The following is a 143,317-nucleotide window of genomic DNA, read 5'->3' on the forward strand; positions in this document are numbered from 1 at the left end:
ACAGGCAATTGACTGAAATGTATAGGGTCTCCAGTTTCAGCAGGAGGTTGGACTAGATGACCTCCAAGGTCCCTTTCAACTCTGTTATTCTGTTGCTTTGTTATTCCATTGTTATGCTATTAAACTTTGGACTAGGAGGAAATAAGTGTATCTGAATTTACAGTAAGACTGTTGACTACACCTTATGTTAGATTGCCCATCGGAGATGATGTTTTCTTTATCTTTGCTTGTTTTACAACTTGTTCAAATATCTACCACACCCTGCTGATCGCTTACCAGTTTCTTTGGAATTTAATGGAACAGGTACCAAATATTGACGGTTCCACAGAAATGTCCCGTTAGTTCAGGTGTCATAAGAACTATTATTTGTTCATTTCTTCAGAAAGGTAGTAGGGAATAGCCAGAATATAAATCTTGGAGCAGGGGCCTCAATCTGCATTGTGACTTTTCTCTGTCTCCCTGACTTCTTCTGATCTGCAAGCAAGAGATTGGTTGCACCTGTGAGTCTTCTGCTGGGTAAGCCAATGTGTGTTGTTTTGTTATTGGCTGCAGCCACTGTGGAAGTCATCTTGTGCAAATGCTTGACGCTAGAACTGCTGCAACAAAGTTTGTGCAAGGTCCTGGGCACTAGAAGCAAGGATCTTATCATTTTCTCTCTTGCAGCTCCATGGAGGTGGGAATAATAATAATAATAATAATAATAATAATAATAATAATAATAATGAGAAGACAGCAACAGACAGTAAGTGCCGCCTATGCAAAGAAGCTGAAGAAACAGTGGACCACTTGGTAAGCTGTTGCAAGAAGATTGCACAGACTGATTACAAGCAGCGGCATGACAAAGTAGCAACAATGGTGCATTGGAAGATCTGCAAAAAATATCATTTGCCTGTAAGCAAAAACTGGTGGGATCATAAAATAGAGAAAGTCATAGAAAATGATAAAATTAAACTGCTCTGGGACTTCAGAATTCAAACAGACAAGCACCTGCAACATAACACCCCAGACTTAACAATTGTCGATAAGAAAGACAAAAAAGTCTGGATAGTGGACGTGGCAGTGCCTGGAGACAGCAGAATAGAAGAGAAAGAACTGGAGAAGATAACAAAATACAAAGACCTACAAATAGAAATAGAAAGACTGTGGCAAAAGCAAGCAAGGGTAGTACCAATAGTCATAGGCTCCTTGGGTGCAATCCCAAAACAACTGGAGCACCACTTGAACACCATTGGCATTGACAAATTCGCTATTAGTCAATTGCAAAAGGCGGCCTTATTAGGAACTGCTTCCATCCTGCGACGATACCTATAATACCATCAAACATCCACATCTGCCTATCCCAGGTCCTGGGTAAGGGCTCGATAGGTAGACAAAATGCCAAATCCAGTCTGAACATCTGGCTGACTGTGCGATGATCCATAATAATAATAACAACAACAACAACAACAATGCTTTCTAGATGATTTGGGTGGCTGGGAGAAGTCTGGTGGGAGAATGAGACCCTGCAGATATTTCAGGACAATAATCCAGTCTGGAATGAACACCTTGAAAGACCCCCACCCATTCCCTAAATGATCAGATCCTCAGCTTGACTCTGCTTCTTACTTCGTGCGCCTCTTCACGGACACCAACCCTTATTGAGAGGGGGTGCATATGTGCATGTGTGTGTGTGTGTGTGTGTGTGCACGTCCATGCGTGCCATTTTGCCTCCAGCCCCTTTCTCTTCCAGGAGTGCAGGTGTAGTGCTGGCTACAAGGATAAGCTGATCACCCTCATAGGAAGACACGGTTCTTCTCCAACCTCTTATAACAGAAGTTCTTTCCATCTTTCTTTGACATGCAAATGATAAATAAAGAGAAAAGAATGTCTCTCTGTGTTTGTGGGTGTTCTCTATTCGATGCTGCAAGTTGTCTCTCCACCATCCCTGATCCTTCCTCCTCTCTCTTCTGCCTCTTCCTTCTCCGCAGCTGAGGACCCTCCTGTCCCTAAGAGATTCTTTGGAAAACCTTAGTCTTTCCTTCCTCTCTTTCCCTCCCACTCTTTCCTTTTTCCTTTCTTCCCTCGTCCTTCCCTTTATCTATTAATCTCTTCCGTTCCCTTCTCTTCCCTTCCCTTTCCTTCTTTTCTCTTCTCTTCTTCTCTCCTTTCCTCTTCCCTTCCCTTCCCCCCTCTCTCTTTCCTTTTTCCTTTCTTCCCTCGTCCTTCCCTTTATCTATTAATCTCTTCTGTTCCCTTCCCTTCTCCTCTCCTCTCTTCCCTTCCCTTCTCTTCTCTTCTCTTCTCCTCTCTTCTCTTCCCTTCCTTCCCTTCCTTTCCCTTTTGCCTACCTTCTTTCTTTCCCTACCTTCTTTCTTCTCTTCTCTTCTCTTCTCCTCTCCTCTCCTCTCTTCCCTTCCCTTCTCTTCTCCTCTCTTCCCTTCCCTTCCTTTCCCTTCCCTTCTTTTCCGTTTGCCTACCTTCTTTCTTTCCCTACCTTCTTTCTTCTCTTCTCTTCTCTTCCTCTTTCTTCCCTTCCCTTCCCTTCTTCCCTTGTCTTCCCTTCTCTTCCCTTCCCTTCCTTTGCCTTCCCTTCCCTTCTTTCTTTCCCTACCTTCCCTCTTCTCTTCTCTTCTCTTCTCCGGTCCTTTCCTCTTCCCTTCCCCTCCCTCTTTCCTTTTCTTTTTCCTTTCTTTCCTCTTTCCTCCCCTTTTTTCATTTCTTCCTTTTCCTTTCTTCCCTCACCCTTCCCTACTTTGCCTATTCACCCCTTCCCTTCCCACATTCCCGCTCTTCCATCTAGAGGCTTAAGCAATCGGCTTGTCCTCCCTCTGACCAGGTGCACCAGCTGGCCTTCATGAGTCAAGCCCAACTTCAAGATGTTCTTCAGTTCTTCGTGGAAAAGGAAGAATGGCTGAATTGGAGCTTTATCAATATTCTTCTCTTTTTCAGGCAGAAAAATTCCATTGAAAGACCAACTGACCATGTGGCTGCTATGGATCCTCTCCCTGGCTGCTGCAGCCTCTTTTCTCCTGCCTGCAACTGGGGAGGTGGTGAACAGTTTAAGCGAGTGCAGTCGGTTCTTCTTGGACGGTGTTCCCCCCAATCTGCGGTTAAAAAATATGGCCATAATCTGCCAGAAGTATAAAACCGAGCATTATTTTGTCACAATGTACAGCAGAATTCGGCGCATCCCCATTTTCTCAGCTTACCTTCTACATCCTCGTAGTACGGGTGTACGAATAGACACGTGGAATATTGAACCACAGGTAAAAGGAGTTCCTATTTTGAAACTGAACATTCTTGAAATGGAGTCTGTGGTTAGGAAATAAAGCAAGGCAGTCGATTTAAGAATTATTTATACATAATTAATCTTCAGGAGCTTTTAGAAGCTTGAATTCTGTTGTCCTCGTTGGCGAGGTCCTACTTCCGTCTTTCCCCAAAGAACCAGACTCAGAGCACCCCAAATTTCAAGCTCAATCAACCTGTTTTCTCTGCTAGAGGACAGCTTAGAGTGGGCTCCCCAAGAGAGCCAGTCAGGGGCTTCAATGCCCAGAATTCCCAGAAACTTTCCTGTTGGCTGGGATGCCTGGAAGGCCACCAAATATGCATAGCCTTATTTTAGGAAGATCCCACATCCCATTCCCTGGCTGACCCATGGTAGATCTTTCCTCACCTTCTGGGTATTTGATTGAGTGTTGTGTGAATGTTAATCAGGCACCTTGCTTGTCCTTCCTTATTCCTAGCTTGCAGCTCTTAAACCAGAAATGGTATCGGAACATAGTCGAATCTACAATCTCCTTGCAGACAGCCAGGCTTTTTCGAGCGATTACGCAAATGATCCCTTGTTCGACAGAGGACACTTGGCGCCAGTGTGCCATCAATCGGATCAGGAGAGCGTGAATGCAACCTTCACCTTGACCAACGTTGTGCCCCTGGATGCAACACTCAACCGTAAAGCATGGAACAGGCGTGAACAAGAAATAAAACAAAGTACTAGCTCGTGCACTGAAACATATGCCATTGTGGGTGTGGTACCTGGGAATAAATTCCTCAACAAAAGGGTGAATATACCCAGTCATATCTGGGCTGCAATTTGTTGTGAGTTTCAAAACCAAACCAAAATATCCTGGACATACATTGCTGAGAATAATAATCAGAATACGGTAATCAATTTTACTCTGATGGAGATGGAAAGATTTCTAAGTTTCAAATACCACCAGAACGTTAAGCTTTTCCATAATGATTGCAAATGATATGATTAATAACGAATAAGGTAATTCTCTGTCTCCAAGATAGAGTTCACAAATAAAAGCAAAGTATAGTTGTTCGACATACGGAATGAATGTAATTATTATAATCCTGATTTGATGTATATCAATTTTTGGGAGGCTCAGTTATGAAAATCCAGACTGTTTGGTTAACTTATGGTTCAGGTTACTGAGCAAACCCAGAAAATAAAATAATAATCAGAATAAGGTAATCAGTTTTACTCTGATGCAGCTGGAAAGATTTTTAAGTTTCAAATACCAGCAGAGCATTAAGCTTTTCAATAATAATTGCAAATGATATGATTAATAACAAATCAGGTAATTCTGTGTCTGCAAGAAAGAGTTCATAAATAAAAGCAAAGTATAAACGTAGCCGCTTAGTTGTTCGACATACGGAACGAATGCAGTTATTATAACCCTTGTTTTTTTTTTATTTTTATTTTTGGCTCAATGTTGTGAAAATCCAGGTTTGGTTAGCTTATGTTTCAGATTACGGAGCAAACTCAGAAAATAAAATAATCCGGTAATGAGACAAAGGGTGCAATGATGACACGGCTAAAACAGTTTCTTGTTTGTCACAGTTTTGGATGGGCTTTATGGTTTCAAGCCGTGTATAACTTGTCAGAAAAGAAACTGCAGTGATAAAGAACAATTTCCCGTCCATTGCATCGTGCGGGTGGGAAGAAGACCCTTAGGAATCAAATTTCATTCCCTGCTAAATAGGGCTTATCTTTGACACGGGTAGTCCTCAACTTACAACCATTTAACAAATGTTTGAAGTTATGACAATGCTGAAAAAAATGACTTACAATCTGTGTATGACTGTTGCAGTGTCCTGTGGTCACATGATCAAAATGTGGCTGATTGGCATGTATTTACGAAATGTTGCAGTGTCCCGAAGGTTGTAAAATTGGGTGTGACCCACTTAACAATAACATCACTTAGTGACAGACTTCCAGTTCCAATTGTGGTTGTAAATGGATGCCTTCCTGTACGTAGCTGCTTGAATGCTTTCTCTGTAGCTTTTTTACGTCTTGCAATAAACCTGCTCATCAAAGATCTGTGTCCTTTTGTCACTTTGAGTCTAGAAAACCTGACAACTCCATTTTGCATAATATTATCAATCAATCAATCAATCAATCAATCAGAGGTATTTATATGGAGGGAGCAGGAAAAAGGCACATTCTAGGTCCCCCCCCCTATTTTGGCCTTGATTGATTGATTCAATGCCATTAAGTTGGTGTCAAATCTTGGTGAACAAAGAGATAGATGATGGAGGGGTCATCTAGGTAAAATCATCCCAAATTCTTCAGTTCTTCGCTTAGAAACTCTAGATTCAACCTGGATTAATTCTAAATCAATGGCATCGAAGTGGGGTCTTAATACTTGTTCAACTCTAAGTTAAATTCCACTTTCCATACCTATCCCTAAAAGGCAGACTCTAAACTGGAGCGTAAAAGCAGGTGACACACCTGGCTGGTTAAAAAGGAGTTTCCAGGTTTGTCCTGTTTTTCATTCTGGCTGGAAGAAACATTTAGCAATAAAGGCTATGAAATGGTTGTCACAATCCCTGCTTCGACTGTGGAAATCCCCCTGCCTAAACCTGGATTGTATAGTCTGGCTGAAAATGGTTTTGGACCGAACCCCTAGTCGTAACATAAAGGTAATGGTTTTCCCTGCCCTGTTGTGTCCGTCTTTAGAATTGCACGTCTGGTAGCAAAACTGTCACAGCAAGGTGAGTTGACCCAGAAGCGCTAATACTCCTTTACACTGCACTAGGAAGACAACAATTGGAATACTGAGTCCAGTTCTGGTCACCATGATACAAAACAGGTGTTGACACCCTAGAAAGAGTGCAGAGAAGAGGGACAAAAATGCTAAGGGCCCTGGAGGCTAAAACAGGTGAAGAACTGTTGGAGGAATCGGGTATGTCTAATTTAAAAAAGAGAAGGACTGGGGGTGACATGGCAGCCATCTTTCTCTACTTGAGGGCCTGCCACAGAGAAGAAGGAGTCAACTTATTCCCCAAAGTACCTAAAGGCAGGACAAGAAATGACAAGTTGTTGTTGTTGTTAGTTGCGAAGTTGTGTCCGACCCATCACGACCCCATGGACAATGTTCCTCCAGGTCTTCCTGTCCTCTACCATCTTCTGGAGTCCATTGAAGTTCATACCTACTGCTTCAGGGACTGCATCCAGCCACCTCCTTCTCTGTCATCCCCTTCTTCTCTTGCCCTCCATCTTTCCCAGCATCAGGCTCTTCTCCAGTGAGTCCTTCCTTCTCATTAGGTGGCCAAAAGACTTGAGTTTCAACTTCAGGGATCATTAAAGAGAGATTCCGACCTAGAACGAAGGACGAATTTCCTGACAGAATAAATAATTAGTGGTAGTGACTGTGAGAGGGATCTCGGAGTCCCAGTGGACAATCACTTAAATATGAGCCAGCAGGGTGTTGCAGCTGCCAAAAAAGCCAACTCAGTGCTGGCTTGAAATCAAGATCACGTGAAGTGTTAATACCACTTTACAATGCCTTGGTAAGGCCACACCTGGAATACTGCATCCAGTTTTGGTCACCACAATGTAAAAAAGATGCTGAGACTCTAGAAAGAGCACAGGGAAGAGCAACAAAGATGATTAGGGAACTGGAGGCTAAAACATATGAGGAACGGTTGCTGGAATTGGGTATGTCTAGTTTAACGAAGAGAAGGACGAGGGGGGACATGATAGCCGTGTTCCAGTATCTCAGGGGCTGCCCCAAAGAAGAAGGAGTCAAGCTATTCTCCAAAGCGCCTGAAGGCAGGACAAGAAGCAACGGATGGAAACTCACCAAGGAGAGAAGCAACCTAGAACTAAGGAGAAACTTCCTGACAGTGAGAACAATTAACCAGTGGAACAACCTGCCTCCAGAAGCGGTGAATGCTCCAACACTGGAGGTTTTTAAGAAGACACTGGACAACCATCTGTCCGAAATGGTGTAAGGTTTCCTGCCTGAGCAGGGGGTTGGGCTAGATGACCTCCAAGGTCCCTTCCAACTTTATTATTATTGTTGTTGTTGTTGTTATTATTATTATTATTATTATTATTATTATTATTATTATTATTATTATTATTATTATTATTATTATTATTATTATAAGATATTGGACAGCAATTTGTCCAGAAAGGTATAGGTCTACTTCTTGACCAGGGGGTTGGACTAGAAGACCTCCAGTGGTCCCTTCCTACTTTCTTCTAATATCATTCTGTTAATCTCTTCTATTGCCCTATTGGAAAGTATCTTTCCTTTATGTTTGTTGTTTGCTTCTTGGCCTGTTACCTCTCACACCTTACTGATTTTTATTAGCTCCGTCTCTGGAATTTAACGGACAGGAGCCAAATATAGACAATTTGAGGGCTACTATTTAGCTTCGAGTTGTTGGCTTCCAAAGCTTTAACACGCTCTGCCTCTTTTTTTTGCCCACAGAGTCACTTCCACAGAAATGTCAGCCCAGATCAAGTGTCACAAGAACCGTTAAGTGTTCGTTTATCCAGAAAGGTAACAGGAAATTGCCAGAATTTCAATTTTGGAGCGGAAACCGTTATCTGCCCCGTGACTCTTCTATACCTACCTGGCTTCATTCTGGCCTACAAGCAAGAGAGCAATCAGGGCCAGCTGCATTTGTGAATCTTCTGCATTTGTGAGATGTTTTCTTGTTAGCTGCAGCCACTGCTGGACCCATCTTGTGCAAATGCTTGACCTACGATCTTCCAATCCTGGATATAGGACTGCATAGATGGCAACTTTTGGTGATTACAACTCAACCTTCTCTCAACAGCATGAGGATTAGAATACCCAATAACAGAGTTGGAAGGGACTTTGGAGGTCTTCTAGTCCAACCCCCTGCTCAAGCAGAAAATTGTTAAGTTCATGATAGTTAATACAGGAAAAGAAGTTAAAGCACCTAGTCCTCTTGCTACCAAGGTTTTCAATATTTTTTCATGACGCACTGACAGGAACCAGCCACCAATATCTGGGTTTCATGTCCGTGGATTTGTCAGACATAGAGGCCATGGAACTGCTGAAAAAGAATTCCTGCAACCTTGAGTTGAATTCGTAGAAATGCAATATCTAGTGCATTGGAACCAAGGTCACATTTGGAGTTTGGAATCCAATCCCAAGAACTGCACATCCCTAGACCAGGGCTTTTCAATCAGTGGTATGGGCACCACCTGTGGTACATTGGCACCTGGCAGGTGGGATGCGATCATCTTAGAAAAGTGGTAGTGGGGGAGGGGAATGAGCTGAACCGGTGGCAGCACCACACAAGCCTGAGCGAGAGACGGCTGGAGCTACAGTGCTGTCAGGGCTCTGGAATTTAACGGAAATTTAAAGGAAACCTTACACCATTTCGGACAGATGGTTGTCCAGTCTCTTCTTAAAAACCTCCAGTGTTGGAGCATTCACCACTTCTGGAGGCAGGTTGTTCCACTGGTTAATTGTTCTCACTGTCAGGAAGTTTCTCCTTAGTTCTAGGTTGCTTCTCTCCTTGATTAGTTTCCATCCGTTGCTTCTTGTCCTGCCTTCAGGCGCTTTGGAGAATAGCTTGACTCCCTCTTCTTTGGGGCAGCCCCTGAGATACTGGAACACGGCTATCATGTCGCCCCTCGTCCTTCTCTTCGTTAAACCAGACATATCCAATTCCAGCAACCGTTCCTTATATGTTTTAGCCTCCAGTCCCCTAATCATCTTTGTTGCTCTTCCCTGTGCTCTTTCTAGAGTCTCAGCATCTTTTTTACATCGTGGTGACCAAAACTGGGTGCAGTATTCCAAGTGTGGCCTTACCAAGGCATTGTAAAGTGGTATTAATATTTCATGTGATCTTGATTCTATCCCTCTGTTAATGCAGCCCAGCACTGAGTTGGCTTTTTTGGCAGCTGCAACACCCTGCTGGTTCATATTTAAGTTATTGTCCACCGGGACTCCGAGATCCCTCTCACAGTCACTACCACTAATTATTTATTCTGTCAGGAAATTCGTCCTTCGTTCTAGGTCGGAAACTCTCTCTAATGATCCCTGAAGTTGAAACTCAAGTCCTTTGGCCACCTAATGAGAAGGAAGGACTCACTGGAGAAGAGCCTGATGCTGGGAAAGATGGAGGGCAAGAGAAGAACGGGATGACAGAGAATGAGATGGCTAGATGGAGTCACTGAAGCAGTAGGCGTGAGCTTCAATGGACTCCAGAAGATGGTAGAGAACAGGAAGGCCTGGAGGAACGTGGTCCATGGGGCCGCGATGGGTCGGACACGACTTTGCAACTAACAACAACAACAACTTGTCTTTTCTTGTCCTGCCTTTAGGTGCTTTGGGGAATAAGTTAGCTCTCTCTTCTCTGTGGCAAGATGGCTGCCATGTCACCCCCAATCCTTCTCTTTTTTAAATTAGACATACCCAATTCCTCCAACCGTGTTTTAGCCTCCAGGGACCTTAGCATTTTTGTCCCTCTTCTCTGCACTCTTTCTAGGGTGTCAACACCTGTTTTGTATCATGGTGACCAGTACTGGACTCAGTATTCCAATTGTTTTCTTCCTAGTGCAGTGTAAAGGAGTATTAGCGCTTCTGGGTCAACTCACCTTGCTGTGACAGTTTTGCTACCAGACGAGCAATTCTAAAGACGGACACAACAGGGCAGGGAAAACCATTACCTTTATGTTACGACTAGGGGTTCGGTCCAAAACCATTTTCAGCCAAACTATACAATCCAGGTTTAGGCAGGGGGATTTCCACAGTCGAAGCAGGTATTGTGACAACCATTTCATAGCCTTTATTGCTAAATGTTTCTTCCAGCCAGAATGAAAAACAGGACAAACCTGGAAACTCCTTTTTAACCAGGCAGGTGTGTCACCTGCTTTTACACTCCAGTTTAGAGTCTGCCTTTTAGGGATAGGTATGGAAAGTGGAATTTAACTTAGAGTTGAACAAGTATTAAGACCCCACTTCGATGCCATTGATTTAGAATTAATCCAGGTTGAATCTAGAGTTTCTAAGCGAAGAACTGAAGAATTCGGGATGATTTTACCTAGATGACCCCTATCATCTATCTCTTTGTTCACCAAGATTTGACACCAACTTAATGGCATTGAATCAATCAATCAAGGCCGAAATGGGGGGGGGGACCTAGAATGTGCCTTTTTTCTGCTCCCTCCATATAAATACCTCTGATTGATTGATTGATTGATTGATTGATAATATTATGCAAAATGGAGTTGTCAGGTTTTCTAGACTGATTATATTCAAAGTGACAAAAGGACACAGATGTTTGATAAGCAAGTTTATAGCAAGAAGTAAGAAAGCTATAAAGAAAGAATTCAGGCAGCTACATACAGGAAGGCATCAACTTATGACCACAGTCGGAACTGGGAATTTGGCACTTGTGACTACTTGTATTCTTGTGAAGTGGGTCACACCCAATTTTATAACCTTCAGGGCACTGCAACCATTGTAAATGCATGCCAATCACCCACATTTTGATTGTGTGACCATGGGACACTGCAACAGGCATAAGCAGGATTGGTTGTAAGTCATTTTTTTTCCACTGTTGTCGTAACTTCAAACAGTCATTAAAAGAATGGTTGTAAGTTGAGAACTACCTGTGTCAAATATAAGCGCTATTTAGCATGAAATGAAATGAAATTTGATTCCTAAGGGTTTACTTCCACACATACAGTACAATGGACTGATAATTGTTCCTCCTCGCCAGTTCCTTTTCTAACACTTTCTGCATCCTGTAAACTAGACACTGTTCCAGCTGTGTCATCATTGCATCCTTCATCTTAATTTATTTTCTGGGTTTGCTCAATAATCCAAAGCATAAACTAATCAAATCGCCTGGATTTTCACAACAATGAGCCAAAAAAGGGATACAGATCAAAACAGGATTATGATAATTGCATTCATTCTATAAGTTGACAACTAAGAACTGAAGAATTCGGGATGATTTTACCTAGATGACCCCTATCATCTATCTCTTTGTTCACCAAGATTTGACACCAACTTAATGGCATTGAATCAATCAATCAAGGCCGAAATGGGGGGGGGGACCTAGAATGTGCCTTTTTCCTACTCCCTCCATATAAATACCTCTGATTGATTGATTGATAATATTATGCAAAATGGAGTTGTCAGGTTTTCTAGACTGATTATACCCAAAGTGACAAAAGGACACAGATCTTTGATGAGCAGGTTTATTGCAAGACGTAAAAAAGCTACAGAGAAAGCATTCAAGCAGCTACGTACAGGAAGGCATCCATTTACGACCACAATTGGAACTGGAAGTCTGTCACTAAGTGATGTTATTGTTAAGTGGGTCACACCCAATTTTAAAACCTTTGGGACACTGCAACATTTCGTAAATACATGCCAATCAGCCACATTTTGATCATGTGACCACGGGACACTGCAACAGTCATACATAGATTGTAAGTCATTTTTTTCAGCATTGTCATAACTTCAAACATTTGTTAAATGGTTGTAAGTTGAGGACTACCCGTGTCAAAGATAAGCCCTATTTAGCAGGGAATGAAATTTGATTCCTAAGGGTCTTCTTCCCACCCGCACGATGCAATGGACGGGAAATTGTTCCTCATCACTGCAGTTTCTTTTCTGACAAGTTATACACGGGCTGAAAACATAAAGCCCATCCAAAACTGTGACAAACAAGAAACTGTTTTAGCTGTGTCATCATTGCACCCTTTGTCTCATTACTGGATTATTTTATTTTCTGAGTTTGCTCAGTAATCTGAACCATAAGCTAACCAAACAGCTTGGATTTTCACAACATTGAGCCAAAAATAAAAATAAAAAAAACAAGGGTTATACTAACTGCATTCGTTCTGTATGTCGAGCAACTAAGCGGCTACGTTTATACTTTGCTTTTATTTATGAACTCTTTCTTGCAGACAGAGAATTACCTTATTCGTTATTAATCATATCATTTGCAATCATTATGGAAAAGCTTAATGCTCTGGTGGTATCTGAAACTTAGAAATCTTTCCAGCTCCGTCAGAGTAAAACTGACTACCGTATTCTGATTATTATTCTCAGCAATGAATGCCCAGGATGTTTTGGTTCGGTTTCGAAACTCACAACAAATTGCAGCCCAGATATGACTGGGTATATTCACTCTGTTGTTGAGTAATGTATTCCCAGGTACCACACCCACAATGGCATATGTACTAACGCACGAGCTAGTACTTTGTTTTATACTTTGTTCATACGCTTTCCATTGTCCACGATTGAGTGTTGCATCCAGGGGCACAGTGTTGGTCAAGGTGAAGGTTGCATCCATGCTGTCCTGATCCGATTGATGGCACGCTGGCGCCAAGTGTCCTCTGTCGAACAAGGGAGTATTTGTGTAATCCCTCGAAAAAGCCTGGCTGTCTGCAAGGAGATCGTAGATTTGACTATGTTCCGACACCATTTCTCGTTTAGGAGCTGCAAGCTAGGAATAAGGAAGGACAAGCAAGGTGCCTGATTAACATTCACACAACACTCAATCAAACAGCCAGAAGGTGAGGAAAGATCTAGCATGAGTCAGCCAGGCAATGGGGTGTGGGATATTCCTAAAATAAGGCTATGCATATTTGGTGGCCTTCAGATAGCCTCTTCCAGGCATCCCAGCCAACAGGGAAGTTTCTGGGAATTCTGGACATCGAAGCCCCTGACTGGCCCTTTTGGGGAGCCCACTCTAAACTGTCCTCTAGCAGAGAAAACAGGTTGATTGAGCTTGAAATTTGGGGTGCTCTGAGTCTGGTTCTTTGGGGAAAGATGGAAGTAGGACCTCGCCAACGAGGACAACAGAATTCAAGCTTCTAAAACAGTGTTTCTCAACCTTGACAATTTTAAGGTATGTGGACTTCAACTCCCAGAATTCCACAGCCAGCATTGCTGGCTGTGGAATTCTGGGAGTTGAAGTCCACATGCCTTAAAATTGTCAAGGTTGAGAAACACTGTTCTAAAAGCTCCTGAAGATTAATTATGTATAAATAATTCTTAAATCCACTGCCTTGCTTTATTTCCTAACCACGGACTCCATTTCAAGGATGTTCAGTTTCAAAATAGGAACTCCTCTTACCTGTGGTTCAATCTTCCATTTGTCTGTTCGTACACCCGTACTATAAGGATGTAGAAGGTAAGCTGAGAAAATGGGGATGCGCCGAATTCTGTCGTACATTGTGACAAAATAATACTCGGTTTTATACTTCTGGCAGATTACGGCCATATTGTTTAACCGCAGATTGGGGGGAACACCGTCCAAGAAGAACAGACTGCACTCGCTTAAACTGTTCACCACCTCCCCAGTTGCAGGCAGGAGAAAAGAGGCTGCAGCCAGGGAGAGGATCCATAGCAGCCACATGGTCAGTTGGTCTTTCAAGGGAATTTTTCTGCCTGAAAAAGAGAAGAATATTGATAAAGCTCCGATTCAGCCATTCTTCCTTTTCCACGAAGAACTGAAGAACTGCTTGAAGTTGGGCTTGGCTCATGAAGGCCAGCTGGTGCACCTGGTCAGAGGGAGGACAAGTCGATTGCTAGTCTAGATGGAAGAGTGGGAATGTGGGAAGGGAAGGGGTGAATAGGCAAAGAAGGGAAGGGCGAGGGAAGAAAAGGAAAGGAAGAAATGAAAAGGAGGGAGGAAAGAGGAAAGAAAGGAAAAAGAAAAGGAAAGAGAGGGAAGGGAAGGAAGGGAAGGGAAGGGAAGGAAAGAAAGGAAAAAAGGGGAAGGGAAGGGAAGCAAAAGATTTCCCAAAGGCTTTCTTAGGAACAAAGAGGCGTTTGACAGGAGGGGCCTCACCTGAGAAGAAGGAAGAGGCCGAAGAGAGAGGAGGAAGAACAGGGGTGGTGGAGAGACAACTTACTGCATTAAATAGGGAAGCCAACTACACACACACACACACACAGAGGCATTCTTTGTCCTTCTTTATTTCTCTCTCTCTCTCTCTTCCTAGGGGACGATCAGCTTTTGTCCTTATAGCCAGATCTATACCTGCCGTCCTGGAAGAGAAAGGGGCTGAAGGCAAAATTGTTCTCTCTCTCTCTCTCTCTCTCTCTCTCTCTCCCTCCCTCCCTCCCTCCCTCCCTCCCTCTCTCTCTCTCTCTGTGTGTGTGTTCATGAAGAGGCACACAAAGAAAAAGCAGAGTCAAGCTGAGGTCTGTACATTTAGGGAATGGGTGGGGTCCTTCAAGGTAACAACAGCAGCAGGAGGAACAACAACAACAATAATGATAATGTTGGAAGGCACCTTGCATTATTGTCTCCAGGGTCACATTCACCAGCCAGAATACTCCCAACCCAACCACCTAGAAAGCAACTGCTACTGATGCCCCTCTTCTGAGAGTTTTGGGGGGGGGCTGTTGCCAGGGGGTGCTGCCTGCTGCTTCAGCCCCTCCAGAACAACTTTCAGGCTGACGTTTCTGTGGAACTGACTCGGTTGGCAAGGCAGTGTTAAAGCGGTGGAAGCCAACAGCCCAAAGCAAAAATGCAACCCACAAATTGTCTATATTTGGCTCCTGTCTATATTTAGCATGAAATGAAATTTGATTCTTAAGGGTCTTATCCCCCCCTCCCCCGCACAGTGCAACGGACTGATAATCAATCCTTCTCACCGCACTTTCTATCCTAACAAGTTACACCTGATAAATATACATCAATATGATAAATCTTCAGTCAGTTAAAAATACAGATGGTGAGAGTCAATAAGAGATTAAGGAAGTAAGATAACCATATAGGTAAAAATAGTTGGATCTGAGAAAGGAAGAAGAGAAGCTATAAAAATATAAAGGAAATGGCTAGCCAGGAAGGTTGAATGGAGAATAAGGAAACCATGCCAAATAAGATAAGAAGAGAGGAATGGAGAGCAAGAAAAGAGCTTATTGTGGAGACATAAATATATATATTGAGTTTAAAAATAACCATTTCCATGTCTAATTTTTCTTATTCTTATTGTATAAGTGAATATGATTTAGTGTGTTATCGGGAAATGTGTATAGGCGGACGGAAAGAGTGTAACCTCATACTACCTCAGCCAATGGGGAAAGAGGAGGGCTGTAGCGGCCGGTGACAGGGATGAATAAAAGGAGATATTTTGGGTTAAAACTTTGGAGAGAACTAAGCTTTGAAAGCTTCTCTCCCCGCTTATTGCAATAAACGAAACAAAAGGCCTTCACTGTGTCTTGGCTGGTTATTGGTCAGGCGAGCTTGCCTCTGGTCACGAAGGAAAGTAGCCAGGAGCACATAACACACCTGGGTTAAAATCACAAAGCCCAGCCTACCTTTAAACTTTGCTCAATAGTAGCAACTGTGAGAGGGAACTCGGAGTCCTAGTAGACAAAAATAGGAGCCAGCCGTGTGCTGCAGCTGCCAAAAAAGCCAACACAGTCTTCCAATATCTCAGGGGCTGCCCCAAAGAAGAGGGAGTCAAGCTATTCTCCAAAGCACCTTGAAGGCAGGACAGGAAGCAACGGATGGAAACTAATCAAGGAGAGAAGCAACCTAGAACTAAGGAGAAACTTCCTGAGAGTTAGAACAATTAACCAGTGGAACAACCTGCCTCCAGAAGCGGTGAATGCTCCAACACTGGAAGTTTTTAAGGAGATTGGACAGCCATTTGTCCAAAATGGTGTACGGTTTCCTGCCTGAGCAGGGGGTTGGAATAGATGACCTCCAAGGTCCCTTCTAATTTTGATAGCAGCCTTCCAATATCTAAGGGGCTCCCACAAAGAAGAGGGGCTCCACCCATTCTCCAAAGCACCTGAAGGTCGGACAAAAAGCAACAGATGGAAACTGATCAAGGAGAGAAGCAACCTAGAACTAAGGAGAAACTTCCTGACAGTGAGAACAATTAGCCAGTGGAACAACCTGTCTCCAGAAGCGGTGAATGCTCCAACACGGGAAGTTTTTAAAAAGAGGCTGGACAGCCATTTGTCCGAAATGGTATAGGGTTTCCTGCCTGAGCAGGGGGTTGGACTAGATGACCTCCAAGGTCCCTTCCATCATCATCATCATCATCATCATATTATTATTATTATTATTACATCTTAAACGAACACTGCCGTAAAGCGTATGCTAAGCACGTATCTTTTCTGCCCATTTCCCTGGTACCGACAAGGCAGGCGATATTTCAGAGAGCAAAGACCCCAGCGAACGACTTCATTTAACATGAACAAAACTGTCTTACCGTATTCAGAAGTGCTTGCAAAATGATGGCGCTTCCTCAGAGCATCTGGCTTTAATGTGACATCTGATACTTAGGGCACGGTTCCAGGGTTAGGCAACCAGCAACTTGGAACGGATTTGTGCTTTGCTCGTTTCTGAGAAAGCACATGAAGCTGCAGAAAACAGAAAATGAAAGCATAGGGGGGCTTGTAGAAACACCCACAGATGCCCACACCTACAGATTTACTGGGGGGGGGGCAAATGCTTAGCTACAGCCTATTCAGCAACTTTTAAAGTGAAGTTAAAAAAAAAAGCTTGAGATAACTGGTGTACAAAACCACTGTTTTTTTTTCTCTTTCCACACTCTGCTCTCTTTCGTTAGGGCAGTGGTTCTCAACCTGTGGGTCGGGACCCCATTTGGGGTCGAACGACCATTTCACGGGGGTTGCCAAACAATGCAGTCCGCCATTTTCCCCCCTTTTCCTTAGCTGTGCTACTCCCTTTTATTCTATTGGCTTTCGAAAGCCAATAGAATAGACTCTCTTGAATAGAGTCTAATTCTATTGGCTTTCAAAAGCCAATAGGAATTGTCCAGGCTGTCTCTGCCCTGCTGAGCCTGCCAAAAGTTCCATTCTGCAAACGGTGCTGTACCAGTTGAGTAGTCCTTGACTTACAACCGGTTGAGTAGTCCTCGACTTACTACCGGTTGGGGGTCATGGCATTAAAAAGGTTGAGAACCACTGCATTAGGGCTTTTCTAATGAGGAGGAGGAGGAAGTAAAGCTTGGGGGGTCTGTTATGTATTGAATATATATAAAATTGTGTTAATCCCTGCTAAAGTGAAACTAACTTAACTCCAACTGCTTGTGAAGATAAAATGAAACTAACCTTTAGATGACCCTGACTGTTAACGCCAACTGTTTTGGAGGAAAGCGTTGAACATTCATATTTGGGCGGGTTTTTCAAGTATTGTGATTGGTTAAGGCCTTGTGGGCTCAGAGTATAAATTACAGGCAATTGCCTGCAGTTCTCCAGTTCTAGTTTGAGTCAATAAATAATGTTGTAACTATGCTGGTCTGCTCCTTGACTACTGACAGCCCACTACTCAATATCCTTCATCCAGATTTGGAAAATAAACTGTGGCTGCCTTAATATTTACCCCAAACTAACCCAAATTCCAGAAATATGGTTTTACAGCTGATCAGCTGTAGTTGCGGGATCCTGGGCTTCTGCCCAGCTCACTTGCTCACGCTTGGCTGGAAAACATGCTGCTTGCTAATTTAGCAGAAGCGCCAGGATCAGTGCCGGGCTACAGCTGATCCACGCTTCTGAATGGCTCCGCAGAAGTGGGATCAGCTGTAGCTGCAGGATCCTGGGATCCTGCCCAGCTCACTTGCTCGCGCTTCGCTGGAAAACATGCTGCTTGCTAATTTAGCAGAAACGCTAGTGATAAATATGTATCAATATGATAAATCTTCAGAGTCAGTTAAACCTACAATATAATGGAAACTAATTGAATAGAAAATTAAGTACAATTGGTGGGAATCAGGAAAAGATAACATAAAGAAAGTAAGATAAATACATAGGGGAAAATAGCTGGGTCTTAGAGTGGGGAAAGGAAGAAGACCAACTATAAAAAAAATAGCTGTAAGAGGAAATGGCTAGCCAGGAAAGACATGTTGAACTGAAAAATAGGAAAGAACCTATTGTTCTAAAAGGGGGACATAAATATCCACAGAGTTTAAAATAACCATTTAAATGTCTATTTTTTCTTATTATTCTTGTATATGTGAATATGATTTAATATGTTATCAGGAAATGTGTAAAAGGCGATCGGAAAGAGTGTAACCTCGTAGTACCTCAGCCCATGGGGAAAGAGGAGGGATGTGCAGCTGGGACAAGGATTGTATAAAGAAGGAAATATTTTGGGTTGGAACTTTGGACAGAACCAAGCTTTGATAGTTTTTCTCCCCGCTTATTGCAATAAACGGAACCAAAGGCCTTCACTGAGTCTTGGCTGGTGATTGGTCAGGCGAGCTCACCTCTGGTCACGAAGTAAAGTGGCCAGAAGCACATAACACCAGGATCAGTGCTGGGCTCCAGCTGATCCGCACTTCTGGGCAGCTCTGCAGAAGTGCAGATCAGCTGTAGCTGCGCTCCTGAGCTGCTGCCCAGCTCGCTTGCTAACTCAACCTTCGCCTGAAAACACGGGCTTACTAAACACGCCACTCGCTTGCTCGCCCTTCCCCCAAAACACGCCGGTTGTTCACTCACCCTTCCTCCAAAAACGGGCCGCTCGCTTGCTGTTCCTCTGAAAACAGGCCGCTCGCTCTGTCTCTCCTCGTTCCTTCGGTAAGAAAAGCCTCTTCTCTTCTCAGTCTGTCCCTTTTATATCTTCTCTTCTCTCCGCCCTCCTCCTTATTTTCTCTTCCGGGAGCACCGGAAGCTCCAATTGCCATGTCACCACCTGCGCAGATCCTGGAGATTCTGCCAAGCTCTGCAGCTCCAGCTGATCTCCTCCAGGTCTGTGCGGCTCCACTTTAACTGTTCCCTCCCCCACTACAATTAGATGGGGCTCGTGTACCACCAGCCAGGTGCTAGAGTACCACTGATGGTAGACGTACCACCAGATGAAAAGCCCTACTCTTGATGTTCGTGAAGAGGCACACAAAGAAAAAGCAGAGTCAAGCTGAGGTCTGTACATTTAGGGAATGGGTGGGGTCTTTCAAGGTAACAACAACAACAAGAAGAACAAGAACACCAAGAACAACAACAACAAGAACAAGAACAACAACAATAATAATAATAATAATGATAATGTTGGAAGGCACCTTGGATTATTGTCTCCAGGGTCACATTCACCAGCCACAATACTCCCAACCCAACCACCTAGAAAGCAACTGCCACTGATACCCCTCTTCTGAGTGTTTGGGGGGGGGCTGTTGCCAGGAAGTGCTGCCTGCTGCTTCAGCCCCTCCAGAACAACTTTCAGGAAATAGCTAAATGCTGAGCTTTTCTGTAGAAATCCTGTTTGCCAGATGATTCCGTGGTTCACCCTCTTTGCCCACACAAACCATCATTAACAATGTTCAGGAAATGTTATATTTAAAACTGCTTTATATGGAATCGGCAGCTGAAGCGATCTGGGTTTTTAAGAGACTCGCATCAGCCCTGGCAAAACCTGGTTGTTGTCATGGCCCCCATCATCCAATATCCATTCTATTCTATTCTATTCTATTCTATTCTATTCTATTCTATTCTATTCTATTCTATTCTGTTCTGTTCTGTTCTGTTCTGTTCTATTCTATTCTATTCCATATTTTCTATTCTGTTCTGTTCTGTTCCATTCCGTTCCATATATTCTGTTCTGTTCTGTTCTGCTCTGTTCCGTTCCATTCCATTCCATATTTTCTATTCTGTTCTGTTTTGTTCCGTTCCGTTCCATTCCGTTCCATATATTCTATTCTATTCTATTCTGTTCTGTTCTGTTCTATTCTATTCTGTTCTGTTCTATTCTATTCTATTCTATTCTATTCTATGGAAAATATAAGGTGTAGTCAAGAATTGTGCTGGAAATTCAGATAAAGTTGTCTCCTCCTAGTCCAAAAATTAATAGAATAATAACAGAATGACAATATAACAAGATTGGGAGGGACCTTGGAGGTCTTCTAGTCCAACCCCCTGCTCAAGCAGAAAACCCTATACCATTCTGTTCAAATGGCTGTCCAGTCTCTTGTTAAAAACCTCCAACAATGGAGCACCCACCACTTCCGGAGGCAAGCGGTTCCACTGATTAATTGTTCTCCCTGTCAAGAAATTCTCCTTAGTTCTAGGTTGCTTCTCTCTTTAATGATCTTCTCCTTGTTACGTCTTGTCCTGCCCTCTGCTGGCCTGGAGAATAAGCTGACTCCCTCTTCTCTGTGATACCCCCTCAAGTATCCGGAAAAGGCTATCATCAAGGAAAAAAAAGTTCCCAAGAGAGGAATAGGAATCAAAGTATGTTAAATATAACACAAGGCGTAGACAACAGGGAGGCCAATAGAATTCTTACGGTCCTGGTGATGCCTGAGATTCGCTCTGTACAAATCATTCTTCAACTCAACGTTGTGCCCTGTTTCTGCAACAGTACGTTGGCCGTGCACTTGGTTGGTTGGCCTTTAACTGGAATCTCAGTGCCTGCAGAAGAGAAAGAACAATGACAAAGTCTTCCTCATGCATGAAGAACCAAAGAGGGCCTTGAAGTTGGGTTTGACCAAGAGCATCTGAAGTCCAGCTGGTCCTCCTGGTCAGATGGAGGCCAGCCAGATGGCTTTCACTTCTCGGTGGAAGAGTGGGAATGAGGGAAGGGAAGGGGTGAATAGGTAAAGAAGAGAAGGGAAAGGAAAGAAAGGAAAAAGAAAAGAAAAGAGAAGAGAAGGAAGAAAGAAAGAAAAACAGTTTCTCAAAGAGACTCTTAGGGACAAACAAGAGTTTGACAGGATGGGCTCAGCTGAGGAGAAGGAGGAGGCAGAAGAGATAGAGGGAAGAACAGAGATAGTGGAGGGATGGTTGATGTTTTCTGATTGCAGTTGACAGCTTCCAACTTACTGCTTCTTTGATCCAATTATGATCGATTGGAGCATTGCTTGGAGACAGCTTCAGGAGTCATATTGGGAAGCCAAGTTCACACACAAGGACACACACAAACACACATTCTCTGTTCTTCTTCTTTAATTGTCAATTGTACGTCAGAGTAAGAGGGGAGAGAGCTTCCTATTATATGAAGTTGGAGAACTGGCATGTCTTCCTATGTGGACAATCAGCTTATTCTTGGATGCTCTGCAGACCTTCAACAAATGATTCAGGAATTCATTTACTCAGCAGCAGATTGACCTACTCAGAGGGCAGAAGGATTCTCTACAGAGGCATCCTTGGTGCAGTCTGAGCTCTCAGGCCAAGTAGCAAACATCAAGCCTAAAGCAAAGACAACCTCCAATAGTGGAACAGAAATCCAAGTATGGAAAATATAATATAATATATAATCCAGGTTTAGGCAGTGGGTTTTCTACAATCAAAACCTGGATTGTAACAGCCTTTATTGCTAAATGTTTCGTCCAGCCGTAGTGAAAAAAATGGACAAAACTGGGGACTGTTTTTGGACAACACAAATTATGTCACCTGCTTTTATACTTCAGTTTAGATTCCACTGTTTAGTGACAGGTATGGAAAGTGGAGTTTAACTTTGAATTGGACATGTATTAAGGCTGGAATTCTATTCACACTTATTTAGAATTAATCCACCTTGGATCCAGAGGTTTCTAAGTGAAGAATTCAGGATTTTGGGACCAAGAGGATGGGCTCCATCATCCATCTCTTTGTCTGCTAAGATTTGACACCAACCTAATGGCATTTAATCAATCAGTCAATCAATCAAGGCCAAAATAGAGAAAACCAGTGAAACTATTGCAATGTGATTTTTCCCTGCACCCCCCATACATATAACCTTGATTGACTGATTGATTGATTGATTGATTGATTGATTGATTGATTGATAATATTGTGCAAACTGGAATGGTCAAGCTTTTCCAGGCTGATATAGTGAAAGTCACACAAGGAAACAGATATTTGCAAAGCAAGTTTATTGCAAGAACTAAGAAAGCCATTGAGAAAGAAGTCTAGCAGTTCTGTACAGGAAGTCCTCAACATACAACCACAATTGAAACTGGAACCTCGTCACTAAGCAATGAAATCGTTAAGAGGCTCCCACTCAAGTATACAACCATTTTGATTCACAGTCGTACAGTGAAAGCAGCTTTCCCACGACTTTGCTTCTAAGGAGAACCCTGGGGAAATTGCCCATGGTGCCTTTGGGGCACTGCAGACATCATGAATCCATGCCTGTTGCCCATCGCCCACGTTTTGATCATGTGATTGCAGGGACATAGTAACAATCCTACCCGCGAGGGTTGGTAGGAAGGCGCTTTTTCAGCATCGTCATAAATTCAAACAGTTGATAAATGAATGGTCATAATCTGAGGACTACTTGTATCAAAGATAAGCACTATTTAGCATGAAATGAAAATTTGATGAAAATGAAATATACGATACAGATCAAACCAGGATTAAAATTAACCGAATTCTCTCCATATGTTAAAGAACTAAGCTAATAGCTTTGTACCTTGCTTTTATTTGCCCTTTTTAAGCTACATTATGAGGGCCAGGCGCTGTATTACAAGCACCATTGAAAAGATCAACTCTTTCCTGCCTGTAGAGACCAGCAAGTTGTGTTTGCAGATCCTCCAAGGTAGGACGGTCCACCCTATTCTCATTATTTGGAGCAATGACTGCCCAGGGCTTTCTGCGGTTTTTTTCCATCACACAACAACCTGCAGCCCAGATATGACTGGGTATATTCACTCTGTTCTTGAGGTTGGTATTCCCGGGCACCGCACCCACAAGGATATACAAAGCACGGCATCCTGCTGCATTTATATTTTCTTCATATGCATTCCATTCTCCATTATTGAGTGCGTGAAGTTGGGGCACAATGTTGGTTAAGGTGAAGGTTGCATCTTTGCTGTCCTGATCCGGTTGATGTAAGGCTGGCACCAAGTGTCCTCTGTCGTATCGATCAGCATTACGGTAATCCTCTTCAACAGCCTGGCTGTTTGCAAGGCTAATGGGGTCGATCCCACTGGTCTCTTCCAATTCCATGCTTTTGTGACGATGATACTCACGATTTATAGGCAGTGCAAGCTAGGAATAAAAAAGGACAAGCAGTGTGATCTGGTTAGCTTTAACACAACACTGAGTCAAAGACCCTGAATGTGGAGAAAGGTCTATCTTGTGTCAGCCAGGGAATGGGGTGGGGGGTACTCTGCAAAGACAGGTTGGATCCCAGCCAACAGGGCAGTTTCTGAGAATTCTGGAAATTGAAACCCCAATTCGATGCTCTTGAGAAGCCCACTTTAAACTATCTTCTAGCAGGGAATGCAATTGATTGAGCTTGAAATGTTGGGTTTGGGGTGAATCCTGGAAATAATTATGTACAAATAATTCTTAAATCCACTGTTTTGCTTTATTTCCTAACCACTGACTGTTCCTTTAAGGTGGCCTCCATTTCATGAAGGTTTAGCTTCAGAATAGGAACTCCTTTTACCTGTGGCTCAATCTTCCATTCGTCCCATCGTTGACCTTGACCAGGCTGATATATATATGCTGAGAACGTGGGGATGCGCCGATCTTCGTCGTACATTGTGGCAAATCGATAGCGGTTCTCATACAATTGGCAGATTCTGGCTGAATTCTTTGGCCTCAGTTTGGGGGGGGTTCCATCCAAGAAGAAGTTGTTGCAGGGCTTGAAATTGTCCACCACCTCCCCAGTTGCAGGCAGGAGAAAAGAGGCAGCAGCCAGGGAGAGGATCCATAGCAGCCACATGGCCGGTCTTTCAATGGAATTTTTCTGCCAAAAAAAAAAAGAGAGAGAGAGAGAGAAGAAGAATGATAAAGCTTTGATTTAGCAAAGTTCCATCACGAAGGTGAGAATGGGTCTGAGGTTGGGTTGTGCCAAGGGCACCTGAGGTCCAGCTGGTGAGAGGGAGGCCAGCCGGATTGTTTACGCTTCTGGATGGAAGAGCAGGAATGTGGGAAGGGAAGAGAAATGGTAAGCAGGAAAAGAAGGGAAGGGTGAGGAAAGAAAGGAAAAAGGAAAGAGTGGGAGGGAAAGAGAGGAAGGAAAGAGTAAGGTTTTCCAAAGAATCTCTTAGGGACAGGAGGGTCCTCAGCTGCGGAGAAGGAAGAGGCAGAAGACAGAGGAGGAAGGATCAGGGATGGTGGAGAGACAACTTGCAGCATCAAATAGAGAACACCCACAAACCCAGAGAGACATGCTTTTCTCTTTATTTATCATTTGCATGTCAAAGAAAGATGGAAAAAGCTTCTGTTATAAGAGGTTGGAGAAGAACCATGTCTTCCTACGAGGGCGATCAGCTTATCCTTGTAGCCAGCACTACACCTGCACTCCTGGAAGAGAAAGGGGCTAGAGGCAAAATGGCATGCATGCACACACACACACACACACACACACGCACACGCACATATGCACCCCCTCTCAATAAGGGTTGGTGTCCGTGAAGAGGCGCACGAAGTAAGAAGCAGAATCAAGCTGAGGATCTGATCATTTAGGGAATGGGTGGGGGTCTTTCAAGGTGTTCATTCCAGACTGGATTATTGTCCTGAAATATCTGCAGGGTCTCATTCTCCCACCAGACTTCTCCCAGCCACCCAAATCATCTAGAAGCCAACTGCCCACTGATGCCCTTCTTCTGAGAGGTTGGGGGGCTGATGCCAAGGGGGGCTGCCTGCTGCTTCAGCCCCTCCAGAACAATTTTCCCATCAAGCTGGCCCCTTCACCCCACTCAGGAAACAACTGCACACGGAACTTTGCTCTAGAAATCCCGTTTGCCAGATGATTGAATGGGTAACCCTCTTTGCCCACATTAATCATCATTAACAATGTGCAGAGGTCTCAAAAGAAGGAAATATCATATTGAAAACTGCCTTTTATGGAATCAGCAGGTGAAGCTGTCTGGGGATTTAAGAGAATCGCATCAGCCCTGGGAAAACCTGGATGCTGTCATGGCCCCCATCCTCCAATATCCATTATTCTAGAATTCACCTGGAGGGCTCCCCTCCTTCATTCCTACAGTCTTGCAACTTAGTTTGCTTTTCTCTTTCTTCCTGGAAAAGTTGGCACCACCTCCACACAACACACTTACCATGTTATTGGCTCAGTAGGGTTGGGAGAAATTTTTACGATCCACATAATAAAGTTTATGCTTGAGGTTGTCCATCTCTGGTTCCTTCCAGACACGTAACAAATTATTCAGAAGTTCATTTAGATTTTCTTGCTTCCTTGAGTTACTTATAGCGTAATAAAATAGCAGGATAAAAATCTAATAAACAAATAAAATGCCCATAAAATTCTGCCTCCAGAAGCTATGAATGCCCCAACACTGGAAGTTTTTAAAAGAGACTGGGCAGCCATTTGTCTGAAATGGTATAGGGTTTCCTGCCTGAGCACGGGGTTGGACTAGACCAGGGCTTTTCAACCTTTTCACCCATTGTACCACTTTTAGGATACGGCAACGTCCGAGTACTACCAGTCGCCTAGCAAGGGGTCAAAAACCTGATGACACCCCCCAAAAAGAAAAAAGTGATAAAGTACAGGTAGTCTTCGACTTACAACAGTGACTGTTTGAAGTTACGATGGCACCGAAAAAAGTACCCCCAAGCCACAGCCCAGCAAGACACCTGCCTGCCCACCTGGCGGCGCTCTTCCTCCTGTCCGAGGTTTTCATTGTTGTGAGCATTTCTGTTGAGGATTGGCAGTGGGGGTGGGGTGGGTGGTGTTTGGTTTTTATTCCCTCCTGTCTGCTGGGTGGTTGCAGCAGGTTTTGGTCCCTTCACATGACCCTGGGACACCGTGACCGTCATAAATATGAATCAGTTGCCAAGCATCTGAATGTAAATCACAAGACCCTGGAGAGGTTGCAACATTCCAGCTGATCGGCGCTTCTTCTGGGCTCAGCAGAAGCGCCAGGATCAGCACTGAGCTCCAGCTGGAGCCTGATGCTGATCCTGGCGCTTCCGCTGAGCCCTGACAGCCCCGAAGAAGCACCAATCCTGGCGCTTCCGCTGAGCCCTGACAGCCCTGCAGCTCCAGCCGTCTCTCGCTCAGGCTTGTGCGGTGCTGCCACCGGTTCAGCTCATTCCCCTCCCCCACTACCCCTTTTCTAGGATGGTCACGTAACCCCTGCCAGGTGCCAATGTACCACAGGTGGTACCTGTACCACTGGTTGAAAAGCCCTGGACTAGATGACCTCCAAGGTCCCTTCCAACTTTATTATTTCCTGAAGAAATAAACAAATAATGGTTCTTATGACACCTGATCTAACGGGACATTTCTGTGGAACTGACTCTGTGGGGAGGAGGCAGAGAATGCTAAAGCTGTGGAAACCAACAACCTAAAGCTCAAAAGTAGCCCACAAATTGTCTACATTTGGCCCCTGTCCCGTTAAATTCCAGAGATGGACCGAGTAAAAATATGGGGATGTCCATCGTGGCAAATTGATAAATTCACTGTCTTGCCATACTTCCTAACCTCTAACTGTTAAATGGAAGAACAGGAATGTGGGAAGGGAAGGGAAGGGATGAATAGGCAAAGAAGGGAAGGGTGAGGGAAGAAAGAAAAAGAAAAGGAAAGAGTGAGGGAAAGACTAAGGTTTTCCAAAGAATCTCTTAGGAACAGGAAGAGCCTCAGCTGTGGAGAAGGAAGAGGCAGAAGAGAGAGGAGGAAGGATCAGGGATGGTGGGAGAGACAACTTAAGGCATCAAATAGGGAAGCCCAAAATACACACACAGACACACAGACAAGCACACAGAGATTGTTGATGCTTTCTCGTTGCAGTTGACAGCTTCCAACTTCCCCTCTAGAGCAACTTCAGTCAATCTTTACTAAAATTTTGAGTTCTATATTGTGGGTGACTTGGGCCCAGACTCTCCCCCCCCCTCAGCCCAATCCTTCTCACAGGCCTATTGCTGTGGAAAATAGGAGGGGGAATGAATATTAGATCTGTTTGCCACCTTGAGTTACTCCTGGCATAATAAAGGCAGGATAAAAATCTATTAAATAACATGCCCATAAAATGATTCCCATCTCTCTAGAGCTTCTGTTTTTATACAGCCCCTGGATTTGACTCTTCCATGTTGGCGATGGGGCAAGGAGCAGTTTCTTAACCATGCTTCAATGAATATTATTCTGTGCCCACTAAATCAGGGATGTGCAATTCATTGGACTTGATTCTGAATTCTGGATCTGACTCTCTCAAGAGAGAAAGTGATGAGGAATTCTGTTGCAGCAGTTCTATCTTTGCCCACATTAATCATAATTAGTTTTAACTAATTTAATTATGTATCGTTAAATGGTCTCAAAATATTCAAGGTCCGATTTTATTGGATACATGGGAGACAATTTGGGTTAGAAATGTAATAAATGTAAGAGAAAATTTTTATAAAATGTTTTATAGATGGCATTTGGATCCCCAAAAGTTGTCTCGCATGTATCCGAATTTACAGCCCAAACATTGGAGATGTGGAAATTTAGATGCAACTTATTTTCATATCTGGTGGACCTGTAGAGATATTAAAGCCTTTTGGATTAAGATTTGGCGGAATATCCAAAAGACTTTTAAGAGAAAGATAAAAGTTTACTCCGGAATTAGTTTTGTTGGGTATTATTGTAGATTTTGATGTTAAAGAAATCAATTTGATGTTGAATCTTATAACTGCTGCAAGATTATTGGTGGAGCAATATTGGAAGAAAAACTCATTGCCTATTTTGGAAGAATGGATACTTAAGGTGTCTAATTTAGCAGAAATGGAGAAAATCTCTACCTATTTGAAGGACCATTCACAAGAAAGATACATTATGGTTTGGAGAAGATGGATTGATTATATTCAAAAGAAATATGAAACGGAAAAGTATTACCTTGCTTTTGAGTAGATTTTAAATAATTATTAATAGTTTTAATTATATTATTATTTTTGTTTTAATTTGTTAATATTTGTTTTGAGAAGGAGTTAAAGTATGTTATGGTTTTGATTGATAGTATAGTTGGTTTATGTTAGTTAGATTATGTTTGTTTATTTGTTACCCTGTAATCAGCTCTGGGAAGTGGGGGAGGGGGGAAGGGGTGAGGGGTGGGGAGGTTTTATATTGTAATAAAATTTTAAAACTTTTAATAAAAAAAAATCCTGGTCCTTCTGACAGAAGGTCCAGTTGTAGTAACCAAAAGCTGCCATCTATGCAAGCGACTAGATCCAGGATTCAAAAAGCAGAGATCAAGCATTGGCACAAGAAGGCTGCAGCCCATCACAAAGCATCACCCATTGGCTTACCCAGCAGAGAATACTCACAAGTGCAACGGTCTCTTGCTTGTAGACCAGAAGACGTTGGGTAGACAGGGAAGAGTCACGATGCAGATAGAGGGCTCTGCTCCAAGATTTATATTCTGTCTATTTCCCCTTACATTTCTGAAGAAATGAACACATGATTGCCTTTGTGACATTTGACCTAGGCTGACTTTTCTGTGGAACTGTCTCTGTCAGCCAGATGTTGTGAAAGCTGTGGAGCAACAACCTAAAGCTAAACAGACCCCCTCGGATGATCTACATTTAACACTTCTCCTTTAAATGTCTAGAGAAGGGGCTAGTAAAAAAAATAAAACCCGCAAAGGGTGGTGGACATCAAGCCAAGTTGCAAAGGGCAAACATCAAGGAAAAAAACAATTCCCAGGAGAGGAATAGGAATCAAATTATGTTAAATATAATACAAGGCATAGACAACAGAATTCTTATGGTCCTGGTAAACCACGGGATTCGTTCTTTACAAATCATTCTTCAACTCAACTCAACGTTGTGCCCTGTTTCTGCAACAGTACGTTGGCCCTGCACCTGGCTGGTTGGCCTTTAACTGGAATCTCAGTGCCTGCAGAAGAGAAAGAACAATGACAAAGTCTTCCTCATGCATGGAGAACCAAAGAGGGCCTTGAAGTTGGGTTTGACCAGGGAGCATTTGAAGTCCAGCTGGTCCTCCTGTTCAGATGGAGGCCAGGCAGATGGCTGTCACTTCTAGATGGAAGAGCGGGAATGTGGGAAGGGAAGGGGTGAATAGGTAAAGAAGGGAAGGGACAGGAAAGAGAGGAAAAAGAAAAGGAAGAGAGGAAGGAAAGAGAAAAAGTTTCCCAAAGAGACTCTTAGGAACAAACAAGAGTTTGACAGGAGGGGCTCAGCTGAGGAGAAGGAAGAGGCAGAAGGGAAAGGTGGAAGAACAAAGATAGTGGAGAGATTGTTGATGTTTTCTGATTGCAGTTGACAGTGAGGGAAGTTATCCCAGAGTAGGAAATATTAAAAGGGCAGGAAAATATATTTTTCACCAAAAGGATTTTTAAAAGTATTTTTTTTTCTCTTGAAAAGCAGAAACCAAACCTGGCCCCAAATCAATCTCTCTGCCCCAAGCAAGAGTCAGCCCCATACAAATGCAGATGTAAAACCATCAGAAAGTTGGAGCGAGAACCATCAAGAAGACAAAGAGAAAATCTGCATACCCCACTCAAACTCTTTTTTTTAATTGAAAATTTTTAAACTTTTTACAATAAAATACCTCCCCCCTCCCACCCCCATAACCCTCCCCCCTCCTTCCCAGAGCTGAATACAGGGTTAAAAAAAACCAAAAAAAACCCATACAAGTTAAATGAACATCAGTCAACAATACATACATCCAAAAAATTTAAAGTACTTTAACTCCAATACATAGAAACAACAAGTCCAACCATAACATAACAATAAAAAAGGAAAAATACCCACTTTAAACTATAAATTATTCAAAAGCTAAATAATACTTTCTAATCCCATATTTATTCTGTACAAAATTTACCCATGTTTTCCACACTGAGATATATCTCTCTTGTGATTGGTCTTTCAGATAAGCCGAAATTTTTGCCATTTCTGATAAATAAGAAACTTTAAAAAACCATTCTTCTATAGTAGGCAAGGAATCTTTCTTCCAATACCCCACTCAAACTCTTAAGAGTCATTAGCCCCATCACCTGGGAAGCAGGATATGATAATAGGATTAAACCACAGATATCAAGGCCTAGACCAGTGGTTCTCAATTATTTTCTGTCATGCCCCCCCTAGGAAGAAGAAAACATTTCGCGCCCCCCCCCCCGCGTGACTGTCTATCCAATCGGGTCCTTTGCGTGTGTCACGTGCGTCCAATATGACAGTATTTGCCGAGGTCAAACGAGCCCCCCTTTACGGAGCCTCGCGCCCCCCTTGGGGGGCCCGCCCCACTATTTGAGAACCACTGGCCTAGACAAACACTCAGAAATAGCCTCAAAGTTCGTGCCAGGAACAGGAAACTATTCCAAACAAAAGGCTAGAGGGGGTATAAAAACCCCTAGCCCATGTGCTCAGCTTCTTCTTCTTCCCTCTGCTCTTTCTTGCAAGAACCATCTTTCTGCCTCTTCAAAAAACTGTAACCTTCTTCCCAAAGCAGTCGCCATGTTTCTTATTTATCCCCGGCTTGGATGAACCAGGATGAAGACTTTACTTCTGACAACAGCTTCCAACAAAATGCTTCCTATATCCAGTTATGATTGATTGGAGCATTGCTGGCTACCCAGTTAGCAGAGACAGCTTCAGGAGACCTATAGGGAAGGCAACTACACACAAACACACACACAAACCCACACCCAGGCATTCTATGTTCTTCTTTAATTGTCAATTGTATGTCAGAGTAAGATAGGACAGATCTTGCTATTATATGAGGTTGGAGATGTAGCATGGCTTCCTAGGAGGGCAATCAGATTATTCTGGGATGCTCTCCAGAGCTTTAACAAATTGTTCAGGAATTCAATTACTCGGCAACAGATTGATCTGACCAGAATGAGGTCAGAAGGATTCTATGTTGTTGTTGTTAATTGCGAAGTCATGTCCAACCCATCGCGACTCCATGGACAACGTTCCTCCAGGTCTTCCTTTCCTCTACCATCTTCTGGAGACCATTTAAGTTCACACCTACTGCTTCAGTGACTCCATCCAGCCATCTCATTCTCTGTCGTCCCCTTCTTCTATTGCTCTCAATCTTTCCCAGCATTAGGCCCTTCTCCAGTGAGTCCTTCCTTCTCATTAGGTGGCCAAAGTATTTGAGTTTCAACTTCAGGATCTGGCCTTCTAAAGAGCAGTCGGGGTTGATCTCTTCTAGGACTGACCGGTTTGAACGCCTTGCAGTCCAAGGGACTCGCAGGAGTCTTCTCCAGCACCATAGTTCAAAGGCCTCAATTCTTTGGCGCTCAGCCTTTCTTATGGTCCAACTTTCACAGCCATACATTGCAACTGGGAAAACCATGGCCTGGACTATACGCACTTTTGTTGGCAGGGTGATGTCTCTGCTTTTTAGTATGCTGTCTAGATTTGCCATAGCTTTCCTCCCCAGGAGCAAGCGTCTTTTAATTTCTTGGCTGCAGTCCCCATCTGAGGTGATCTTGGAGCCCAGAAAAATAAAATCTGTCACTACCTCCATTTCTTCCCCATCTATTTGCCAGGAATTGAGAGGGCCGGATGCCATGATTTTGGTTTTCTTAATGTTGAGTTTCAAGCCAACTTTTGCACTCTCCTTCTTCACCCGCATCAAGAGGCTCTTTAGTTCCTCTTCACTTTCTGCCATTAGAGTGGTATCATCTGCATATCTTAGGTTGTTGATATTTCTCCCGGCAATCTTAATTCCAACTTTTGATTCATCTAGCCCTGCCTTTCTCATGATGTGCTCTGCATATAAGTTAAATAGGCAGGGCGACAGTATACAGCCTTGCCGGACTCCTTTTCCAATTTTGAACCAATCAGTGGTTCCGTGTCCAGTTCTCACTGTTGCTTCTTGACCCGCATATAGGTTTCTCAAGAGACAAATGAGATGGTCTGGTACTCCCATCTCTTTAAGAACTTGCCACAATTTGTTGTGATCCACACAATCAAAGGCTTTTGCATAGTCAATGAAGCAGAAGTAGATGTTTTTCTGGAACTCCCTAGCTTTCTCCATGATCCAGCGTATGTTGGCAATTTGATCTCTAGTTCCTCTGCCTCTTCGAAATCCTGCCTGTACTTCTGGTAGTTCTCGATCCACATACTGCTGGAGTCTAGCTTGTAGGATTTTAAGCATAACTTTACTAGCATGTGAAATGAGTGCAATGGTGCGATAGTTTGAACATTCTTTGGCATTGCCTTTCTTTGGAATTGGAATGTAAACTGACCTTTTCCAATCCTGTGGCCACTGTTGAGTTTTCCAAATTTGCTGGCAAATTGAGTGTAGCACTTTTACTGCATCGTCTTTTAAGATTTTGAATAGCTCAGCTGGAATACTGTCACCTCCACTAGCTTTGTTGTTGCTCAGATTTTCTAAGGCCCATTTCACTTCACATTCTAGGATGTCTGGTTCGAGGTCAGTGACCATCTCATTGTGGTTATCTGGGATGTTAAGCTCATTCTTGTATAGTTCTTCTATGTAGTTTTGCCATCTCTTCTTAATCTCTTCTGCCTCTGTTAGGTCTCTGCCATTTTGGTCCTTTATCATGCCCATCTTTGCATGAAACGTTCCCTTCATATCTCCAATTTTCTTGAAGAGATCTCTGGTCCTCCCTATTCTGTTGTTTTCTTCTATTTCTTTGCACTGTTCATTTAAGAAGGCATTCTTATCTCTTCTAGCTACTCTCTGGAATTCTGCATTCAATTGGGTGTATCTTTCTCTTTCTCCTTTGCCTTTCGCTTCCCTTCTTTCCTCAGCTATTTGCAAAGCTTCCTCAGACAGCCATTTTGCTTTCTTGCATTTCTTTTTCTTTGGGATGGTTTTAGTTGCTACCTCTTGTACAATGTTGCGAACTTCCATCCATAGTTCTTCAGGCACTCTGTCTATCAGATCCAGTTCCTTAAATCTATTTGTCACCTCTACTGTATATTCATCAGGAATATGATTTAGTTCATACCTGAGTGGCCTAGTGCTTTTCCCTACTTTTTTCAATTTAAGCCTAAATTTTGCAACGAGAAGCTCATGATCTGAGCCACAGTCAGCTCCTGGTCTTGTTTTTACTGACTGTATAGAGCTTCTCCATCTTTGGCTGCAGAGTACATAGTCAATCTGATTTCTATGTTGACCGTCTGGTGATGTCCATGTGTAGAGCCGTCTCTTGGGTTGTTGGAAAAGAGTGTTTGTTATGACCATCGTATTCTCTTGACAAAATTCTATCAGCCTGTGCCCTGCTTCATTTTGTACTCCAAGGCCAAACTTGCCTGTTATTCCGGTTATCTTTTGGCTTCCTACCTTAGCATTCCAATCCCCCATGATGATAAGGACATCATTTTTTGGTGTTAATTCTATAAGGTGCTGTAGGGCTTCATAGAGCCGGTCAGTTTCATCCTCTTCAGCATCAGTGGTTGGGGCATAGATTTGGATTATTGTGATATTGAATGGTTTGCCTTGGATTCGAATTGAGATCATTCTGTCATTTTGGGGATTGTATCCCAGTATTGCTTTTCCTATTTTTTTATTGACTATGAAGGCTACTCCATTTCTTCTGAGGGATTCTTGCCCACAGTAGTATACCTGATGGTCATATGAGTTAAATTCACCCATTCCTGTCCATTTTAGTTTGCTGATTCCTAATATGTCGATGTTCAGTCTTGTCATCTCTTTTTTGACTACGTCTAACTTGCCTTGATTCATGGATCTTACATTCCAGGTTCCTATGGAGAAAAAATCTTTACAGCATCGGACTTTCCTTTCACCACCAGATATATCCACAGCTGAGCGTCCTTTTGGCTTTGGCCCAGTCGCTTCATTCTTTCTGGCGCTACTAGTACTAGCCCTCTGCTCTTCCCCAGTAGCATATTGGACACCTTCTGACCTGAGGGGCTCATCTTCCAGCGTCATATCTTTTTTTCTTTTAGTACTGTCCATGGGGTTTTCATGGCAGAGATACTGGAGTGGTTTGCCATTTCCTTCTCCAGTGGATCACATTTTGTCAGAACTCTCTGCTATAACCTGTCCATCTTGGGTGGCCCTGCACGGCATAGCTTATAGCTTCATTGAGTTACACAAGCCCCTTCACCACGACAAGGCAGTAATCCATAAAGGGGAAGGATTCTATGCAGGTGGGCAATTCTGGGAGTTGAAGGCCATTTACCTTAAAATTGCTAAGGTTGAGACAACAAATTCGCCATTAGTCAATTGCAAAAGGCGGCCTTACTAGGAACTGCTTCCATCCTGTGACGATATCTGTAATACCATCAAACATCCACATCTGCCTATCCCAGGTCCTTAGTAAGGACTTGATAGGTAGACAAAATGCCAAATCCAGTCTGAACATCTGGCTGACTGTGCGATGATCCATAATAATAATAATAGTAGTAATAATAATAATAATAATAATAATAATAATAATAATAATAATAATAGTAAAGTTGGAAGGGACCTTGGAGGTCATCTAGTCCAACCCCCTGCTCAGGCAGGAAACCCTATACTATTTCAGACAAATGGCTGTCCAGTCTCTTCTTAAAAACTTCCAGTGTTGAAGTGTTCACCGCTTCTGGAGGCAGGTTGTTCCACTGGTTAATTGTTCCAACTGTCAGGAAGTTTCTCCTTAGTTCTAGGTTGCTTCTCTCCTTGATTAGTTTCCACCCATTGCTTCTTGTCCTGACTTCCATTTTAAGATCAGCTCAGATGAAGATATGGACAAATACCTGGAACTATTAGCAATGTGTCATTTCCGTGTACACCCCCCCCCAGATACCCCTGATTGATTGTTCGATCGATTGAATGATTTTATGATGATATTGTGCAAAATGGAATGATCACGCTTTTTTAGACTGATATAATGAAAATCAACAAGGACACACATTTTCGTTTATTGCAAGAACTAAGAAAGCTATTGAGAAAGAATTCTAACAGCTATGTACAGGAAGTCCTCAACATACAACCACAGTTGAAACTGGAACCTCATCACTAAGCAGTGAAATGGTTAAATGGGTCACACCCAATTATACAATTGGCTTATTGTATAATTATACAACCATTTTGATTCACGATCACACAGCTCCTCCACGACTTTGCTTCTAAGGAGAACCCTGGGATGATTGCCCATGGTGACTTTGGGGCACTGCAGCCACCATGAATCCATGCCTGTTGCCCATTGGCCACGTTTTGATCATGTGATCACTGGGACACGGTAACAATCACATCTGTGAGGATGGATAACTTGTCTCCGGAGATTGTCAATCCTCCCGGTCATGGTTGGCACAAAGATGTTTTTCAAAAAGGAACTGGACTTTTGTTGGTGTGTTTCCTTTTTCAACAAGATGACAAATTGGCCTTTCAAGTAATGGAGAGAGCCAGTGCAGTGTAGTAGTTTAGGTGCTGGCCTGGATATCAAGAGATGGTGAGTTCTAATCCCACCTTTGGCATGTAAGCCAGCTGGATGACCTTGGGCCAATCCCCAGGAGACGGTGAGTTCTAGTCCTGCATTCGCTATGAAAATCAGCTGCATGACTTTGGGCCAATCACCAGGAGACGGTGAGTTCTAGTCTGGCTGTTGGCATGTAAGCCAGCTGGATGACCAGTTAGAGACAAGTTGGGTAATTTGTCTATGGAGATTGTCAATCCTCCCGGTCATGGTTGGCACAAACAAGATGACAAATTGGCCTTTCAAGTAATGGAGAGAGCAAGTGTAGTGTAGTATAGTGGGCCAATCACCAGGAGACAGTGAGTTCTAGTCTGGCTGTTGGCATGTAAGCCAGCTGGATGATCTTGGGCCAATCACCAGGAGATGCTGAGTTTTATTCCTGCCTTAAGTATGAAAGCTGGCTGGGTCACTTTGGGTCAATCCTGTTCTCTCATACCAACCCACCTCATGAGAATGTTATCATTGAGAAAGTAGGAGAAGGAGTATTAGATGTGTTTGCTGCTTTCCGTTATTTATAAAGTAATAAAAAATAACTAACATGCCCATAAAATTATTCCTGCCTTCCTGGAGCTGTATTATCGTTCTGCCCCTGGACTCGACTCTCCCATGTTGCTGATGGACCAAGGACAGTTTCCTAACCACTCTTCCCTGAATATTATTCTGTGCCCTCTAAACCAGGGATGTGCAGTTCTTGGGATTTGATTCCAAAGTGCGAATGTCATTCTTTCTCAAGAGAAAAGCGATGAGAACTTTACTTCTAATGGGCAGTACGTTGCATTTCTATGAATTCAACACAAGGCTGCGTGAAATCTGTTGCAGCAATTCTTTTGCCTCGCAGTGTGACAAATGCACAGACAACAAAACCCCGAGCCTGGTTGGGATGGGTGGGTCTTTTTTTGTCTGTGCTTCATGGAGAAAACCTGAAAACCCTGCTAGCAAGAGGACTATGTGCTTAAATCTCTTTGCCCACATTGACCAAAATTAATGTTAAGATAAAGGGCTCTGCTCCGAGATCGAAACTCTGGCTATTTCGTCTTATCTTTGTGAAGAAATGAACACACAGCTGTCCTTCTGACACTTGACTTAGGGCTGACCTTTTTGTGGAACTGATTCCACAAGACAGTGTTAAAGTTGCGGAAGTCAAAAGCCCAAAGCAAAAAAAAACTGCCCATGGATTATCTATATTTGGCACTTCTCCTTTTAAATTCCAGAGAAGGGGCAAGTAAAAAAAAAAAATCAGCAAAATGTGGTCTCTCACTACAGCTTTATAAAATTAAAATGGTTGGATACCTAGGCATTTCTGTAAACAAATGTCATAAGTCTAAGGATCAGAACTTATTTTCAGATGCTGTGGATCTCACTATAAGGGCTATAATATGTTTGATGCAAAGATATACAGGATCACAGCACATGGATTATTCCTCCTCTGTTCTTCTCGAGAGTTGGAAAGGGGTCATTTTGGTGGTCAAGCCCAACTTCTGTATTATGACTAGCCAGATTTTTTTTCAACAAGCTGACAAATTGGCCATTCAGGTAATAGAGAGAGCCAGGGCAGTGTAGTAGTCTAGGTGCTGGCCTAGAAACCAAGAGTTGATGGTCCCACATTTGCCATTAAAGTTGGCTGGATGACTTTGGGCCAATTACAACGACATGAGTTCTATTCCCGCCTTATGCATGAAAGCCAGCCGTGTTACTTTGGACCAATCATCAGGAGATGCTGAGTTCTAGTCCCGCCTTAGGTATGAAAGCTGGCTGGTCAATCACGCTCTGTCAGCCCAGCCCACCTCACAGGATTGTTGTTGTTGGGAAAATAGGAGGAAGGACTGTTACCTACATTTGCCGTTTTCCGTTATTTATAAAGTAATAAACAAAGAAATAACATGCCAATAAAGTTATTCCCGGCTCCGTGGAGATACTATTATCATACCGTCCCTGGACTTTTGCTGGTGGGCCGAGGGCAAGATTCTTAATCACCGTTCAATGAATATTATTCTGTGCCCTCTAAACCAGGGATGTCCAATTCTTTGGACTTGATTCCAAATTTCAAATGTGACTCAGCATAATTTTTTAATGCGCAGGACTTTGCATTTCTATGAACTCAACCCAAGTTTGCATGAATTCTGTTGCAGCAGTTCTATTGTCTCTGTGCCTGAAAAATCCAGAGGCAGGAAGCCGAGATATTGGGGGCTGTTTCTCTGATTCACGAAGAAGGATTAAACATCTTTGCCTACATTAACCATAATTACTTTAACAGTCTCCTGCTTGAGCAGGATGTTGGACTAGAAGACCTCCAAAGTCCCTTCCAACTCTGATATTCTGCATTTTAATCCTCATTCCTTCAGCCTACCTCTTCTCATAGGGATATCCCACTTCATCAGATCACTGATAAACCTATACCATTTGAGACAAATGGCTGTCTAGTATCTTCTTAATAATTTCCAGTGTTGGAGCATTCACCGCTTCTGGAGGCAGGTGGTTCCACTGGTTAATTGTTCTCTTAGGAAGATTAATTATATAGAAATAATTTTTTAAGTTCACTGTCTTGACATATTTCCTCGAACTGTTCCTTTAAGGTCATTTCCATGTCATGAATGTTTAGCAATAAAATAGGAACTCCTTTTACAGTCATTTCTTCTTCTGGCCACACAAGCATGATAGTTATATACCAAAAAATAAGAGGATGCACTGATTTCTGCAGTTACTGTCAGGGAATTGTGCAATAAATGTCCACACGAAGTCAGAGACTTGTATATAGAACTTGTAGTTTTATATAAATAAATATATTTTGCATCCATATTCACAGTGAACAAGATAGACTTGTATACAGAACTTGTAGTTTTATATAAATAAATATATTTTGCATCCATATTCACAGTGAACAAGATAGACTTGTATACAGAACTTGTAGTTTTATATAAATAAATATATTTTGCATCCCTATTCGCAGCGAACAAGATAGACGTGTACAGAACTTGTAGTTTTATATAAATAAATATATATATATATATTGCATCCATATTCACAGTGAACAAGATAGACTTGTATACAGAACTTGTAGTTTTATATAAATAAATATATTTTGCATCCCTATTCACAGCGAACAAGATAGATTTGTGTACAGAACTTGTAGTTTTATATCAATAAATATATTTTGCATCCATATTCACAGCAAACAAGATAGTTAGGCAAACAGGAGCATCCTGAGGTAAATCTCAGCACACAAGGTATACACAGAAGAAAAAGGCGGGAAAGCAAGGAAACTCCCCTTTTACGCCCACAGCAACCAATCACAGTACAGATTACCTCACGCAGGAGCCAGAACTCACCAAACAATGAACTATAATTGTGTTTTTCTGTATCACTGCACAACCTGAGGGGCAAATGACAATATCTTCATTAATGACTTAGATGAGGGAATAGAAGGGGAACTCATCAAATTTGCAGATGACACTAAACTGGCAGGAGTAGCCAGCACTCCAGAAGACCAGCTCAGGATCCAAAAAGATCTTGACAAACTTGAACAATGGGCCCTGTCCAACAAAAGGAGATTTAATGTGTAGAAAAGCAAAATTTTACATTTAGGCAGGAAAAATGATAGGTATAAGTACAGATTAGGCAAGACCTGGCTCAAAAACAGCAACTGTGAGAGGGACCTAAGCAGCTAAGATGATGAAAAGCCTGGAGACTAAAACATATGAGGAACGGCTGCAGGACTTGGGTTTGGCTAATCTAAAGAAAAGAAGAAATGGGGTGACATAATAGTAGTATTCTAGTATTTGAGGGGCTGCCACAAAGAAGAGGGGGGGTCACATTATTCTCCAAAGCACCAAAGGGCAGGACAAGAAACAATGGTTGGAAACTGACCAAAGAGAGAAACAATCTGGAATTAAGGAGACATTTCCTAACACTGAGGACAATTAACCAGTGGAACAGCTTGCCACCAGAAACCATGGAGATTTTTAAGAAGGGACTAGACAGTCACTTGTCTGACATGGTGTAGATTCTCCTGCTTGAGCAGGGGGCTGGACTAGAAGACCTCCAAGGTCCCTTCCAGCTCTATTCTATTCTTCTGGGCAGAAGGAATGGGTTTTCTAAGTGTTAGCTAACATAGATACTTTGTATATTAACTTCATATTTTTAACATAGTTATTTTGTATTTCAATTTGCCTTATTTCCCCTGTCTTAAAAGAATGATCAGGTACAATACAGACAGGAATTTAGGAACAGCTTTTAACATTCCTAAATTGAAGAGATAAAGCGGCTGGAGACCATCTCCAGATTAAAAAAAAGTTTGTTAGTACAAACTGGGGCTTGGTTTATCTCTTTGGTGAACTCTAAACAACATTATTCCTTACAATTTATGCCCCTTCTGACATCAGACCTCATTTTAATGAACATGTGTGATATTATGAGATGCAAATATGTAACATGCTTGACCACATGCAACTGATTTCCTGTGCAAAAGGGAGGTGACTTTGATCCTGTCCAACCAATTTTTCTCTTGGGTTTTTCTTTGTTATGCTAACTATATAGTGAGGGAAAGACTAAGGTTTTCCAAAGAATCTCTTAGGAACAGGAGGGGCTTCAGCTGCGGAGAAGGAAGAGGCAGAAGAGAGAGGAGGAAGAACAGGGATGGTGGGAGAGACAACTTAAGGTATCAAATAGGGAAGCCAAATACACACATAGACACACACAGCTCTCTCTGTTGTCTGATGCTTTCTGATTGCAGTTGACAGCTTCCAACTTCCCCTCCATCACTGACTCTAACACCTCAGCCTGCTTTCTCTCTTCTTCTGGACACCTTTGATCCCCTTCCACACAACCCAGTTACCATTTTATTTTATGAGCAGGGTTGGGAGGACTTTCTGTGGCCCACAAAATAAAGACTACACTTGAGGTTGTCCATCTCTGGTTCCCCACCGGCACAGGTATAAATCTCGATTCCCCAGACACAGACTTTCATTTATGCCCCAGCAGATCGATCTAACCAGATGTCAGAGGGATTCTATGCTGATGGGGAATTCTGGGAGTTGAAGGCCACACACCTTAAAGTTGTTGAGGTTGAGAAACACTGATCTAGGTAACTTGAAGTGACAAGTGAGGTCAAACATCTACATGTGGATCCGAGCCCATCCTAAGGCTCCTAATAGGAAGAGGATTCTGGCACAAGGTGATCCCCAAATCTATTTTCTCTTGAGCAGCTTCATAAATGTTTATCAGAATTTTGAGTTCTGCACTGTGGGTGCCTTTTGATCAGTCCATCTCTCTTTCTCTCAGCTTAACTCATCTTGCACGGGAAAATAAGAATGAGTATTAATCTCTCTCTCTCTCTCTCTCTCTCTCTCTCTCTCCCTCTCTCTGTCTCTGTCTCTCTGTCTCTCTCAGTCTCTGTCTCTGTCTCTCCCTCTCTCTCAATCTCTCTCTCTCTGTGTCTCTGTCTCTCCCTCTCTCTGTCTCTCTCTCTCTCTCAGCCTAACCCATTTTGCAGGGGAAAATAGGAATGAGTATTAGGTATGTTTGCTCCCTTGAGTTCCTTATGTAGTAATTAAGACAGGATAAAAATCTAACAAATAAATAACATGCCTCCTTGGAGCTAGTGTTATTCTGTTGGCTCTAGACTGGACTCTCCCATGTTGCTGGTGGGCCATGAATATTATTCTGTGCCCTTCTAAACCAGGGATGTGCAACTCTTTGGACTTGATTCCAAACTGTGAATGTCATTCTCTCGAGAGAGAAAAGGAGAAGAGTCTTGTATTTAACGAGCAGGAGATTGCATTTCTATGAATTCAACCCAAGGTTGCATGAATTCTGTTGCAGGAGTTCTATCGCCTTTGGGATGGACAAATCTACAGACAAGAAACCCCGATATTGGGGCGTTGTTTCCTGTCTATGCTTCATGAAGAGGTATTGACAATCCTGGTAGCAGGACCCTTGGTGGCGCAGTGGTTAGAATGCAGTACTGCAGGTTGACTCTGCCCATTGCCAGCAGTTCGATCCTGACCGGCTCCAGGTTGACTCAGCCTTCCATCCTTCCGAGGTCAGTAAAATGAGGACTCAGATGGTTGGGGGGGGGGAAGGCTGACTCTGTAAACCACTTAGAGAGGGCAGTAAAGCACTGTGAAGCAGTATATAACTCTTAAGTGCTATTGCTATTGCAAGAGGACTAGATGCTTAAACCTCTTTGCCCATATTAACCATCATTAATTCCGACAATCCTTATGCTTTGACAGAAGGTCAGGTTGTGGTAACCAAAAGTTGCCATCTATGCAATCTTCGGGTGAATTTATCCAGGACCAAAAGAGCATAATTCAATTCATAATTCAAGCATTTGCGCAATAACGCTACATAACAAAGCACCACATGTTGACTTACCCAGCAGAATACTCACAGGTGCAACTAATCTCTTGCTTGGAGGGAAGCGTGAAGTCCAGTGGACAGAGCCAAGATTTATATTCTGGCTATTTCCTGTTTACTTTGCAAATTAGAGAACATGTGGCTGCTGTTTTGATGGCTGTAAAGAAGCCTAATCTATCTGACGTAACATGAGGAGGAAGACCATGTTAAAGCATTGGAAGCAAACAACCAAAAGCTAAAAAGTAGTCCACAGATTGTCAATATTTGGCACCTGTTCCATTAAATTCCAAAGAAACTGATAAGCAATCAGCCGAGTATGGTAGATATTTGAACAAGTTGTAAAAAAAGCAAAGATAAAGAAAAAATAATCTCTGATGGGCAATCTAACATAAGGTGTAGTCAACAGTCTTACTGTAAATTCAGATACACTTATTTCCTCCTAGTCCAGCGGTTCTCAACCTATGGGTTGCGACCCCATTTGGGGTCGATCGACCTCTTTTATGGGGTCGCCAAAGGTGGCGATCCGCCATTTTGTCCCCTCCGGGGGCGCGCTGCGCCTCCGGGGGGGCGGTGCCGCGCACGCGCGCCGCACGTGGGGGCGGCGGCGCGCCTCCGGGGGGCGCCGCCGCGCATGCGCGCTGCGTGTGGGGGCGGCGGCACGCCTCCGGGAACGCCGCCGCGCATGCGCGCCGCGCGCGGGAGCCCCGCCCCCATGCGCGCCGCACGCGGGGGGGCGCCACTGCGCATGCGCGCCGCGCGCGGGGGGCCCCGCCCCCTTGTGCGCCGCGCGCAGGGGGGCGGCGCCGCGCATGCGCGCCGCGCGCGGGGGCCCGCCCCCATGCGCGCCGCCGCCGCGCATGCGCATAACCTTTGTGTGACGGGGTCGCCGTCACACAAAAGTTAAGAACCGCTGTCCTAGTCCAAAGTTTAATAGCATAACAATGGAATAACAAAGCAACAGAATAACAGAGTTGAAAGGGACCTTGGAGGTCATCTAGTCCAACTTCCTGCTGAAACTGGAGACTCTATACATTTCAGTCAATTGCCTGTCCAATCTCTCCTTAAAATCCTGCAATGATGAAGCATCTACAACTTCTGGAGGCAAGCTGTCCCACTGATTAATTGTTCTGTCAGGAAATTTCTCCTTACTTCTAGGTTGGTTCTCTCCTTGATGAGTTTCCATCCGTTGCTTCTTGTCCTGCCCTCAGGTGCTTTGGGGAACAGGTTGACCCCCTCTTCTTTGTGGCAGCCCCTCAGATATTGGAAGACGGCTATTGGTTCTTTCAATTAGACTTGTTGTTGTTGTTAGTTGCGAAGTCGTGTCCGACCCATCGCGACCCCATGAACAATGTTCCTCCAGGGCTTCCTGTCCTCTACCATCTTCTGGAATCCATTGAAGCTTACGCCTACTGCTTCAGGGACTCCATCCAGCCACCTCATTCTCTGTTATCCCTTTCTTCTCTTGCCCTCCATCTTTCAAAGCATCAGGCTCTTCTCCAGTGAGTCCTTCCTTCTCATTGGTGGCCAAAGTACCTGAGTTTCAGGATCTGGCCTTCTAAAGAGCAGTCGGGGTTGATCTCTTCTAGGACTGACTGGTTTGATCGCCTTGCAGTCCAGGGGACTCGCAGGAGTCTTCTCCAGCACCAGAGTTCAAAGGCCTCAATTCTTTGGCGCTCAGCCTTTCTTATGGTCCAATTTTCACAGCCATACATTGCAACTGGGAAAACCAATTAGACTAGATATGCCCAGTTCCTGAACCACTCTACATGTCTTAGACTCCAGTCCCCTTGTCATCTTTGTTGCTCAAATGAACAAACAATAAAAGACATTGATTACAGGTGAGAATTGAACAATAGGAAACATTGATTCTACCTATCATTTCACAAGTAGCAAATGTATGAATTATAATACTTTCCTTCCTACTGAGTTTGTAAAGTTTACAAGTATATTTATGGATCTTCAGAGTACACTCTTATTATTTAGTTCACGAACTGGCCAGGTTTTGTACATCAAACAAGATGGCTTTGGCTAAAAAGAAAACATGGTTTCCTAAACCTCAAAAGAAGGCATGGAGGCTGGGAGTCCTATGAAAGCGGTATGCTGAACAGCAGGGTGATTTTTTTTCCCTCCTGCCGACAAAAGCTGATTTTGCTGCCAAACCTGGTTTTATGGTGGCGAACTCCCCAGATTTGAACAGGAGCAACTAGGATTGACCCAAGATGACCCTTGGACACTCGTGTGCCTGTCTGGGAAGAGGAATGGTTAAGATTTTCAGCAGAATTGATATCAGGTTGGGGTCTCCATCTTGTCCTTTCAGCCGTTTGGGATTATTATTATTTTTTTAGTGCACCTCAGTTTTAACTGCATGTTTAAAAGTTTATATTTTCTTTTCGATTTTCAATTTCAACTGTTAATGGTCACATGACCAAAATGTAATCAATCAATCAATCAAGGCCAAAATAGAGCAATCCCCTGAAACTATTAGCAAAGTGCCTTTTCCTGCACCCCGCATACATATAATCTTGATTGATTGAGTGATTGTTTGAGTGATTGATTGATAATATTGTGCAAACTGGAATGGTCAAGCTTTTCCAGGCTGATATACTGAAAGTCATACAAGGAAACAGGTCTTTGATAAGCAAGTTTATTGCAAGAACGAAGAAAGCCATTGAGAAAGAATTCTAGCAGTTCTGTACAGGAGGTCCTCAACATCCAACCACAATTGAAACTGGAACCTCGTCACTATGTAATGAAATCGTTAAGTAGCTTGCACCTAATTATACAAGCATTTTGATTTGCAGTCGTACAGTGACTTTACTTAATAATAATAATAGTAAAGTTGGAAGGGACCTTGGAGGTCATCTAGTCCAACCCCCTGCTCAGGCAGGAAACCCTATACCATTTCAGACAAATGGCTGTCCAGTCTCTTCTTAAAAACTTCCAGTGTTGGAGCATTCACTGATTCTGGAGGCAGGTGGTTCCCCTGGTTAATTGTTCTAATGGTCAGGAAGTTTCTCTGTAGTTCCAGGTTGCTTCTGTCTTCGGTTAGTTTCCACCCGTTGGTGGACAAGTTGTAAAAAGCAAAAATAAAGAAAATAAAATCCCCAAGATAAGAATAGAAATTAAAGTTTGGGAAATATAAATTGTACAGAAGGCCGTAATAAATGTCAGCAAGGTGCGATAGATATCTGGAGAAGTTGTAAAAAGCAAAGATAAAGAAAACAATCTCCGATGGGCAATATAATATAACATAAGGTGTAGTCAACAGTCTTACTGTAAATTCAGATACACTTATTTCCTCCTAGTCCAAAGTTTAATAGCATAACAATGGAATAACAAAGCAACAGAATAACAGAGGTGAAAGGGACCTTGGAGGTCATCTAGTCCAACCCCCTGCTGAAGCTGGAGACCCTATACATTTCAGTCAATTGCCTGTCCAATCTCTCCTTAAAATCCTGCAATGATGGAGCATCTACAACTTCTGGAGGCAAGCTGTTCCACTGGTTAATTGTTCTGTCAGGAAATTTCTCCTTGCTTCTCGGTTGCTTCTCTCCTTGATGAATTTCCATCCGTTGCTTCTGGTCCTGCCCTCAGGTGCTTTGGAGAACAGGTTGACCCCCTCTTCTTTGTGGCAGCCCCTCAGATATTGGAAGACTGCTATTGGTTCTTTCAATTAGACTTGTTGTTGTTGTTAGTTGCGAAGTCGTGTCCGACCCATCGCGACCCCCTGGACAACGTTCCTCCAGGCCTTCCTGTCCTCTACCATCTTCTGGAGTCCATTTAAGCTCACGCCTACTGCTTCAGGGACTCCATCCAGCCACTCATTCTCTGTCGTCCCCTTCTTCTCTTGCCCTCAATCTTTCCCAGCATCAGGCTCTTCTCCAGTGAGTCCTTCCTTCTCATTAGGTGGCCAAAGTATTTGAGTTTCAACTTCAGGATCTGGCCTTCTAAGGAGCAGTCAGGGTTGATCTTCTCTAGGACTGACCAGTTTGATTGCCTTGCAGTCCAGGGGACTCGCAGGAGTCTTCTCCAGCACCAGAGTTCAAAGGCCTCAATTCTTTGGCGCTCAGCCTTTCTTACGGTCCAACTTTCACAGCCATACATTGCAACTGGGAAAACCAATTAGACTAGATATGCCCAATTCCTGAACCGTTCTACATGTCTTAGACTCCAGTGCGCTTGTCATCTTTGTTGCTCAAATGAAAAAACAATAAAAGACATTGATTACAGGTGAGAATTGAACAATAGGAAACATTGATTCTACCTATCATTTCACAAGTTTCAATATATGAATTATAATACTTTCCTTCCAGCTGGGTTTGTAAAGTTTACACGTATATTTATGGATCTTCAGAATACACTCTTATTATTTAGTCCATGAACAGGTCAGGTTTTGTACATCAAAAAAGATGGCTTTGGCTAAAAAGAAAACATGGTTTCCTAAACCTCAAAAGAAGGCATGGAGGCTGGGAGTCCTCCGAAAACGGTAGGCTGAACAGCAGGATGATTTTTTTCCTCCTGCTGACAACAGGTGATTTTGCTGCCAAACCTGGTTTTATGGTGGCGAACTCCCCAGATTTGAACAGGAGCAACTAGGATTGACCCAAGATAACCCTTGGACATTCGTGTGTTTGCCCGGGAAGAGGAATGGTTAACATTTTCAACAGGAGTTGTATGAGGTTGGGGTCTCCATCTTTTCCTTTCAGCTGTTTGGGATTTTTTTTTAAGCAAACCTCAGTTTTAACTTCTTATTTTGCGTCTTCTTGCTGCTTTATTTTGGAGTTGTGAATCACTTTCGTACAGAAATTGATGGTGGAGAATTCAGTCAGAAAAACAAAGAAAGTCCAGTTGCCTCTTGAAAAAGCACATTTGGGATTCCAGGAAACAGCTCATCCCAGAGAGAAAAAGCCTGGCTGAGCTTCCAGAAGCTTCATCTGTAGACATTCCACAGGCCCAACCATGATGCCAGCCCAATTTTTGTCGTTAATGAGAAGCATTCATATGGTTGCATTACCTAGAACAGGGGTCCCCAACCTGTGGGCTGCAGCGCAGTAGTGGGCCGTGGCCTGCTGGCCACCAGGCCACAGGACAGGCTGGCCAGTGTGTGCACATAACCTGGCTAGTGCCATGGCCGTGAGCAGTGGTGGGATTTAAGTATGTGAACAACCGGTTCTCTGTGTGGATGCCACTTCTGGAAGTCCATTCTGGGCCTGGCCAACAAAAAATTAGCTACCGGTTCTGCTGAAGTGGTTCAAACTGGCTGAATCCCACCACTGGCTGAATCCCACAACAGGACACCATGCTGCAGGATGTGAAAACAGGACAACGATGTGCCATGGGGCGGAAAAACAGACACTGCCGCACTGCAGGGCACAGAAACAGGATGCAAAAATGGGATGGTGATGATGCGCCATGGGGTGCAAAAACAGGATGCCGCGCTCCTGCGCCACACGAGAACGGGGCAGGGCTAGTATCACGCGGGCGCTAGCTCTGTCCCATTTGTGTTGTACTCGCAACCCCATGTGCGTCTGTAAAATGCTTCCCCCTCCCTTTCCCTCTGGTCTGCCAAGCGAGAAAGGTTGGAGACCTCTGATCTAGAACATAGGTAATTGATGGAATCCCCTTGATGGCTCCTCCAGACCCATCTCCCTGGACTATTAGCTAAGAGATGACTTGTTCATTCCAATCCATCCCCATTGGTCAAACCCAGACCTGTCTCCTAGCAATGCAGAAGAACCCACTGACGTTGCCACCTTGGTCTGAACACTAGAGAACAGGATTCTGCGCCATGGACTACAGCGCAGGATCGAGGCCTCGCTTTGGCTGGCTAATCCAAGCAGTTGTAGTCTTTCTGTCATTGTCGAGGCCATGTGGCTTTGACCTAAAGTGTAAGAGGAGGGCCTGGGAAAGATGAAATAAGGGGTTCCCCGTGACACCCATTGCCAGGACTGACCACCAGGGCTTTTCACAATCATGTCTCTTGCGTTTTGGAAACCGTGCTGGCCTTACCAAACGACCTGTTGAAATTTCTTATTTTTTACTGGCAGGTGAATTGTGACAGTCCCCCTGTTCAAAGTAATTGTCAACTTGACGACGCTTAGCCCAAAATTGCAAATTTCAGAGCTTACTTGAGAACAAGCCCCACTTGATACAGTAGGTCAGTGGTGGCGAACCTATGGCACGCGTGCCAGAGGTGGCGCTCGGAGCCCTCTCTAGAGATGGCAACTGTCCCTCTTCAACCAGCTGTCTGCTAACTCGCCGAGGTCCCATGTGTCCGGATGCATCCTAGCATGGCTGGTTTCCCTCCCCCCCATCCCATCCCTCCTGGCCTCACCTGCTCTCCTTTTTCTGGGCACAACCCACTGTATCACCTCCTCAGCTATCGGCCGGCCGTCCAGCTCAGAGGCGGCTTCTCTGAACTGCTGGCGGCGGGCTGCGGAGTCCCAGAGGGGCTGTGGCTGCTGACGGACACTGTCGGCCCCCATAAGCTCACTGGCCTCTGTGTGCGGGGGCCGATGGTGTCAGGCAGCAGCCGCCCTGGCCTCTACCTCACCTTGCCCTGCGACAATGGCACCCCTACCCTACCTCGCCTTGCCTCACCTCACCCCATGGGACGAGCCTCCTGCCTACCGCCCCATCTGCCACAGACCCCTTGGATCTCCCCCAACCCTGCCTGGCCCCCACAGGCGTCCCTCCCCACGAGCAACATTGAGATGACCACGTCCACCTTGGCCACACCCAGGCTGCCATGACCACAGCCACGCCCACCTGGCACCCAGAGATAAATAAGTGGGTTTTGGGTTGTGATCACTGCAGTAGATCATACTCCCTTGCTCTTGTTGTTATTACTAAGGATTGTCAAGGAGACAGTGGAGACATCTTGTTTTTTATTCTGCAACCGTCTCTCCAACAATCTGCAGCCTCCTTAGCTGCCCCTATTTTTATGCAATTTCAAAAGGAAAGTTGAAAGGACCCCTCGTGTCCTTTTTTTTTGGGGGGAGGCAATGATCAGGGTTCAAGGAAAGTCCTGCCCTTGGAGACATGTTGTTTCCAGCAGAGAACGTTGTTATGTGCTCCTGGCCACGTTCCTTCGTGACCAGAGGCGAGGTCGCCTGACCAATAACCAGCCAAGACACGATGAAGGCCTTTTGTTTCATTTATTGCAGTGGTTCTCAACCTGTGGGTCGGGACCCCATTTGGGGTCGAATGACCATTTCACGGGGGTCACCAAACAACGCAGTCCGCCATTTTTCCCCCTTTTCCTTAGCTGTGCTACTCCCTTTTATTCTATTGGCTTTTGAAAGCCAATAGAATAGACTCTCTTGAATAGAGTCTAATTCTATTGGCTTTCCAAAGCCAATAGGAATTGTCCAGGCTGTCTCTGCCCTGCTGAGCCCGCCAAAAGCCCCATTCTGTCTTATATCTCTTCTTTCCTTTTTCTTTTTTTCAAACACTTTTTTTAAGGTTTATATCTTTTTTCTTTTTATTATTATATTTATTTTATTGTTAATTATTTTATAATTTGTTTAATTCTTTAGGATTCTTAAATTTTTTTAATTAAGCCTATATTCAGCTCTGGGAAGCTCGGGGGGGGATGGTGGGGGTGGTTTGGGAGGGTTGAGTGAGGGTTGTTTTGTTTTGTTTTTGTTGTTATTGTTGTTTCTTGTTTTTTGTAAAACTTTTTAAAAAATTTTCAATAAAATATATATATATATAAATAAAAAGTCCCATTCTGCAAACGGTGCTGAACCAGTTGAGTAGTCCTCGACTTACGACCGGTTGTGTAGTCCTCGACTTACGACCGGGGGTCGCGGCATTAAAAAGGTTGAGAACCACTGATTTATTGCAATAAGTGGGGAGAGAAAGCTATCAAAGCTTGGTTCTCTCCGAAGTTTCATCCCAAAATTATTCCTTTCTTTATACAGCCCTGTCCCGGCTGACACATCCCTCCTCTTTCCCCATTGGCTGAGGTACTATGAGGTTACTACTCTTTCCGTCCGCCTCCTACCTATTTCCTGCTACATACTAAATCATACATCACATGTACATTAAAATTAAGAGATGATTTATGCAAGGTGTGTCAGTTAATATTAATCAACTAATTGCACATGCTCAGTAGCCTGAATTCTGCTCCCCCCTTTTTATGACTTCTTAGAAAAATAGGTTCTTTCCTGTTTTGCTAGTTATCTTCTCTTCCAGCTCCTTTTCCCATTCTGAAGACCCAGGTAACAATTTTGCCTATGTGTTTCTCTCACATCCTTCCTTTATGCTCTCCTTTCCTGTTTCTCAGCCATTCTAGTTGCTTCTCCACTCAGTAAATTTCCACGGCAGCAAATTTAATTTTAATTTTCTCTTTCAATATTAAATGTTTGAAGACCTTTCCTTTACTTCTATCAACGTTGACCAACCACCTCCACCACCCACAAATTGTGAGGTCTTCTGTAAAGGCCGTTTCTGCCGGCTTCAGCCTGACCACAATCCGGTGGGAACAAATTCTTTTTTTTTTTCCCCTCTGATCTTTCTGCCTTGGCTTCTTCTTAGACTGTGGGATGCAGCCCAGACATCAGAGCTGGAAGGAAGTGACAGATGACCATCATGCCTTACCTGGAACCTGGCCGTGGCTCATCAGCATCCAGATCTTCACTCCCAAGGGACCAAGGCATTCTTGTGACGGAGCCGTAGTGGATGTCCGTTGGATCCTCGCTGCAGCACACTGTTTCAGTACAAAGGAAAAGTAAGGGGGAAGGAGAAAACCCAGCATCTCCCTCGCTGAGTATTTGTGGATCGGAGATGATGTTGCTTTCACTTATTTTATTTGTAAGCAATCCGTCCAACCGCCAGATCCTAGATTGGTAAATACCGCCAGATCCTAGATTGGTAAATAGCAGATTATGCATCCCAAAAGTACTGTTCAAAAGGCAACTGGACTTTGTTTTTTTCCTTGAAGATGTTTTGCTTCTCATCCTCATTTCTGACTGAATGGTGGAGGATGGAAAGATTTATATTTATATTCCTTGTAGTCCTCTGGCCGTTAGTATAATAATAATAATACGTAATAATAATCCGCACTAGATATTGGAGTTCCTGGATATCTGGTGAAAAATGGGTTACAGGACTCAGGACTGTTGGCTGAGCAACCAGGGCCAGCAGCTGCAGAAGTATTGGAAGAAAAGGTGTTTACCTGTCGCAGATACACCGTGATTGAAAACAAAACCTACAAATAGAAATAGAAAGACAAATTGTCGATAAGAAAGACAAAAAAGTCTGGATAGTGGACGTGGCAGTGCCTGGAGACAGCAGAATAGACGAGAAAGAACTGGAGAAGATAACAAAATACAAAGATCTACAAATAGAAATAGAAAGACTGTGGCAAAAGCAAGCAAGGGTAGTACCAATAGTAATAAGCTCCTTGGGTGCAATCCCAAAACAACTGGAGCACCACTTGAACACCATCATCGGCATTGACAAATTCGCTATTAGTCAATTGCAAAAGGCGGCCTTACTAGGAACTGCATCCATCCTGCGACGATATCTGTAATACCATCAAACATCCACATCTGCCTATGCCAGGTCCTGGGTAAGGACTCAATAGGTAGACAAAATGCCAAATCCAGTCTGAACATCTGGCTTACTGTGCGATGATCCATCAATAATAATAATAATAATAATAATAATAATAATAATAATAATAATAAGAAGGAGAAGGAGAAGGAGAAGGAGAAGGAGAAGGAGAAGGAGAAGGAGAAGGAGAAGGAGAAGAAGAAGAAATTGGAAGGACTTTGGAGGTCATCTAGTCCAACCCCCTGCTCAGGCAGGAAACCCTACACCATTTCAGACAAATGGCTGCCCAGTCTCTTCTTAAAAACTTCCAGTGTTGGAGCATTCACCACTTCTGGAGGCAGGTTGTTCCACTGGTTAGTTATTCTCACTGTCAGGAAGTTTCTCCTTAGTTCCAGGTTGCTTCTCTCCTTGATTAGTTTCCATCCGTTGCTTCTTGTCCTGCCTTCAGGTGCTTTGGAGAATGGCTTGACTCCCACTTCTTTGAAGCAGCCCCTGAGATACTGGAAGACTGCTATCATGTCCCCCCTCGTCCTTCTCTTCATTAAACTAGACATACCCAATTCCAGCAGCCGATCCTTATATGTTTTAGCCTCCAGTCCCCGATCATCTTTGTTGCTCTTCTCTGCACTCTTTCTAGAGTCTCAACATCTTTTTTACATCTTTTAGTACTCTTCCTGAGAGTCATTGAGGCCACTTGGAGACTTATCTGTGCCCTCAGGGTCACCTAAATAGTGCAAATGGGTGTGGATCCTTCTTGGAACTGCTGACAGGACAGTGTTGTAAACAGGAGATAGAGGGTGACGTATCCTTCCCCCTCTGTTGAGGGAGGGGCTGTTCAGTTTTGATGTAGATGGCCTCTCTGACCTCATTTGTCCAAGATAAATCTTCAAGTGGCCTCAACGACTCTGTGAAAGAGTGCTAATGACCAGACGACTGCAAGGAATAGAAATCCTTCCATCCTCCGCCATTCTGTCAGAAGCGAGGAAGCTTCTTGGTTGAGAAGCGAAACGTCTTTAAGAAAAAACAAAGAAACTCCAGTTTGCCTTTTGAAAAAGCGCCCTTGGGACAACCATGGTCTGGATGACTGAGAATCTCCATAGACAAGCAGATTATTTGCATAATCTGGGGGATTCTGGGAGTTGAAGCCTACCCATCTTAAAGTGGTTATTGAGGCTGGAAAACACCGATCTAGAACAGTGCAGTTCTTGACTTACGATCACGACAGAGCCCAATTTTTTTCGGTTGTTAATCAAGACAGTGGTTGTGAGTTTTGCCCCGTTTTATGACTTTTCTTGATAAAGTTCTTATGTGAATCACAGCGATTATTCTAATTCGAGGATCCTCCTCAGGTCTTCCAAGCCTCTTTCAGGAATATATGGAGACCATGTTGTGGGAGGCAAAGACGAGGGACGCGCCGATGTTGCACTTTGTGGATTGAGATTTTTCTATTTGGCAAGGGCCCTAAAGTTCCCTATTTTAAAAAATCTAAGTTCTGGGCATCTAGCTGTGTTTGAAAGATTTCTTTGAGTGCTACAGATCCAATGCTCTGCTTTTTTTTTTGTTTGTTTGTGTTTTTTGTTTTACTTGCAGCTCTCTGAAAGTCTGGAAGATTGTGTTGGGGGCCACCGATCTGTCCAGATTGCCAGACATAGCCCAGTTCCGCTCAATAAAACGAATCATCTTCCACCAGGATTACAATCCCTCCGCAAAGATCAACGACGTGGCGCTGATAGAGCTTGACAGCCCTGTGACGTTCAATGCCTATGTGCAGCCAATCTGTTTGCCCCCGGTCAGCTTGGACTCTGAAGCCTTCTCCATCTGTTACGTCAGTGGCTGGAATTCAAGCGGTGAGGGAATCGGAATGGAGACATGGGAAAGGGTTGGTTGGTGACCCTGAGGACACAGATAAACCTCCAGGTGGCCTCAACGACTCTCCAAAAGAAGGCAAAGGACCAGCGGTCTGCAAGGAGTATAAATCTTTCCATCCTCCCCCCCCCATCCAGTCAGAGTTGAAGAAGCTTCTTGGATGAGAAGCGAAACGTCTTCAAAGAAAAACAAGGAAGTCCAGTTGCCTCCTGAAAAAGCAGTTTGGGGATGACTATGACCTGGATGACTGAGAATCTCCGTAGACACTTAACAACTGTATTCCTAACTTGTTAAATGAATCAGCGCAGTTGTTAGGTTCGTAACACAGTCGTTAAGTGTCTATGGAGATTCTCCGTCATGGTTGTCCCAAAGGTGCTTTTTTCAAGAGGCAACTGGACTTTCTTGTTTTTCTTTGAAGACATTTCGCTTATCATCCTAGAAGCTTCTTCAGCTCTTGACTGGAGGGTGGGGAAATGGGAGGATTTATACTCCTTGCAGAGAGCTGGTCATTTGCATTTTTAGAGAGTCGTTGAGGCCTCTCTCCCTCTCCCTTTCTCTCTCCCTCCCTATCTCCCTCTTTTCCACTCCCTTTCCCTCCCTCTCCTTCTCCTCCTCTCCCTCCCTCTCCCTTTCCCTCTCCCTCCATCTCTCTCTCCTTCCATCCCTCTCCCTCTCTCCCCCTCTCTCCCTTTCCTCCCCCCGTTTTTTAACAGACTTTGTGTCAAGCAGGCCTTAGATGCCAAACTGGGGAATGGGTTGTGATTGGTGTACGTATGTATGTGTGTTTGTCTGGGAAAGAACTGCTACAAAAAGCAGAGGTGATCATCCAGCTGAGTTCCATGCTTTGCCCATAGGTATCTCCGCCGTCGTGTATGAAGTCAAAGCAGATATTCTAGAGACGACGACATGCAACAGCAGCGAGTGGTATCAAGGGAGGATGAATCCGCACACGCTCTGTGCAGGTTTGCACGAGAGGGATAGCGACTCTTGCCAGGTAAATGTTGTGCCCATCGGCAGCAAGAACAGCAAAAGCTGTTACTTAAAATACATAAAATACTGACAGCAGTTTTCCAGTGTTTCATTTCTTTTTTCCTTTTTCCTACAGGGGCACAATGGAGGTCTTTTAATGTGTAAGACATTGCCCAAGTCACCATACTACATACTTGGCATTTCCAACTCGGAGAAGGATTGTGCCAGGACAGAGTACCCCAGAATTTATACCTCCGTTCAGCAGTTCCTGGAATGGATCTCCAAAAAGATGGGAAGCCAAGAGATCCAAAAGGAGGAAGTAGACCGTAAGATTGAGGAGAGCAGTTCCATTTCAATCACAAACGTCCCGAAGGAAACGGTTGTCATACAACCCCCATTTATTCCTCAAGAAACAGTTCCCACACTTCTAGATCCTCCCTATGTTCCAGAAGAAACAACTCCTTCGCCTCCAGTGTCTCCCTTTATTCCTACAGAGACGAAACTCATTCTGGAGCTTCCATCGGTCGACGAGCCATTTCATACGGGACACAAAGCAGTCGATAGCTCAGTGCAGTATCGCCTTCCAAACACAACTGCTTTGCCCCCCGAATATGTTCCTCCAGAAGCAGAAGTCACTCTGGAGCCCCCATATATCCCTCTAGAGGACCCTGATCATCTAGAGCCTCCGTTCATCCCTCCAGAAGCATCCATCCTTGTGGAACCTCCATACACCCTTCGGGAAACCACGGCTTCTCTAGAGCCACCCTACACGCCCCAGGAAATCACCACTCCTCTAGAACCTCCATACACCCCCACGGAGACTTCTATTCCTCTAGAAAATCCATACCTACCTTCGGAGACCTCTGTCACTATAAAAGCACCATATGTGCCTGAAGAGACCCCTCCATCTCTGGAGGCACCATATCATTCTCCAGAGACCTCCCCTACTCTAGAACTTCCATACACGCCTCCAGAGACTCCTGCTACTCTAGAAACCCCATACATGCCTCCAGAAACTCCTGCTCCTCTACAGCCGCCCTACACACCTCCAGAAGCTCCCACTTCTCTAAAACCTCCATATATGCCCCCAGAATCTACTACCAATCTAGAACGTCCATACACACCTCCAGAAGCTCCCACTTCTCTAAAACCTCCATATATGCCCCCAGAATCGACTACTAATCTAGAACGTCCATACACACCTCCAGAAATTCCTGCTGCTCTAGAACCTCCATGCATACTTCTAGAAGGTCCAGGAACATCCCAAGGCGCTCCTCCTCTAGAAGCTCCAAACACACCTTCAAGAAATCCCGCTCCTAGAAACCCTCCATGCATATCTCCAGAAACGTTTGCTCCTCTAGACATTCCACACATACCCCCAGAAGCTCTTTCTTCTCTAGAACCTCCACACATATCTTCAGAAATATCTTCGCCCTTATAGCCCCCATACATCCCCGTGAGGCCCACGTCCACCAGAACAGCCATACACACCTCTAGAAACCCCTGCTCAAGAAACTCCTGTTCATCTGGAACCTCCTCCTCTCAAGACTCATCCTACAGGTCACTACCACTCTGGAACCATCGTATATTTTTCATGAACCCCATTGTGCCTTCAGCGACTAGCAATATGGAGCCTCCACATATTTCTCCAAGGTACAATCTCTCTAAGACTTCTCCGTCCATTGAGTAGTCATCTACTCCACCAGAGTATCCGTATTTTTCTCCAGATGCACCTGGTAGATGACCTTTCCCCGTGGAAACCTTTCTCCATTGACCTCCCCTCTAATATCCAACATACTCTTCACACAACATTGGGAGACAATGAAGCATTGTCAAAACGAGATTCCAGATGTTCCTCTCTGATCCAGATGTCTCCAGAGGCATCTGTTCCTGTTGAGTGGCTACACTGTCTTCCTAGAATCTTTTATGCTTAGAGTGACCATGTACAACGTTGGCTTCTGCACCCCTAAACAACTCCCCTGCTCTTCCAGAGTTCTTAAAACAGCTCCAGGAAACAACCATGACAAATATCATAAAATTTAGTTATACTTTAGAACACATAGATTTTATTGATTTGTTTAATGTATTTAATTATTCAATTGTTTCTTTATTAAACTGCTCTATCCTCATCCAAAGTGCACCGGCATCTCTCTTGAAACAGCCACCTTATTGCAACATCTTCGGATGGTCATCTACTCTGGAGGTTCCACCTGAATGACATGGCTTGGACTTGGTCCAGGTAGTCCTCAACCTACGACCACAATTGAGCCCCAAACTTCTGTTGCTAAACAAGACAATTCAGTGAATTTTGCCCCACTTTATGACCTTTCTTGCTACAGTTCTTGAGTGAATCACTACAGTTACTAAGTTATTAAGTGAACAACTGTGATTGTTGTTAGTTAAGACGGTTGTTAAGTGAATTCGGCTTCCCACAAAATTTAAGAAATAAAATTCCAACTAGGATCAAGTTATTCTTGCAACGTTTTTAAACTCCCCTGGAATAGTCAGTCGCCACTGTTTTTAGAGGGAGAAGTAAAATGTCCCGTCCCTCTCCACGGGGGGGGGGGAGTACTTAGGCAGCTTATGCAGGTAAAAAAGATAGTTAAGATTTAAGAGAGGTAGATCTCACCCAGTCTCTTCCGCGCTGCTTTAAAGTTGCCTGACTGTATGTGTGACTTCGGCTGTCTGCAGCAACCTAGTGATGAGCCATATTTCTATGGCTGATGAAGGAGGAGGAGAAGGAGGAGGAGGAGAAGAAGGAGAAGGAGAAGGAGAAGAAGCTCAGTAGTAGTAACTGTGAGAGGGACCTCAGAGTCCTAGTGGACAATCATTTAAATATGAGCCAGCCATGTGCTGCAGCTGCCAAAAAGGCCAACTCACGGCTGGGCTGCATTAACAGAGGGATAGAATCAAGATCACGTGAAGTATTAATACCACTTTTCAATGCCTTGGTAAGGCCACACTTGGAATACGGCATACAGTTTTGGTCACTGTGATGTAAAAAAGATGTTGAGACTCTAGAAAGAGTCCAGAGAAGAGCAACAAAGATGATTAGGGGACTGGAGGCTAAAGCATATAAATAACGGTGGCTGGAATTGGGTATGTCTAGTTTAATGAAGAGAAGGACGAGGGGGGACATGATAGCAGTCTTCCAATATCTCAAGGGCTGCCCCAAAGAAGAGGGTGTCAAGCTATTTTCCAAAGGTGCCTGAAGGCAGGACAAGAAGCAATGGGTGGAAACTCATCAAGGAGAGAAGCAACCTAGAACGAAGGGGAAACTTCCTGACAGTTAGGACAATTAACCAGTGGAACCACCTGCCTCCAGAAGCGGTGAATGCTCCAACACTGGAGCTTTTTAAGAAAAGACTGGACAGCCATTTGTCTGAAATGGTATAGGGTTTCCTGCCTGAGCAGGGGGTTGGACTAGATGACCTCCATGGTCCCTTCCAACTTTATTATTATTATTACTACTACTACTGCTGTGGGGTCCTTGGTGCTCTCTCAGCTTGGTTGCTTTCTTGCAAATGTTTCGTGACCCAACTCACTAACCTCATCAGTGCTAGAAGGGAGTGGAGTTTGCAAAGAGGAAGGAGATCACAGGACCCTGGGACACTGCAAGCATTGTAAATACATGCCAGTCGCCAAAAATGCTCAAAGTTTTGACCACGTGACTATGGGACCTGTTTTAAGTCATTTTATTCAGTGCACTTGTAACTCTGAACAGTCACTAACGGGACGGTTGTGAGTCAAGGACCACAGACGGAAACATTTTGAGTCTGTCATCTGTTCTTTAATAACTGTCTGGTTTGCCACAGCAACCCAACAGGACAGGGGCAGACTTGAACAGATAGTTAGGAATTGCAACCGGCCTGCCTTCCACTGAGGACCTTTAAAGTGCAGAAAGAGGGCTGGGAAAATATTATACAGACCCCTCACAACTTGGACATAAACTCTTTCAACTTCTTCCCGCTGTAGGGCATTGCTTGCCAAAACAACTAGACACAAAGGTGAGTTTTTCCCCTTCGTTCCATCACTCTGCTGCACACCTAGTTCTTGTGCCTCGGTATATTTACCCATGTGGTATGGCTGTGATATTATTATCCTTCTCATCTTTTCTACTACCTTCTCTTATTTGTATCATGATGATGATTATCACTCTGTGGTTTTGCATATACACTGAGAGCTAATGCACCAGACACAAATTCCTTGCACTGTATCTAATCACACTTGTCCAAATAAAGTTATTTTATTCTGTTCTGTTCTCCATTCTATTCTATTGTTCTCCATTCTATTCTATTCTGTATTCTATTCTAATTTCTATTTTATTCTCTTCTATCCTCTTTCTATTCCCATTCTATTCTGTTCTATCCTATTTTCTATTCTATTCTTTTCTATCTTATTCTCATTCTATTCCTATTCTAATTCTATTCTGTTATTTCTATTCTACTCTATCCTATCCTCTCCTCATTCTATTCCTATTCTATACTATTCCATTCCATATTCTGTTGTTTTATTCCATGTTCTGTTCTGTTCTATTCTGTTTATTCCATATTCTATTCTATTCTATTCTGTTTATTCCATATTCTATTCTATTCTGTTTATTCCATATTCTATTCTATTCTATTCTATTCTATTCTATTCTATTCTATTCTATTCTATTCTATTCTATTCCATTCCATTTCTATTCTATTCTATTACTATTATTTCTATTTCTATTCTCTTTGCCACAGGATAAATCATTCTTACTGATTGTTTCCCCCCACTTCCTTCCCTATTCTAACATCTGGGTTTTATTTATTTATTTACAGTATTTATATGCCGCTGTATATGGTGGCATAATCCTTGTGCGGAAGAGACTAACCACACATCTCTCCCTGCTTAAGCTTTCTACCACGATCTACTAAATTGGCTCTGTTGTGCCCTCTGCAGGAAATTTTAAGGCACCCATTATTAAATGAACTTCAGTCAATTTGGCATCTGCCACCCTTGTGCACAGAGAATGAGGTGGCTGGAGGGAGTCCCTGAAGCAGCAGGCATGAGCTTAAGTGGACTCCAGAAGACGGCAGAGGATAGGAAGGCCTGGAGGAACGTGGCCCATGGGGTCACGATGGGTCGGACACCACTTCGCAACTAACAACCACAACCTTGGTGCAAGAGAGACATAGTTTATTGCCGGGGGCAGTCACCATGAAACAGAGAGACATGATTCACGTTATACAGCCGTGCGAGCCGGTTTTCCAACTGGCCCAGAGTGATTTTTTCCACCACGTTTTGGTCATTCCTAGCAAGGATGGCCCAGGATCTCAGATGATTGTTGTCTATCACACAGCAGGCCGCAGACCACAAATGGCTGGGCCTGTTGACCCTCCCGCCAGATATGTAGGTGTTTCCTGGCACTGCCCCCACCACCGCAAAGGTCTCCTGGCACCCTCTGGTCATCTGAATCATGGTGGTTTGCTCGTAGTTGTTCCAGGCTCCGCCGTTGAGCTTTATGAACTGCGGGACGATGTTCGTCAGGGTGAAAGTAGACGACTTGGCGGCGTAGTCCGGCTGGTGCCCGTTTGGATTCAGGTGGCCTCTGTTGTAACTGGTCAGGTTCTTGTAGTCTTGCAAGATGGCCTGGCTGTCCTTCAGAGCTTCTTTGGGACCCTTTTGATTCAGGAATTCCCCTTCTGTTTCCATTTCTGGTTGGTAAGAGGAATTGATGAGCTATGGTGGAGGAAGCACAAACAGCCGGAATGAAAGAAAGGATCGCACCAGGGGGAAAAAACAAACAAAAACCCCCGTGGACCCGGAATTAGGGGACAGCATAGAGGGAGCATCCGTTGTGAATATGTGCAGGTGGCCCCGCTGTCTCTGGGCAACAGAGATGATTAGGGGACTGGAGGCTAAAAAAAAAAAATGATATCATGATTTTGGGTTTTACCGGTTAGACTGATTTGCCGATGCAGAAATGGCGAATGCACGCTACTACAGGTATGTAAAACGTGGAGATTTGATTTTAATGCTGATCTTACTACAACGGAGAGAGTCGGAAGTCAATGCTTTTTGTTTCTTCCCCCCTCCCTTTCTTCACACCTTTTTTGTTTTCCCTTTTTCTACTGTTATCCCCTAAGCAAAGAAGCTGAAGAAACAGTGGACCACTTGGTAAGCTGTTGCAAGAAGATTGCAGCGGCATGACAAAGTAGCAACAATGGTGCATTGGAAGATCTGCAAAAAATATCATTTGGCTTTGGAAGCATATCTGAAGAACAATGATGAAGATGCACTGAAATTAGTATATCAGGAAGGCTTACTGACTACTGGAGAGACCAAACTGGCCTACAAGAAAGACCAAATGAAGAACAGAATAGAGGCATGGGAAGACAAAGCACTACATGGCCAATACATTAAAAAAATAGCTGGGAAAGCAGATATTAAAAAGACCTGGCAATGGTTAAGAGCAGGAAAATTGAAGAAAGAGACCGAGGGACTAATTCTGGCTGCACAAGACCAAGCCTTAAGGACAAATGCATACAAAGTCAAAATTGAGAAGACAGCAACAGACAGTAAGTGCCGCCTATGCAAAGAAGCTGAAGAAACAGTGGACCATTTGGTAAGCTGTTGCAAGAAGATTGCACAGACTGACTACAAGCAGTGGCATGACAAAGTAGCAACAATGGTGCATTGAAAGATCTGCAAAAAATATCATTTGCCTGTAAGCAAAAACTGGTGGGATCATAAAATAGAGGAAGTCATAGAAAATGATAAAATTAAACTACTCTGGGACTTCAGAATTCAAACAGACAAGCACCTGCAACATAACACCCCAGACTTAACAATTGTCGATAAGAAAGACAAAAAAGTCTGGATAGTGGACGTGGCAGTGCCTGGAGACAGCAGAATAGACGAGAAAGAACTGGAGAAGATAAAAAAATACAAAGACCTACAAATAGAAATAGAAAGACCGTGGCAAAAGCAAGCAAGGGTAGTACCAATAGTGATAGGCTCCTTGGGTGCAATCCCAAAACAACTGGAGCACCACTTGAACACCATTGGCATTGACAAATTCGCTATTAGTCAATTGCAAAAGGCGGCCTTACTAGGAACTGCTTCCATCCTGCGATGATACCTGTAATACCATCAAACATCAACATCTGCCTATCCCAGATCCTGGGTAAGGACTCGATAGGTAGACAAAATGCCAAATCCAGTCTGAACATCAGGCTGACTGTGCGATGATCCATAATAATAATAATAATAAAGTTGGGAGGGACCTTGGAGGTCATCTAGTCCAACCCCCTGCTCAGGCAGGAAACCCTATATCTTTTCAGACAAATAGCTATCCAGTCTCTTCTTAAAAACTTCCAGTGTAGGAGCATTCACCGCTTCTGGAGGCAAGTTGTTCCACTGGTTAATTGTTCTAACTGTCAGGAAGTTTCTCCTTAGTTCTAGGTTGCTTCTCTCCTTGATTAGTTTCCATCCGTTGCTTCTTGTCCTATCTTCAGGGGCTTTGGAGAATAAGTTGACCCTCCTGTTTGTTGTGGCAACCCCTGAGATGTTGGAAGACTGCTATCATGTCCCCCCTCGTCCTTCTCTTCATCAGATTAGATCAGGGGTGGCTCAAGAATTATGGGAGTTGAAGTCCATGAGTCATAAAAGAGCTGAGGTTGCCTACCCCTGGACTAGACATACCCAATTCCAGCAGCCGTTCCTTATATGTTCTAGCCTCCAGCCCCCTGATCATCTTTGTTGCTCTTCTCTGCACTCCTTCTAGAGTCTCAACATCTTTTTTACATCATGGTGACCAAAACTGGATGCAGCATTCCAAATGTGGCCTTACCAAGGCATTGTAAAGTGGTATTAATACTTAACGTGATCTTGATTCTATCCGTCTGTTAATGCAGCCCAGGACTGTGTTGGCTTTTTTGGCAGCTGAAGCACCCGGCTGGCTCCTATTTAAGGGATGGTCCACTAAGACAGTGTTTCTCAACCTGGACAATTTTAAGGCATGTGGACTTCAATTCCCAGAATTCCACAGCCAGCAATTCTGGGAGTTGAAGTCCACATGCCTTAAAATTGTCAAGGTTGGGAAACACTGCACTAGGACAATTGGCTTTTCTATTTTCGTATTTTATGTTATAAATGAATAAAACTTAATAAAAAAAGGAAGGAAGGAAGGAAGGAAGGAAGGAAGGAAGAAGGAAGGAAGGAAGGAAGGAAGGAAGGAAGGATTTGACCACATCCATCATCTCTTACCTGAGGTTCAATCATCCATTTTTTGGGCCTCTTAGCCGTCCCAGGTTTATAGATATACGCCGAATATACTGGGACGCGGTTGTCTTTGTCGTACAAAGTGGCAAAGCGATACAAGTTTTGGTAACGCTGGCAAATCCGGGCAGAGCGTGGAGGGTGCCTTATAACTGGTGGGGTTTCTCGGAGAAAAAACTGGGGACAAGTCTCTTCAAAGGAGTCCACCACCTCTCCGTTTGTGGGCAGGTTACTCCAGCTCGCCGAGAGGAGGAAGATCAGCAACAGCATTGTGTGAAAGGGCCGGGACGGAGTTGGTGTCTGGAAGGGAAAGAGAAGAGACGGATCAAGAGAGAGACCGTCTCGTTGGAAGAAGACCTTTGGAATAAGAAGGGGGATCTTCTCCTGGTCTCCTTTGGTTCTGCCTCTGCTTGGTCTGCTGCTAGGCGAGACAGGGGTGAAGTGAGTTTTGCTCCATTTTACAACCTTTCTTGTCACAGTGGTTAAGTGAATCACTGCAGTTGTTAAGTTGGTCACGCGGTTGTTAAGTGAATCTGACTTCCCAATTGGCTTTGCTTGTCAGGAGGTCTCAAAAGGAGATCATGTGATCCCAGGACACTGCAACCCTCATAAGAACCTTCTTCCTTCCTTCCTCTTCTATTGCTTCCTTCCTTCTATTCCTCTCTCCCTCCCTCCCTCCTTCCTTCCTTCCTTAGGACTTAGCAATAGTCCTTAGAGTTATAAACCACTTCACAGTGATTTACAGCCCTCTCCTTCCTTCCTTCCTTCCTTCCTTCCTTCCTTCCTTCCTTCCTTCCTTAGGACTTAGCAATAGCCCTTCCTTCCTTCCTTCCTTCCTTCCTTCCTTCCTTCCTTAGGACTTAGCAATAGCCCTTCCGCCCTTCCTTCCTTCCTTCCTTCCTTCCTTCCTTCCTTCCTTCCTTCCTTCCTTCCTTCCTTAGGACTTAGCAATAGCCCTTCCTTCCTTCCTTCCTTCCTTCCTTCCTTCCTTCCTTCCTTCCTTCCTTCCTTCCTTCCTTCCTTCCTTCCTTCCTTAGGACTTAGCAATAGCCCTTCCGCCCTTCCTTCCTTCCTTCCTTCCTTCCTTCCATCCTTCCTTCCTTCCTTCGGACTTAGCAATAAGCCCTTAGACTTATATACCACTTCACGGTGATTTACACCCCTCTCTTTCCTTCCTCTTTCTCCCTTCCTTCCTTAGGATTTAGCAATAGCCCTTAGACTTATATACCACTTCACAGTGATTTACAGCCTCTCTAAGCAATTTACAGAGTCAGCCTGTTGCTCCCCCCAAACAATCTGGGTCCTCATTTTACTGACCTCGGAAGGATGGAAGTGAGTCCACCTTGAGCTGGTCAGGATTGAACTACCGGCAGTGGGCAGAGTTAGCAGGCAATACTGCATTCTAACCACTGCGCCACCATGGCCTGTCCTTCCTTCCTTCCTCTCTCCCTTCCCTCCCTCCCTCTTTTCTTTCCTTTCTTCCTTCCTTCCTTCCTCTCTCCCTCCCTTCCTTTCCTCTCCCCCCCTTCATTTTAACTGTTTGAAATGAAGCAGAGAGAATATATTACCTGCCTCTCTGAATCCATACCAGGAGAGGGCAGTTGAGATTCCTCTTTACGGGACTTTCCCAGCCTGTAACCCTCTGTGCTGGAAAGGGCTCCTTCAAAATTTGCCCTTTGAAGAGAGTGTGTTGAATGCAGAGTGTGCCAGCCTTTCTTCGAGGGATATGCAGAATTCACAACATCTAAGATTACAGCCAGTGAAGTCTGGAGAACTTTGACGTGGCTGCAGCTGCAGGAGTGTGGTTGCCGATACAGATTCTAGTAACAGAATCTTGGAAAAATGACTGCATTTTTCCTTCCCTCCCTTAGTTTTAAATTGAAGTAAATTAAAGCGGAACCAGTCTCAACCTCTTAGCACTTTTCCAAGTTTAAAGTATGCTTTTTCTTTCTCCTTTCTATCCCTACCTTCTTCCCTTTCTTTCTCCTTCCTTCCCACCCTTTTTCTCTCTCTCTCCTTCCTTTCTCTCTCCCTCCCCTTCCTTCCTTCCTTCCTTCCTTCCTTCTTCCCTGCCTATTGTCATCTCTGTGAATCTCTACAGCTGCTCTCTCACAAACAGTTGAGGTTGATCAGGGGTACAATTTTACATATCTGGGTGCTATATAATAGCTGGTAGGATGAAGAACTGAGGAAAGTTAAGCAGCGCTTGAATGAAGCAGCCTGTAAATGAAGCGGAATCATCAACACTCTTTATTTGCTTTCCTAACACAAAGAACTTGCTCTACCACATCACCTTCTTGTCATTATTGGTAATCTGGAAATGGAAGGAATACCTCTTTCCTAGTGAGAAATCCTGGTGGGTCTCAATATAAAAAAAGATGTTGAGACTCTAGAACAGGGGGTCTTCAAACTTAGCCCTTTTATGACTTGTGGACTTCAACTCCCAGAATTCCTCAGCCAGCCTCCATTTTGTTTGTTAGATTTAAGACAGGGGTCTTCCAACTTGGCCCTTTTATGACTTCTGGACTTCAACTCCCAGAATTCCTCAGCCAGCCTCCATTTTGTTTGTAAGATTTAAGACAGGGGTCTTTAAACTTGGCCCTTGGATGACTTGTGGACTTCAACTCCCAGAATTCCTCAGCCAGCATGGACCATATAAGTCAGGGGTCTTCAAACTTGGCCCTTGGATGACTTGTGGACTTCAACTCCCAGAATTCCTGAGCCAGCATGGGAGAACTATAGCCCCTTCATGACTTGTGGACTTCAACACCCAGAATTCCTCAGCCAGGCACGCTGGCTGAGGAATTCTGGGAGTTGAAGTCCACAAGTCATAAAAGGGCCAAGTTTGAAGACCCCTGCTCTGGAAAAAGTGCAGAGAAGAACAACAAGGATGATTAGGGGCCTGGAGGCTAAAACACATGAAAAACGGTTGCAGGAACTGGGCAGGTAATAGTCTAGTGAAAAGAAGGACTAAGGGAGACATGATAGCAGTCTTCCAATATCTGAGGGGATCTTACAAAGACGAGCGGGGTCAACCTAGTTTCCAAAGCCCCAAAAGATAAGACAAGAAACGACGGATGAAAACCAATCTGAGCGAGAAGCAACCTAGAAATAAGGAGAAATTGTCTAACGTGAGAACAATTAACCAGTGGAACTGCTTGCCTTCAGAAGTTGTGGGTGCTTCATCAGTGGATTCTTTTAAGAAGAGATTGGACAGTCACCTGTCTGAAATGTAATAGGATCTCCTGTTAGAGCAGGGGGTTGGACTAGAAGACCTCCAAGGTCCCTTCCCACTCTATGGTCCTACATTCTATGTTCAAGCCAGCAGTGTTTGGAGCTGAAAGGAAATCGGGGTGCCCTTTGCAGGGAGGAATTGAGGTGCAAAACTCTGGGTGATCTGTAGGGGGCAGCAAAGAGCCTGTTTTCTGTATCTCTCTTGATAACATCTAGTGATTCTGCCGCTCAGATGTGACAGCTTCCAAATTCACAAACTCAAAATAGAGTCAACATGGCCAGAACGGAAGAAGCTTCTTGGATGAGAAGTGAAATATCTTCAAAGAAAAACAAGGAAGTCCAGTTGCCTCGGGGGGGGGGGGGCGGAGAAGCACCTTTGGCACATGGCCAGCCACAATTCCGAAGCTCTGGAATGGAATTTCATCCATCACAGAGCTTACGTTGAGCGTCAAGAAAACAGTCATACAGACGTAAACGGAGTTTAATCAGGTGGTAAAATGCATTAGTCACTAAATGCTGACATGCTCAACAAGAGGAACTAAAGAGAGCAAATTATGCTATCTTTCAAAGTTGGAAGCCTTGTTAATTCAACTCACGACAAACTCGAACCATGGGCCCCATCCAACAAAATGAGTTTCAATGTGGAGAAAAACAAAATCTTACACTTAGGCAGGAAAAACCAAAGGAACAAGTACAGATGCTCAAAAACAGCAACTGTGAGAGGGACCTTGGAGTCCTAGTGGACGATCCCTTGACCATGAGCCAGCCGTGTGCAACCGCCGCCCAAAAAGCTAATACAATCCTGGGTTGTATAAACAGAGGCATAGAATCAAGATCACGTGAAGTATCAGTACCGCTTTATAAAACCCTAGTAAGACCACACCTGGAATACTGCAGCCAATTGTGGTCACCATATCACAAAAAAGATGTTGAGAGTTTGGAAAAAGTTCAGAGAAGAGCAACTAAGATGATCCAAGGCCTGGAGACTAAAACATATGAAGAAGGGCTGCGGGACTTGGGTTTGGCCAGTCTAAAGAAAAGAAGAAATAGGGAAGACACGATAGCGGTGTTTCAGTATCTGAGGGGCTGCCACAAAGAAGGAAGGGGGGGGTCAGGTTGTTCTCCAAAGCACCAGAGGGCAGAACAAGAAACAATGGTTGGAAACCGACCAAAGAGAGAAGCAAACTGGAATTAAGGAGAAACTTCCTGACAGTGAGGACAATCAACCAGTGGAACAGCTTGCCTCCAGAAATCGTGGGAGCTCCATCACTGGAAATTTTCAAGAGACTGGACAATCACCTGTCTGAGATGGTATAGGTTCACCTGCTTGAGCAGGGGGCTGAACTAGAAGATCTCCAAGGTCTATTCTAGTCTATTCTATTCTATTCCATTCCATTCCATATTTTCTATTCTATTCTATTCCATTCCATTCCATATTTTCTATTCTATTCTACTCCATTCCATATTTTCTATTCTATTCTACTCTAATCCATTCCATATTTTCTATTCTATTCTATTCTATTCTACTCCATTCCATATTTTCTATTCTATTCTATTCCATTCCATATTTTCTATTCTATTCTACTCCATTCCATATTTTCTATTCTATTCTATTCTATTCTATTCTATTCTATTCTATTCTATTCTTCTACTCCATTCCCCTATTCTATTCTATTCTATTCCATATTTTCTATTCTATTCTACTCCATTCCATATTTTCTATTCTATTCTACTCCATTCCATATTTTCTATTCTATTCTATTCTATTCTATTCTATTCTATTCTACCACTCCATGCACATGACATACTCCAATGTATGTCAAAGCATTGTCTCTATCTCTCTCTTTCAAGGAGACAGAACAGCTTCTCCGTCCTGACTCTGATTAAGGTGGATAGCATTGTGCCCTATGCAACGGGGGGCGGGGGGGGGGAGTGGAGAACTATGGCCCTTTTATGAATTGTGGATTCTGCTGGGCTGGCTCAAGAATTCTGGGAGTTGAAGTCCACAAGCCGTAAAGGGGTTGGGGTTCTGCGATGATCCTGAATTCATGGAAAGCCTTCTCCGCCTACAAAATGGAGACCACGTTCTGCTCAGGGATAACAGGATGGAGAAAAATCTTCCCCAGAGATCCCAGCATCTTCACACTGTTAGCAATGGCAAAGACGGTTGCTAGATGGTCCATAAATAAACAGGGCCCCAAATTAGGCCTAGTTTTAGTTTCATCCGAAATACAGGTGGTCCTCAATTTAGTGACCATTCAAAGTTACAATAGCTCGGGGGAAAAAAAGGGACTTGTGACCGTTTTCCCCCACTTAAGATGGTTGCAGCTCTTTCATGGTTACGTGATCGAAATTCAGACGCTTGGCAACTGACTCGTATTTATGACCGTTGCAGTCCTTCTGACAAGCAAAGTCAATGGGAAAGCCCAGATTCACTTAACCACTGTGAAGCTAGCTTAACAACTGCAGTGACTCACTTAACAACTGTGGCAAGACAGGTCGTAAAACGGGGCAAAGCTCACCACCGCCGTCTCACTTAGCAACGGAACATTTGGGCTCAACTGTGGTGGTAAGTCAGGGGCTACCTGTAAATATAATTTTCTTTTAAAGCTCAGGCTTCTTTGTTCTGTGTTTTTTGTCAACTCACATAACCTGCGATTACACCATTTTTTTTTCCTAATTTCACCATTACAAATTTTGGCCCAGCCCACTTCCTTCCCCATTTGCTTCTCTGCACTGTGAGGACAACTAAAAGAAAAACATTCAGAGGTAACGAGCACAGTCAGATTCACCGTGGAGGATTTTTTTTTTAACAGAATATAGAACAATCAGAGTTGGAAGGGACCTTGGAGGTCTTCTAGTCCAGCCCCTGCTCAAGCAGGAGACCCTATACCAGGGGTAGGCAACCTTGGTTCTTTTATGACTGGTGGACTTCAACTCCCAGAATTCCTGAGCCAGCATGGCTCAGCTTGGAAACCTCTCCCTTTCCCCTCAGCATGGCTGGCTCAGGAATTCTGGGAGTTGAAGTCCACGAGTCATAAAAGAGCCAAGGTTGCCAACCCCTGCTTATACCATTTCAGGCAAATGGCTGTCCAGTCTCTTCTTAAAAGCCTCCAGTGATGGAGCATCCACAGTTTCTGAAGGCAAGCACTTCCACTAGTTAATTGTCCTCACGATTAGGAAATTTCTCCTTAGTTTTAGGTTGCTTCTCTCTTTGGTTAGTTTCAGTCCATTGCTTTCTGTCTTGCTCTCTGGTGTTTTGGAGAATAAGTTGACCCCCCCTTCTTTGTGGCAGCCCCTCAAATATTAGAAGATGCTATCATATCATCCCATGTCCTTTTTTTCCCATTAGACTAGACCAGGGGTAGGCAACCTTGGCTCTTTTATGACTGTGGACTTCAACTCCCAGAATTCCTGAGCCAGCCATGCTGAGGGGAAAGGGAGAGGTTTCCAAGCTGAGCCAGGCTGGCTCAGGAATTCTGGGAATTGAAGTCCACGAGTCATAAAAGAGCCAAGGTTGCCTACCCGTTCTAGGAGGCTCACCGCTTACAACAGGAGGACTTAGAGCAGGGGTAGGCAACCTTGGCTCTTTTATGACTGGTGGACTTCAACTCCCAGAATTCCTGAGCCAGCCCTGCTGAGGGGAAAGGGAGAGGTTTCCAAGCTGAGCCATGCTGGCTCATGAGGGGGCCATAGTTCCCCCATGCTGGCTCAGGAATTCTGGGAATTGAAGTCCACCAGTCATAAAAGAGCCAAGGTTGCCTACCCCTGGCCTAGGCATACCCAATTCCTGCAATTGTTCTTCATATGTTATAGCCTCCAGTCCCCTGTCTTTTTTTGGTCTTTTCTACACTCTTTCCAGAGTCTCATAACCTTATTTCTATGGTGGTGACCAAAACTGGATGCAATATTCCAAGTGTGGTCTTACCAAGGCATTATAAAGCAGTATTAACCCTTCACATGGTCTTGATTCTTTCCCTCTGTTAATGTAACCTAGGATTGCACTGACTTTTTTGGCTGCAACTGCACGCTGCTGGCTCAAATTTAAGCGATTGTCCACCAGGATTCCTAAGATCCCTCTTGCAGTTACTGCGATTGACCCAAGTTTCACCTAATGTGCAAATATGATCAACACTGTTATGAGAAAATTAAAAGTGTATTTCTCAAAGGAATAGCATCCCTGAGCGTGGAAGGCACCACCTGAATTGGCAAACCTAAAGATGGGTGAAAATTATATTGGGTTCATTTATTTTCACGTTAATGTTAAGTTAGTGACCCTTTTTCACACTTATGACCATTGCAGTACCCTGTGGTCACATGATCAAAACTCAAATGCTTGGCAATTGGTTCATATTTATGACGGTTGCAACGTCCCCAGGTCACATTTTTCAGTGCTGTTGTAACTTTGAACAGTCACTAAACAAAATGTTGTAAGTCAAGGACCCCCTGTAGTGCCTCAGGGACCCCCAGGTTTTCCCCAGACCAGCTTTTGAGACCCACTGGCTTAATATAACCTGAAAGAAGAAATTACTCATTGGAATTAGCAAAACAATTATGCAATTCTTTTCATTATTGAAGGGCATTTAATGTCCCAAACATACAATTATATTCAATTATGCTCCTCTTTCAAAGTTGCTGACTACCTACAATACATCAAAAGGCTATATTTATTCTTCCCACTACAATGGATAGAGAAACTTCGCAACCCATCACACTTTACACTTGACGCTGCTATAATTAATACCGGACTTTACGACAAATATCTCCAGTTTAAATTCTTCTGGCTTCTTGGAGTCTATAGGAGAAAGAGATCTTACCTGACAGAGGTAATCTCTGGATCGCTTCCCTTCCTCGTCACACTGCAGAGTTGGGACTGTGTTCCAATCCTGGAGTGGCTTAAATAAGTTGCAAGTGGGAAGGACATGGGTTTTCCACAGTTACTTATTAACTTCCTTTAAAAAGTCACTACGGGATGGTTTCCAGTCCACATGAAACTGGAAACGTAGCTCAAATTAGATTGTGGTTTTTCTGAGATTTTTCAAGGCCCCTTGACCTTAACAACGCTCATTAAACTAACCGTGAGAGAAATATTCCTGTTCGACTTCTGTTGTCACTTCTGTGAGAAGCTGGCCAGATGAATCGGATATGCAAATATTTATTTTTACATTCTTCCTGTCCTTCCTCCATTGTCTTGACATTGAACTTCAAGGCAGCCTTATTTATTATGGACTTATAACTATGCTCTGTCTGGGTGAATGTTTTGAATGTGCACGTAGTCCTCAACTTACAACAGACGCTTGTCAACCGACTTATATTTATGACAGCCATAGTATCCCGCATAATGTGATCGCTTTTTATTACCTTCTGACAGGCAAATTTGATGGGGGAAGCAAGATTTGTTTAACAACCGTGTTACTAGCCTAACAACTGCAGTGATTCTCTTAACAACCGTGGCGAGAGCGGTCGGAAAATGAGGCAAAGCCCACTTAATAACTGTCTCAGTTAGCAAATGAAAATCTGGGGCTGAATCGTGGTCGTAAGTCAAGGACTACCTGTGCTCTATGCTTATTGGGGGAGTTTTAATTTTTTGACATTCCTCCAGCGTAGCCTTCAAACAAGGACCTGATTGGCAGGTACTTTAAGAGGGGGTTGGATAGATTCTTGGAGGGCTGATCTATGAGGGGTCATGAATCTTGAAAGCTCAGCACCAACTCCAGTCGGGTTCAGCCTGCCTCCATATCTCAGCTTTAGGAGAACCATGGTGGAACCAAGGTAGGCCTCCATCTCCTGCTTCTGAAGATCCCAGAGGTGTCTGGCTGGACTTGATGGGAACCCAAAGGCTGGATTAAGGTGGTCTTGGTGTGACCTGGAAGAACTGGCAAGGCTGCCCAGATCCAGGCGGTAAACCATGTATTTATCCATCCATTATACTGATGAATTAATTATCTAATTGTGGTTGCTGCGCAGAGATTCGGTGTGCTGCATATTGTTTATAAATATCGATGGATGGATGGATAGAAGGAAGAAAGGAAGGAGGAAGAGGAGGAGGTGGTGAAGGAGGAGACCGGGGAAGAGGAAGAGGCGGGAAAGGAGAAGGGGACAGGAGAGAGAAGGAAGGAAGGGAGAAAGATAGGGAATGGAGAGGAAAGGAAGAAAGAAGACAGATAAGGAGGGAGGGAGAGAAGGAAGGGAGGGAGGGAGGAAAGAAGGAGAGATAGGGAATGGAGAGGAAGGGAGGGAAGGAAGAAGGTAGGAAGGGAACAAAGAGGAAGGGAAGATGGGGAGGAAGGAAGGAAGGAGTGAAAGATAGGGAATGGAGAGGGGGGGAAGGAAGCGAAGAAGATAGGAAGGAAGGAGAGAAAGATAGGGAATGGAGAGGGAGGGAAGGAAGCGAAGAAGAGAAAGATAGGGAATGGAGAGGAAGGGAGGGAAGGAAGCAAGAAGACAGAGAAGGAGGGAGAGAAGATGGGGAAGGAAGGAAGGAAGGAAGGAAGGAAGGAAGGAAGGAAGGAAGGAAGGAAGGAAGGAAGGAAGGTAGGTAGGTCCTATTTGATATGGTCCTATGAGACAATATCCTTCCAAATATAATTCTGCCCACCTCTAGGAAGTTATCAAAGAGTATTGGAACAGCAGAAAAACCTTCTTGGTAGTGACTTCTGCTTTATGGAACTTTCTCATCCTGGAGATTTGGTTAGTTCTTATCAGACACTGGAAAAATGACTCTTTTGGCAGACCCAGAGTGTCCCAGCTGCGTTAAAAAGGGACAGGACTTGGAGCACGTGATCCTATTATACCAGTCGTAAGTTGAGGACCGCTTGTATTAAAATATTTATTTATTACTTTCTGACTGCATGGATTCAAAAGGGAGCAGGTTTCTGAGCCCATGTTGAGGGCCACCATCTTGACTTTAAATCTGAATATTGAAATGTTTCACATTTAATCTGAATATGAAATGCTTCACATTTAAAGTGAACGCAGGTAGCTTTGACTTACAACAGCCTGTTTAGTGACCATACAAATGGCACTGAAAAAGGGACTTATGACCGTTTTTCACACTTAACGACTGTTGCAAGCATCCCCCATGGTCACGTGATTAAAATTCGGACACTTGGCAACTGACTCGTATTTACGATGGTCGCAGTGTCCCTGAGCTGCCATTAATTTATTTCAGAAAATCGATATGGCTGTCCAATCAATCTTTCTCAGCGACTTAGAATGGCTCCCCTCTGCCATCTTAAATTTCTGACAGGAAAACACCCCAGAAACAAACGATTCGTGATGGGTTTTTGCAAAAATCCAGCTATCATTTTGGGTGGGGTTTGAGTATGGCCTAGACAGAAAAATTCTGTCGTATCTATTGGTGGGGGGGGGGACAAAACAAAACTTGAAACTGTTTTGGGGAAAGGAAACCCGAACAAGAAAAAAGAAAGTGAATCAGAAATGGAAAATAGCATTGATGGTGTGTTTTTTATTTCAAATTACTGGGAAAGTTTCAATCTTTAACCTTGGACTCTCAGTACCATACATATATACGTATCTATTTGCAAACTGGAAACACTCCAAAACAACGAATAATTAACACTGGATGTTTCCTGACGAAAGAATGATAATTTTACAGGGCAAATGGTCACTGACCTTTTACCTATCGAATATGAATTGAATATGAATCATTTAAGATTCTTATTAAATGCGAAAATTTTAATGCCCGTATTTAGTATCCTGAGGGCAAGAGAAGAAGGGGACGACAGAGAATGAGGTGGTTGGATGGAGTCACTGAAGCAGTAGGCGTGAACTTAAATGGAGTCCAGAAAATGACAGAGGACAGGAAGGCCTGGAGGAATGTTGTCCATGGGGTTGCAATGGGTTGGACACGACTTCGCAATTAACAATAACAATAATTTAGTATCCATGAATGCTTTAATATTCATATGTTTATACATATGTTGTGTATAGCACATTTAAATGTGGGTTATGTATGTGTGCACTTTTGACAGCAAGCAATTAAATTTCATTTTTAATGTGTGCCAGTGTGCCCACAGTAAAAAAAAAAAAAGATTGTGTAAAGATTATCTTACCTTATCTTATTAAATACAAATATCCTCATAGTCATATCAAATAGGAAATATTCCAATGCAGGTAGTCCACAACGTACGGCCATTAACTGAGCCCAAAATTTCCGTTGCTAAGTGAGGCAGTTCTTAAGTGGGGTTTGCTCCGTTTTACGCCCTTTTTTGCCACTGTTGCTAAGTGGATTGCTGCAATTGTGATGTTCGTAACACAGCTGTTAAATGAATCCCCACCGACGTTGCTTGCAAAAAGAAGAAGAAGAAGAAGAAGAAGAAGAAGAAGAAGAAGAAGAAGAAGAAGGAGAAGGAGATAAAATTAAACTGCTCTGGGACTTCAGAATTCAAACAGACAAGCACCTGCAACAGACTTAACAATTATCGATAAGAAAGACAAAAAAGTCTGGATAGTGGACGTGGCAGTGCCTGGAGACAGCAGAATAGACGAGAAAGAGCTGGAGAAGATAACAAAATACAAAGACCTACAAATAGAAATAGAAAGACTGTGCCAAAAGCAAGCAAGGGTAGTACCAATAGTCATAGGCGCCTTGGGTGCAATCCCAAAACAACTGGAGCACCACTTGAACACCATCATTGGCATTGACAAATTCGCCATTAGTCAATTGCAAAAGGCGGCCTTACTAGGAACTACTTCCATCCTGTAACGAGATCTGTAATGCCACATCTGCCTATCCCAGGTCCTAGGTAAGGACTCGATAGGTAGACAAAAATGCCAAATCCAGTCTGAACATCTGGCTGACTGTGCGATGATCAATAATAATAACAATGATGATGATGATGTCTGAAGAGAAGCACTTTTTCAGTTAAATACAGGAGCAGAGTGTCATCGTTCTTTCACAACAAAATGAGGACCAGGATAGATACCATCTGGGCACAGCCAAGTAATGTTTTTTTTGGGGGGGGGGTGCCCATTATCAGTGTCATTAGGTGTTCTCTGTGATTCAAAGCAATGGACTGCAAACGGAGAGGAAAACATTGAAAAAATATTTTCTTATTTATTTTTATTTTTAAAATTTATAAGCCGCCCCACTCCCGAAGGACTCTGGGTGGCTAACAATAAAAAACACATAAAACATAACAAAACAGCAGTACAAAGACAATCATCCAGGGGTAAGGTTTTATAAACCCCAGGCCTGCCGGAAAAGCCAGGTCTTACTCCCCCCTCCCCCTGAAATTGGCAGCTGACAGGCTTTCCCAGTAATTGAGTCAGACTTCTTTGGAAGAGAAAGAAAAAGGGAAAGAAGCAAACAATGCAACTTTATGTTATAAGGAAGGAAAACATTTTAAGCAGAAGAGGACATTCTGTTGAACATGTGCAGCCTGTGCATTAAATTCTAGTAGTCAGTGTTTCTCAACCTTGACAATTTTAAGGCATGTGGACTTCAACTCCCAGAATTCCACAGCCAGCAATGCTATGTTAATTGTAAATAGGCTTGGTCAACAAATTTACCTGGCAGACATGAGTAAAATTCTTACATCTCTTGCAACGAGATCTGTAATGCCATCAAACGTCCACATCTGCCTATCCCAGGTCCTGGGTGAGGACTCAATAAAAATGCCAAATTCAGTCTGAACATCTGGCTGACTGTGTGACGATCAAAAACAACAATAATAAAGTTGGAAGGGGTCTCGGAGGTCATCTAGTCCAACCCCCTGCTCGAACAGGAAACCCTATACCATTTCAGACAAATAAGCACCCACACTGTCATTCTGAACAAGGCCCACTACTGTTGTATCATCCACATACTTCACATTATGGTTGGTGGCCTATTAATTGATACAGGTAGTCCTCAGCTTACAACAATTCCCTTAGTGACCGCTAAAAGTTACAACGGCATTAGAAAAAGTAACTTACGATCATTTCCCACACTTAGCATCCCCAAGGGTCACGTGATCCAAGTTTGGGCACTTGGCAACTAGGTTGTTTTTATGACAGTTGTAGTGTTCCGGGATCACGTGATCCCCTTTTTGTGACCTACTGGCAAGCAAAGTCAATGGGGAAACCAGATTCACTTAATAACGGTGTTACTCCCCTAACAACTGATTCAGTTAACAACGGTGGCAAAAAAGGTCGTGAAACAGGGCAAAACTCACCTAACCACCATCTGGCTTAGCAACAGAAATCTGGGACTCAGTGGAGAGTTATAAGCTGAGGATTACCTGGAGTTCATTGCAATTTAGCTAGACTACTGCAAAGTGCTTACATGGGGCTGCCTTTGAAGACTGAAAAACTTTCTAAGTGTCTTTATTGCTGGCCTATCCTTGAGACCCCACATTGGCTTACAGTTGCAATTGAGCATACTGGTTTTAATTTATTCAGCCACTTTTTCTCAATCTTGGTAACTTGAAAATGCAGTGGGGGAATTCAATTCCCAGAATTCCCAGCCATGCTGGCTGGGGAATTCTGGGAGTTGAATTCCCCCACTGAATTTTCAAGTTGCCAAGATTGAGAAACAGCACTCTCCTGATCTGTTGGATTCCCAGAGACATCAGCACAGGAACAGGGGTTAAACTGCCAACTTTTACTTAGGTTTGGGGTTAAACTTGCGCAATAAATAAGTAAATAACCTAAGGAGTTTCTATTTTACGTGATAACCGGCAGGGCTATAATTTAGGCTACCGATAGCAGTCCCAAATAAAAGGGCTTATTATTTGCTGAATTCTGTTTTAAAGTCACGTGCATGGTTGTTGTTGTTTTTTACTGTCAGCGTGATGTAGTCAAATATGAGTATGTTTTGGTTCCCTTTTTACTTGCTTGTCAAATTTCCCAGGACCAAATGTTCGATATGATTATCACAAGCCGGTGATGAATCAGGTTTGCATCTGAAAGGCGCAATTAAAGGCTTGCAGTTACATATCCACTAATTAGGGAGCCTAACAATGCCTTTTGATAAAATTGCTTAGTTGGAAAAGGAGCTAGCAAACGCGTTTTTTTTATTATTATTTTTGGCCAACATTGATAGATTTCTCCTACAATGTTTACTGCAATTACAGCTGAATTCAGGACCTAGCAGTGGTTTTTAAACATGCCAACTTTTAGATAACTGGACTTCAACTTTAATAACTGGCTGGGGAATTCTGGGAGTTGAAATCCGCAAACATCTGAAAGTTGCTAAGTTTGAAAAACAGGGGCATTCTGGGAGTTGAGGTCCATGTACCTTAAAGATGCCCACTATGGAAAAGCATGCTGGGTAGGGCAGGGGTAGGCAACCTTGGCTCTTTTTATGACTGGTGGACTTCAACTCCCAGAATTCCTGAACCAGCATGACTCAGCTTGGAAACCTCTCCCTTCCCCTCAGCATGGCTGGCTCAGGAATTCTGGGAGTTGAAGTCCACCAGTCATAAAAGAGCCAGTTACCTACCCCTGGGCTAGGGGATTCTGGGAATTGAAGTCCACAAGCCTCTTAAAGTCGCCAAGTTTGAAAAAATATGCTGGTTGGGGAATTCTGGGAGTCGAAATCCACAAGCCTCTTAAAGTCGCCAAGTTTGAAAAAATATGCTGGTTGGGGAATTCTGGGAGTCGAAATCCACCTATCTTAAAATTGTGTGATGGAATGTAGTGGGCTGCTTTCCCAGAAGGGAGGAGAAGCATTGTGGAGGAGTAAGAAACAACCATTTGGATATTTTGTGTGTGAGAGCGGGTGAGGACAGCCTCTCCCTAATATTCCCAAAGTATATGTATGATTTAGGTAGTAGGTTACTTCAGTTAGGCAATGTTCGGTCAATAGGTGTGGAACAATAAAAAAAAAAACTGTTTTAAAGATTGGCTACATGTCTTTCTTGGTGTTGGGGGCCTGACAAGCTGCCAAGGGTGGAAAAACATGCTGGCTGGCGTGCCTGGCTGAGGAATTCTGGGAGTTGAAGTCCACAAGTCATAAAAGGGCCAAGTTGGAAGACCCCTGTCATAAATCTAACAAGCAAAATGGAGACTGGCTGAGGAATTCTGCGAGTTGAAGTCCACAAGTCATAAAAGGGCCATGTTTGAAGACCCTTGTCTTAAATCTAACAAACAAAATGGAGGCTGGCTGAGGAATTCTGGGAGTTGAAGTCCACAAGTCATAAAAGGGCCAAGTTGGAAGACCCTTGTCTTAAATCTAACAAACAAAATGGAGGCTGGCTGAGGAATTCTGGGAGTTGAAGTCCACAAGTCATAAAAGGGCCAAGTTGGAAGACCCCTGTCATAAATCTAACAAGCAAAATGGAGGCTGGCTGAGGAATTCTGGGAGTTGAAGTCCACAAGTCATAAAAGGGCCAAGTTGGAAGACCCTTGTCTTAAATCTAACAAACAAAATGGAGGCTGGCTGAGGAATTCTGGGAGTTGAACTCCACAAGTCATAAAAGGGCCAAGTTTGAAAACCCCTGAGGTAAGGAAACACAGACACGTCAGTATCATGCCGGCCTTCCATCTTTTATTACGATCTCTGTGAATTACATTTTAACACAGGGGTCTCCAAACTTGGCAACTTTTAAGACTTGTGGATTCAACTCCCAGAATTCCTCAGCCAGCCAGGGAGGAATTCTGGGAGTTGAAGTCCACAAGTCTTAAAGTTGCCAAGTTTGAAGACCCCTGTTTTAACACAAGAAAAGCACCTTGGAGAAATCATATCCCTCTGAAGATTTGCTTGTGTCCTGTCTTCATTGCTTTTACTAATAACTCAAGATGGTGAACACACACCATGCTCCTTCCTCCTCCTATTTTATCCAAAACAACAACCCTGTGAAGGGGGTTGGGCTGAGAGGGAGCCCAAAGTCCCCCAGCCACTTTTCATGCCTAAGGTGGAACTAGAACTCACCGTCTCCTGGTGATTGGCCCAAAGTCACCCAGTCGGCTTTCATGCCTAACAAATCCATCTATCCAGCCATCCACAGAAAACCAAATTACTAGAATACAAGTAGACCTCAGCTTATAACCGCAACTGAACACAAAGTTTCTGTTGTTAAGCAAGACAGTTGCTGAGTGAGTATTGCCCCGTTTTATGACCTTTCTGGCCACAGTTGTTAAGTAAACCTGGCTTCCTCAATTGACTTTGCTTGTCACAAGGTCGCAAAAGGAGATCCCGTGATAGATAGACAGAAAGACAAGTAGATAGATGATAAAGATAGATAGATAGGTAGGTAGGTGGGTGGGTGGATAGGTAGGTAGGTAGGCAAATAGATAATATCTATCAATTTATTGATCTATATATTATATAGTTATATATATATATAGATTAATAATAATAACAACAACAATAATAATAAAGTTGGAAGGGACCTTAGAGGTCATCTAGTCCAACCCCCTGCTCAGGCAGGAAACCCTATACCATTTCAGACAAATGGCTGTCCAGTCTCTTCTTAAAAACGTCCAGTGATGGAACATTCACCGCTTCCGGTGGCAAGTAGTTCCACTGGTTAATTGTTCTAACTATCAGGATATAGGTATAGACATATATAGATATATTCCCTTATATATTTTCAGATGAGAATTGCAACACAGCACAAGTTAACTTACCTTTTCCAGCCTCTTCAGTATATTGGAAAATGCCGCACCTGACGCCAAATTCTGGGTATACCACAAGCCCAATATTCAAGGTTTAAGCCTCAAGTCACATCTCCTTCAGTTCGAGCCTCCGACCAATTTGGAAGGACGCTTTATCTGGCGCTGCGAGTCTGCCCATCTCTCTTCTGGAGATCCAGCTTGCAGAAAGCAGCCTGAAGGTATCTCAACTCCACACCTTCTTCATCCTACAAAGAGCAGGAACTGAAGTGAGGCACGCGCATCCTACTCATCTAGGAAGCTGCATGTTCAAACAAGGGTGTTTCAGCGGAGCTACACACAGGTGGAGGAAACTGTATGCCTTTGTGGTGGAAAAACCTGACCCACAACGTGGACAGTTTTACCATCTATTGCACCAGCTCCGTCTCAAACCATGAGGCGTCAGAGTCGAAGTTGCCCATCAATCATTCAGTCAATCCTTCTGGGTGCCGTGCCAATGATAAAGATTTCCAAACTCTGTGCCAAGGAAAATTGGCACCACCCACACCGAGGACCAAAATGTGCAAATAGTGACATCCTTGCCTTTATCTTTTCCATTCATTTCACTTCGTCCTGATGTTTACAGTGGTCTCTCCCCAACTCTGGCCTTATCTATTCTTTTATGTGCACTGCTTGGAGTTATTTATAAATGGATAGAGGTGGGATTAAAAAAAAAGAATAAATAAAGAGGCTGCAATCCAAGAAATCTAGTTTTGAAGGGCAACAAAATGGCGTTACAAGGAACCCAAATGTGATTATTCACAAAACGTGACCATAGCACATATTTTCAACAGCCAGTTTAGTCCAGAAGTGAAGGCCCAGGCCATCACCAGGAGACTGGGAGTTGTAGTCCCACCTTGGACATGAAAGCTGGGTGGGTGACTTTTAACTAGGTAACTTTGAACCAATCACCAGGAGACAGTGAGTTGTAGTCCTGTCTTAGGCATGAAAGCCAGCTGGTGACTTTGGGCCAATCACCAGGAGACAGTGAGTTATAGTCCTGGGTTAGGCCTGAAAGCCACCTGGGTGACTTTGAGCCATCACCAGGAGACTGAGAGTTGTAGTCCCACCTTGGACACGAAAGCTGGGTGGGTGACTTTTAATTGCACTTAAAAGCGGTATATAAGTCTCATAAATAAATAAATAAATAGGGTAACTTTGAACCAATCACCAGGAGACAGTGAGTTGTAGTCCTGGCTTAGGCCTGAATGCCAGCTGGATGGCTTTGGGCCATTACCAGGAGACTGGGAGTTGTAGTCTTGGCTTAGGCCTAAAAGCCAGCTGGGTGACTTTGGGCCATCACCAGGAGACTGGGAGTTGTAGTCTTGGCTTAGGCCTGAAAGCCGGCTGGGTGAACTTGCGTCATTCACTCTCTCCGCCTAACCTACCTCACAGGATTGTTGTTATGCCATCTCAGCAGGCCCCATCATCTTCATTGTCCATTTTTCTCTTGGTCAAACCATTCCATCCTTCTGTATATAGAAGTCTCGCTGCTATTATCAGATATAGAAACAAATTTCCATGATTTTTTTCTCAATTTCTTATCAATCGGTCCCAAAAGATTTTAAAAATCTTTAAAATCTTCTGAATTAATGTATTTGAATCCAATTTTTTCAGCTTTTTTACCTATTGCCCAAGAGTAATTAAAAAATCCCCCCTTATTCACATTTCCAGCATAAATGTGAAGTACCTCATAGACAATTTTTCCAGTGTCAAACACCAACAATACATCATTTTATAAAAATTAAGGCTATAATATAATGTGAATGTCAGTCTTTTTATCTGTATGTTGATTTTCCTTTGAATTGATGCATTTTTATCTTTTTTATTATGTTATGAGCCACCTGGAGTATGAAGCACCACTACTGAATAAAGTTAGAAAGCAGATGACGAGTTTACGTCAAAAGCAGAATTTAAAAATTATTTTTTTTAATTTAACCTGAATTTAAAAGAAAAATCTTCTGGAACAAAGTATAGGGGGTTGGCTTCCCCCACCCTTAACTCAGGGATGTGAAACGTGTCTTTTATTGACCATAAAAAACAGTCAAAATTTTACTTGCAATGACAAAGCTGCCATTTTGACTTTTTTGACCCAAGTTGACAAAAATGCAAGGACTTTGTTGATGTATCAGCCTTTGGCCAAATGAGCATGCAGTATTATGGATGCATGGGGTAGATAGGCTTCCACAACATACTTTATAGCCCAATTATTATTATTTGAAGATAGCAAGTTTGTTGTTATATGTCACAGTGCAAGAGTGCACTTTGCAGACAATAAATACAATTTGCATACAATACTATTTGCATACAAGGAAAAGCATACAGTGGTGGGTTGAAGGCTGGCTAGTTTCATCAGCAGAAATTTATTCCCTTCCAACGCCATCCTCTTTTGCATTTATATTGGAGATTTTGCATTGCAACTTGCAGAGTTTCTCCTTCAAAGGGGAAAATGTACTTGTGTAGAGCAGTTGCCCTTTCAGCAAAGTCCAGCAGACAATCGCTTTGACTTGAGAAGCTTTTCCAGAAAATAAGAGCAAAATTCCGGCTATCTTTCCTCTTTTTTTTTTTTTTTTTGCATGCAACCCACCCAACCATTAAAATTCCCCATTAGAGTTTGCAAATTACTTTACTGAAACTGCCGCTTTGGAAAATATTGCTCCGGGCTGGAATGTTCCAAATGGAAACTAGGGCGTGGGGGGAGAACAGCTTGAAACTTAAACTTCAGCTCCTGAAATAAAATAGGCTACAAAGTTGGAACGACTTACAAAGTATTATAAACACGATGTCATAGTAGCGGTCAGGAGATTTGGCTGGAAATGTCCCTTCAAGATACTTAAGAAAGTTTTCTCCCTAGAGTCCCCCCTTTCATTTTGAAGTTGGTATAGACCTGAGGTTTATATTTCTTGCTGCAGAGCCTGCCCAGTTCATTTCTGGGTGGGGGAAAAAAAGGCGAATGGTGTTGCTTCGTTCAAACGATCGTTGTTTATTTTCCTGTTGCGTTAGGGGCCTGCTTTGCAAATCTCTTTAGTTATTTTCGGTTTATTCTGAGGTGGGGGGTTTTATCAAGAGCCTGATAACGCCTATTTCTCAAGAAAATAAATATTTCTATAGCTTTTCCTATGCTCGTTCTCTATTAGTGGGAGTTTCTCTTAGTTAAAAGTGGAAGGAGAAAAGCCTTCTGTTTTTTTAAACTCAAATGTGGGGTTTTTTTTTTTTAAACAAAATATCTCCGGCTTGGTTTCTATGTCGTTTATTTTAAGAGGTCTTCTAAAATTCAACAAACTCTAGTCTTTCTCTATGTACCACATCCTGAATATTAGCTAGATAAAACAAATTTAGTTAAAAGCTGGTTTAACTGCGTTTTTCATATCAGGTTTATGTAGAATTTGGGTTTCTTTGACCAAAAAGTATTTTTTTTTCTGTTATGCTGAAAATGTTATTTTATGGGACAGGCAGAAGATTTTGAAAGAGTAAGGTTATAGAAATTTATGACAACTTGCCCTGCTTGAAAGTTTGAATTCTGCAGTTAGATTAAACTCTACGAGAAAGGAAGGTTGATAATTCAATTGAGCAACTTTGCAATGAGATAAAGGAGTTAATTTCAGCAAGAAAAGTCTAGTTGGGAGTAGACCAATAATACTTTGCCTCAAGTGGAAGTTTTTGGAAAACTCAAAAGATGAGAAATTGGCTGCTTTGTTAAACTTGGTTAAAAAGGATTTGGGTGGATCTTCTAGGTTGCCTTCAAGTTAGGAAATGGCTGCCTTGATATTCAAAGGCCTTCCAACGTTTCTAGAAAACAGTAATTAAATTTGCTGAGATACAAATAAAGGAGATTGTCCTTAAATTTTCTGGCCCATTTCCTATTGCCATTTTAGATTCATTTTGCCAAAATGTTCCATGATTTTTTTCTACACAAGTTTGCTAATTTTCCACCCCCCCTTCATTTTGAATTCATTCTTGATTTACCTGGTGGGTAGAGAAGAAAATGAGGTTTTCAAATTTTGTAGTATGGCAGGCTTTTCGTTGAAGTGAAAATGTAGCATTAAACTTTTGAGCTGAAGCTCAAACTCATTAGATTTTTATATCAGTTTTATAAATAGGGCAGCAAACGTACTTAATACTTCTTCCTTCTATTTTCCCATACAATGATAGTTATATATTTGGCTCCTAATTTTTAATAGCTGTTAAGAAATTACTTTTTGGCTTGTGTTTCTGCTGTCTTGGGAATCATTTGTGGCCTTAATTTTCAAGCAATTTATTCTTGAATTGATAGTATCTTCTATTGAACAAATAACTTCAACACTGACAAAATACCTTAAATTTATGATTAAAATAATTGATTTCTTTTACCCTAACAAATCATTCTCCACCTTTGATTCTGTCTCAATATGTGAAATTTATGGGGTGGTGTCCTTCAGTATGGGGCCATTTGAACAAAAACTTGATTTTTATTGCCACCCATTTCAGTTTACAAGTTTATGACAAGTCAAAGACCAGAACAAATCAAAGACCAGAACAAATAACACTCAAGGAATATCCACTTTAAAGATTCTAGAATAAAGTAATAAAACATTAAAATCACAATTTGGTATCCAACGTGCCATTTACAGATGGCCTAACTATACTATATCAATCCTCAAGCCGTGAGGCCCTTAAGCATTAAAAACTACAATGCAAAAATAACGCAAAAGGTTTTGAACAGTTTACTATTGCATAAAACAGCTAAAGAGAATTAACCTGGTTTCTTGAATGGTTCACAAACAGACATCTTTAATTTTTTAAACAAGTGCAGCTTCCCTTGCAATGTTAACTGTTGCCATTTTAAATTTTTTAATCTAGGTTAAGACGCAAGGGCTCTGTTGATAAATGTGGCCTTTGGCCAAATAGGCAGGAGTAAGCAATACACGGGAAGAGGCAGGTTGCTATAACGTACTTAATAGCCCAAATTATTGAAGAAACTTGAGTTTATTACAGCACAAGATTTATTTAAAGGAAGTGCTGTTTGCATCTCATAAAAAATGTGCAGTATAGTTGGGTTTAAAGCCAGGTTAATTTCACCAAGTGGAAAAAAGTTCCCCTTGAATGCCTTCCTCTTTTAAATTTGCATTGCAAGCTTGCTTTATCAAATTAGTGGGGGACAGAATGGATTTCTGTAGAGGCAGCTGACCTCCCCAAAATCCGGCTGCAAATTGCTTTTACATTGCAGAAAACAAGGATAAAACCCAGACTATCCTTCATTGCTCTTTTTTTGTTAATAGTCCCAGTTACAATTACCATAAAGAGGAGCTGCAAATTCTAACATTCACAAATGTCAGGGCTGTGGAATGTTCCAAATAAAAATTGGGGAGGGGGGAAGAACACCTTGAAATTAAAACTTAAAGCTAATGAAAAACTCTAGGCTGCAAGCTTGGATTGAGTTACAAACTATTACAAACACATTTTCATGGTTGCAGTCAAGAGATTTGGTTGGAAGTGTCCTTTCCAAGATAATTTAAAAGCTTTTCTGTCGAGTCTCCCCTCTTCAATTTTGGAGTTGGTATTGTCCTGAAGTATATATTCTTGCTGCAGAAGCAGCCCAATTCATTTCTGATGGAAAAGTGGATGGGGGGGATGGTGTTTTCCCCAAAATTGCTTTTTATTTTCCTCTGGTCTTTAGGGAATTGATTTACAATTTTTATTTTATTCTAGGGTGAAGATTTTCTCAAGCTTCAGTAGCTAATTGTCAAAATACTTTTCTATAAAGAGTTTGGTAGGCTTGCTTGCAATTACTGTGAGTTAAATGCTGGCTTAGTTAAATGGGAAGAAACAAGCCTTTTTAACTAACATTTAAGTTGGAATGCTAGTGCTGGGATTTGAAACAGATGTAGGTTTTTTTTTTACATCTGTGGGTGTTGAAGTCTTAATTAAATGAAGTCTAGGCTTTTCTATACACAATATTAACCTTTTCTATTAAAATTACACAGTACATAAAACAGGAAAAATAGTGTTTCAAAACTGATCTAAGTTTGTTATCTGGGTTTATTTGAACACAAGTCCGAAGTTTATTTTAGATAACCTTGTTTCTAAGTTGGCAATGATGCTCTAAATGCAACATCTTTTAATTGCTTCAAACTGTATTTTAAGTTCAAGGAATTCATTATAGCTTGCCTGCTTTTGTTACCTTCCAATTTAGGAGGAGTCTACCTTTTAAATTAAGAAGCAATTTAAGGGAAGGGCAGGTGATAGCTCTATTTAGAAACTTTGCAGAGAAATAGATGTATTTAGCAATAAAAAGTCTGTAGTTGGGACTCTACTAGTAGTACTTAATTTTCTCCAGCAAAAGGGGTTTTATAAAAGGTCTTTTAAAATGAGTTGCTTTGCTGGGCTTTAAAGAAAAATTTGGATTGCTTCTCTACTTGAAGATTCATTATACAGTATATCAGCCTTTATAAAACATTCAAAAAAAGACTCCAAAAATTTGATAACTTAATTTCATAATTGCTTTCTGCCCAGCAACAGCCAATATGGGCAATCAGAAGCCTCTCTAATATTTCTGAGCACAATTATCTAAGTTTGCTGAGATACTTATACATGAAAAGAAATAACCCTTAATTTATCCCCTGGTTCAGTTCATCTACTTTTAGGGTTTTCCCTGACAATAAATTTGTTCCCTGTTTTAAATCCATACAGATTTCTGATAAAATGCTTTTTTTTTAACGTTCTTCCATTTATATAGCTTGGTGGGTAGAGAAAAGATGAGGCTTTTTCAAATTATTTTGTGGCTTTGGCAGACTTTTTATTAATGTGAAGGACTCGGACTATATAGTACCTATTGTAATAAAGGTGAGCTGAAACTCTGCTTTTAAGATTTATTTAGACATCCCCCATTTTTTTGTAAGGCAGTGAATACATACTTGATAGTTCTTCTATTTAATAATCCCCAGAACAGAAGCATACATTTGGTTTCTATTTTTGACAAGCAAAAGATAACTTAATACTCCCTCCTATTCTCCATACAATGATGGGTGCTCCTAATTTTCAATTCCCGTTAAATGATTTTGCTTGCCATTTGGTGCTATCCTAGGATAAATTGTGGCTCTAATCTTCCTACAACTTTGGGATTTGTGATAACATCTTTTCCTGCTGAATAAATAAATCTACCCTTTGCCTGGACAATGCATATTAGAGTTGTTTCAAACTCCTGATGTTTTTTTTTTTTTTTTTTTTACCAAGAAACTTTAGGACAGCTTCCAGCTTTTCCTATCTATGATTCTGCCTCATTAAACCTTGATACTTAAATGGGGTGTGTCCTTCAGTATTTACCATTTGAACAATATTTGATTTTATAACGCCCCTCATTTTGTCAAAGCATTTCTGGGTAGTTCATTGTGTCAGAAACAATACAAAAGAAGGCGTATTATATGACATAAAATTTAAAAGATTAAAATAAGTTAAACAGATCTTGCCTCAGGGACTAACAACATTGTGTTCTGTTTTATTGCCACGAGGTTCTTTGTGGGCAATGAACATAGTTAAAAACAGAAAGCAAGACTAGAAAAGTAGAATATCATAAATTGGGCTCCAGGGACTTGACTGATTAACACAAGGTCTTAAAAGGGTTTTTCAAAAAGTTGGCAGGGTTGGAACAATCTGAATTTTAAGTTGGGGCAGCATGCTAGGTTTTAGGCTAACACAACGCACATCATGCTTATTCTGATGAACAACCATTTATAAAGTCCCTGCTTTTTAAGTTTATGCTCATTTTTCAAAAGAGAAATATAACACATGGAAAATAATATAATCTAGAGTCATATCTTCTGTGCTGTGGTGCTTGCATCTTAAGAAATAATAGATTAAATCTTGACCAGCTTGTTTTCCAACGTGTTGCAAAGACTTCAACTTGTTGGATTTACAGTATTCTGCATTTGTCTTAAACTTTTACAGTTCCAGATAAAACGTTAAGAGTAAAATTAGGAACTTCCCAATTTTCCCCCAGCAAGTTTATTTAGGAGATTCAAAACCCAGCTTTAAGGTATCTAGGCAAATTAGGAAAATTTGTGGTTTATTTGAATAATTTTAAATGGCTGTCCATCTTAATTGTCTGTGGGCCTGGGGACCCCTAGATTGACAAGGAATGGATCAAGTGGTTTATAAAGCCCTGCTTGTTGATTTGCATATTGTGGAATTTCCATTTTATAAGCCATCCAGAGTCAAAGGTTGATTTACTTCCACTATTACTACTTGTGAGTTGTGTAACTTGGTATGGGTTTTAATAACCAGCAAATTGAATATAGGATGTTCTATCAGAATTCCATTGGTTCTTTTAGTTCTTTCAGCTTAGTGGGCTGCAAAATCACAGGCCTTTAGGCAGCACACGCATACAAGCACTCAAGGTTAGTACTCGCTGCATACTACTCCACTCTTTAGTCTACACCTCCACCACTACTATTACTTGTGAGTCCTACTTCTGGAGAATAGCAATTCATTATTGTTGCTTTAGGAGGCTGCTTCAGGCTTTTTTAATTCCTCAAACTTAACATAGACTCACCTTACTTCTACTCCATGCTTCCTTGCTACTCCCAGTTGCCTCTCTGCTCAACTTCTATAGCCCTCAGTTGCTGGACTGGTTAGGGAGAGGTCTTTAAAAGGACTGGACATCAGTCTCTTTAAGATCCTGGCCCCTTTATGGGCAATCCAATTTAACAAGTATTTTAGAAGATCAGCAGTTTCCATAAGTTCTCAATGTACATTTGGCAAGTTTTAATTTTTTCAGGTTGGGCTTGTAAGGGTTCTTGAGCCTAAGCTGTTCAATTGCACAACATGATAGAAGTCAAAATAGAAAACCATGCATCATGTTAAAATTGGGAATTCTCAATTTGCCTTGTTGGTTTTCAGGTTTGCGTATCTTTTAAAGATTTTAAAATACTAGTTTAACCTTTAGTCGTGTCTGACATTTGGTGAATTGTTCTCCATGCTACCATGTCAAGGAGGGGTGTTCATCTCTGTATCATATTTGACTAATATCAAGTCAGTGAGATCTTTGCCTCTTGATCCACTAACTTCCTAGCATCACTGTCTTCGATGAATTTGCATGTGTGATATGGCCAAGGTAAATCCGAAGTAGTCTTGTGATTTTGGCTTCTTAGTGATGTGTTTCTGGTTTTGTAACATTCAGCACTTGTTTGCTCTGTTGCTAAATAAGAACTTCAATACAGGAGTTTGGGTTAGCATGCACGGGTATTTTATCTTGCGCTTGGCACATGGTCAGTGGTTTAATGCAGCTTTTCTTTTTTTAAAAAAAAAAAACCTTTGAAGACCTTTTAATTTTTCAGGCCTTGAGGCAAAACCTTAACAAAGGCCAGAAAATGCAAAATTTGCTTTCTTGAATTTTCCCAGCAGCCAAGGGCAGCTGAAATCTTTATGAGATCCAGGTTTCCATACGGGGAAGGCCGGATAAAACGTCTTAACGGGACTCTAATTTGCTCAGTTCCTTATTGTTGGGAGGAACTCCCCCGGTCAGTTTTTCCAGCCGGGATTCTCCTTGATGGCGCAAAGATCGTGAAGCCAGCTACCGGAAAGAGGTTTAATCACGAGGATCAAAGTTGAGTGACAATTCAGCTCGAGTCCCCAGCTAGCTAAGACAGAATGATCTTTAAACAGAGGTTTTATACCTTTTTGTAGTTTACAAATTTTGTCATTTTTGATTGGTGAGTTTGAATCTGCCTTTTCTGATTTGTTGGTCAGTGACTATTGTTGGTTAAATTTCTTGGCTAATCCTGCCTGAAAGGTGTTAATTACTTTATTGTGTCCTGATCGTTGCTAGCTGGTTCCTCATTGTGTGTGTCAAGTATTTGCCATTTAGCCTCAGGCTGCTGTTGACCCAGTTTAGTTGGGGTGTTCCTAGATTATTTCTTTGGGGTGGGGAGGGGGTGTCCAACTCATCATTATTCATCAGCCTTCCTTTCAGAGGAATGGGGGGGGCTGTTGGATGCAAAAGACAAAAGTTGAGTCAGCAGATTTCAATGGTGTACACAGGAGAAAACAAAGACATGGGACGCCCCCCCCCAACTATTGCATCTCAACAGGAATACTGTAGCTCAAGGCAAGAAGTAGCAATAGAAAAGTTGGTGGCATGCTTTATAGTCCATACAGAACATTAAAGCAGGCCATGTTGAGCATCTATAAAAATTTATTGGCCTTGCCTAACTCAAGAGGTCACTGTTCTGTTCGGAGCGTTGGTAAGGCCTTGAGACGAGGCAGGAGTAACAACAGTTGCTTCCTTATTCAATCTTCAACAGAACAACACAAAATGGTGTGGATCCCTTTTATAGCCTTCTGCAGGGAGCAGCATCAACCAATGCAACGTATTTTTCCCACCTTGTGCATGCGCAATAGGTTGGAGCGTCTGCCTGGGACACTGCAGCTTCCTGCACCAGTTGTGTCAATCACAGCCCAGGACAAAACAGTCACCAATCTTTGTCAGTTAGCGGGCCAGAGGAAAAGGGAGGGGGAAGTATTTTACATGCGTGCGCACGGGGCGGCGAGCACCAAAAACGGCAGGACTAGCCTGCGTGATACTCATTAGCCCTGCCACACATACGCATTAGCCCTGACCCATTCTTGTGTGGCACCGCCATTTTTGCACCTTGCAGCACAGTGGCGGCCCATTTTTGCAAACCGGCGCTTGTTTTTGCCCGGTGCTAGTACAAGCGAAGGGGTGCCACCCGCACTGGCCAGACTGTCTTGGCCTACTACCGGGCCGCGACCCAGTTCAGAGACCCCTGGGCTAGCTGAAGCTGCTGAATTCACCCTAACTCTAGGCTCGCATGTTCTCGGATGAGCTGGTACTAAACCCTGCTGATGCAACTTTCCAGTTATTTTCGGTCTTGAGATTCAGTGACGTCGGCAAAAGCAGGTTTTTCTAGTAACATTACCAAGGACATGACGTTAGATCATTTTAAAATTAAAAAATAGGAACAGGTAACAGTCCTGCTTCCTTGGTGAGAATTAGGCCACAGAATGGCATAACTCCTGCATGCAGCAGGATCACAGTGTGTCTATCTGTGGCACTCTTTGACTGCTATTTGAAGAGAAATTGTATTACCGCTGTAGTTTTTGTTGTTCAAAAGCCTCCCTTCCTTCCCACTAATGCCATTGTCGGTCAAATCATGATAGTTGTCAAACTTGAATTGCATCTTGACAATAGAAAAAGGGGGAATGTATTGGGAGGTAAGGAATTTATGTGCGCCGTTTGCAGCCTGAAAAAAATCCTGACATTTCAAGGCCGTACAGTGGGAACCTTTCCAAAGGCACAGAGGCTTTTCCCAAAGTAAAAATGTCTTGGATTGATGGAAATGGGTGGTGTTTTTTCACACAAAAACCTCAGTTAGTTTTGCTTCTTCTGTGCCTGTTATAAATCTAACCATAAAGTTACTCTTGGTAAAATAACCCAGGAGTTTACTTTGGCTGCATATGCCAACCGGGAATGGTAGACATTAGTTTTATAAACTTAACCTGTACAATGATTGTTCGTGCTGCCGTAGCTTTGTGTCGTCCCTGGTCCGCCTTGCTTCCGCTGATAATCTCTGCAGGGTTTCCCCTGACCCTATTATCCATTGCCATTTCTCTGTTGCTGGCGAGGCATAAAAAGTAGTGGAAATCTGGTATAAACCAAATTTCTCTGTTCTATCCAGTGATTCTGCACAAATTGCATCAGAACTGTCACCACCTAAATACCTTAAGAGGTAATGATCCTTGGCACCATTTGCTAAGGTATAATTTTATTAGAAGTCAAGTGTACTGCGTAATGCAAATACAGAACTGAGAATTGCGTGCCAAACTCTCATTTTCCCTTCCCTTAACTGCCTCCCATTGCTGACACAGACCCCCAGGACCAATCTGTTATCTAGCAAGGTGTTTTTAGAATGGTCAGTTCAAGCATTGGTTGGTATGGAGCTGCCTTTCGCAGCCAGGGTGACTTTGAGGCCGCGTCTCTGGGAGATACAGAAGTTACTTTAGTTTTCCCCTCCCAACCACCCTCCCCAGGATTTATGACGGGACTGTCACCAGATGGTAGGAAACAGAAGCATTTCATTTTGGGCAGTGCTTATTTTCTCACGTTGCGGTGTCATTTCAATAGATCCCTGGGTTGTTGGACTAGATTGTCCCACGGGTAAGTCTAGAAATGTTTGATGTACTCATTTTACAGATCCCAGTCTTAAACCAAAGTCTAAAATGCAAAAGGGAGCCAGCTGTTTTAGGCCAAATCCACCTCCCCCAGTCAGGTCTTTGTTATAAAGCGTTCACTTTCTTCAAATAGTGTCCGTTTAGTTTTAGCCAAAGTCAGCAAATACAACTATGAGAAGTTGCCTTCCTTGTAATCTCATGCCAAGGCACTTTGATGTTTGCAGGTGTCTCAAGGTTATTGTGAAAGCATTTTTTCCATTGATTATTGGTGCTGTCTCTTCTTTCGCCACTAGATGTCCTCGGCTTATTAACGTCCGATACTCTTTAAAGCGTTTTCCCCTTTTTTAATTGCTCGCTGCCTTTAAATGAATCCTCCTTGGGGGTCTTTTCAGCTTTTTTCCATCAAGGACTCAACATTTTATAATCCAAGGAGAAGGAAAAGATTCTAGCTCACCCAGTGTCAGCACGCTGTTGACAGTCAGCTGTTTTGCAGAGCTGGCTGGAGATGACTTGGCCTGCCGTGGCTCATCTGGCAGCATTTTTCTGCCTTTTCAGAGGGGTTCTCAGTTCACTCAGATCGGCCGCCGCCTGATCTGAGCTCCTGGAATGTCCCTCTTTCATTGCCCCTCCAGGGCCACTTTCCAACCCTTTTAAGGATCGCTGGGCGAAGCGAAACCGGACTGGAAAGTCGGAGCTTCCATCTGTCCTATCGGCAACCCTATAAATCCTAAAAGATCTCTCTGAAATGGAAGCCCTTGGCAGTCAGTTGCTTGATAGATTGGGGAAAACATCGTTGTCCAAATTTCTACACTGCCCGTCTCATTGGACGACGCTGGGTGGTCTTGTTCTTTGCATTGCTTCCATATTACTCCTTAGTTTTTCATTTTGCCTGCTCTTTTGGTCTGCAGTGTTGATGGGACATACTAATGCCTATGGGCTCACAGGTCTTCATGCATGCAGTCAATCCATCGCTTTTTCTGTCTTCTGAGCTGCCAGCTCTCTGGTCTGAGTGCAAGTGCCAAACTCACAATGGATTCCACTTCAGCTCAGACCACATCCATGCCATCACAGCCTTGCTTCTCTCATTTTGGCCGGAATTGGGGTAACTTTGAAGGCTTTCTGGATGCTTGTGTTTACCAAGTGGTCAATCGTGTGACCCCAATGAGTATCTGATCATTCGCATTTTCGCTGCGTGCAGCGTCTGTTCCTATCGAACCATCATTGTAGAGGTCCATAGAGTGACTCTGGATGGACAACTGTGAGGTGTAGATCTTTGATTTAAGGCGCAAGCAGGATCTTCCAGTCAGGGATTCCAGTAACGTCGTTGCCATGTCAACCAGTGTTGACTTGCTTGGCAATGAGCATAATAAAATTAAACATAAATAGATTTAAAAAACTGAAGAACAATCTTTAAAACTTGCAAGCAAAGATAAAATCAAAGATGAAAAAATTCAGAGGGCTAAAAAATCAAGGTGGTGATTTTACCTAACCCTCAAACCCCCCCGCCAGCCATCCTCAGCTGTTTTATACTTGGATCTCTAGATTTAAAAACCAGAAGAGTGGAGGATTGTCTCATGGGGGGGCAAGATGTTCCAGAGGGTGGGGTCACCCCGCCAGTCAAAATTCTTGACTGAAGGGTTGTGCAGAATACCTGAGATGGGTTGATAGTTTGACTTTGTCTCTTTCTACATAATTCTGTCAGATAACCGTTGATTTTATTGCCGCTGTGGTTCACACCTTAGAACCATATTTTACCTCCCACTTGTTTGTGTGACCTCCGTAGATGCCACACGCTAATCACTTTGTCTAACACTTTCAATAAAAACCTCTCTATGTCCACTATCAAAATGTTGAATCTCCGTCCTTTTCTTACAGAGAGATGCTTGTTGTTTTAAAAAATATAAATTATTACAGCCTTTTTCTTACCTTGTGGTAGCATAGGAGCATAAATGTCTGACAGTGGTTTGTTTAAAGAACTGGTTTAATGTGAAACAATATTCAGGGAGCATACAGAATACAAGATAGTTACACACAAGCGGTTGAGGTGAGCAAGCAGGTTCCAACTGCTACTCTCCTCAGACAGTCTCTTACAAGGGATACTACTCACAAATACTCAGCTGACTATATATCGCTTCTATACTAAATCATAGTTACCTTGACACATTGAACGTGCAAACATTGTCCAGGTCGCAATACTACATAGTTTGGGATTTTCAATTTGGCTGAGGATAAAGTATCCAAGAATTTACACCTCTTATCCAGCATCTCTGGAAAGGTGGTGGGAGCAGGCTAGATCCCAAAGGAGATAATCATATCAAGGAAACCAACCAATTCAACTTAAATCGCTGATCTCCCGAAGGAAAATTATTGTGGAGAAACCCCATTTGTACCCATATTTCGGACTCCTGCATATGTCAAGAAGACACCACTACCTCACCTCTAAGTGTTCCTCCCCCCCCCATTCCTACAAAGAGAGAACTAATTCTGGAGTCTCCGTTTGTTGAGCCATTCACTTGATATCAAAACCAGTTGATAGCTCAATTCAGTACTGCTTTACAAAGACAATTAAATATTGGTCCCCCAATAATACGTTCTTCCAGAAGCAGAAGTCATTCTGGAGCCCCTATAGAGAGCCCTGTCCATCTATAGCCCCCATACATACCCCCAAAAGACATCTGGCCCCCTGGAGCCTCCGTATATACTTCTGGAAATCCACTGCCTCTCTCGAGCCCACCCATAATACTTTTTGAAGACCATAAAGTCTTTAAAGTCTCCATACATTCTGGAAAGGATGCCTCTAGAAGGTGGAGGCATAGGCAGTGATTGGTTCATATCTGTCTGCTATTTTGTATTTATTTTATTTATTTTATTTTCAGTATTTATATGCCGCCCAATCCCAAAGGACTCAGGGCAGCGTACAAAGTTAAAACAATAAATATAACAAAATAAAGCAGTCATACCGTGAGTCCGATCATATCCCGGCCCCCCGGGGACATCAGCCCCAGGCCTGCCGGAACAGGAGGGTTTTAACGGCCTTCTTAAAGGCCGGCAGGGTGGGAGTAGTTCGAACCTCGGGGGGGGGGGAGTTGATTCCACCAGGTCGGAGCCACCACAGAAAAGGCCCTTCCCCGAGGGCCCGCCAGCCGACATTGTCTGGCCGACGGGACCTGAAGGAGGCCCAATCTATGGGACCTCACCGGTCTCTGGGAGCTGTGCAGCAGAATGCGGTCCTGTAAGTAACCTGGCCCATGTTCATTTCTTTACTATATCCTGGGCCTATAATATGCATTGCCCGTGTTCATTTCTTTACTATATCCAAGCACATTGGGCCTATAATACAAGCCATACTCCAGTTCTTGGTCTGTAGCTGCAGCCTCCATATCCTTCCATTTAGGGTTGATGGTGGGGGATCTTCCTGAAATGTTTGGCACCGGGTTTTCTTTAGCCTTCCTTTTTCTCGGACTGTCTACCATGTTTCCCCAAAATTAAGGCTTATTTTGGGGGTAGGTCTTAGATTGATTTTTGGTGGTGGGCGGAAGAGAAGCCTTACCGCCCAAAATAAGGCCTAGTTTTCAGGCAAGGCACACGCCTAAAAATCAAGCTTACGGCAGGGATGGGGCTGCCTCACAGGCCCGCTTCTGCAGCTGAAGGAGCTCCGGCCTACATTTTGCCGTCAGAGGCCTTCCAGAAAGGGTTCTGCAGTCAAGAACCGAGCTATGGATTGATGGGCCTTATTTTCGGGGGAAACAGTAGTGTCCAGTTGATTGCACTTTGCTGGGCGCTGGTCATTCATGAGGTCTTGTCCTTTGTAGCATCTTCTTTAGCTTGAGGCAAATGTTTTGATTTTGGTTTCTTCCTAGTTCTCAAAGGACAATAGACGCTTCCCTGTTTTTATCTAACCATGGCAAGGTATTAAAAAAAAAAAATCCATGGCAATTATTGAGTCGAGGTATAGGACAAACCTTGATTGGTGGAACGAGGCCTCTACTCTGGCTGTTGTCATTTACACGTTAACCTATTCAGATCGCTCCTAGGGATTTGTTGGTCTCTGCAAGGTATTAGATCCCTAATGGGATCTTCTGAAAGTCTTTTCCTTTCTCCAGGTTTGCTTCTCTTTCTCTTTTAATTAATTGAAGATTTTCTTCTTGCTGTTATTTCAACAGCTCTGTATGGTTATACGGGACTAATCAAAAAGCAAAGATTCCTGTCCCTAGCAAAATAGTCTCTTCTATGGCAGAACCTGCCCCTTTTGCCTTTTTCATGTTTCTATGTTCATTTAGTGGGGGCCAGACTTGCTCCTGTAGGTCATAGCTGTCCAGCCCACAGGTTGCAGTCCAGTCCTTCAGCTTGGTCTTGTCCAGCCTACATAGGAGGGGCAGCAATCGCCACAACAGTCCCAGTTTCTCACAGCCATTTTAGGAAATTTTATTCTCAACTCCTGGTTGTAGGTACTGGTTACGAGGTCTGATGTCTGTAGTAGCATGTTGGCTTTGCAAGGGGCAGATTCACCTTTTGCAGCATGTTTTTTGTTTCCCTTTTCATTAACTTGGTGTAATTGCCAACTTCGGTTGGATAGCACACCTCTTTTGTCGATACCCCACTGTTGCCACCACATGGTCATGGGCTCTAAAACACAAAAGAGCAGAGCCAACAACACAAGTCTCTAGATAGCACAGGTCAGTAAGTAACATAAGCATTTACAGACTTACTACTCATTGCTCGCCACTCATTGTTCCCAACTTGCTACTACACCACCAACTACTACCCTTGTGAGTCCTACTAGTGGAGGGAAGTATCATTTTTTAGGCTGCTTCATTACCACAGTGACACGCCTCTCCTACAAACCATCATCACCCCAACACTGTCTTTAACGCTTGCAGCCACATTTAGAGTGCTTGGCTGTGGAGAGCTTAAAGAGGTGGGGCAACTACTGCACAGGTGTTGGTGTCAGGTTTATCCTGATTTAGACACTTGGGAAAGAGAAACCCTCAACTCCCATTTTCTTCGACGTGTGAAAGGTTCCTTTACTAAAGTTTTAAGTGGCTTATGGGGGGAAAATATCTGGATCTGAGTATTCCCCCCCCTCTCCCACAAATGTTACAATTTTCCTTGGCCCTCCCCCTTTGACCAGTCCATCAGTATCCAGTAGTATTTGTTGAGTCCTTCGCGAAATGGCAAGACACGAGAAGCAGTTGTAGTTCTCAGGAAACTTCTTTATTCTTTAGTTCAGCTTACAGTTAGAAGACGCCGACAACGCCCAAAACTCCTGGCCTCTTATATAGGTCATCCGCAGGTCAATCTGCAACTTTTTGGCACACCAGCATTTGCGCATGCGCACAAGTACTGGTGACAGCCTGTCTGGTCCCGGGCAACTTGCACCTGCCCGGGACCGTTTGCAATGCCCCGAGCCTGCTTGCACGGCTCAGGACATAACAGAAGTTTGGTGCCTCGATGTAGTTTTCGCATTCTGCTCTCAGGCTGTGTATCCTTGGCTAGTTTATTCCAGATTTTGATATCTCTGGTTTTTGTTAGCTTGTCTGGGCGCTCTTATCCATTACTCCTGCCCAAACTTCTCCAACCCTTCCCCCTCCCTTGCACTTTATGACAGGATGCTAGCAAAGCAAAAAAACTGAAGGTAGCAGGCAGGACATTCTGCCCCCCCCCTTTTGGAAAAGACTTTATTTAGTCCTATAGAGAAGGAGAAAATAGGATGAGATAGAAAAAACCACTTAGATAAACAAAGCTTATCTGTATACTTCATATGTCTAATAATCTTAAAAACATGAATCCCAGGTATGTTCATTAAAATACAATAGAGCCACTGAACTCCAGGATAGAAAAAACTTTAATAAATACAACTTAGCTTTTGTCAATCCTGTTGACATCGGTAGAATTGGTAATCGGCGGTTAGAGAAAACCGCTTATATAAGTAGATGGAGGTTTAACAGTCCAGCCAAGGAGTGTGCGGGCAGTCCATCCACCACACCCCACAGTTGGCCGTTAAGATTTCCAACTGCGGTATTAAACGGAGTTTGTTTCAATTTTGATATTCTGTCGCCGCTAGCCGGCTGCATTCATCCTGCCGCATGCAGCTGCTCAGCGTTGTTGCCAGATTCCATACTTATTCGCATAGAAGTCTTAAGGCGGGTTGGCAACCTTAAAAACACTCAGAGCCACTTGGACCCGTTTCCCAGAGAAAAGAAAACACTGGCGGGGGGGGAGCTTGATTTTGAAGAGTTTAATTTAAAAAAATAGAGGCTGCTGTGCATGAGTCCTCTCTCCCTCTTTCCAATCTTCTGCTCACCTGGCAAACTGCCTTCAGGGCAAGCTGACACACATTCTTGTTGGGCTGGCTCTCCTGCCCTTGGTCTGCCAGACCTCTTCCCCCACTCAGGGAGAGGCTGCTTTTTTCTGCTCCTTCTGCTTTGCAGCAAAGGCAGGAGCCCCGCCCAATAAGCTTGTCAGAGAACAGCGTGAAGCCATCTTTTTTACTCACAAACACAGGGAAGCGCAAGTGCCTGTCTCTATGCAAATGGAGGAGGCTGGGAACCACAGGAGAAGGCTCAAAAGAGTCATGTGGCTCCAGAGCCGCAGACTGCTGACCTGTGGTCTAGGGGCTGAAACATGTTAGGTGTTCTGTCTCTGAAGGAGCAAGAGCTTTCCAGCCCATTAGATAATTGGATTTTTCCCCATTTTCTAGGTAGCCTTGTTGAAAATACCTGGGAGGGTGCAGATATCATCAATAAAGATAAAGCAGATCCATTGCTTGAAGAGCCTCTCACCATAAAAAAATGCAAAGTCCTTACGATGGTGACAGTGAGTGCTCTTCAATTAATTGTATCATAATCTCAATGATTTCCATTCACTTACATCTCATTTTAGTTGCTTCATATATACCCTGACTAGTGTTGGCTTTGATGGTGTCTAGTCACCATGTTTTGTGTGTGTGTGACTTTCCAAAGGGTTTCAGGAATAATATGGAGGGAGGGCCCCATTGTGCCAGGGACGATCTTGGGGACCTTGAGAAGCTGCACATTGTGGAGATTTGTCTCTTGGTGTGGAGGGGCAATAAAGTTCCATGTTTTCAGAAGTCTCAGTTCTTGAGGTACAGCTTTTGTTCGAAAAATGCTTTGGGTGCCTGCCAATCCAGTGCTCCGGGGGGGTGGTTTTACAACTCCTTGGAAAGTTGGGTTGGGTTGAAGCAGTAGAAAATACTTGTGACTTGTGTTTTATTTCTCATCAAGCTGGGTTTTCAATTTAGTTTCTGAAAGTTTCGTTACCAGACTAGGTAACATCATCAGTGTGATTTTTTAAAACTATTTTCCTTAGCTTATAAACGTCTTGTGTACCAGTGTTGGGTCAGTTGGTCGCGTGAGTTGGTTGGTGGTTTGGAGCTATATTTAAATTATGAGCAACCGATTGGTTCTCTTGTTGAATGTTCTGGTTTCTTACATATTCATATGTTGGCTCTACATCAATAATGCTAGTTAATTGCATTTGCGCAAGGCTGGAGACAGCCAGACTGGTCCCGGTCAACCACGTGGTCTGCCCTGGGACTCTGCAGCGTTCCTGAGCCTGCTGAATAATTCAGCAGGCCCAGGACATAACAGATAGCATCTCCTGTTTTTTGTCCTTAGATGCTTTTCAGTACAGCAAGCTAGCAAGCTTCTCTGTGACTTCGAAAACAATCACTTGTCCCACAAATGAAAATCAAGTTGTGCAGGATCACGAACGTTACTTTTGTTGAGGGCCAACGAAAAATAGCAAAGGTTTTTTTGAGGAGTTTTGCAAATGGTGATGCAAATTGCCCCCCCCCCATTTCTTCAATCCTTCGTATAATTGTAGGTCCTGGAAGACTCACTGTACTAAATAAACCAGCCTTCTCTGGACACGTCTCTTTTAGCAACAGAAAGACATTCTTTAACAAATTCTCTACGAATGGTCTTGCCAGTACACGCTATTAGCTTGGTAACTTGAAAACTTGCTCGCGGCAATGAAATTGCTCAAAGTATAGATATCCAGAATACAGATGCTATGGAAGAAATGGCAAGAAGTCCAATGGTCCAAATGCCATAGAGAGTGGTTGGGCCAATCCCAAGTCCCGAATGGGGGGGGGAGACCGTAGGTTAGCAAAAATCAGTTGGTGGACTCCGCTTCTTTACAGAGGCAGTGTGCACACCGGGCACAATTATTGGGCAAGTTGTATTTTTGAAGGATTAATTTTCTTACTGAACAACTTAACAGTGTTCTCTGTCAATCCAAAATGTTTAATAAATATTAAACCTGAACAAGAAAGTAAAAGCGAGGTTTTAGCCACCTTAGGAGAACAGGTGTGCACAATTATTGGGCAACTATATTAGTGTGTAGAATTATGCAACTAAATGAAAAACAAATTTGCCCCATCTCATTTATTTGCATCTACTAAAGTGAGAAGAATAAGCAACTCAAACATTTCTGACACGTCAGCAAAAAAAAAAAAAAAAAACCCAGTGACCCGATAATAGCCACCCTTTTTGTCAATAAGTCATAAGGCTTCCGTTCATGGAGTCTTAATCAGTTTCTTGATCTGTTGACAATCAACCCAGATGTTCAGAGGGGCATTGTTTTCTTTCACCATAAATCTCCCATTTAAGAAGAACCCACAAGTTCTCAATAGGATTTACCTCAGGTGAGGAAGGGGGGGGCAAGGTCATTATTCTTTTAATCTATGTTTACTGGCTAACCACACCGGAATATTTTGATGCATGCGTGGAGTCATTCATTGTCCTGCATAACAATCACTGTCTTAAAAGATGCAGAGTATTGCTGCTTGGAAAAAGTGCTAAAAATTGGCAGTAGCTTTGGGAATTGATTTTGAGTCTCATCTTCAACCTGAAAAGGTCCAACTAGCTTGTCTACAACAATACCAGTACCCCACCTCCACCTTGAAAGTTTGAGTCAAAGTGGAGCTTTGCCTGTTAAGATCCAGCCATGGGGACCCTCCTTTGAAAAATCTGTCTTCAAACATTTCTTGGCCCAGTCTTGCCGTTTCAATTTACATTTCTTGTTCAGAGGTGGTCCGGGTTTCAGCTTTCCTTACCTTGGCTATGTCTCTGAGTAACCTTCTGGGTACTCCAGGTAGCTTGCAGTTCTGGAATAGTAACAGCCCTGGAGGATAATGGGTTACTGGTATCTTTACATTTGATTCTTCTCAAATCTTTGGCAGTTAATGTGTACGCAAATAAATGCTAATTCTCAATAATCCTTTGGAAAGCTCCATTTTTAAGTAAGGATGTCACGTTTGTTTGGGCTGGAGACCAAGTCATGACTGGGTGTGTCCTAGGCCCAGGATGAGCATGGCACGTTTGGCTGACTTGGTCTAATGAGCAGGAAGACAGAGCTAACCCATTGGTGGATTCTCCATCTTCTGTTCTGGAGAAAGCTCTATTTTTAAGTAAGAACTATATGTATATATGGCAGCCAAGAACATTTACAATATATGGATTATATTACTAGTGTGGAAAATGAAAATATTGGCTTTTTTTTTTTTAGGCAAGGTTTAGGCTAGGCCTAGGTGAACTAAATTGGGCCTCAGGGAAAAATTGTTTAATTTTATGTATTTTTATTATAATCACAAGTGCTTTAATATTTTATCAGCAGCCTATTGTCGGAGTTCCAACATTTAACTAAGTAAGAAATGGGGAACTGAAAGTAGCTAATGGATGTGGGTTCCATCGTACACGGGTATATGAGGAAAGTTATGTGGAGCAGAAAGTGTAAGATTGCTGGACCACCTGTCTACAGTCTTAGGACTAGAAAAGGTATAAAGAGTTGGGGACTGAACCTCATTGATTTGCCATTGGCCTATAGCTGTTCTTATTGGAGCTGCTACATTGGACCTCATTGCAATGAGTTTTTAACGTAAGCGATATTTACAGTATGTGTAAGTTGCAAAATATTGCTGAAACAAACCTCTGAATCTTAAAGTAAGAAGTATTGCTTTGTGTTGCTGTCTCTTGTTTTTTTTTATTTGGTTTTTCCAAGACACTAGGAAATAATCTTAATAATCTTAGGACCACCCAGGCGTGTAACCAGGTCTTCGAAGTTTTAGGAAAGGCCAATCTGGCAGAGTCATTCTAATCTCCAAAGGGAGAATGTTCTAGAAGACAAGTGCTATGGCAGAACGGGAGCCCCTAATCCCTAACAGTTGACATTTCTTTGGCTGACAGGACCCATAGCATACTCGAATCTACTGAATAAAAGAAACAACAGAGAGATAACCTGGTCCCAATTCATTGCATAATCAAGGTTGGCGTTGACCGAACGTAGCATATTGTATAAATGCAGTGGGTTGTGTTTTTTTGACAGGATTGAGCATCTTCAATTAAGATGGCTACCATGTCACAGATAGTGACAACCAGTTAAAGGTGTGGCTTTGACTCTGATGCAGATGGACAATACAAGTGTCTTTTAATGCCATTTGTTTGCCAGAGATTGGAGCAGTTACTGATAAAATAAATTGGATAACCTAGGATTCTTATCCAGATGGTGATTTTAAGACATTTGCAGAAATGCTTAAAGGAGAGGGTAGTAATGGGGGATTCCTGCAAAACTGAATATTGGGCATAAAATGCAGAGTCCTAGGAAGGAAGATAAGTTGGCTGGCAGTAGGGGAAGGTACAATGAAAAGCTGTGAACCTTCTAGAATGCCTCTGGTTGAGACCCACGTCGTCCAGAATGATAGGAACCACCAACCTAGCATCCTAGCACAGGTACTATAGATTAAAAAAGGCAGGTTCCATTACTTAAGCAAAAGAGGCTGAAGCAGTTTTTGAACTCGGAAATATGAGATAACATTCAGAAGTGGGCTCAGGATTCCTCCCTAATTCACTGAACTGTGAGGAGGATGAGCAAGCAATTGGGACACTCCAACGTGAAGGATTCTGTAATTAATATATTATCACAGGCAAAGGGTGTGTCCTTTCTGTGGTGTTGATTTCAGAGTCTCTGGCCCATTCATTTCTCTTAGATGCACTTGTCACGCTCTGGAAAAGATGACATTTTTCCACTTGTTCTTTTGACTGTCCCTCTAATCCAACAACATCTTCAACTCTGCTCCGGAGACTGCGGTTGAAAAAGTTCCATGAACTTTTTCAAAATTGTTCCTCAGTAGATCCCAAAATGAAGATCTCTGGCTTCAATTGTATATTAATCTTTAAAATCTTCTGAACCGATAGATTCTGTAATTTTAGCCAATCTCAACCAAAATGATTTTTAGCCGCCTTGTATTGATTTTGTAGTCTGGTCTACCCAGCAGGGTTCACCAGGATTACTTAGAGAGTTTGGTGTACACCCAATGCCCAACTTCACAAATAAACTGTAGGTTGTCGCAGCCTATTGCTGCAAAACGGGACCCCCTCCCCCGTATGCCCCAAAAAGCTTTTACAGGTCTGGTGGTAATTAGAAATTCTGTTTAAATTATGTCTATATACCATGTTTCCCGAAAGTAAGACCTACCCTGGAAATAAGCCCTAGTTTGATTCCTACCCCAAAAACAAACCCTAATTTTGGGGCGAGGTACACGCCTAAAAGTCAAGCTGGGGTTGGGGGTGCAGCTTCACGTGTCCCACACCCATTAACAGTTGCAGCCAGGCCATCCTGCCTTGCCTTCTCAGTCTACTTCTACGGCACCCTCCGGGCTTCCATTTTGCTGTCAGAGGCCTTCAGGAAATGCCTCTGCAGCTAAGAATGGAGCTCTGGATTGATCCGTGCATTGCTCCTCGGCCTCCATTTTGCCATTGGAGGCCTTCCAGGAAGGCCTCTGTAGCTGAGAACCCGACCTATGGATTGAATTTTATTTTCGGGGAAACAAGCTAGTCCCACAGAACATGTGAAGTGTACAGGCCACATGGGTCTTTCTGCCTAACTGGCAGGGAACTACTTGGGACACAAAAGACTTGGGTCAGCACTTTAATTTTGAAATTCCCTTTTCCAGCTGATTGTTTGAGTCCCATAAAGAGATTTCTTCAATTTGGACACAAGATGGTCTTTTCTACTTTTCACATCTCTTGATAGCACTCTGGAAATAAGGACAGTAAAGAAAACCACCCCCAGGGGTCCGGTTCGCGCCGCTGGCAGACGTGTGTGATCGATCTCCCCGCCGTTTGGTTTTCCTTCTTCGGGAGACCCTGGAAAGGGTTAAAAGTCGCCCTGGAGGGGCGACCACTGTTGGGGAGGACTTTGCCAGATCGTGGAGGGGCGGCAGCCTCTCCGTTTGATCTGGGGCAACTCCTCAGGACCGAAGAAGAAAAGAGCGGCCATTAACATGGCCGCTTACTTAGTCGCACCAGCCAAAAGCCCAAAGCACTAATAAGCCTGATGAAGCAACTGGAGGAGTTGGGTGAGACCTTACTGTTGAGTCCTCGAGTCAGTGGCTAAAGAAGAGCACACGTTCTGATGGTTGTGACAGCTTTTATTCTCTTTAACTCTGTCCGACACAGCTCAGAGGCTCGCAGGCCTCTTTTAATAGAATTCCGGGGCAAAAAGGTAACAAACTGGCACGCTTTCGCGCCTTGCGCATGCACGTAGGCTGGTGCCACTCCGTCTGGTCCCAGGCAGCTTGCAACAGCCCGGGACCATTGCAACATCTTTCTTTCCCAACTATTTTTCTGTAAAAAGCCTTAAAATACCCTTTTTCCCCAGCTTAATTCCGAGGCTTCTGCTTACCCCGGGAACACAAAGCCAATAAACAAAAATAATAAGATCAAGAAAACCATCCCCTTATTCCTTCTGATTTCATTATTTGCCCATTAGCTTGTGGTGATTTCTTGCCATTTTACTTTCTGATCAAAGTGTATAAAGACATTTCTGTCGTTTGTCATGTGGCTGTTTTTAGAGGGTAGGGGGGAAATACCTTGGGCAGCTTATACAGGTGAAAAAATAGTTCAGATTAAAGAGGTTCAGATCTGCTGCTTTATAGGTGCCTGGTAATAAGTTTGACTTCAGCTGTCTAGAGCCTAGTGACAAGCCATATTAGTATGGCTGGTCTTTCGTCCGCCGGTTTGGAGGGCTACGCCGGATCAAACGGAAGGACTACCGCCCTCCCATGATCAAGCGGGAATCCCTTTCTTTCCAGGGTCCCACAGCAATGCGAAATCGTACGTGGAAGACGGAGCTCATCTTCCAAAGGGCCGCGATGGGAAGCTGGAAATCCTTCTGTCCGTCATGTGACTTGCAGCTCGTAAAGCAGCACAGCCTGCTTGCAAAGACGAGGCGCAAGTTTTAGGATTGAAAGACGTGTTCATCGTCTGAAGCAAAATCAATTTCTTCCTTCACACTTTCGGCCTTTTGTAGAGTTTTGATTTTGCATTCTAGCTTTACGGATTCTGCAATCTGCTTTTTAAATGGCCTTGTTTCTTGGACACGAAATGTGTTGTTTTTTTTTTTGCTTGGATGTTCCTTCCCATCCTAAGTTCATAGTGCAGAGATGACAATGACCAGTAGGGGCTGGTCCAGAAGCTGAAGGATGCAGGTTTGATTCCCTTGCAGGACCATTAACCAGCTCTTAAATATTGCCACTTAATAGACGGGTGGCTTTTTTTAAAAAAAAAGTATCCTAAACCTCAAAAGTGTAAGCATCCTTTGTTCGCAGTAGCCATTGCCCTATCCTTGTCTGATGCCAAAATGGAGAGGCTAGTCAGTTCTTGTTTATTAGCTGGAGCTGCTGATCTTGGAAACTCGACATAAGAGATACCGTACAGGAGAGAAACCATATAAATGCTGGACAATGAAGGTTTAACCACTGATCCCCCCCCCCTAGAGACTTCCCTACTCATGTGGACCCTCCATACATAGCTGCAGTGGCATCTTGTCCCCATGGAATCACCATACATTCTTCTGGGAAACCACTGTTTCTGTAGAGGCACCAAGAGATCTTCAAATCTCCATACACTCCCCCCCCCCCCCGTGGAGAGTTCTATTCCACTAGAAATTGCGTAATAGTTTCAGAAACATCTGCCAGTCTAGGGTCCACCATATGCGTCATACTCTTTAATTTGCATTGCAAATTTTGCCCGGCAAACTCAACGGCCTCCAAACTGGTCAGCAGAATGGGGAACTGAGGGGTATGCAGGGCAGCTGAATTTTCTGCAAAATCCATCTGAAGAATTTGTCTTGGACTTGAAGGATGCTTTTCCAGATGTTTTTCAGTCTGTTCAGAACTTCTTTTCAATTGTTCATGCACTGATTGGTGCTGGATTTGAGGGTGTCTAGCCACCGTGTACTTCAGTGGTTCTCAACCTTTTCAATGCTGCGACCTCCAACTGGTCGTAAGTCGAGGACTACTCAACTGGGGCAGCACTGTTTGCAGACTGGGACTTTTGGCGGGCTCAGTAGGGCAGAGACAGCCGGGACAATTCCTATTGGCTTTTGAAAGCCAATAGAATTAGACTCTATTCAAGAGAGTCTATTCTATTGGCTTTCAAAAGCCAATAGAATAAAAGGGAGTAGCACAGCTAAGGAAAAGGGGGAAAAATGGTGGACTGCGTTTGACCCCCGTGAAATGGTCATTCGACCCCAAATGGGGTCCCAACCCACAGGTTGAGAACCACTGATGTACTTAGATGATCATTTCCTTTTTTTTTTAACTATGGACTCCCGAGCATAACTACTTTTTCCAGTGAGTTTGTTGGTGTGATATGTTGACTTCCACGGTATCTACTCACTATGTTTTTGGATGACCTCCATTCCTTTTGCCGCTGGCCATTCTGAGCATAAAACCGAGCTTAAATGTTTTTAATCCATTGAGTTTAACCTCACAAGGAGGCCAAAATAAGGTAGAATTTAGTGATTTTTACCTTCCAGCCATATGTACGTTTTTTTTAAAAAAATAATCTAGTACTTGCTTTTATCACCTGTCTAGGGATTGTTGCCGATTACATTAGATTGGGCGTGACATAGGTGTTATATACCGGGATCGGTGAGGCATTGAAAGAGACTGTAGTGAAAGTAACAACTTGTCGGCTCTAACAGCCGCTTGACTCTTATTTATATGGACCGCTGCAACTTGCAAATTCCTCGGGGGCTCGGGTTGCGATCTGGATGGAGACAGTCCAGATGGGGACAGACTCCCTCTGTCCCCATCTCACTTCCACTGGGCTTCGACCCGTTGATGTGCAAGGGGTTGTATGCTGGCAGAGCAGAAAGTCTGCCAGCCGACGATGCCAATTCCCAGACGCAATTCTTTTAAGCAACTCCTTGGTCATCCTGGCCATTTGAAGCTTAGGTGAAAAGGGGTTGACGTAGCATGTGTAATCGTGTTAGTCCTTAAGAAGGACTGAAACTCAACAGCACTAAATTGTGCCCCATTATCTGACACAATTACATCAGGTAAGCCATGCGTGGCCAAGATTCTGCGCAGTTCCTGGATGGTCCTGGCAGTAATAGAAGGGACAGGTGCTACCTCAAGCCATTTGGAGTAACTGTCCATTACAATGAGGAACACCTGCCCTTGGAAGGGTACTGCATAGTCTATGTGAATCCTGGACCAGGAGGGTGTCATGGTGTTAATGTTGCAGTTGCCTGGATGACTTGCAGCCTTTTCAGGTGCAGAACTTAACTGGTTTTTGAAAGGCCTGGGGTGTTGATGCTGACTGCTAAATTTGTCATCCCTCATAGAAATTTCCTTCGGCAGCGTTTTGCCAACTTTTGCATCTGGTAGTGCACAAATGTCTCTTTCTCGCTGTTTCAACCATACGTTCTGAAACGCCAAACATTTTCGCTGTCACCCGTATCGACCAACACTTTGGGGCCAAAGTCAGTAATTAAACTTTTGTCGATCTATCGGATATTTTAATTTTCGTTTTCATGTCTTCGATTAGGTCAGCATAATTCTGACATGACATGTGGCATTCCTCAGCAGATTTGCACAATTGATGTCTGCTTCCATCTGATCAGGTTTTTTTTTGTTTGCCGTTAAAACATGGAAATTATGTTCTGATCCTCGTAAAGTTTGTGAAGGAGTCCCATCTGCTTCTCAGTTTCTTTAAGGCAGTTTTCAGGGCTCTTTTTTTTTTAGTGTTTTTCGTTCCTTTTTATTTTTCATATTGTTAATATAATCCATTGTTATGTCCACTATTACATTATAATCTCCTATTATACAAGTATACTGCTCAAAAAAATGGAACGCAAAAATAAGACATCCTAAAGCTGAATGAAATACTCTTTATTAAATACTTTGTTCATTACATACTGTATTTTCCGGCATATAAGACGAGTTTCTAAACCATGAAAATCTTCTCAAAAGTTGGGGGTCATCTTATACACCCAGTTGTCTTATACGCGGGAAAATACCTGCATGTGTGTTGGAGGCCAGCCGGCCAGGTCAGGAGGGGAGAGGTGGCGCTTTCTGAGCGGGAGCTGGCGCTCTGGCCATGCCCCTCTTGCATGATATGGGCTGTGTGGCATCGAAAGGGGCTCCCGCGACCTCACCGCTGTGATGGCGCTCAGGCTGGGTGGGGCGGCTGGGAGAGGGCAAGAGGTGCCGGGATGAAGATGGGGGCTCCAGGTTGGCGGGTGTGAGAGTGCAGCTGACGGCTCTGAGGCACGTGGATCCTCCGCGCAGCTTCCAAGGCCCCGGATGTGCCGCCACTTGGCTCTCCGCCAGAGCCTCCCCCCTACCCAGGCAATTGTGCGCAGCTGCTTGTGCGTCCTTGGCAGTGCCTCCCCACTTCAATCCTCTCTCCTTCCTTCCCCCTTCAATCTCCTTACTTGTCCATTTTCCTTTTCAGTCTTCCTTCCTTTCCCCTTCAATCTTCCTTCCCTCCCTCCCAACATTTTTGAGCAAGGAAGAGTAAGCTTCTCCAGTGAACATTGCTACCGTATTTTCTGGCGTATAAGATGACTTTTTAAACCATGAAAATCTTCTCAAAAGTTGGGGGTCGTCTTATATGCCGGAAAATACGGTAGTTGAATGCTGACAACAAAATCACACAAAAATTACCAATGGAAGTCAAATTTAGCAACCCATGGAGGTCTGGAGTTGAAGTTATATTCAAAATTTTAAAGTGGAAAAAAAAAACACTACAGGCTGATCCAACTTTGATGTAATATCCTTAAAACAAGTCAAAATGAGGCTCAGTGTGTGTGGCCTCTACGTGCCTGTATGACCTCCCTACAACGCCTGGGCATGCTCCTGATGTGGCGGATGGTGGTCTGAGGGATCTCCTCCCACACCTGGACTAAAGCATCCCCGAACTCCTGGACAGTCTGGTGCAACGTGGCGTTGGTGGGTGGAGCGAGACATGATGTTCCAGATGTGCTCAATTGGATTCAGGTCTGGGGAACGGGCGGGCCAGTCCATAGCATCAATGCCTTGGTCTACAAGAGGTCTGAGGATCTCATCTCGGTACCTAATGGCAGTCAGGCTACCTCTGGCGAGCAGATGGAGGGCTGTGCGGCCCCCTAAAGAAATGCCACCCCACACCATTACTGACCCACTGCCAAAACCAGTCATGCTGGAGGATGTTGCAGGCAGCAGAACGTCCTCCACAGGATTTCCAGACCCTGTCACATGTGCTCAGTGTGAACCTGCTTTCATCTGTGAAGAGCACGGTGCCAGTGGCGAATTTGCCAATCTTGGTGTTCTATGTCTTGCACGGTGTTGGGCTGTAAGCACAATCCCCAACTGTGAACGTCGGGCCCTCATATCACCCCCATGGAGTCTGTTTCTGACCGTTTGAGCAGCCATGTGCACATTTGTGGCCCGCTGAAGGTCATTTTGCAGGGCTCTGGCAGTGCTCCTCCTGTCCCTCCTTGCACAAAGGTGGAGATAGCGGTCCTGATGCGGGGTTGTTGCCTTAACGGCCTCCTCCACATCTCCTGATGTACTGGACTGTCTCCTGGCAGCACCTCCATGCTCTGGACACTGCTGACATGACAGACACAGCAAACCTTGCCACAGCTCGCATTGATGTGCCATCCTGGATGAGCTGCAGTACCTTGAGCCATTTGTGTGGGTTGTAGACTCCGTCTCATGCTACCACTAGAGTGAAAGCACCGCCAGCATTCAAAAGTGACCAAATCATCAGCCAGAAAGAATAGGAACTGAGAAGTGGTCTGTGGTCACCACCTGCAGAACCACTCCTTTATTGGGCATGTCTTGCTAACTTAGCCTATGCTTTCCACCTGTTGTCTATTCCATTTGCACAACAGCATGTGAAATTGATTGTCAATCAGTGTTGCTACCTAAATGGACAGTTTGATTTCACAGAAGTGTGATTGACTTGGAGTCATATTGTGGTGTTCAAGAGTTAGTTCCCTTTATTTTTTTGAGCAGTTCTATTTCTTTGTCCAATTTCAATAAGTTTTTTATGTAGGACTTTATAAAACTCTTTTTTGGTTTTCATTTGGAGTATAAATTTTCACCAGTAACCATGATATCTGTTCCATTTGTAATTATAGTATTAATACCTTTCCCTCTGTATTTTGATATTTTAAATTGGCTCTAATTCCTTTTCTGATTCCTTTTCTGATATAGATTGTTACTCCTCTTGTTTTTGTTCCATTAGTGACATATATAATTCTCTTAATTTCGGGAATTCCAAATAGTTTTTTTTTTATGTAGATATGCTATGTCTACACCTTGTTTGACTAATTTAGTTAATATTTGTTTTCTTCTGGCTGGTGCATTTAGGCCAGTAACATTGATTGATACTAATCTGATCCATTTGTAATTCTAGTATTAATACCTTTTCCTCTGTATCTTAATATTTTAAATTGGCTCTAATTCCTTTTCTGATATAGACAGTTATTCCTCTCGTTTTTGTTCCATTAGTGATGTATTAATTCTCCTAATTTTGGGAATTCCAAATATTTTCTGTGTTTTTTATGTGTACTACTTGTAGACATGCTATGTCTACACCTTGTTTGACTAATTTAGTTAATTTTTGTTTTTGGTTTTGGGTTTTTTTCGGCTGGTGCATTTAGGCCATTAACAGTGATTGATACTAATCTGGTCTTATCCATTATTTTACTTCTGAGCTTGTCTCCGTCTCAAACCTGTTCTTTCTTTCCCTTGTCTCTTTACCTCTTTAGTTGCTATCTCCGTCTCTCTTTCTGACTTTTAGTGTCTGACTCTAATTCTTCCCTACTACTATTCTTCCCCATTTAATTGTTCCTAAAATTTCCTTGCCTTGTCCAGGCTGTCAATTTTAATCTTCCTCCCCTGCCATGTTATCAACATCCCCTTGGGGATGAGTCATCGAAATGGAATGTATTTTTTTTAAAAAAAAATAAGATGTGCACTGAGAAATCTGTAATCTCTTCTTTGTTCTCTCACTTTTCTTTGGAATTTGTTTTAATGTTTGAATTTCTATGCCTTTATAAATTGGATCCTCGTTGTGATCCTGTATATTAAGTCTCTGATTTTTTTTTCTGGTGAATCTTGTATGTATCTCACATGGTAGTTTATTATATCGAGCATTATTTGCGTGGATTCAGTACACCGCGTCTATTTCTGGGAATATTTCCTGTTTATCTCTTTGTAGAGCCTCTGCTATCAATTCTACCATAATAGTGCCCAAATCCTCTTATCTTCCACCACGTTTTGAAACCTTAAGTACTGCCCAGTCCATTTTCAGATGTATACAGTAATTGATTCCTCTAATTTTTTGTTGGTTTCCATCAATTTTTCATCTACTGTATTGACTTTTTTCTCTATTTTATCCAATCCTACTGTCAATATTCTTTCTTCATTTTTCTCAGTTGTTTGTTGTATTGTTTCAATCTTACTATCCAATTTATTCATATCATTCCTCATTTCAATATGGCTTTTTGACATTGTCTCCTGCATCTTTAACATCGTTTCTTGGATAGTTAATAATGTTGTTTGCATGCTTTGCATATTTAATAACACATTTTGCTTCCTTGCTCCCAACATTCCCTGTTGTTTTCTGTCCAGGAGGAGATGAAGGTGTTAGTGCTAAACTTGACACTGGTTTTTTCCTTGTTCTCAGTGTTGTCACCGTTAAGTCCTCACATTAATGTCGAATGAAGAAGACGCATTTTTCCAGAACAACTCTTTTAGCCAAAACTCCCAACAATGAGCAAAGGCACGCAGGCCTCCTTTTTATATGTCCAGATCCCCGGACACAATGGCAACATATAGGCACTTTTCGTGCCTTGGGCACGCGTGCAAAGCCAGCACCACTCAGTCTGGTCCTGGGCAGCTTCTCCAAGGCCCAGGACCATTGCAACGTCCCAAGCCTGCATTTGCAGGCTCGGGACACAACAGTCACCTTAATCTCTTATCAAATGCCCTTTTTTATTATTTTTGTTTAGTCAGCAACCTTTCTAATTTTAGTCTTCTCCTTCCCTAATCATCTTCGTTTTCCTTAATCTCTTATCAAATGCCCTTTTTTATTATTTTTGTTTAGTCAGCAACCTTTCTAATTTTAGTCTTCTCCTTCCCTAATCATCTTCGTTTTCCTTATTATTTAACACCCAATTTCTCCAAACCTCCAAATGTTTTCACCCAACTTATATCATCAACCTTTAGTGCATTAGTCCATACATCCGTTCCTGTCTCTCAGCGCCCGATCATGTCCTCTAATTGTCTCCTTCACTTTCTAAAACTCTCCACACTTCCTGGTTCACGTTTTCCAACCTGGTTTTCTCCAAGCTTCTCTAATGGGGCTGTTTCTCTGATCTCTCTAAAGTTCCAAAATTCAACCTGTTCCCATCACTTTCACCTGTGTTACGTCCTCTTGTCAATCTCTTTGCTTTTCGAACTTTTCTGCTCCGATTTCACCAGCCTCCAATCCTCTCCAGTGTACTGCTTCTCCGCGTTTGGTAGCTCTCCTGCCCCCTCGGCTGAGGGGTGGGATGGAATTCCTCTGAGAAGGCAAAGGAGCCACCTGTTGTGTGGACACCTTGAAACTCCACACTTGGGGCTACCAGGCCCTTTTCCTGCAACCCGCAGGCTCATGCCTGCCAAGTGGCTGATTATCTGCTACAGCCACTGCTGCAGCTCAGTGGGCACCTCCGGCCGGATTCCTTCACCCAGGCTTTGTGAGATGAGACCCCCCCGCCGGGGACAAGGCAGTGAGGGCTGCTCTGGGCCTGCAGCGGATTCTCTGCAGGTTTTCCCAGGAGGCTTGGCGGTGTCCCAGGTACTGGGCGGGCTCCGAGCCAACAGGTGGGGAGTGGGGCTGGCCAGGCGGTGGCTCAGGGCCATCTACAGTATGATGATCTTGAAACCACTTTTTGCACACAGCAGCAACATGACATGGAACTGAATCCTGTTGAAATCTGCAGTAGCAGGCGAGGCTTTGGGCTTATTGTAGGAAACTGCGCGAGCAGCTGCGTTTGAGGTACAACTTAGAGGGGCAAGGGGCTTTGGGGACTGGGAGAAGACTGGCGGGGCAGTGGGCTGTAGAGGCGCATGCAGGAGCACAGTACTTGCAGGCAGTGGCTTTCAGAGTGCAAAGACTGCTGGAGACGGGGGGCAAGGTTTTGGCACTGGGTAGCTAGGAGTGCATATGGAGGAGCATCGGGCAGTGGCTTTCCAAGTTGAAGGATGGCTTGAGAGGGAGGACAACCGGGTGGGCACCACTGTCCGAAAGATCTGGTGGGGATCCATGGCAGGAGAGGCAGGCTAGCATGCTGGTAGGTGGAGCTTCTTTGCCGGGGGTTCTAGCCAGAGTTTACCAGATAACTGCTGCTTCCAGCGGCCGGCATGTTCTGTTCTGCAGCCTCTCCCTTCACGCCCAAGGGTGTGAAGGCAGCCATCTGAAAAGCGAGAATTAAAAAACCTGTACCAGATAGTCAGTTCTTCATTATAAATTTTTAATCTCAACGAGCTTTCTTGAAACAGGTTCATATAATCTTCCTTTTAAGGTTCTCTGCAATTACAAATCTGCCATTGTCTCAATGCCCAGGTTGAAGACAGGCTGGTGGTTGTCTAGAATAACTGGGCCCAGGCCAAAACTCTTGAAGTGAAGCCAACCTCAACTTCAAGACCCAAGGTCTCCTGCTCTGGCCATGCACTCACAACACACACAGAGAAGTTTACTTGGGAGGTTTCCAACCAATCAGAAATGTCAAGTAGTGGTGTGGTTGAAGGAAACCAAGTCCTCAGAAGTCTAGTAAGCTTGTTTTGAGAAGAGCTAAAATTGAAATGCTGGGCAGCACCAGAATTGTGGGGCAAAATCCCAAGGGCCCAAATTTCATAGCCAGGGTAGTGGTTGGTCAATCCAGGCCCAGATTTCTTGGTCAACAGGTTACAAGAAGAGACTGATGTCCCACAGGGTGGGATTCAAATACCTTAACATCCGGTTCTCTGCGTGGATGCAGGCTGGGATCTCCAAGGCCTAGAATGGACTTCTGGAAGTGACATCCATGCACTTCCTGTGGGCTGTTCTAGGCCTGGGAGGCCTCCATCAGATCTAGAACGGACTTCCACAAGCAGCATGGGTTCAGCCGGTTCTCCAAACTCAACAAAATTCAGCTACCTGTTCTACTAACCGGCTGAATCCTACCATTGAGAAAAATGCCAAGATAACCACTGAAGCTGCAGGATACAGGCTTGTTCTGTTGCAGGACCACTAACCAGTGCTTAACCCCTGCCATCTCTGATAGGTGGGTATCAAAAAAGCTAAAAGCTGATGGGCATCCTTGGATCACCATTGCCACCACAGAGTCCCAAGTTTGGAAAAAGGCAGCACTCACCACCATGTCACTGTTCTTGATGACGGGCCCAGTCGGCTCTGCTTCCTAATCTGCTGACTAGAAATTCAACATAAGAGACGCCATAGAGAAGGAGTCAAGTAGATGGTTGGACATTGACAGTTTAAGCAATGAACCAACATTTTTCAGTTGGTTACAAAGATGTTACGTATTAAACGGAAGTTTAGTAACATGTTTTCAAAGTTTCCCGGAGCTTCCGGTAGGCAGCGGCGATGATGGCGGCTACCTTGTAGCCGTCCTCCTGGGACGGCGTCAGATCCGCGGAGCGCAGCGCTCACCAGCTGGCCCGTGGTTCGGAATCCCCTTCCCGGGCAAAGGGAAGGGGCAGAGACTGCAAGAGTAGAGGTTGAACCTCCGAACCCCGTCTGGATTTTTTCTTTGAGGGGGGAGACGGAGCGCTCCCTCGGAGCTCCTGCCTATCTCCGCCTCCCAGCTGTTTTTGCTTCTTCGGAAGCAAAAGGAAACGTCGCTTCCACCTCCGCGGTTAAAGAGTTTCGATGAGTTACTTTTGAAGCGGACAGGGCGGTTTAAAGGATGTTTTTTTAGAGTTTAGTATTTTACTTTTCCTTTTTAGTTAATCTTGGTCTTTTTTCCCTTTGTTCCTTTCTGCTGGTACGGAGAGAGCAATTAAGATGGCGTTTTGAAAGTGCTCGGTTTTTTTTTCTTTTCTCTTTGTTCTTATTTCTTAGGAAGGAAACGGACTTAAATGATTGTTTTTGACTTTCTCTTTCTACTTTCCTTTAGTTTAAAATACTTAAAACAATAGCAAATATAGAACTTCCAGTCCTTTCTTACATGTAGCAGAATGAAACAAAACTGCCTGTTGCAAAATCCCTGAATCTTGTTTGGCCGTGTGACCCGGAGGGAGGGGGAACCAACTGGTCATAAAGGGCCTCTGGAAATTGCCTGTTATAACACAGAACAACAAAAGGGTTCAAAATGGACCCCACTGCAGGAGTAACAGAATCCAGGTCTTGTGAGAGGCATTTGAATTTTGAATTCCTAGCATAGGTCTATCTTTGGGGTAAATTTGTATTTCTGAATGTTCACTAAATGAACATTCATATCTTGGGGACTCTGCACATAATTTAATACAGTACCCATACAGGTATTGACTCTTGTTGCAAATAGAAAATTCACTGGTTGAGTAGGACAGTGCCTGGATGTTAACCATGTGTCTACAAGGTGCTGCAGTAGTTGTAAAGATCCCACATGCAAAATACCCAAAAGTAAAGTCGCATAACCGCGGGACGTTGCAACGGTCATAAGGTTGAGGACTGATTGTAAAAGTTGCTTTTTTTGGAACCGGCGTAGCTTTGAAAGGTCCTTAAGCAGGGCAGTTGTTAACAGGGACCCACTGGTATTATCTACCAGTTTGACATCCGTGGTCTAAAGGTTCCTTGTACTGATTGTCCAAAAAAAAAAAAAAACCCGCGTTGCCAAACGATGGGAGAGCGATCCAGAGCTGGAATAATCTGAGGATGACTTCTGCTGGCTCGCTAAGAGAATATGGGGCAGCTTCCCATAGACACAGAAGGGTAGTTGAAAAATTTAGCCTTCTACTTGATCTTCCATGGGGGAGAAAGGGCTGATGGTTGCCACCTGCAGGACAAAACCAGTGGTGGGGATTACCTGAATTTGGAGAACTGGCGGGCTTCTGGAAGTCCAGTCGAGAGGTCTCCCAGGCCTAGAACAGCCCACCCGAAGTGCATGGATACCATTTCCGGAAGTCCATTCTAGGCATCGGAGGCCTCCCAGGCATGAAAGGGCCCACTGGAAGTGCATGGATACCACTTCAGGGTATCGGAGGCCCAGGCCTGCATCACATAATAGAACCAGTTGTTCAGGTATTTGAATCCTCGCCACTGGACAAAACTATTGATTTGATTTAATTGTAAATAATCGCGCCCCCCCCCCAGTTAAAACGTTCTACAAAAATAACCCTTTGAAGCTGGCAGGAATGACCGGTGAAGGGAATGTTCATTTAACTCGGTTCCTCATAATAGAAAAAAAAGAAATACCACACTTCTGTGTGGATACCTCAAAAGATGTCGCTGGCTGGTTCTTTATCCTTCCATGTTCTGGTTTTGGAGAACTTACTCCAAAGGTTACTTACTCTGCATTGGTAAGACTCTTTTAACACGTTGGTTGATTGACTTTGGTGTTAAGTCAGTAGACAACTTTTTGCCCAGCTGGGTCATCCTTTCAGAGGGGTTTTCATACCAGGTACCTCAGTCCCTTCAGAAAGCTGCTTTAATGCACACTACCCTTCACTAAAGAAGGATATATTCAGAGGTGTCATCTGCCTTGAAAGTAGCCCATGTTGAACTGCAGCATCGTCAAATGCCAGCAGTTGACCCCACGGGAATATTTTTCGGCCTTTCCCAGGGTGTTTGGTTCTGCGTGTTCCTCAGCACCAGTTCATAGATGAACGTAAAAACCAGGTGGATTTCTTTCAGCAGTTGCAACCGCCTGGTAAGACTTTCCGACACACTGTTGTAAGTTCTACAGCGTGGTCTCCAATTTGAGTACCACACAGCCTTCCCTGTTTGAAAGTTGAGTTGAGGGTGTTGTCTTACATCTGTCGGGCACCTCTAGCATGATAACTCCCCTGCTGGGACCCCAGGCCAACTTTCAGAGAGGTAGGCCTTAAAAATGAGAAGGGTGGACATAGATCTTGCTTTGAGAGTTAAGATATGGTTTTCCAGAGGATGGGGGTGGGCATGATTGAAAAGCCTCTTCTACACCCCACCAGCTGCAGCTTTGCCCGTTCTTTTGGCACAGCTTGTGGACTCATTTATTAAAAGCTTTAAAGGCAATAGCCAACACTAGCAACTTAACAACAGTTTACAAATTGCTAATCACATTAAGACGCGTCGTTTTTATGATGAATCTTGTCTTGCCTCTTGAGGCAACTAAAAATTAGATGCACAGAATCTTGAAGATTCTTAACAGTTCAACGTTACTTGTGACTTGTTAGACAATAAGATGCCAGCTTAATGAAAAATCTCAGGTTACCAAAAAAACACTGCCTTGAATGTGCGTGTTTATTGATTTATTAATCATCTCTCACACAAAGTGACTTGCGATCAACATTTTATAAAAAAAAAAAAAATTCAAGCAAACCAATCAGCTTGGTGCAGAGACTTAATAATCATTTCTCACAAAGTGACCGGCACTCAACAACTGGAAAGAAAAACATACGTTTTATAATGGGTTTTTTTTTTTCAAGCAAAACCAATCAGCTTGGTGCAGAGGTTTAAGATGCTGGCCTTAGAAACGGGGAGTTCGAATCCTGCCATAGGGATGAAAGCCATGGGTCTAGCATATTTAGGCACCAACCCTTGGGGGCCATGCCCACTTCACTCCCAAGCAACCAATGATTCACAGGGGAATTTTGCTTACTGTGATCAGTGACCGTGCCCCAGGCTTCCTCCCCTAGCCCTTCGTTATGGTTCATTTCCCCCAAGGTGTGGTTTTACTGGGTGTTATGTTGCACCGGACAAGTAGCAACCAGCTTAATTGGATGGCGGGCAGCAGCGCTGGCGCTGGGGGTGCAGTGCGCGATGGGTGGGCATTCAAGCCAGCCACCCTGACTTTTAACCCAGATTGCAGACTTAAGGTAAATCGCCCAGCTCCACCTCTGGCAATCTGCAAAAGTAGCTTGCAAGCCATATTGGCTGTGAATGCTTTTTTCTGCCTACAGATAAATAGGGTGGGAGCAGACCTCACTCCAAGGGGTCAGTTTGTTCCAAAGGGGACGGAATTATGGCAGAGAAAGCTGTTCTCCTGGATCCTGTTGACCATAGGGATCCATAGCAGAATCCAGGTGGTTATTCCCCCCCCTTGCTGGCACAAGTGGGACGGGTCTTTTTTTATCAAGTAACCCCGGACCCTGGAGAGCTTTTATTATATTAAGGTAACTTATCCTCCAGAAGTCCCCTTCATTTTTGTCATTTGTGTTCTCTCCTGCTTCTGTCTAATTTTGGTCAGACCACCAGCTTTCCTTCCTCCAGGGTTCTCATCCCCAATACCTAGATGATAACTATTCAGTCACGTCTGATTCTTGGTGTGATGCAATGGTTTTTGGTTTTTTTCACGTCTTCTCATCTTGCAGTGCTTCTTTAAGTTCTTCCATGCTCTGGGTGGGGTGTCAGCTTTGAATGGTATGTCCAGCTACCCTGTTCTTTGACGGCCCGGTTTCCTTTTACCGCTAACTCTTCCAAATATAATTGCCATTTTAAGTCAGTGTCGATTTGCGGTCATCCAGACGAAGGTGTTTGAAGATTGAATCGTGGCAACTGGACTAATTAATTCCTTTGTTAGTTTGAGATGTTTCATTGCCCATTCAAAGCAGCTTCATCAGTGGTAGCGAGCCATAGTTAAGACAGGAAGTTGTTAAAATGTACTAATCTCTGGGGCTTCCTCCCCAAAATGCATTGCAATATGTCTGTGGATTTATTCGTTATCCAGGCGAAAGCGTTTGAAGATTGAATTGTGGCAACTGAACAAATGATGTTGGTTTTAGAGATATTTCTGCTCCAAACAAGCAGCTTCATCAGACGGAGCAAGCTAGTTAACACGAGTGTCGTTGGAATGTACCAACTCCTGCCACATCAATCGCAAGGACTACGATGGGCACATGAAATGGATTTTATAATTTGTTAACACAGGTTATTTGGTGTTTTAATTTGATGTATTTTCTATCTTTTAGAAAGGACGTTTGGTTCGTTAACAGATTGGAATGTAGGAAAGCTTTTAACGGTTGTATGGGTGGGTTGATGATTATTAGATAGCTTTTAACATTCCTAAAACTGAAAAGATAAATTTACAGGAGACCATCAGATCAGAAAAGTTTCTTAACTTGTCTACCAACATCTGGTTATAGAAATTCTCCTTTATTTAATAAGTCTACCAAGTCTACTAACACATGACCCTTTAATACATTCTTCTCCCTCTTCCTCTCTTTGTCTCTTTCTTCTCTTTCCACTCTTCCCTCTTTCCTTTCTCTCTTTCCTCTTTTCCTTTGTTTCTCTCCGTTCTCTCTGTCTTACAGCAGTATCGTTGGGGGTCTTCACCGCCCCCAGCCTCTGCATCCTCAGCTGAACGGGCGGGGAGGGGGAGCAGGATGGGAGGCAGCGGTTCTGGCGGCCCGGCAGCGTTGTCAGGGTTCCTCGCCGCCCCCAGTCCGGCTGCTGCCCCGCCGTATCCTCAGCCGAACGGGCAGGGAGGAGTAGGATAGGAGGCAACAGCTCTGAAGGCAGCACAGCAGCATCGGTGGGGTTCCTCGCCGCCACCCCGCCGCATCTTCAGCCGAACGGGTGGGGAGGAGGAGCACGACAGGAGGCAGCGGCACGGCAGCATTGTTGGGGTTCCTCACCGCCGCCCTTGGCCCAGCCATTGCGTCCTCAGCCGAACGGGTGGGGAGGGGGAGTAGGATGGGAGGCAGTGGCTCCGGCGGCAGCGACGGCAGCATTGTCGGGGTCCCTGCCGCCCCCAGCCTGGCCACCACCCCCGCGGGGACTCCACGCTGCACGGCCTCACCCTCTGCCCATCGATGGAGCCACAGTGGAGGCAGCGCCTGTCTGAGCCACCTGGGGGGGGGCAGCAGGAGGAAGGAGAGGAAGCAGTCACCCTAGCCGGGGCTCCGTGCTGCCCGGCCTCGCCCTTCGCCCATCCAATGGAGCCGCGGTGGCGGCTAGTGCCGCGCAACCCCTGCCAGCCCCTCTGCCAGCCTGGCTGTTCCCGAGCCACTTTGGGGACAGCAAGAGGAAGAGGAGAGTAAGGAAGCCGCCACCAGCCCCAGGAGGCAGCTCTCTACCTTTGCTAAATCTCCTTCCCAGCAGCCTGGATTCCGGTGCGCCTTCCTGGCCAGCAAGTCCAATGGTCGGGCTGGCTTGGGATTGCAGGGGCTGGTCTCCCTTGGGCCACAGCTTTCGAGAGGGCTGGCCTGCTCAGTGGAGCCTCCAGCAGGCTGCTCCCAGCAGGGATCCCGGGGCTTCCCCGGGCGGGTCCAAACCATGAGGCCCTGGCCGTGCTAATCCCAGGGGGTGGGGCACCCGGGTGCAGGACCAATCAGGAGCCCCGCAGGAAGTGTAAATCTGCCTGAGAGAGAAGGGAAGCGAAAGTGCCTCTCTGTCTCTCTCTTTGCAAATGGCGGAGACAGATGCGGAGCGGTGTCTCGGTTCCTAAGACCATCAGAAATGTGTTTTCCGATGGTCTTAGGCGACCCCTGTGAAAGGGTAATTCGACCCCCAAAGGGGTCGCGATCCACAGATTGAGAACCGCTGCTCTAGGTGGCACTGCAGCTTCAAAAGTATTCCCAGCCAAATACAAGAAAGACAAATGAATAGAAAAAAGGGCATCTCGTTTAAAAAAGAACAATCGACACCTCCAGCATCGTATATTCTCAAATCGGTTCCATCCAGTTATTGTCAGCAGATTTTTCAAATTCCACACTGTTTTGACCAGCGGTTCTCAACCTTTGTGTGACAGCGACCCCCGTCACACGGACGCGCCGCGCACGCGTGGCGACCCCCATGCGCGGCGCCGCCCCCTGAGGGGGGAAAATGGCAGATCGCGTTTGGCGGCCCCCGTAAAATGGTCGTTTGACCTCAAATGGGGTCGCGACCCATGGGTTGAGAACCGCTGGTTTTGACGTTGATTTGTTGCCTTTTGGCTTTCTGCTTTTTTTGCCACTAATTCCGGAAGAGGAACAGCTTAAAAGCCTGCTCTCCCCCCCCCCCTTCACGGCTTCAAATTCTTATTTCCCCCCCGCAATTTCCAGTGTTAAAGAGAGCTTTTCTTTCCCTTTTTACAGTCTCTGAATCATCTCACCCGGACGATCCTTCAGTTTTGCTTTCTGATTCTTCCAAGTGGATGCCCAGCGTGTGACGGCTCGCAATGGCCATCTGACAGCTGTTAGTCTGGGAAGCTTCCATGGGCTCTCTAGGACAGCAGTTCTCAACCTTTGTGTGACGGCGAGCCGTCACACGGACGCGGCGCGCATGCGCGGCGCCACCCCTGAGGGGAAAAAATGGCGGATCACGTTTGGCGACCCCCGTAAAATGGTCATTCGACCCCAAATGGGGTCGCGACCCATAGGTTGCTCTAGGAGATTGCGATCCCTCACGTGCCGCCAAACTATGCTTCCCTTCACCAGCTCCAGTCTTATCTGGAACCCAGGCATACCCCCCTCAAACAGCTGAAAAACGACGACCCTTCAGGAGCCCCCAAAGGATGTGTCGTGCCACCGTGATGTTCACTTTGGTTCTTTGGTTATATAAATTCAAACAAGCTTTGTGGTTGATTGACTGCAAGGAGAGGTTACTCTTATCTTGTCTAACCAACTTTTCTTTCATTTTTCTTTTGTGTTAATTATAAAAAAAGGAATGTAACGGACGGGGTTTGAGGTTCTCTCCTTTTCATAGAGAGATCCCACTTTATCAGGGCACCCTAATAAATTGCTTTTAAATGATCTTCTGACTCGGGTTTATTGGGAAGGTAAACTGAGGCAGAACCTAGGGGCCAGATTTGGTGATTGGTTTCTTCCCCAAGGGGCTTAGCAGTAGGTTGATCTTAAGATTGCTGGCCATCTCCCCCTCCGTTGTGCAGAATTATATATATTTCTATTTATGCTTGCTGATCTTTCTAAGCTATCCTCAACCATATTAATAATAATTACTACGTTCTTTTCAAATCCTTTTATCTTAAAGTGGGGGGAGAAGCAGTCTTAACATTCGTTTGACTGTAGCTGCTAACAAAAACAATTAGATTATACGGCACGAATAATACAGTGCACACAACATTTTGATCTGGTGATTAGCTTTGGGACCAGGCCTACCTGAAGGGATCACCTTTTTCCAAGAGCATCTACCTGTCCCAATTAGAACAGATCCCATCAGCCTAAAAATGTTGGCTGAACAACTAGAAAACAAGCTTTTTTTTGTAGCGGCCACTACTGTGTAGAATATCCTTCATTTGGAGATTAGAATGGGTATGATCCTGTTAGACTACAGGTCGGCAACCCGCGGCTCCGGAACCGCATGTGGCTCTTTCAGCCTTCTCCTGCAGCTCCCAGTCCTCTGCCATTTGCAGTCCCCCCCCCCCCAAAAGTGGGAGTTCAATCAATTCCACTTCTCAACAAAATCTCGTGAAGTTGGAATTGATTGATTGAACTTCCTTTGTGGGACTGCCCACAAACTTCTTTCCTTCCTGGGACTGCACATAGCAGATGGAGAGACGGAGGACTGCTGGAAAGAAGGTGTGTGGGTCAGATGGGGTGTGCCGGGTGTGGTTTCTGCCAACCATCATATGATTGGGGTAATGGGCTGGGGTGGGGGGGGAACTGCCAATGTTAAATACTCTGTTCGCTTGTGAATGATGAATAAGCATGGCGAAGTACAACAGTTCTTTATTCCTCTTTAAACAACACCCGAACGAACGGCAACAGGCACGCAGGCCTCTTTATGTGTCTGGAGACCGGGACAGTGTCAAACAAAGTAATAGCGTTTTCGCGCTTTGCGTATGCGCACAAGGCTGGTGCCACTCAGTCTGCTGCCAGGCAGCTTTTGGAATGCCCAATTTAAGGTCGCTGGTACTACTCTATCTTGCAAGAAACTGTATAACATTCTTAAGACCCAACTTATTTGGTGGGAGACCTTAACCAACCAGAAGGGGCCTGAGTCGAGAACAAGGTTTCCCTAGTTTTCTGGTGAAGCAGCACAGTATTTAACTTCCTAAGCCCTTCCCTCTCGTCGTTCTTCACAAGGGTAACCACTAATTGTAAATTACCCCCCCCCCCAACACACACACAATATCTCTGCCTTACTTTGAAGCAGATTTTCAACACTGGTCAGAAACTCACCGGTATTTAAATCATTCACATGCCTCCTAAGAGAAGAGAGAGGATGATTTAATCCCTCTGCATCTAACCGGAGTTGAACAAAATCGTTTGGACCTATGTTCCTAGCAACATTATTCAAAAGAGTCTGTACCACATTATGAATAGCCTCTATAGCATCTACAAAAGACTGAATTCAGTCAAGATTAACAAATCTATATCGATGATAGTATTCCACAGCCCTGAAATTTCGGATAGGTTTCTCTCATGCCTGCACCATATCCAGATAAACATTGTTCATATGCAGAGTTAGGGGCTTGTAGCTGTGGCATAGAATGACATATCTCCCCTTTTGGTTGAGATGAAGGTGTAGAATCACAATTATGACCCCCCCTTTTTTTTTAGTTTCTAAAAAATATACTAATGGTTTTGATGTTGGATAAAATGCCAGATGTTATATTTCCTAACAGCATTCGTGTTGTGTGGCTTGTGGAAGGCTGAGAGGGCTCACGTCATGCTTGGGCCCCTTGGTGCTCTGGGGATTGTGAGGTCCACAAATGGTTGACCATCCATTCATTCTGAAGGAAAAGAAACCCCAATGGTCATAATTGTTGCAGAAATGTTCATCAGAATCTAAATGTATGAAAGTATGAAAGACAAATACAAACATTCTGAGTTTATCAATTCATTCTAGTAAAAGAAAACAAGCAGACAAAAGTGTTACAAACCTCCATTTTTGCATCTTAAGTGTTTCAAAAAATAGGTATAAAACTACTTAATAGTAGCTTCCATTTTGAAAAAGGTCTTAGCAGATCAAATGGCTCTGGAGGTATGGATATGCCAGAAACCAGCAAATGTGACTGGACCAGTATGGACGCTGCTTTTATACATGCTGGTGATGTCACAAATTAATCACATCAGAGGAGGTGTGTTCTTAACACCTTTTGCAAAGCTGCGTTTGAATAGTAGGTGATGTTACAAATTAATCACATCAGAGTTGGTGGGTTCTTAACACCTTTTGCAAAACTGCGTTTAAATAGTGATGTTTATTTATTTATTTATTAAAATTTATAGACCGCCCCACTCCCGCAAGACTCCGGGCGGCTAACAATAAAAACACAATATAACTTAACAAGACAAACAATACAGTAACATTCATCCAGGGGTCAGATTTTATAAACCCCAGGCCTGCCGGAAAAGCCAGGTCTTAAACAGCTTGCGGAAAACCAACAGGGTGGGAGCGGTCCTAATCTCCCGGGGGAGCTGGTTCCAAGACGTGGGCGCCATTACAGAGAAAGCCCTGTCCTGCGGCCCTGCCAAATGGAACTGCTTGGCCGACGGGACCTGAAGGAGGCCCAGCCTGTGGGATCTAACCGGACAAAGGGAACTATGAGGTAGTAATATTACAAATTAATCACAGAGTTGGTGAGTTCTCCACAACTTTTGCAAAGCTACATTTGAATAGTAGGTGTGTCAAGCCCTCCCGGGCTTGACATTCAAGAGGGGGAAGGTGGCAGACTAGCTTGGTGGAGGTGGATCAAGGTCCAGCACTGGGTCCAGGGCAGCTTACCATCCAGGCTCCAGCAGGCCATTGTTTGGGCCATCAAAATAGTTGAGAAGCCGTGCCTGTGCAGATAGATGTCCCAGGAAGCAGCGCCTGTGCAGGAGGCTGTGGGAAGCCGCGCATGTGCAGAAGACACTGGAGCTGCCAAATAGCTCGGGCAGAGGCCCGCCAAACAGCTGAGGGCCAGACACAAACCCGGGGCGGCATTTAGGAGAACGGACGGGAGCAGATTGAGACTTTGATTGCTGCTGGATGCTGGTTGGGTAATAAGATGGGATATTTGATAATTGCTGGGTGGGGTGTGTGGTTTGTTGGGCGTGGCTGAGGTGGCTAATTAATGTCGTAGAGGGTGGGGTAGTGTTAGCTCAAATGTATTTAAGCAACGCTGGGAGGCAGTTGCTCCCAGCGTGAACTTTGTAGCACACAGAGCCTGATTACTATAGGTCTGTGTTAAGTCAATACTTTACCTTAAAGTAAACCGGAGCTGACTGAATCAAGGTGTCTTCGTGTCTTCCTTTCATCAAAGATTCCGGTAGGAAAGCTGACAAGGTGAAGTTACAAATTAACCATATCAGAGTTGGTAAGTTCTTCACTACTACTACTATCAAGATCAGACCAGTTCATATTCTTCTTCAATAACAGGACTCGGTCACCTCCAAAGGATCTAGCAAGCCAGACTGATTCCAAATAAAATCAAATAAATCTGTTAGGTGCCAAGAACATTCCTCACAGCGGCTGTGCAGAGGCTCCCCCAGTCCCAAAACAGGGCTACCAGGCCAGCTATCTCCAATGCAATAAGGGCAGAGAAATAACTATACTGTCCTTATGAAGTTTATAGCCCACAAGTTCTAATATGGGCTCTATCGCTGCTTGATCAGCTTCAGTCTTGTCCTCCAGTGGTGTTCTAGGCATCTCTTTGTGTTGCTTCATCTCGTGTAGTTGCTTGGTAAAACCAAGGTGTTCCACTCCCGTTTGCACACAAAGAAGAGTTCACACGGATGCAAATTGTTCCAGAGCCCCTGTTGTGTTCTCGTTCCAAGCAGTCATAATGGCAGTCGATAGGTTCTTTTAAATACGAGGGCAATTTGGAAATAAACATCCACTTATCACTGATAGTCAATTGCAGATGACAGACCTTGTACTATACACATTAGCAAAGTACAACATTACATTCGTTTTAGACATAATTGTCACTCAGATGGAGGCACTTGTCATAATACTTTGCAAGTTTTTGAATTCCTTCTGCAAAAATATCTGGGAAATGAAGCCACCTTGTAACAATTTCGTGAAGTGCATTGTCATGAAGCAGTGCCACGCAAGCTACTGTTTCATTTAAAAGGTTCATTTTCAATTGATTAGCGGACAAGTCCACTGCAACACAACTTTCTTCGCTCTGAACTGCGCACGGCGCCATAGGAAGGGCATCACTATCCCCGCTTATTTCTCACACGCTCAAACGGAGGCTTATTTCTGAATTACCCTCATAGTAGAAATGGACGATTTCTCTCTGAATATAAATAATTCTGTTCATCTTTGAATAAAGCCGTTGTTCTGACAATGTTTTTAGGTCTTTGAACACTTTTCAGGAATTACATAGTTCTGGGAATTTTTTAAAAACGTTTTCTGTGAAATCTCAATCGTTAATATCAATTTGGTAATTAAAAATGTCATTAAATACAAGCAATTGTTTTTCAGCTACTTTACATGGAACTAGTAATATTGAAGATTACAGTAATCTAGCTCAATTATTTGGGGAAGGTTTTTTTTTGTTTGTTTCTGGTGTCAGATTTGATATAATTCAAAGCTGGAAAAGCTGTCACAAGCGTAAGATGTGATCCAAAGTAATCCCAAGTGCTTTCATTGATTTAAAATTATTTGGCAAAGAACTCCACATTTCAAGGATTTCATTTTCAGAACTAACTGCTATCCTTTGTCACTTCTTTTACCTTCTCACGTATTTGACGCAGGTCATACATAGAATTTTATTTTTCCAGATACTTTCTTGAAATTCCAGTAGCTCCATTTCCACATTTCTTAAAATCTAACCAGTGTAAGCAGATCAAGTTCTTCAAATTTGGTTTATCTGGAGACGTAAGAAATATGTTACTAAAATTTACCTTTACAGCTGCTACAATGCTGTAAAATTCCTTGTGGGTTTCCTGGTGGCTTGGTTTCTAGAATTGTCTGCGAATATTGTAGAATGTTCTGAATGAATTTTTAGATTTTGAAAATATTTCAGCTGCCCACTTTTTCAAGGTCTCTTTCAAAAACCTGCAGTTTACTCTCAAAATGTGTTGAGATCACAAAACATCCTTTCTGCTGTTTTCCCTACACCTTGTAATTGTTTGTTCAGTACATGTTGTGTAAAAACATGAGGTTGGTAAGCCAGGCCATATCGATGAGCTGTGGATATTCCTACCCTTTTTCATGCATAAACAGCCTAATTTCATCAAAGCAGGCTACTAATCTCTCCAGGACTTGTCCTCTGCTCAGCCATCCAACATTATTGTACATAAATAAACAATTATACTTCACCTCAAGAAGTACTTGAAACTGACGACAATTAAGAGCACAAGCCGTGATGTGATTCATTATTTTTGAGACATCTTGGAGATTGTCAAATTTTTTGCTGCTTCTTGGTGTATAATGCAATGGAATTTAATTACTTTGTTTTGTTTCTTGAAGAAACAACTATATGAAACCAGATGTTGCCCCCAGCATAGAAGGTGCTCCATCACTTGTAATTGAAATCACCTTTTCTGGTCTCGCGTCTTGTGACAAAAAAGCTTTCTTCACAGCATTGTAGATATCTACACCTTGTGTTCTTTCAGGCAAAAGACATCAGTTTCAGCAGCTCTTCTCTCATGATGTCACCAACAGCAAAACGCAAAATTACTGCTAGCCTTGCATGATTATTTATATTGGTGCTTTCGTCCCAGCACATAGAGTAACAGGCTGCCTTTTGTAAGTGGTGAACTGCTGACTAACATCATTTGCCATGTGCTGGACTCTATCTTTTAATGGTGTTTCTGCTCAGTATCAGAGATGCGTTGAATAATTTTATTCAGTTATTTCCTTGTTTGGGAAACCATGAAAAAGAACCACTCTCAGACAACATGGCCGTGGTTCTTAACCTTTTTGAACAAATCACCCCCAACACAACCTCTCAATCACAACATAGGAAATAATTCTTCAATTTATGCAAACATTTTTGTTTTCTTTAAAATTGTCATCAGGACATATCGATGCAAATAATTTATTTCCGGTCTTTTTCCCATATCTCAGCTGTGAAAAATTTTGGTGCCACCCATCACTTTATTCCCAAATTTTGTGATACATGTATTTCAATATCTTATTTATTCAAGACACTTAAATGTAATGATCACTGAAAACAAAATTCAATTGCAAGAAAGTGAAATGCCCGAAAAGAAAAACAGTAACATTTAATGATTGAATTACAAGTGAAATTTAAGACGCAAAAAGAAATATAAAAAGGGCATAAGAACAAACCGCAATTTCAAGACGAAAACTCTGAAAGTAAGTTAAGATTTGAGGAAAGTATATATAGTCACGCACACTGTAAAAAGGATTAAAAAGACACAATATAATCTCGAACTGGTGTGCATGCTAAAAAAGTACAATGCAAAGAGAAACACAAAATGCTTTATGCTTGGTGAGCTGATGCCAATTTCTTGATGTCTGGAACCATTTTTGTTAATGCATTCTTAAATCACTGCGCTCAGAGATCTTCAATATGTTCCTTGACTTAGAAAGGATCTGTTGGACGTCACTGAAGCCCCTCTTCAGTAAGTGGAACGAAAGGCTAAAAGAAGCAAGTTAACTTCCTCCCACAATATTGGGTAAGGGCTCATTTTCACCCAAAAAGCTTTGTAGCCGTAACTCTGAAAATGTGACTGGGCTTCACAGTCGTATTTCAGATCTGTTGGTGGCTCTTGCAGTTTGGGATGCAGTTGTGCAAAGTCTGCTGTGAAAGGATTTAGCACCCAGCAGTGTTTTGTCTTGTATACTCCATTTTTTTTACCAGCAATTTCGTAACTGTAATCTATTATTTACATATTACTTATTGTTTAGATGTATTTGTCCTTGTTGTCCCGTTTTTTGTTTGCATTATTCTTCCTTCATACTATACTTCATACTAAAAATAATACATATTATTACTATACATTATTATACACACATTTTCCATTTTTGATCTTTCCACATTTATTCTCATTTATTATTTCTAATCTCCAACCAGTCATACCACTTATTCCGTATTAGATAGTCTGGGTTTTCCCTTTCTTTTATCTCTTTTGTTAATTTTCACCCCAAAAGCTTTGTAGCCGTAACTCTGAAAGTGTGACTGGGCTTCACAGTCGTATTTCAGATCTGTCAGTGCAGTGGTTCTCAACCTTCCTAATGCCACAACCCCGCAACAGGTTGTAAGTCGAGGACTACCTGTATTTCCCTGCCCAGAAGTACCGTGCATGTGTGGTGCTGCCCCCTGTGCCGGCTGAGGTGTAGCTGGCAAGCGACGGCGCAGGCGGCCCACCAGCTGGCCCAGCCCAAGGCAGGTAAGGCACCCGCCAGGCCCCACATGCACCAGCAACCCTCCTTCTCTGCACTTGCAGGCCTCCCACTTCTGGCCCTCTTTTACTAACTATTAGTAGTTGCTCAGCAGGGAGAGAAGTTTTCCAGAAAGTTCGCCTTGCAGCACCGTTTGCAGACTGGGGCTTTTGGCAGGCTCACCAGGGCAGAGACAGCCTGGACAATTCCTATTGGCTTTTGAAAGCCAATAGAATTAGACTCTGTTCAAGAGAGTCTATTGGCTTTCAAAAGCCAATAGAATAAGAGGGAGTAGCACAGCTAAAGGAAAGGGGGAAAAATGGCAGACAGCCTTGTTTGGCGACCCCGTGAAATGGTCGTTCGACCCCAAATGGGGTCGTGACCCACAGGTTGAAAAAAACTGTAATAGAATAAGTGGGAGTAGCACAGCTAAAGAAAAGGGGGGAAAATGGCGGACAGCCTTGTTTGGTGACCCCCGTGAAATGGTTGTTTGACCCCAAATAGGGTCGCAACCCACAAGTTGAGAACCGCTGTTGTCAGTGGCTCTTGCAGTTTGTGATGAAGTTGTGCAAAGTCTGCTATGAAAGGATTTAGCACCCCAGCAGTGTAGTGTCTTGGCTGTTTGCTAGTGTTCTTTTGCTTCATATGCTTGGCTCCTTAGGGACAGGGAGCAGCTAGAAAAGTGAAATAGAAATACTGTCAATAATAGTAATACTTGTGCAAGATTGCATTTATTTTTTTATTAAGCCAGCAGTATCCTAGTTGAGTGGCTGCATCATGCTGTATTTCAGGAACACTCAACAGCTATGTGAAATTCTGCGTGCACTTTCCTAATAGGATTGGAGAATCAATTCTATGGTTTACATTTAAGTTTGTATAAAAATTAGTTTGGTGTGACATTCTTACAGATAAGCCTCCAGTTTCAACCGACGATTTGCAGCAGGCCTCCTTCGCCAGGATAAGTAGGATGTGCCATAGGTTCACCACCGCTATATGTCTACCCAGACCTACCCAAAAGTCATTCAGTACGGTGCACATTCAAATTTTGTTTTGAAAGCAAGAGGTGCATTGAATTTCAATAAGGTCTTCATTCTCTGGAACAGGAAACGCGTACGGTTTATTTTGACAAACGGCTCTTGCTACATACTTGGTGTATCTCTTGGTGTCTGGAAAGTACTCCCAACGGATTTCATGAGGTTCGTCGACGCTAATGTTATCCATTCAGTTGTGTCCGACTCTTGGGAATTCTACAGGCCAGGTCTCCTTTAAAGTCTTTTATAGGTCAGTGGTGGCGAACCTATGGCATGCAGAGCCATCCCTGTTGGCATGCACGCCATCACCCCAGAGGGAGGCGGGGCTGTGCTGTGCTGTGCTGCTCCACTCCACGTGCGGCAGCGCTTTCACTTGCAGTTCAAAGAAAGATTTTGAGCTCAAGGGCCAGGGAGGGAATGGAGAAAAAGATCGCTCTTCCCACGATCTCCCTTCTGCTGGCCGCCACACAGATCGCTTGCTGCTACCGGCATTTTTCCTCCCACCATCTGCACGGATCACTTGCTGCCGGCATTTTCCCCCACCCCCTGCACGGATCGCTTGCTGCCACCAGCATTTCCCTCCCCATATGGATTGCCTTGCTGCTGCCGGTGTTTCCCTCCACCCCCTGCATGGATTACTTGCTGCCGCCAGTGTTTCTCTCGCTTCTGATCAACTGCAATCAGGCTCTCCATGGCGTGCTGCAATTGGTTGATACGGGCAAGGCAGGAGCGCACACTGCTTTTTTCCTTTGACAGCAATGAGGTTAGGGTTGCTGCAGCTGATCAGAAGCGCCGTTGAAAACAGCGGAGTCTGCATTTCTGCTATGTGCTCACTCATCAGCCATGCTCTCTATGCTTCAGATCAGCTGCAGTGCGCTGTGGAGAGCAAGGCTAAGCAGGCTCACAAAGAGGCTCCACTTTTTTCGGCGGGGCTTCGGTGCCTGGCAGGCTTGGCCAATTTCCCTTTTTTCTCCCCATTCATACCCTTTGTGGCAGCCCCCAACTAATCATCGTGCCCTCCTCTCAGGGCAACACCAGCAGCCAATGCCGCAGGAGGAAAAGTGGAAGGCAACGCCCTCTACCAGACCCACTTGGCGGCTCAGTAACTGCACTTCTCCTTAGATCCAGGAAACTTGTGCAATAGAAACTTGACCGTGAAGGCTGTGGAGCGGTCGCTGAAGGAGCTGCTGGCGGTAATGGAGCCAGGGAAATGGGCTGGGTGGGGGGAGCTGCCAATGCCGCTGCCCTGAGGATTGGCAAATTCCCCCCCCCCAAGCAGCCATTATTCCTCCTCCCCAGCCAGCCAACATCCCCTGACTTATTCCTTGCCTGCCTGGCCGGCTGGCTCAAAACTCAACGCTGTTCTTGGTGGCGGCAGCCTAATGGACCTGAGCAAGCTGCTAGTTGCGCCGACCTGAGGCACAGGAGGCAGGGGGAGAGGGAGGCAGGCGATGCAGCAGATTGGGTACCTTGGCTCCATCCATCCAAGTTGAAAGCAGAGGCACAGCAGCAGGATTGCTCTCAAACAATAAGCCGGGTGCGTTGCTCACTTATGTGCACCCGCCTTGTTGAGAGCAATCCCACTGTTGCACCTTCGCTTTCTTCAACTCGGATGGAGCCAGGAGCCGCAGGTGGCCGCTTGAGTGGGGAGGACAAGCTTTGTTGCTGTCGCTGGACCTCGGCAGGGCGCTCCGTCCTGGGGGGAAAGCAGCGGTGTCCTAACCCTAATTGCCACCCTGTCCCCTCCCTCGCCTTGCCTTACCCTGCAGACGAGTCTCCTGCCCACTACCCTACCTGCCAGGGACCCCCTGGATCACACCCAGCCCCCACAGGCATCCATCTCCAGAAGCAACATCAAGGTGGCCACGCCCATCCTGGCCACACCCACCCAGTCTGCCATGACTGCTGTAGCCACGCCCATCCAGTGGGCCACACCTACCCGGCCCCTGGCAATACATAGTGGGTTTTGGTTTGCAGTTTTAGCACTCCATCTCTAAAAGGTTTGCCACCACTGTTATAGGTTAATTTACCCTAGGAATTATATCTAAAAAATTGTTTTAACATCCTGTAGATTTTTAACAACTCTTTTATATTCCTTAAAATCTTTCCCCCTTCTGTAGTTGCTTGCTGCTTTTAACTCTTTTCTCCCCTAGTCCATCGGGGGTCATAGCTATGGCAATTTTGAGTGCCACCAAATATGAATGCTACGTTTTGTTTGTGGTACTTGCCACCAGTTTCAAGTCTACCTTTCTTCAGTCCATCAGCTTTGGATCTAAAATAGTTTGTATCCTTGCCAGCATAGCTTGGATGCTTGCTCTCAAAATGGCGTTTTCAGTTTGTTAGGCTTCATCGATTCTGTTGATAAAACTTCAGAACAAAGCACACACTGCGGTTTCTCAATTCCCACTGTATATATTGACGTGAAGCCATATTGTAAGAAATCCTCGCTATATTTCCTTTTCCTGATGTTCTTCGGATCTATTGTCTGGAATGGTTTGCTAGTGAAAATATGTAACAATAGCTTCAATAATAACAAAAGATGATACATGGCATAGTTCAGTCAACACAGTTCATTAAAGTTTCCTATGATTTACCATTCTGTTGTTTTTTTTTACATACTATCACTGTTACTATCACAAGGGGGCAGTATTCACATCAACCACAGCTGAATATAAAAAGATAGATCAGCATCCAAATTAAGTTCCCATGGTACAGATATTTTTTTTGCAGTGGTTGATGATTTTACAGTACATGATTTTACATTTACCCAGTAATTATAATTCATGAAGTGTCGTTTTATCTCCAATACTACTGCTCTTAACAGTAGCTGCTTTCAACACGTGTGACTGGTCCGCATAAGCACATTATGGCGCCAACCCTGTCACATACACCTGTATTTGTACGGGGTGTACATGATGGGGTTGGCGCAATGATGTCATCACACTGGATACTCGTATGTGGGTGTATCTGTATGGGTGGACCTGCCTATATTCGGATAGAGGAGCGGTGTCTTGGTTCCTAAGACATTGTGGTGTAGAGCTATTATTTGGATTTGTCCCTTCCATGGGAGGTGGGGCAAAGTTCCCTCCTTTTCATTTTCGGAGGCTTTTTTGCTTGTTGGGGTATTTTTTCCAAAAGTTCAGGATATAAAATAGAGATTAAATTTCTCACCCAGTTTCAGCACACTATTGACTGATGTTCTTGTGAGTACTTACGGACTTGGGGTGGTTACCGAGGTGGGGCCAGCCTTTGTCCTGTCGGGTTAGAGGGAATTCCCAGATCGAACAGGATGATCGCCGTCGTTCTCAGATCGCTGGGGCACCGCTCTTCACCATCTCTTCAGGGTGACTGTAGACCCACTTAGGGTTACCTGGCAGGACGAAAAGAGCTGCAGAAAGCAGAGTTTGTAATTCCACAACCGTGCGCTACTGCGCAAAACCAGAAGTCTCGAATGGTCACAGAGTTTGATGACTTTTTTTCCTCTTTTTTCATCTGGGCTTGGAACTAGCAGTGGCAGAGTTTTAACATTACAGGGCTTCACGTCTACAAATGCATAGCAGGGCTCTTGGAGACCACCAACCATTTACGAAAATCACACCCATCCTCACCCTGTGTTATAGCTGACGCCAAAGGAATGGATGGCAAGCATCCTAACTACCCCAACACAAGGAAAGAAAGGAATCCCTGCAGATTTTACTCCACTTGCCGTTGCTGACTCTAAGGCAGTGGTTCTCAATCTTTTTATACTGGCGACCCCGGTCATAAGCAGGCGGCGCACATGCGCGGCAGCGCCCCCTGCGCGGCACGCATGCGCAGCGCCCCCCCTTTGCGCCGTGCATGTGCGGTGCCGCCCCCTGTGCCGCGCCGCCCCCTGTGCCGGCTGAGAAAAAAATGGCGGATCGCGTTGTTTGGCGACCTCCGTGAAATGGTCGTTCGACCCCAAATGGAATCGCGACCCACAGGTTGAGAACCGCTGCTCTAAGGGAAGGCACGCATCTGTTTCGAAGCTGTGAGCCATTGCTATCCAAAGACATTTCTACAGCCACGTGGCCAGTATGATAATATCCCACAGCTCTCGGGCTTTTCTCCATAAAAATGGTACCTATCTATTCGCATTTGCATACTTTTGAACTGCTTAGGTGTGCAGCAGCTGAGCAAAGACAGGGACTCATCTCGTCACGTGATGCTTGGGTCTCAAACGTGGGCCATCGACTTTGGAGCGGACAAGCCCAGCGTCTTAATCACACAGCCCAACACAAAGGAAGTAAGCCGAGAGGATCCAGACGCATCCAGACAGTAAATCCAAGCCCAAAAACCTCTCCTGGCCCACAAAATACCAACTCTGCTGCCAACAGCTTCTATGGTGTTTCCAGACTCACGAGGGAGTGTGCAAATGTGGCTGCAGGAATGGCAGCCCCAAGAAAAGGCAGTTCCTCACCAGGTGCACTCCCTTCCTCTGTTCCACTGTCATAAACTGACCAACTAAAGCCCTCAGCTTTACTACAGACTCCCAACAACCAGATCTGCGTAACTAAGGGATGGGCAACTATGGTCCCTTTCCAACCTGTGGTCTTCAACTCCCAGAATGCCTGGTTTACAGGGGGTATAGTTGCCCTTCACTGCCATAACCACTGCCCCATTGTCATCCTGTGCCTACCCAATCAATATTTTTATAAGTACTGTTCCCTTGCTAGTGTTTTTTTCCTGTTGTGGCACCTTGTTGCATATCCTCCTTCATTTGGCTTGATCTCAAGGGCCTCCTAAATTTCATTGGGGGCAGCATCAGCATTGATGGTTGCCCTCAGAGGGCCAGATGGGCGTGACTTGGGTGGCCTAGACTTGACTGGCCGGCTCAACACCACTTGCTCGGTATGGCTGGGTGGGCGTGGCCAGGTAGGTGGAGCCGGCACAGCTCCGTTCGCTTGGGCCGCCAGAGAACAAGTCAAAGGAGTCGTGGGGAAATTAACATTTTCAAATATGAACAAATATTTTAAATAAATCCGTAAAAACAAAAAAACATAAGCTATTTAGTCCTTTCTCGTGCCGTTTTGTTTGAGCCAGATATTTAGCTTCTTTCCTTGCTTACAAGTTCATTCATGTTTTTAAGGTTAAGTTCTGAGCTGTGGGAAACACTCGGGATAGAGTGTAGGTGTGCATCAATGGGAAGATTTTGTGTGTACAATTCATGCTCATACAGGTATGTACCACCAAACATGCAGAGCCCTTAGAACAGCTTGTAGGGATGAACCTGGTGAATGGGCCCTACAGAGGCATACTTTGCCTTAAGTGTGCTGTTAAATTGGAATTGTATCAGCTCCATCTAGTTCAGTGGTTCTCAACCTTTTTATACGGCGACCCCGGTCATAAGGACACGGCCCCATGCGCGGCGGCGGCCCCGGTCATAAGGACACGGCCCCATGCGTGGCGGCAGCCCCATGTGCGTTGCCGCCAGCTGAGGAAAAAAAATGGCGGATCGCGTTTGGCGACCCCCGTAAAATAATTGTTTGACCCCAAATGGGGTCGCGACCCACAGGTTCAGAACCGCTGATCTAGTTGTTTACAGGTGCTTGCTGCACGTGAACTGCAAATGGATTATTGAGCAGTCCAAAATTGAATTTCTTCGCTTCAAAGTGCAACAAAGAGACATGTAACTGCCTCCATGTGAAGTGTGCTCAGTTTATCATCAAAATGAGCATCGTGAGAACACGGCGGTGGAAACTGGTTGTTTGACAACGGGGAAAGTGATTCAAGCTTACTTGCTACGTCTCAGTCTCCCACAGTCGCAGCTTAACTTGAAAGGCTTTCACTTCATACATGTTCGTGTTCACACCGTCCCGTCCAGTGGTGGAATTAAAATACGGAACAACTGATTCTTTTATTCGATGCAGGCCTGGGCCTCCAAGGCTTAGAACAGACTTCCGGAAGTCTGGACAAGAATTCCAGAGACAGACCGGTTTAAATAATAACAGGATACCTGATGCAATAGACAGTATGAGTCTTGGCCTTAACTGAGCTGCCGGTGAAGCAAAAGGGAACAGAGAAACACGCTTTAAATCGAAAGGGGGGGCAGCTGTCGTTGCGGCACGCATAACGGCAGCCACGACAAGCACGCCAAAATTAGGACGGCAGCTGAGGTTTTGGGCCAAATGCCAGTGGCGCGCCCCATGACTCCCGCTGCTCAGCTGTGCTGCGGACCGCCCTCCCCTAAGCCTTTTTTCAAGTCAGTGTTCTGAAGTCAGTCGGTTAGAGATCTTCGTCAGAGCGGGTTGAATTTTAGCTGCTGACAATGGCCTGAGGCAGCTATGTCTGCAATGAGTGGGGAGGGGAAGAATGCAGCTGGGAGGATTATCGCAGCGCTGCAATGAAAAGGTTTGGAAAGTTCACGAATGGGCAAGTTCATACAACCTGCCGAGTCTGACAATGGAGCCAACCCACTATGCGTCCTGCTGGGCAAGAGAGTAAGTCGTAACTGGGTAATACTGGCCCAGCAGGAGGCGTGGCAACTTTGTCAGAAACTGACATTTCCTCACGCAATTTGAAAAGCCTATTGAGCCCTTTTTCTCGATTTAGCCCAAGGCATCACCTCTGCGATAAGGCAGATCACCAAGTTCAGAATTTATTTACTCCAGAAAAGACTTCAGTTGAGGGTGATTTTACCTTTGACTCCTTATTCAGGGCTTTGCCACATAGTGCTTCCTGGTGTATCATGCAATGATACGCTGTCAGCTCACTTGTGCAATTCTCTCTCAATCTTCGCTCACATCCTTCCCACTAACCCCACTGTTTCCCCGCACGTAGAAGATGCTCCATCTATTGACAGTTGGGCTAGCTGCCTCCTGCCCTTGGTCTCCCAGTCCTCTTCCCCCACTCAATGTGAGAGAGTTGCTGCTTCCCGTTTCCTGCTGAGACACAGCAAAGGCAGGAGCCCTGCCCAATAAGCTTGTCAGTTTTTCCGAGAACAGCGTGAGACCACTTTCTTTTTACACACACACACACAGAGAGAGAGAGAGAGAGAGAGAAGGGAAGCGCAAGTGCCTCTCTGTCTATGTCTCTCTCTTTGCAAATGGTGGAGGAGGCTGGGAACCACAGGAGAAGGCTGACTCGTGTTCTAGGGCATCTTCAGGGGTAATACCCACGTGTGTCATGTCTTCCTTGATGCAATCTGTTAAGTCCTCAGCGAATGGCAAATAACGCATGAAGCAGTTGGTAGTTCTCAGGAGCCTCTTTATTGGTAGACAGCATGCTGGTTACAACGCCGACAATGCCCAAGTTCCTCTGCTCCTTTTAAAGGCGATCCCCGGGCCAAATGGCAACATTTGGCGCACTTGCACTTCGCACATGCGCGCGAGTGCTGGCGACAGCCAGTCTGGTCCCGGGACCGTTGCAACGTCCCGAGCCTGCCTTCACAGGCTCAGGACACAACACCCCTTCCCCCCCTGGCTAAAACTACAACTACACAAATAGTGACGCGCGACCTCAACACGAGCGTGGGAGCCACACTAGCTCCATGTACCAAGTTATCAGTTTTGGCTTCCATCCCCCAGTGTTCATTATTCCCAACTTGTACAGGAATATCCTCTTATTAATTCTGCTTTGCTAGCAGAGTTACAAAATCTTCTAGATATTTAGGAGATCTTCTAGCTCTCTGTGACCTGAATTTCCTGGTACCCTCCAAGTACTCCTTGCCCGGGGGGTGCTATATGTTTGTCCCCTTTGTTTGACCCTGATGGTCCCCATGGACTGTGCTCCAACACCTGGCCTGTTTGCTTGCCCACCGGGCTCGTCAGGCCAGGACTTTGTTCTCTACTTACTTAACCTGGTTGTCCTACCTAGTTGCAGGCTCTCTGGCCCTTCTAAAGGGCTGCCACTGTTGGGCAACTTTGTAGAGCCTCCCAGGTCTGCCCTAGACCTATCATGAGGCTGTCTTCCCCCACGTTCCAGTTCCATAGTTGGGCTCTCTGGGTTCTCGGTACTGCCCCAAAACTCGGTTGCCCCCTGAGTGAAGCCAGAGGTGTTGTAATCGGGATTCGGTTCCTCGACCACCTCCCTATGTGCTTGCCCCTTTCTAGGAACAGTGGCAGCATTGGGCCAACTAGACGGAATGTGTGCCAGCTCTCTTGCAGGGTGAGTTGTTTGGATGCTCCCGGTTATTCTCCCTGACTGGAGTACGGAATGGTGCTGGTGTGTAGTGATTATGCCCCCGGGGTAACTCCCTGGCTGGAGTAGGCACTGGTGCCTGTGTTCTAGTTAGTCCCCACGAATTCCTGTTTGGAGCACGTGCAGAATCTTGGGGTGGGCCATCTGTGACTTCCCCGTTGGTTACAGGCTGCAGCCCACACCCTTCCCCTTGCCCGTAGAGGTCCCCCTCCCCCCCTGGAAAAGATCCAGGAGTCTCAGTAGGAGAGTCCCATCTTGTGCGTAGCTGGTCGATGTGTCGTCGCAGGACACGACCGTCATCCAGGACAAAAGACCCTGTGACCTTGGATACTCTGGCAGGGACCCACAAGTGACCAGGCCCGTAATTACGGGTCCAAACCGGGGCACCCACTAGCAGTTGCCTAGGTGCCCTGGGTTGTGTGAATTTAGAAGGCAGTCTGTCCGGGTGCAACCGGTCAAGCTTAGTAGTCAGTTTGCGCCTCCAACGAAGTTTAGCTGGGCTTCTCCCGGTAGAAGTGGAAGGTGTAGTGCGGTAGGAAAGGAGGAAGTCAGCCAACCTGTGATGCCAGTCTTCATATGTCAGTCTCTTTAAAGCATCCTTGGTGATGCGTACCATGCGTTCAGCCATACTGTTGGTGGAAGGGTGCAGAGGTGGCATGACGAATCATGTTGGCCTGTAAGAAAGCTTGGAATTCGGAGGAAGTGAATTGAGGGCCATTGTCAGACACTAAAACATCAGGAAGCCCATGTGCAGCAAAAATCCCCCTCAGTACTTGAATAGTCTTTGCAGTGGTGGTGGAAGAGACAGGTACAACCTCAAGCCATTTCGAATGGCTATCAACCAGGACCAAGAAGAATTGACCCTGAAAGGGCCCAGCGTAATCAATGTGCACCCTAGACCATGGAGAATGTGTTTCCTCCCATCTATGCACAGGAGCCTGGGGCATTTCTGGGCGTGAGCGTTGACAAAGGTGGCATGCATGCACCTTAGCTTCAATGTCTTTGTCTAACCCAGGCCACCACAAATGGCTGCGTGCAAGCGCCTTCATATGTACAATGCCAGGATGACCCTCGTGGAGGGAACCTAAGACCCTAGTCCTCATTGAAGTAGGAATGACAACTCTGCTGCCCCACAGCAGACAACCCTGGAAAGTGGATAACTCGTTCCTTTTAAGCCAGAAACTCTGAAACTCAGCACCTGGACGGCTCTCTGGCCACCCAGATAAAACCCAAGACAGGACATGAGAGAGTGTGAGATCTGTGGCTGATTCAGCAGCCACATCCCTGGCATCTAAAGGAGACTCAGGCCAGGCCTGAATTGAAAGGATGTCGATTGTTGGTGCAAGATCAGCCTCTACTACTGGCCGGGGTAATCTACTGAGGCCATCAGCATGGCCCATTTCTTTCCCAGGTTTGTGAATTAAAGAAATATCATAGGCTGACAGAAAGATTGACCATCTCAGCATTCTGGGGGAGATGATTTGGGGGGTTTGTTTATGTGTGGTAAACAGCCCCAACAAAGGCTTATGGTCAGTGAAGACCGTGAAATGTCTGCCATACAAGAAATCATGGAACTTTTTGATTCCTGCAACAACAGCTAAAGCCTCCCTGTCTATTTGACCATAATTTCGCTCTGCAGAAGACAAGGTTCTAGAGTAATATGCAACAGGAACCTGAGTTCCATCCGGTCTGAGGTGGCTTAGTACTGCTCCCACCCCATAAGGAGAAGCATCACAAGCGATGCACACAGGAAGGGACTCATTGAAATGTGCAAGCACACTGTTAGAAGTGAGTAAGGCCTTAACCTCATTGAAACTTGCTTCATGTTTTTGTGACCACTGCCACACTGCCTGTTTGTCCAGGAGCCTATGAAGTGGTTTGGCTACATTAGCTTTGTTTGGAAGGAAGGAGTTGTAGAAGTTCAAAAGGCCCAGAAAGGCCTGTAGTTCGGCCTTGGACTTTGGCCTAGGAGCATGCATTATAGCTTTTAATTTGGACTCAGCAGGGTGAATCCCAGTAGCATCGATTTTGAATCCCAGAAAATCTGTGGAAGGCACGCCAATTTTACATTTGTCCTTGAGCTTGAGGCCCGTTTTCCGGAACCTCAGCAGAACAGCCCTTAATCTCTCAGCTAAGTTGTGTGTAGAGTCTCCAGCAATTAAGACATCATCAAAATAGGGGCAAACCCCTGGTATACCCCGTAGTGTGTTTTCCATTATGCTTTGGAAAATTTCAGGAGCCACATTTACTCCAAATTGTAACCTCATTACCTTGAATGCCCCCCTGTGGGTTACAGTGGTTTGAGCTACAGCAGCAGCATCGTCAACAGGCAACTGTTGATACGCCTGAGCTAAGTCAAGCTTTGCAAAAACACGCCCCCCCTTGAGGGAGGCCAGAATATGACTGACCACAGGTACAGGATAAGCATGTTGCTGCAATGCCTTATTCAGAGTGCATTTGTAATCTGCACAGATGCGAATGTCCCCATTAGCCTTAAGAGGCGTGACAATGGGGGTCTCCCAAGGACTGGAGTCAACAGGTTCTAAGACTCCTTGCTGAATCAGTTTGTCCAATTCAGTGTCAATTTTCCCTTTTAGAGCAAAAGGGGACCCTTCTTGCTTTTATTCTAATAGGAGTGACAGTGGGGTCTAGTTTTAAAGACACAGGGGGTCCTTTGTATGTGCCCAGCTGTGGGCTGAAGACATCTGCGAATTCTTTGCAGACTTCCTGTAGGTCTACTGTTTGCAAGCTATTGAGTCCTGTGACATGTATTCCCAAGGCCTCAAACCAATCGAGTCCTATGAGACTCATTCGCTCACCCCCTACTACCAATACATCTAATGGACCTTCAAAATCCTTATACTGTACGTTAAGGGTGGCCTCCCCTTAACGCACACTATGGAGTTTTGAAAGTCTGTTAACACAATGTCAGAAGGCCTAAGCTTGGCCTGAAATCCACTGCCAGAACAAATCTTTCTGAATGTATGTATGGAAATGATTGAAAGTGCAGACCCAGTGTCCAGTTCCATGACCAATGGAACCCCTTGTAACTTCACTTTAAGTGACAGTTTTTTCTTAATGGGCTTGTGCGTGTCTGTCCTTAGATGCTTCTTCGCGAAGCACAGAAACCCACCCTGTTTTGGCTGGGGACCCTGGTACCTTTCAGGCGCAATTCTTCTCGGGGTTGTACCTTCTGACGGCCCAGACACACAGCTGCAATGTGGCCTTGTTTTCCGCATGCTCTACAGATAGAGCGAAATCTGCAGTCGGTCCTCTTGTGACGACCTCCACACCCGAAGCACTTGGGGACAGCTGAAGAACTTTCCTTGCCTTCCTTCTGCTTCCCTTCTTTTGTTGGGTAGAGATGGTCTACTTCTTCATCAGGATCCTCTTCTGAGCTCCCTTGGACTCCTTCCCGGTGCACGGACATAGCTTCTGGAGTATTTCTGATCAGCCTCATGTTCTTGATTGCGCCACCTGCTGCCTCTTCTGCAGTAACCTCTCAAGGCATCTTGGAATGATAAGTCTTCTTTAGCGAAAAGTCTCTGCTGCAATTCTCTATGTCTCAGTCCACATACAAATCTGTCTCTCAGCCTTTCTTCTAAATCTTTAAACTCGCAGGGTTTAGCAGCTTTTCTCAATGCAACAATGTACTCTTTAGCTGATTCACCGGGCCGTTGGTCCCTCTGTTCAAAAGTCTGGCGCCAAGCGATGACAGACAACTTGGGCTGGAAGTGTTCCTTTAGCAATTTCTTTAAGTCTGTGTAGGTAACAGATTCTAGAGGTGCAGGTACTGCTAGGTTTTCAGCGATCTCAAATGCATCTTGACCGCAAAGGCACAGCAGGGTGGCGGCTTTTAAGCTGTCTTCTCTCACTCCGGATGCGTGACATCAAATTCGGAAAGTCTACCTACTTTTGCCATCTTTCAGTAGTACAGGAAGGGTCTATCAGCCAGCTTACCCCCAACGCTTGCTGAATTGGCAGGCAGCTGCTGAGTTTAACGCCGTTTCCTGCTGCTCAGGACTCCAGGGTAAGCTTACAACTTGTCTGCAGTCGTTGTAAGGCATCCCACCTTCGTCGCCAGTGTTGAGTCCTCAGCGAATGGCAAATAACGCATGAAGCAGTTGGTAGTTCTCAGGAGCCTCTTTATTGGTAGACAGCATGCTGGTTACAACGCCGACAACGCCCAAGTTCCTCTGCTCCTTTTAAAGGCGATCCCCGGGCCAAATGGCAACATTTGGCGCGCTTGCACTTCGCGCATGCGCGCGAGTGCTGGCGACAGCCAGTCTGATCACGGGCAGCTTGCAACTGCCCGGGACTGTTGCAACGTCCCGAGCCTGCCTTCACAGGCTCAGGACACAACACAATCTATCCACCATTTCTTGGGTCTACCACAGGGTTGCCGGCCATCAGGGTCCTGATGCATGGCTGTCTTTGTATGTGTTACATTCGTGGATTAAAGGCATTGAAAGTTAACGAGTGGTGTAAACAGCAAGTCTTTATTAAGTACACCAACAGAACAGGCCTTTTATAGTGTACTTGCAAGGACAGCATCAACCAATGAATGGAAGAGTGATATCACACCTTGTGCATGCGCGCAAGGCTGGAGACAGCCAGTCTGGTTCTGGGCAACCTTGTGGTCTGCCCAGGGCTCTTTGTAACATTTCTGAGCCTGCTGAATGATTCAGCAGGTCCAGGACATAATACCCCTCCCCCCTAGATAAAACAATAAATACCCTTATTGTTATAGCAGCACACATACATGTGTTCAATTGGCAGGTTGTTGTTATACATTATGCAATTGGCAGGTTGTTATACATTATGCCTGCACACAGGAAGAACACTCATACATTTTTTTAATATGTACAAGAATACAATCACAATGCTTAATACCTTGAGGTGTAGCACCGCTTCATTTGAGTGTTTGTTCTGTAATTTGAACTAGTAAGATTCCC

General features: G+C 44.1%; 4 protein-coding genes across 9 annotated transcripts; 1 reads left to right on the plus strand and 3 right to left on the minus strand.

The window, feature by feature from the left end:
- Positions 1-11,453: 11,453 nt before the first annotated feature.
- On the minus strand, positions 11,454-16,614 carry LOC120320098 (endonuclease domain-containing 1 protein-like). 2 transcript variants are annotated; one of them, XM_039369553.1, is made up of 3 exons: positions 16,457-16,614; positions 13,357-13,670; positions 11,454-12,723 (listed from the first exon to the last, which is right to left on the minus strand). In XM_039369553.1, exons 2-3 carry the CDS (start codon positions 13,636-13,638, stop codon positions 12,214-12,216), a joined length of 792 nt encoding a protein of 263 aa, XP_039225487.1. In that variant the 5' UTR covers positions 13,639-13,670; positions 16,457-16,614; the 3' UTR covers positions 11,454-12,213. The 2 variants fall into 2 exon arrangements, with proteins under 2 accessions (XP_039225487.1, XP_039225485.1); XM_039369551.1 differs by lacking the exon at positions 16,457-16,614 and adding an exon at positions 14,522-14,658.
- A 5,420-nt stretch (positions 16,615-22,034) lies between these two features.
- Positions 22,035-50,549, minus strand: LOC120320086 (endonuclease domain-containing 1 protein-like). 4 transcript variants are annotated; one of them, XM_039369529.1, is made up of 4 exons: positions 41,855-42,285; positions 28,389-28,505; positions 23,572-23,874; positions 22,035-23,168 (listed from the first exon to the last, which is right to left on the minus strand). In XM_039369529.1, the coding sequence occupies exons 3-4, from the start codon at positions 23,848-23,850 to the stop codon at positions 22,611-22,613; spliced, it is 837 nt and encodes a 278-aa protein (XP_039225463.1). In that variant the 5' UTR covers positions 23,851-23,874; positions 28,389-28,505; positions 41,855-42,285; the 3' UTR covers positions 22,035-22,610. The 4 variants fall into 4 exon arrangements, with proteins under 4 accessions (XP_039225463.1, XP_039225465.1, XP_039225466.1 ...); XM_039369531.1 differs by lacking the exons at positions 28,389-28,505; positions 41,855-42,285 and adding an exon at positions 50,441-50,549; XM_039369532.1 differs by lacking the exon at positions 28,389-28,505 and having other exon boundaries at positions 41,855-42,287.
- On the plus strand, positions 50,386-56,573 carry LOC120320074 (acrosin-like). The gene is made up of 4 exons (XM_039369508.1): positions 50,386-50,570; positions 52,988-53,244; positions 54,118-54,257; positions 54,369-56,573. The coding sequence occupies exons 1-4, from the start codon at positions 50,386-50,388 to the stop codon at positions 55,671-55,673; spliced, it is 1,887 nt and encodes a 628-aa protein (XP_039225442.1). The 3' UTR covers positions 55,674-56,573.
- Positions 56,574-59,377: 2,804 nt separating this feature from the next.
- On the minus strand, positions 59,378-79,512 carry LOC120320087 (endonuclease domain-containing 1 protein-like). Of its 2 annotated transcripts, none has more exons than XM_039369534.1 (3): positions 79,292-79,512; positions 62,471-62,782; positions 59,378-59,941 (listed from the first exon to the last, which is right to left on the minus strand). In XM_039369534.1, exons 2-3 carry the CDS (start codon positions 62,750-62,752, stop codon positions 59,399-59,401), a joined length of 825 nt encoding a protein of 274 aa, XP_039225468.1. In that variant the 5' UTR covers positions 62,753-62,782; positions 79,292-79,512; the 3' UTR covers positions 59,378-59,398. The 2 variants fall into 2 exon arrangements, with proteins under 2 accessions (XP_039225468.1, XP_039225467.1); XM_039369533.1 differs by lacking the exon at positions 79,292-79,512 and adding an exon at positions 70,534-70,732.
- Between the last annotated feature and the right edge of the window lie 63,805 nt (positions 79,513-143,317).

This window comes from Crotalus tigris, unplaced genomic scaffold (assembly GCF_016545835.1).
Source record: "Crotalus tigris isolate CLP2741 ecotype Arizona unplaced genomic scaffold, ASM1654583v1 scf7180000021160.8983255:1529534, whole genome shotgun sequence".
Taxonomy (NCBI): Eukaryota; Metazoa; Chordata; class Lepidosauria; order Squamata; family Viperidae; genus Crotalus; species Crotalus tigris.

Bases quoted from the DNA above. Each gene is read 5' to 3' on its own strand.
- LOC120320074 (XM_039369508.1), top strand. From the start codon at position 50,386: ATGCAGCCCAGACATCAGAGCTGGAAGGAAGTGACAGATGACCATCAT. The intron at 50,571-52,987 runs GTAAGGGGGAAG...TTTTACTTGCAG, and splicing joins TGTTTCAGTACAAAGGAAAA to CTCTCTGAAAGTCTGGAAGA. The intron at 53,245-54,117 runs GTGAGGGAATCG...CTTTGCCCATAG, and splicing joins CAGTGGCTGGAATTCAAGCG to GTATCTCCGCCGTCGTGTAT.
- LOC120320098 (XM_039369551.1), bottom strand. The intron at 12,724-13,356 runs GTAAGAGGAGTT...CCTTATTCCTAG, and splicing joins AATGGAAGATTGAACCACAG to CTTGCAGCTCCTAAACGAGA.
- LOC120320087 (XM_039369534.1), bottom strand. From the start codon at position 62,752: ATGCTGTTGCTGATCTTCCTCCTCTCGGCGAGCTGGAGTAACCTGCCC. The intron at 59,942-62,470 runs GTAAGAGATGAT...CCTCCACCATAG, and splicing joins AATGGATGATTGAACCTCAG to CTCATCAATTCCTCTTACCA.
- LOC120320086 (XM_039369531.1), bottom strand. From the start codon at position 23,850: ATGTGGCTGCTATGGATCCTCTCCCTGGCTGCTGCCTCTTTTCTCCTG. The intron at 23,169-23,571 runs GTAAAAGGAGTT...TTTTATTCCTAG, and splicing joins AATGGAAGATTGAGCCACAG to CTTGCACTGCCTATAAATCG.